This window comes from Setaria viridis, chromosome 1, assembly GCF_005286985.2.
Source record: "Setaria viridis chromosome 1, Setaria_viridis_v4.0, whole genome shotgun sequence".
Taxonomy (NCBI): Eukaryota; Viridiplantae; Streptophyta; class Magnoliopsida; order Poales; family Poaceae; genus Setaria; species Setaria viridis.
The window spans coordinates 21,852,789-21,995,764 of NC_048263.2; the positions used below are offsets into that span (position 1 = coordinate 21,852,789).

At 42.9% G+C, this 142,976-nt stretch overlaps 8 protein-coding genes, 1 long non-coding RNA gene and 1 pseudogene across 15 annotated transcripts; 6 read left to right on the forward strand and 4 right to left on the reverse strand.

The window, feature by feature from the left end:
- Positions 1-1,107: 1,107 nt before the first annotated feature.
- LOC117851053 (protein MICRORCHIDIA 7) lies at positions 1,108-11,086 on the forward strand. Of its 2 annotated transcripts, XM_034732958.2 has the most exons (20): positions 1,111-1,597; positions 1,930-2,007; positions 2,113-2,147; positions 2,244-2,322; positions 2,603-2,695; positions 2,796-2,880; positions 3,165-3,240; positions 3,717-3,842; positions 4,027-4,125; positions 4,350-4,451; positions 4,725-4,883; positions 4,979-5,074; positions 5,170-5,221; positions 5,294-5,405; positions 5,509-5,579; positions 6,691-7,103; positions 8,889-8,983; positions 9,929-10,004; positions 10,386-10,508; positions 10,653-11,086. In XM_034732958.2, exons 1-20 carry the CDS (start codon positions 1,201-1,203, stop codon positions 10,719-10,721), a joined length of 2,436 nt encoding a protein of 811 aa, XP_034588849.1. In that variant the 5' UTR covers positions 1,111-1,200; the 3' UTR covers positions 10,722-11,086. The 2 variants fall into 2 exon arrangements, 1 of the variants encoding a protein (XP_034588849.1); XR_004639436.2 differs by lacking the exons at positions 9,929-10,004; positions 10,386-10,508; positions 10,653-11,086 and adding an exon at positions 7,460-7,850 and having other exon boundaries at positions 1,108-1,597; positions 8,889-8,940.
- A 1,181-nt stretch (positions 11,087-12,267) lies between these two features.
- LOC117854895 (uncharacterized) lies at positions 12,268-14,903 on the forward strand. The gene has a single exon (XM_034737162.2). It carries the CDS (start codon positions 12,340-12,342, stop codon positions 14,773-14,775), a length of 2,436 nt encoding a protein of 811 aa, XP_034593053.2. The 5' UTR covers positions 12,268-12,339; the 3' UTR covers positions 14,776-14,903.
- A 6,576-nt stretch (positions 14,904-21,479) lies between these two features.
- LOC117851145 (cysteine proteinase 1) lies at positions 21,480-24,439 on the forward strand. Its single transcript, XM_034732967.2, has 4 exons — positions 21,480-22,005; positions 22,133-22,252; positions 23,525-23,768; positions 23,873-24,439. The coding sequence occupies exons 1-4, from the start codon at positions 21,535-21,537 to the stop codon at positions 24,160-24,162; spliced, it is 1,125 nt and encodes a 374-aa protein (XP_034588858.1). The 5' UTR covers positions 21,480-21,534; the 3' UTR covers positions 24,163-24,439.
- A 23-nt stretch (positions 24,440-24,462) lies between these two features.
- LOC117851119 (high mobility group B protein 15) lies at positions 24,463-31,836 on the forward strand. Of its 3 annotated transcripts, none has more exons than XM_072292967.1 (7): positions 24,463-24,602; positions 27,410-27,659; positions 29,078-29,156; positions 29,948-30,110; positions 30,192-30,275; positions 30,570-30,952; positions 31,054-31,836. In XM_072292967.1, exons 2-7 carry the CDS (start codon positions 27,415-27,417, stop codon positions 31,468-31,470), a joined length of 1,371 nt encoding a protein of 456 aa, XP_072149068.1. In that variant the 5' UTR covers positions 24,463-24,602; positions 27,410-27,414; the 3' UTR covers positions 31,471-31,836. The 3 variants fall into 3 exon arrangements, with proteins under 3 accessions (XP_072149068.1, XP_034588856.1, XP_034588857.1); XM_034732965.2 differs by lacking the exon at positions 24,463-24,602 and adding an exon at positions 26,929-27,181; XM_034732966.2 differs by lacking the exons at positions 24,463-24,602; positions 27,410-27,659 and adding an exon at positions 27,694-28,510.
- Positions 31,837-32,831: 995 nt separating this feature from the next.
- LOC117851082 (uncharacterized) lies at positions 32,832-36,808 on the reverse strand. Of its 3 annotated transcripts, XM_034732963.2 has the most exons (4): positions 34,270-36,808; positions 33,846-33,919; positions 33,447-33,730; positions 32,832-33,336 (listed from the first exon to the last, which is right to left on the reverse strand). In XM_034732963.2, exon 1 carries the CDS (start codon positions 36,774-36,776, stop codon positions 34,713-34,715), a length of 2,064 nt encoding a protein of 687 aa, XP_034588854.1. In that variant the 5' UTR covers positions 36,777-36,808; the 3' UTR covers positions 32,832-33,336; positions 33,447-33,730; positions 33,846-33,919; positions 34,270-34,712. The 3 variants fall into 3 exon arrangements, with proteins under 3 accessions (XP_034588854.1, XP_034588855.1, XP_034588853.1); XM_034732964.2 differs by having other exon boundaries at positions 32,832-33,730; positions 34,379-36,808; XM_034732962.2 differs by having other exon boundaries at positions 32,832-33,730.
- Positions 36,809-40,256: 3,448 nt separating this feature from the next.
- LOC117851161 (uncharacterized) lies at positions 40,257-85,184 on the reverse strand. 2 transcript variants are annotated; one of them, XM_034732969.2, is made up of 65 exons: positions 84,923-85,184; positions 83,654-83,735; positions 82,113-82,216; positions 81,643-81,738; positions 81,478-81,525; positions 80,748-80,801; positions 79,574-79,677; positions 79,371-79,488; positions 78,576-78,677; positions 78,311-78,499; positions 78,074-78,231; positions 76,078-76,236; positions 75,890-75,982; positions 74,622-74,973; positions 73,166-73,279; positions 70,652-70,747; positions 70,454-70,521; positions 69,944-70,064; positions 69,664-69,876; positions 68,692-68,919; positions 68,458-68,567; positions 67,947-68,043; positions 66,959-67,057; positions 66,730-66,870; positions 66,523-66,588; positions 65,427-65,891; positions 64,958-65,278; positions 63,679-63,810; positions 62,578-62,691; positions 62,319-62,503; positions 61,160-61,268; positions 60,936-61,079; positions 59,972-60,247; positions 58,945-59,562; positions 58,597-58,809; positions 57,424-57,527; positions 57,038-57,333; positions 55,580-55,664; positions 54,232-54,537; positions 53,709-54,098; positions 53,317-53,632; positions 52,874-53,032; positions 52,604-52,767; positions 52,321-52,501; positions 51,503-51,772; positions 51,222-51,422; positions 50,862-50,916; positions 49,491-49,621; positions 48,857-49,366; positions 47,890-48,711; positions 47,248-47,324; positions 45,949-46,408; positions 45,777-45,863; positions 44,648-44,803; positions 44,382-44,566; positions 43,769-44,302; positions 43,501-43,678; positions 43,076-43,218; positions 42,873-42,999; positions 42,493-42,714; positions 42,030-42,386; positions 41,371-41,529; positions 41,007-41,288; positions 40,589-40,768; positions 40,257-40,457 (listed from the first exon to the last, which is right to left on the reverse strand). In XM_034732969.2, the coding sequence occupies exons 1-64, from the start codon at positions 84,935-84,937 to the stop codon at positions 40,685-40,687; spliced, it is 12,645 nt and encodes a 4,214-aa protein (XP_034588860.1). In that variant the 5' UTR covers positions 84,938-85,184; the 3' UTR covers positions 40,257-40,457; positions 40,589-40,684. The 2 variants fall into 2 exon arrangements, with proteins under 2 accessions (XP_034588860.1, XP_034588861.1); XM_034732970.1 differs by lacking the exons at positions 81,478-81,525; positions 81,643-81,738; positions 82,113-82,216; positions 83,654-83,735; positions 84,923-85,184 and having other exon boundaries at positions 79,371-79,438.
- Positions 85,185-93,731: 8,547 nt separating this feature from the next.
- LOC117838552 (uncharacterized) lies at positions 93,732-96,250 on the forward strand. The gene is made up of 2 exons (XM_072290979.1): positions 93,732-94,561; positions 94,757-96,250. Exons 1-2 carry the CDS (start codon positions 93,956-93,958, stop codon positions 96,068-96,070), a joined length of 1,920 nt encoding a protein of 639 aa, XP_072147080.1. The 5' UTR covers positions 93,732-93,955; the 3' UTR covers positions 96,071-96,250.
- Positions 96,251-108,971: 12,721 nt separating this feature from the next.
- LOC117854905 (uncharacterized) lies at positions 108,972-110,701 on the reverse strand (annotated as a pseudogene).
- A 2,718-nt stretch (positions 110,702-113,419) lies between these two features.
- LOC117851214 (uncharacterized) lies at positions 113,420-117,902 on the forward strand. The gene is made up of 4 exons (XR_004639500.2): positions 113,420-115,305; positions 115,405-115,500; positions 116,647-116,711; positions 117,120-117,902. It is a non-coding gene; the product is annotated as an uncharacterized lncRNA (long non-coding RNA).
- A 1,368-nt stretch (positions 117,903-119,270) lies between these two features.
- Positions 119,271-125,008, reverse strand: LOC117851203 (probable protein phosphatase 2C 14). Its single transcript, XM_034732972.2, has 5 exons — positions 123,845-125,008; positions 122,511-122,888; positions 122,275-122,392; positions 120,155-120,378; positions 119,271-120,043 (listed from the first exon to the last, which is right to left on the reverse strand). Exons 1-5 carry the CDS (start codon positions 124,313-124,315, stop codon positions 119,660-119,662), a joined length of 1,575 nt encoding a protein of 524 aa, XP_034588863.1. The 5' UTR covers positions 124,316-125,008; the 3' UTR covers positions 119,271-119,659.
- Between the last annotated feature and the right edge of the window lie 17,968 nt (positions 125,009-142,976).

Below are 142,976 nucleotides of genomic sequence, written 5' to 3' on the forward strand. Positions count from 1 at the left end.
GAGTTCGAAGGTCGACGAGACGCAGCAGCAAAAGGTTCAGCGCAGCAAGTGGGAATGCGAGCGTGTTTTCAACCTCTATTCAATCAGGACGTCTCCTAATTTTATAGACTCAATAGTGCATCAGTTTTCCCCATCAAATAGCTTCATAAAATAGTAGAAACTGCTAATTTTGAATGACAGAAACTGCTACCATCAAATTGTAGAAACTGACGCTCCTTATTGTTGTTTAAAATGGCAGTTTCAATATCATTGAATTGCCATTAGGCTCAGTATAAAAAAAATAGTAATTGCACAAACAACAGCCTGCTGTACACGTACGCGAAGTCACAAGTCACACGATTTTTCACGTGAAAATGCGCGCGAGCTGCGCATGCGTGTAACAACAGTCTCCTTTTCTCTCATTTGCACCCATTTTGCATAGAAAGGAGACTCCCATATTTAAGCAAGATAACCTCTCCTTGAATTAGCAATATAGATTAAAGGTTGTGCGTGCTTTGAAATTTTCAGATTGGGCCACGTATGGACCAAAATCCAACATTTACCGTGAGTCCAAACGTAAAAAATCTTATGAAAAAGGATCAACATGCAAAAAGAATATACTATTATTTTTGTAGAATCCAGGATACGGCAACCTTGCTCATGACCTGGGACATTCGGTGGCGAGCACGTGGATCCACCGCTTAGGCCTTGTTTAGTTGCCAAAGTTTGGATGTGTCAAATTACTGTTACAACACTGTAGCATACTGTAGCGTTTCGTTTGTATTTGTGAATTATTGTCCAAACATTGACTAATTAGGTTTAAAAGATTCGTCTCGCAAAGTACAATAAAACTGTGCAATTAGTTTTTAATTTCGTCTACATTTAGTATTCCATGCATGAACTGCAAATTTGATGTGATAGGGAATCTTCTTTTTGCATAGTGCTAAAGTTGGGAGTGGGGGGTGAACTAAGGCCATGGAAGGTCCTGGCGCTGCTGGGCATGTCATCATCTCAGCGAAGTGGGCCCTGCCATGCATGCGCCCGCGTGGCATCCCACGGCTGTCCCGTGACAGTCCAGGCCGACCTTTCCCGTCACCTTTTAGTTTTATCTTTTACCACTCCCTGGCTCCCTGCCTGCCATAGGCAGCTGCCCACCTAAAAACAGAGAGCGAGCTGCCGGCCCCTCGCGGAGCTAGCATTTCTAGCAGCCCATTGCTCCGAATGAAGGCCATGGCGCCCACCGACCGGCGCCTCGCGGCGACGCCGGTCGTCGTGGCTGGAGGGGGAGGAGGAGGAGTTGGCGGTGATGGAGCGCTGGAGGTGGTGATCGACGTGAGCAGCAGCGACACGGAGTCCGACGACCCCGGCGGCGGGGGCGGGAAGAGGCCGTGGCTTGCGGTGGGGCGAGGCAATGGCGGGGATCGAGAGGAAAAGAAGGCGAGGATCTTGGCCGCGGGCTCCGCGGTCCCAGCCGGCTTCCTGGAGCCCCTCCCGCTGCCACCGGGGAGGTTGCTCCCGCCTCCGGCGCTGGAGAGGACCGTAACGAAGCAGTTCTGGAAGGCCGGCGACTACGACGGCAGTCCCCACCTGCTTGCCGTGGAGGCGGCGGAGCATACTGGTAAGTGGTTCCCTCCGCGTTATCTCCGTCACTGTTCTGTTCCCACCGCCGACTGGTGGTAGAAATAAACAGAGAAGGTGCTGGGCAGGGTAGCAGAGAAAAGTCAAGTGTAGTTGGATTTCTGCTACTGCATTGCATGTCGATTTTTTCAGGGAATAACTCTGAAAGAAGAACGTCTTTGTTTATTCTTTCTAGGATATTATTCTGAGCATGCACGTATTTTGTCATGACACGCTCTGATATGAAAATTGGTGGGGAAACTCTTTTATCTTTTGTAAATTATATGACCAGCATGCATGATTTTTCGGTTGTTCTGTATTTGCTATTGTCAGATTCTGGAATGGAGCATGTCCGCGTGCATCCCAAGTTTCTGCATTCCAACGCGACAAGCCACAAGTGGGCTCTAGGAGGTACTTGCCACTTCACCTATCTGCAAATGCATGTCCAAGCAGCAAGGCAATTTTTTTTCGCCCAACTTTCTTGGCTATAACTACTGCTAAATTATGATTTTGCAGCTTTCGCCGAGCTACTGGATAACTCTCTTGATGAAGTATGTATGCTTGACCAGAAATGTGGATTTCTTCTTCTTATTTAAGGTGTCAATTAGTCGATCCTTGTGTGCTTACTGTGCATGTTTCTCTGCAAGGTCGCAAACGGAGCTACATTTGTGAAAATTGACATGATAGAAAATAAGAAAGATGGGACTCGGATGCTGCTTATTGAAGGTGTGAAGCCATCTATCTTGCTTGGTTGAAATGATGTACTACATGATCTGATTTGATGAGGTTTTGGATCCGCAAACTAGCCTAGGCAGCGAAAACATCTTTTTTATTAGAAAAAACTTCATGCCATGCTTTTATGATTTTACAAAAAGTGGTTCACTAAAGATTGTGAATGTAGAGGTAAGTGGTTTACTAAAGATTATGAATGTAGAAGTAATGTTGCCAATAATTGTCTATCTTGCACCTGATATTACTTCTATTTTAAAATTTAAATTGTTGATAGATGATGGTGGTGGAATGAACCCAGATAAGATGCGGCATTGCATGTCCTTGGGTTATTCTGCAAAGAGCAAAGTTAAGAATACCATTGGACAATGTAAGTTTGGAGGGAGGAATGAAATATGATTGTTTTTTATCTGCACTTTTGGTCTGTTGATTACAGCACAGATTCAGTCTGCTTACTATGCTTCTTTCAGATGGAAATGGTTTTAAGACAAGTACGATGAGACTTGGTGCTGATGTCTTAGTATTTTCACGTAGTCGTGGTATTGAAGGAACAAGGTTTTATTCATTACCTTGAAATATGACAGAAGTGTATCTTATCACTAAGTTTGTGTTACTATCCCACATGCAACCCTGGCATATGTCGATTTGAAGTAACTGCAGTAAAACATTGTTAACCTTGATAAGATTAGTTAGATCAAACATGCTAAATTTACCATTAAATTTTTCATAACAAGTAGGACTGAATTTTGCTTCAGTTATGTCTTTATATGATTTTTTGGCTTATTTTCCTTTCAAAGCTGATAACAACATTTCCCCTCTTCCTCTCATTTGCATAAAAGGTCCACGCAAAGCATTGGGATGCTATCATACACCTTCCTTAGGAGCACCAACAAAGAAGATATCATTGTTCCTATGGCAAGCTTGACTTCACCATTGCTTTATTTTTTAAAAGCAATTCACCATTGCTTTATTACGTGCATCGTCTTTATGTTTATGATAGTTGTTGTTGCTTTAGCAGCAGATTCTTTTGGCAATGCTAGTTAGATGATTTTTTTTCTATAATGAAGAGTCTACTGGGTAATTGTGACACCAACAAGTTTGAATTAGAACAATATGGATGGATTATTATTGTGTTGCTGATTGAAGGTGTAATAGCATATGTAACTCAAAAGGTTCCAAATGAATTCAACATCTGACTCAACCCTTAAGTGAAGAGTGCAGGCATGGTTGTCGCATGTGCATGGTTTGTGAGGATGAACTGAAATGGCCTTGAAATTCATATCTTTGTGCCACATTAAACTGTGTCTTCGATTTTTTGTTTATGTTGTGAAAGTAGAGAATTGAACATGACCTTTCATTGATGCAGTGATGCTTGTACAAAACTCTTGCAGATTGATTATGAAAAAGAACAGGGATGGAAAAGGAAGGTGCGCACGAGATGGACTGATTGGCGTATGAGCTTAGAGACCATAATACAATGGTCTCCTTATGCCACTGAAGCAGAACTTATCCAGGAGGTATAGCTAGTGTTAAATTGATCATCTGGTGGCTGTAAATGTAGCTGTATTTGCAACTGTTTGAGGCTTCCCATTGTCATGATTTCTTCTTTGGAGAATAGATGTAGCAATGAAATTTATACGGTCATATTCCAACGAAAGCATAAATGCATGTTCTTGATGGCTGTATGCTGTTTTTTTGTAGTTTGGCTCCATAGGGGAACAAGGAACTCGAATTGTTATATACAATCTGTGGGAGGATGATGAAGGAGAGTTGGAGCTTGATTTTGATGCTGACGCAAATGTAAGTGCCAACTACTCCCTCCGTCCCAAATTGTAAGTCGTTTTGGCTTTTCCGATGTTTGTATGCACCTAAATATAGTGTATGTCTAGATGCATGCAAACATCTATGAACTTAGAAAAGCCAAAACGGCCTACAATTTGAAACGGAGGGAATAGTAACTAGTTGACTAGTTCATATTGACAAAAGATGGGTAACTATGATTCTTGTTGATGCTCAAATTGCAGGATATTCAGATTAGAGGTGTTAATCGAGATCAGAAAAATATCCAGAAGGCAAATCAGTTTCCAAACTCCAAACACTTCTTTACTTATAGACATTCTCTCAGGGTAAGTTTCAGATTGTACTTGTGCATTTGTGCCAGTCAGTTTCAGTTATTGCAGTTGTGTGCCATAAACTCACAATCAATATAGGGACCCTTGCAAAATGTTGCAAAATGAAAAATGATACAGCAACAACTGTTAAACTGAATATTTGGTCCACTATACAGCATTTTACTGAACTGTGCAAGCAGTAAAAAAGGCATTAGGAAAACTTTTATATGAAAGAACAAAATGAGTATTATGGTTCTGCAAACACTAATTTTTGTTTCTTCTGTGCAGAGTTATGCATCAATTTTATATCTTTGGCTCCCAGATAACTTCCGAATGATTTTACGGGGAATAGAGATTGAGCACCATAATATTGTCAATGATCTAATGCTAAAGAAGAAAATTACTTATAAGCCAGCAATGGCCAATGGATTTCCAAAGGATACACATGTAAACATTATGAGCATTGTCTCACAGTTTTTAGTACACATACACATGTAAATTGATTTAGTAACATGTCATTTTCCCTCATCTCAATTTTTCAGATGGCTGCTATTGTGACAATTGGTTTTGTTAAAGATGCCAAACATCATATTGACATTCAAGGGTTTAATGTTTACCACAAAAACCGCCTAATAAAGGTATTCTGTTACCAACCCCATGTGTATCAACGAAGAATATGAGCTTTATATCCAATTGAAAGAAGAAGCAGGCTAAGCATATTTATTTCTTTTAGCCTTTCTGGAGAGTATGGACTGCTGCTGGATCTGGTGGCCGTGGTATTATAGGTATGGAATCCTGTTGTGGGTCACCTTTTAGGGATAGGTATTTTGTGTTTCGTTGATATATCTTGTATGCAGGTGTACTAGAAGTAAACTTCGTAGAACCAGCTCATGATAAGCAGGACTTTGAACGCACAAATTGTCTAGCAAGACTAGAAGCACGACTAAACCGAATCCAGAAGAAATATTGGTTTGTTTTGTTGTCACTTGGCAATATCTGTTTTGTGACCAACTAGCACATCATATATTGTAGAGAGATTCCTCTAATCTTAATATGAATTTTGTTTTTTCAGGTCAGATAATCGTCATCGAATCGGTTATTGCGTCGATAGTGATAGCACAAGTTCTGGGACAGGAAAAAGAGGTAGGCTTATGTTCCTGTTTTGTCTGTTTGGATTGGTTGTCCAGGCGCATGTTTCATTTTTATCGTTAGATGATCCATAACCTAACATGAATGGCTTGAAAGGCATTCATATATTTCTTGAATCTGCATAGATCACCTCCAGTCACTACGTTTCATATGTCCTACAGATTATTCCAAGGTGTAACCATCTAGTCATTTTCATTCTGAATCTTCATGGAGAAACCAAGTTTATGTCATAAACATGCAAAAACGGTTTTCCCTCTTCACTTGGTTTCATACCAACGGAATGCCAAATGATCATCATGTGGTAGCAACCAGATTTTTTTTTCGACATTTCTGCTACACACCAATGATTTTATCCAATGTACAACACGAGCGTTTTTAGCATCCTTGGAGATACCACTAATAATTATAAGTTGGGAGGTACCAAGATTTAGTACCATAGGTACAAAATTCGGCACAGGATGTACCGATCTCAAGTTATAGTATTGGTACATATTGGAATGTTTCTAGGGACCCTAAAAAAGGCTCACTACCATGGGAAAAAGTGTGATATCAAAAGCTTAGTGTTATACTAATGGCCTGGGGTATCTGGACAGTGAGGATTGATCAGATCTTCAATCACATTGCTCCAACCTCAGAGACAGTAAAGGCCAAATTCACCTATGAGTTTGCCATGCTTATGCACAGGGCAAAGAACAGATACTTCCCAGACATTACCACCTGGCTAGAACCCTTTATGTAATTTAGTCTTCTGTTTTCCTTTCCTTTTCTTTTGTTGTTTTTCACTTCTTTCTACTCTTCTTTTTTAATATATTAATCAGAATAGGCTTGCCCCTTCTGTTTCGTTAAAAAAAACTTGGCATTAGGTAACTAGTAGATATGCAACACCCTTTTAATTTTGAAACAGGAATCATGGAAATTATCAAAGTGTAGTTAGTGGCATAACATGGTTTTGTTTGCACTACTGAAAAAGTAGTCCTTATTGAGGAAATATTTAGAGGTTATATATGCTAAATCATAGGGTTCATGCAATGACTGTTGTTTGATTAAGCATGTCGTTTGTCCTTAGTTGGGAGAGATAGCTCAGTTGATGATACTGTACATGCAGGGCTGTCATCACGCCGATTTGAGAAAGGTTCCCAGAAGTCAAATTATTTGCAAAGAGTCAAAAACGCTGACAGATCATGTTCTGACCCAGCAAATAAGAATATGAATGCAAGCATGCCATCCCCCCGGATGACCAAGCCTAGTTCTCCCAACAGGGAGTTCTCTTCAAGAACAATATCCCAGCAGAGAGCTGAAAAGTCTGCAAGAAAAATAAGACCTGAAAGATCAGTTTTGCATGGTTCGTCAAATACAAGTGATGGCGATACTGAGCTTGCAGGAACCCCATCCAGATCAACTTCCCCTGTCCTGAGGACACCTGAAAAATCTTTTCATAAGGTGAATACTAGTTTGCCTTCACTGTCGCTCGCTGGAGTAAAACGAAGTGAGAGGATTGCGGCCAGATACAAGTCAAAGGTATTTTCTATCTCTCACTGTTATATTTTTTTTCTGGGCACGTATTTCACTCTCTGCCACTGTTATCTTTGTTTGTTTCAACTGTCCTTGGTAGTATTAAATAAACCATGCCACACACTTGCAAGTCAATCTCTCTTTCTATGCCTAACATGTACAACGTGTGAGAGTGCCTGGTCTGATACTGAGTAGCTCTGGGACCCAGGAAAAAAAGGAAACAATACTCTCTATGCAGCTTTGCTCAGATTTAGTCAAAATAAAGACAATAAATAATAAGGGCTTATTTTCTTCTATAGTCATTTATTGTAAGACGGAAAATAATAAATTTTGGGTAATAAGAGGTCTTCTTGTGCTCTTAGGGCCTCTTTGGCACGGCTCCGTCAAGGGCTTCTTCACCAGCTTCTCAACGAGCTCTACCAAACGGGGGAAGTGAAAATGGCTTCACTGACAAAGCCATCTGGAGCCCCGGAAAACCCGCTGAGACAAGCCTACCAATGGAGCCGGAGGCCAAATAACTGGCTTCCCGTGGCTCCACCTCCATCCATCCGTCCTTGGCCCTTGTCAATGGAGGCGGCATGGGTGACCGGGCAGCAGCGACGGAGCGCGCAGCTGAGATGTGGGCGGGCAGGCGGAGATGCAGCACGATGACGGAGAAGAACGGCAGGGGTGCAGCATGGCGTGGCTAGAGCGAGGTTGCGGAGGAGCTGCGCGGCAGGGATAGAGAAGAACGGCGAGGGCGTGGGCGTAGCGGTAGGGACAAGCAGAGCCACGGGTTGCGCGGCGGAGGATAGGGATGTACGGGTCCAGGGAAAGGGAGAAACGGATAAGATAAGCTAGAATTAGAAAAATGAAGGGGCTTTTCTCATATAAAAAAAGAACAGGTTTTCTAATCATATAACAAGCAATTAATTTCATTATTAATCTATATTTTGTTCATTGATCTTACTTCAATCCATATGAAATCACATTATAAATTCAAGAAGAAAATAGCTAAAACCATATTGGACATTTTACTACTTCTGCGCATCTAGGAAAAATCAAGTCAAGCCGTTTTGCCAAATGTTTTCCAAAACTAATTTCAAATAAACACAAATTATAAACTAATATTAAACATTCAATTCATCCATTCAAACAAGCTACATAGTTAAGGGCATATAGGATATTTGATCTCTCATATACATTCTTAAAGTTACAGGAAAAGCCGTCTTGCCAAACACTTTTCAGAACGGTATACATTCTTAAAATAGGAGAAGCCGTTTTGCCAAACATTTTCCAAAACGGTTTCAGCTCCACCAGAGAAGCTCCTCTACCAGAGGAGTCACAACCGGAGCCGTTTCAGCCAGTCACAGCCCTGCCCTGCCAAACGAGCCCTTAATTTTGCCTCCTACTCCTATGTAACAAACTAAGAATATTTATCTAAATACCTTATGCGAGCAGACCAATACAGGCTAATATAGGCTGAAGATGGCAAACTTGTTAACAGAATTAGATTTTTATCCCTCTCAAAAAACACATACAAAACTATTTAAGCATGAAGCAGGTCTAGTAAAATATATTGTATATCAAAGTAAGGACTTGTAGAACCGATAGGAAAAGAGAATCTAGTCCCCATTAACTTGAATAATGCATTAATGTCGCTGACTTGGTTTGAAAGTTTTTAGTTGTTTATGGTAGTACCAGCATATACAGATACCTAAGAGATCATTGTTTGCCAGTTGCAAATTGCATTGATCTATTCGTAATTATGAACCAAATATTTATTCATATTTTCTGGTGTCTGCTTTCCAGGAAGCAAATGTAACTAATGGAGATGGGCAATCTAGTGTTCACCCTGAAGCTATTATCAAGCAGTTGAAGGAAGAAAATTCATCATTAAAGGATAGGTAGAAATTGGAAGTGCTTTATCCACTTTTATTTTCACTCAAAATCTAGTAAAACCTTCCCCTTAACTTGGCTAACATTAACTGGTTGATTATTATTTTTGTTTGTCGTTGATAACTTCTCATGTCATATAGACATAACTTTGACTAAGTTCGATGGCACGGTTCAAGGACAATAAATGAAAAAATAATGGAGGGAGATTGTGTTTTATGCCTAAACTACCAGCTGCTGCTCGATTATTTATTTATTAAAATTGTTACATGATTAGTGACCATTGAAACTATCATTACCATCCAAATTTCTCCAAAATCTCTAATATTCAACCCTAACATTGCTCAAACTAAACCAAAAGTTGCCTGGAATTTCAGTGTTCTTCAATAAGTTTTTGTGTGAACTGATCAGTGGATCATACTCAATCTTTCAAATTAATCTTTGTTATTTGCTTGGGTTTCGGTTTCCAGTGAGTGGTTTCTCCTGAACGGCTAGGATAGGGTGTGCTGTGCCAGGACGTGAACAGGGTGAGCTTGCTCGGTGGTGTTCTTGTTTGGACTGAACTTGTATGAACTCTGTGTCCTGTTGCATTGGATATGGACTGGGGTTTTGTCCCTGGGGTTCAAAAAAGCAGACCTCATTAACACAAAAATATTAGTGGATATAATTGCAGCCCACCCTGCGCCATAGACTTGAGGGGTATTGAAACTACTTTTAGTGCATCACATTTTACATAAATTAGGAGTTATTTATGATTCGTAGATGATGGAGATGAAATGAGAATGTAAATATCTAACTGTATTGCATAGCCCCAAAGGGGCAAATATATTACATGAGATAAGACTCTAGGCCATAAATAAATACCTGAACTACCCTTGACCCGTACATCATATTACACTCCTACACTTAACAAGAACATGAACATGGCATGCCATTTTAATTCTGTTATTTTGTAGGATCTTGATGGTGCAGGAATCATTGTCAAGGGAACTGCAGACCGAGCGGGATAAGAATAAGTCCCTAACCGAGAGGGTAAGCAGCTTTAAGATTCGTTAGTTGGAATTCATGGTAGTAAACCTGGTTTCTGTTTCTTGTATCTTGTGCGCATTACCACTTTTTCTTGTATTCATACTATAGTGTTACAATAACGTGTTCAATGATTAAAAAAAACAACAGATGTAAGTCTGGTACCTAACAAAAGATAAAATTGTAAATGTTTATCGGACACCACTCAATGTAACTTATGTTCCCCCTCAACCATTTCTTTACGGCTTGCCCATAGAAAGTTTCCGGCGTTGCGTCTTTTTTAAATGATTGCATATCGCTATGGAGTATGATGTTAGTATTTTGGGGAGGCTTGAAGGTCACCTAGCACTCTTTTGTACTTGAGGAAGTTTCATCTTCTGTTTTCAGCTCGAGGATATGGAGAAACAACTTGACACTGCAAACAAGGAGCAAGAAGCAATGATAGAACTCTTTGCAGAAGAAAGAAACTACCGCGACCAAGAGGAGGGGAACCTGAAGAGGAAGCTCAGTGTTAGTCTTTGGAACTGTGCATCACATTGCTTCATTCCAACAATATGCTCCAGTTCCCTCTGTTGCAAATTAAACGTCGCCGTCAAAATTAAGCTGACTCCGCATCTATCCTATGAGTTGTCTTATCTGTAAGCTCTGCTGCAGGATGCCTCTTCCACTATCCAGGACCTGATGAAGCAGCTCGATGCTGCTCGGAACTGCCGCAAGAGATGAAGGAGCAGAGGAAGCAACTTCACTGCAGTAGTGGCGCGTGTATCGGCACCATCTCTTCTGTGGTGCAGGGTAGTGCAAATAATGTCGAAATGGCTGTAGCGGGAGCAGCTGCTAGCAGTAGCAGAATGTTCGGTATATGTGTTCTACACCCTGTTGCTAGATGTGCATGTATATACGATGTATATGTATGTAGTGTGTACCACGAGAGCTCGAGTGCTACTAGCTAATAAGCACGAACGAACGGGTTCAGGTGGATGCAGTCCTGTTACTGGTGGTAGAGTTCACCCGCCGCTTGTGGTGGCTGGACTACTCACCAGTCACCACTCGGCTCATGTATTGTATAATGGATACATGTACCTTCGCTAGTGCTTTCCACTTTGTAATATGCTTTTCTGCGTGTGGTGCTACCCCTGTACCAACATTGCGACATAGCACAAGTGTGTGGTGATCAACCCTTCAACTGATCATGTCTGCATTGTCGGTAAAAGCCAAAGGTGAGGGACAGGCTCAGGACACAACCATGTTGTTCACAAGTCAAAAAGGTGCCGGATGACTGCCAACGTAACAGGATCTAGTCCTACGGACCTACCCGTATAGACTACTACCTCTATTCTTAAATACTCCTCCCGTCTAGAAATGATAATGATAGACGTATTTGAAGAAATGGAGAAAAGTTTTGTAAAGTAAATTTTGACTCTTAATTTCTCTTAAAATGTAATGTAATGTAGGTCTATTACTAAAGACCCGATATTATCTTAAAACAATTTTGAGTAGAAATATTTTGATGCAAATTTTATACACTAATTATGTTTATATTTTAACTAATTATTAATCAAAAATTATAAAGTTTGACCTTGATCAAAATACGTCTATCATTTCTTGACGGTTTGATTCATATAGCTTTTTGTTTTTTCTACTATTTATACAATATAAATCTACAAGTTAAATCTAAAATACCTTAATAATAAAAATAGCGGTTTTGAATTTACTTTATTTAATTAATTCGTTAAACAAATATTGTTCTTCAACAATTGACTAAAAAAGATCAACGGTGTTATCCAATATTTGACAACGAGGGGTACTCGGTTGCAATTGCTCTCCATCCTGAAATATAGTATCATTTGAAATTTGTGCCCAATATGATATACTACTGTCTTTTAGCACTCTTGTATTAATTAATGTGCCGAGTCTCCTTTCCCTTATCTCTCGCGCCTTATTTTAGGATTAGTCAGTTGATATTTTTATTAACAAATATACATTAACGATATGGTAATCGATCAAATAATCCGGTGATTTGCGCTATCAAAGCCTATGCTCTTTTGCGTCAATGATATGAACATGCAACTTTCACTGTCTCCTACTCCCTCTGCTCAAATAATAGGTCATTTTAGATTTTTTATATTCATAAATTTATTAGATATTTAAATATTCTATATATAATAATATTTATGCATCTATAAAAATCAAAATGACGTGGGCTTCTATCGAGCGATTAGATTGCTCGTATCTCATGACGATGAGTAACTGGCTCCTTATCCGTCCCTTGCTCGAGACTGTACAAAACTGGACACTCCAGCCCTCATCCACTCGCCCGTTGTTGTCACCGCGCGCGCGGCCGATGAAAATGACACACCCACCGCTCGCCGCCGGCACCACCTCCTCGCCGTCTCCTCCCACCGCTGCCGTCTGCGCGCACCCCTTCCCTCGGGCGAGCCACAAGCCTCAACGTGCCACCATCCGCAACTCCCCCGCGGCGGCCACCTCCAGCTCCAGGTGGGTCAACCCGCGGGCACCTGCGCCCCCGCCCCGGCGCGGCGCGGGCGGGGGCGGGACCAACCAGCGGCTGCACCACCTCGTCCGCCTCGGGGACCTCGACGCCGCGCTCCTCCTCGTGGAGTCCATGCGGGACCCCGAGCGCCCTGCCGTGGTCCCCTGCACCCTCCTCATCAAGAAGCTCTGCGCCGCGTGCCGCCTCGACGACGCCGAGCGCGTGCTCGAGGCGTCCGAGCGCGCGGGCACCGCCGACGCCGTCGCGCGCAACACCCTCGTCGCGGGGTACTGCCGCGCGGGGGGCCGCCTCGCCGACGCCGAGCGGATGCTGTCCTCCCTCGCGGTGTCGGGCGCCGCCGACGTCGTCACCTACAACACGCTCGTCGCGGGCTACTGCCGCGAGGGCCGCCTAGACGACGCGCGGCGCCTCGTCGCCGGCATGCCGCTCGCCCCCAATTCGTACACCAACAGCACCCTGCTCAAGGGCCTCTGCAGCGCCAAGGAGTGGGATGACGCCGAGGAGCTCGTCGCGGAGATGATACGGAGCGGCTGCCCACCAAATAATCTCACGTTTGGTATGATGATCCATTCCCTATGCCAGAACGGATTGGTCGACCGTGCAATGGGAGTTCTTGATCAGATGTCCAATTGCGGGTGCACACGGGGCGTGATTGTTTATAATGAAATCATCAGTTGCCTTGCGGAGCTGGGGCGCGTGGAGGAGGCTCTTGATTTGTTCAACCGCATGCCGTGCAAGCCTGACATCTTTAGTTACAACACCGCGATAAAGGGTTTATGTAGAGATGAGCGTTGGGAGGATGCTGGAAAGCTTATTGCTGAGATGGTTACAAAGGATTGCCCCCCAGATGAAGTGACATTCAACACAGTGATCAGTTACTTGTGCCACAGAGGGTTGGTTGACTGTGCAATGGAAGTTGTTGAGCAGATGCCCAAGTACGGATGTAAGCCTGATAATTTTACTTACAGTGCCCTCGTTAACGCCTTTTCTGAATATGGGTGGGTAGATGATGCTCTTGAGTTACTAAGGAGCATACCATGGAGACCTAACACTGTTTGCTATCGATCTGTACTGAAGGGACTGTGCAGAGCTGATCGATGGGAGGATGTTGGGAAGCTTGTTGCTGAGATGATTAGAAATAATCTGACCATTGATGAAGTCACATTTGGGTTGATAATTGATTATTTGTGCCAAAAAGGGCTAGTTGGCTATGGCATTGAAGTTATTGAGGAAATGTCAAACTACGGATGCTCACCTGACATTATCATGTATAATTCTCTCATCAATGGGTTTGTTGAATATGGGAGCGTGGATGATGCTCTCAAGCTATTCAAAAACATGTCATGCAAACGAAATATTGTTACATATAATTACATGTTGAAAGGTTTGTGTAGAGCTGAGCAATGGGAAGATGCTGGGAGGCTTATAGCTGAGATGGTTAAGGATGAATGTCTCCCAAATGAAGTAACATTCAGTACCCTAATCAGCTACTTGTGCCAAAAAGGCTTGGTTGAGTGTGCAATTGAAGTTTTTGAGAAAATGCCAAAGTACAATTGTATGCCTAATGTTATCATCTATAGCACCCTTATCAATGGCCTTTCTGAACAAGACCGTGTAGATGATGCCTTGAAGTTACTAAATAACATGCCATGCAAGGCTGACACCATTTGTTATAGTTCTGCATTGAAGGGCTTGTGTAGAGCTGAGCGATGGGAGGATGCTGGAGAACTTATACTTGAGATGATTCGAAAGAACTGCCCCCCAGATGAAGTCACGTTCAGTATACTGATAAATAACTTGTGTCACAAAGGGTTTGTCGAGTATGCTACTGAAATCTCTGAGCTAATGCATAAGTACAAATGCACGCCTAATATTGTTATTTACAGCTCTCTCATCAATGGTCTCTCTGAACAAGACCGTGTGGAAGACGCTCTCGACTTACTAAGAAGCATGCCATGTGAGCCAGACACTATTTGCTACAGCGCTGCACTGAAGGGTTTGTGTAGAGCAAAGCGATGGGATGATGCCAGGGAGCTTATAGCTGAGATGTTTAGAAAGCAATGCCCACCAGATGAAGCAACATTCAGTATGCTCATTGGTTCATTGTGCCAGAATGGGCTGGTTGACTTGGCAACTGAAGTTTTTGAGCAAATGTCAGAGTATGGATGTAGTCCTAATAGCACGATACGCAGTTCCCTTGTTAACAGCTATTCTGAGCAAGGACGAGTGGACGAAGCCCTCAAGCTATCAAGCAGTATGCCTTGACAGCAGCCAGTCTCTGTTGTACTGCTTGAAGAGCTCCGAGTTGTGAGAATGCTAAGGAGCTAAAACGATTAGGCCGAAGATCATACCTGATGATAAGATGAATTGAATTTGGTTCTTTTTGGATTTTATTTGGATCTCAAATATGAGTGTGTTTAAATTTTGTATCTAATTCAAAATTCAAACTAAGTATAAATAAAAACAAAAACCAAATCTAAACTAACCCACCAGGCCGGCCCGCAACCATCCGGCCTGGCCCGCTAACTTCTCTCCCTCACCCGCCTGCGGCTCAGCTACCGAACCGGCCCAGCCAACCCAACCGGGCCTGCTTGCTAGTCCGGCACTATGCCGCCATCTTCTTCCTCGCGTCACGCAAGCAGCGCGTGCATGCCCAACGGGATGCGCTCGTCGGCCACGTCCGTGCCCTTCCGGAGCCTTCCACCGCGAAGAAAAGACCGATCTACCCCCACGCCGGGCCCTAAACCCTAGCGCTGAGCTGCACGATGGCCGCAACGCCATGCCCGGGCGCGCCAGCTGAGGATCGACGGCACACAGCCGTGGCACACCGCTCGAAACCCTAGCCTCGGTCGTGGGCTATAAATAGCCCCGTCCGCCCCCCCCCCCCCCTCGCTCATCCCAAGCCTCGGGGCCTCTCCCCATCACCATCGCCAGAAAGAGGGAAGGGAAGGAAGGCGGAGAGGAGAAGGAGAGAAGGGAGAAGAGGAAGAGAAGAGAAGGGAAGGAGAAGAGAGGAGAAGGGAAGGAGAAGAGAGGAGGAGGAGGAGGCCACGCTGGAGGAGGTACCGCGCCGAGGAGAAGCCGGAGCTGCCCTTACTGCCACCGTCGCCTAGAAGCCGAACCAGAGGAGACCGCCGCCGCCACCGCACCGCAAGTCTACCCCGCGCTAGCATCCATCTTCTCCTTCGCCCCTTGGTGAGCCACACTGCTGCCTCCCCCGCGCTGCCAGACCGGCCGTCGAGTCGCCGCCACTGCCACCTGTCCGGCCTTCGTGCCGCCGTTGTTTGCAGGTGTCGCCGCTGACATGCCATCGCCGCGGCCCTGGAATTCTAGGACACCGCGCGCATAGCCGACCGTGCCGCTACCGGGGTTTACCCCGTGACCACGCACGAGCAACCGCTTGAGCCACAGCCTCGCCGCGCACTGCCGCTGCACGCTAGCCGCGTTGCAAGCGTCGTGGGTGCGGTCGCCGCCACTACGTCGCCGCACGCGCGGCCACACGCGCATGGCGCATGGGATCCGGCCAGCACACCGGATCCCATGCTAACCTGTGCGGCCATGTGGGCGCCACTGCCACGTAGGATAGGGTGGCCACGAAGCTACCACGTGGCACTGATGTGGCATGGGCCAGCCCACTCATGGGGCCCACTGATTGACAATGGGGCCCACCGGCTGACCGGTGGGGCCCAGTTGATCGCTGATCGATCAACGTTGACCGTTGACAAAGTCAACACTAACAGTTGTCCAGTCAACGCTGACGTCAGCTGGCACGTGGTGCACTCCCGTGTTGCCAAGTGGCGCAACCAGGAGCTGACACGTGTCACCTTAATATAATATTTTCTGAAATTAATTAATTAAATAAATAGATCCTTTAACCTTTAAAAATTCATAACTAATTCGTTTGAACTCTGAAAAATATATGAAACCAGTTGCATTAAATTCGTAAAATCGAGTCTGTTTTGTTTGCAGCTAGTTTGATATTATTTGAATCTTCTAAATTCGTCTTTCTTGGAGTTTTTGCCTAGATGTAATGTCGAATAATTTACTTTGCGACGTATCTCATTCTGTTCAAATCAAGCTACTGTTCAAACCAAGCTACGCCCCGGAAGACCCTTGATATAGATCCCATGCATGCTTAGTTGCTAGCGCTTTATTTATGATGCTTGGATGATGATTAAATGCATAGCTACATTTTTAGCCATGCCTTGGTAATTGTTTAACTTGTTATTCCTTGTTACCTACTTGTGGATGGGTATATGCCATGGTTTTGAGTTATGTGACTCCTTGACATGTTTTGGCAGGAGCGAGCCGCAGTTGGTACTAAGGAGTGCCTTGCCAAGAGAGAGCATTCTGAACTCTCTCTACCCCCTGTACCTGTGGTGGGTACCTTGTTTATTAGAGGAGTAGGTGGCGTACTTGTACGTTGTAGGTGCTTTGGCACATACTTGTGGAGTTGAGTGCTCGCTCTCGATCCCCTAAGGACCGAGTCAGTTTACCACCAGTCACATCATCTATTTTCGTACATAACATTCACCTTGTTATGGGCGGGATTTGGTCCGAGACTAGTGGTGGATAGTGCTCAGCCTATAGGCGGATTGGAGGATCAGTGTAAGAAATTCGAGGTGTTAGCCTGCTCTGACCAGACTGCACCCCGCCGTGGGTAGGTTTCATAGCTTCGAGGTCCTCACTGGTGACAACGTGCTCTACAGTTGAGGACGGTTCCAGACTCGAGGAAATAGGAGAGTGCTATCCACCTACTAGGGCTCCGGTTGTTAGGTGGGATTTGGATGGATCGCTACCGTTCAGGCTCCATCCGTACGGGTACAATTGTGCAACCTCTGCTGAGTGTATAAAGCTATAGCTATAGTCTGTATCCACTGGTTATGGACAGTGTTCTTGGCTACCGCTACTTCTGACTAGACTTTGTTTACTCTTCTATCTCCCTTTTTTGTGATAGGCCGGCGTTTACCATTGAGATGTGAGGGGAGGAAGCTCTCACATCGCCTAGTGTGTTGGGTGCTGGATCCTTGGGTGAAAGATCCGGTGATTTGTGCCGACTTCCTTGATGTGAGGTGTTGACCTCGAAGATGGTATTGCTTTGCTACTGCCTTGATTGCTGCTGCTGCTGCATATACCTCCGTAGCCATAAATAGGATTAACCATGCATATAGTATTTTTCCCCGTTTCCTTGGCTTGCTACTTTTGGGAGTTGACATGGCCTACCTGCTTCTCGGGTAGATGGTGGCTTTTCAGGTTTAGAGCCTGATTACGATTTCGACAACGACGAATGGGAAGACTAGGGATGGTTCTTTGCACAAGTCGCCTTTGGAGTTGGTGTTCGCCATAGCTTATGTTTCCACTGCGCAGATGTTTTACCTTTCTTGATTCAGTCACGATGGACTTGTACCGGCATGTTCCGAAGAGATGTATTCGATATTTATGATATTTATGCTCTGTTGCTACTCTATATTTATGTGTTGGTATGGATTTATGCTCTGTTGCTACTCTATATAGCCTTTCTGGGACTATCACGAAGGTGCGTAGGCTTAAATTCTCAGAAATAGGAATTTGGGTCGTTTCACCTTCACTATTTTGCCATAGCTTGTTGAATTCTTTCAATATATATAGGGATGTAAAAGTAACTTATGCTAGAACATGCAACTTGCCACCATTTTGTACCTACTTTATTTTTTCGTTTTGAATAACTTAGTTAACTTTTATATGTGATGTGTGGCGGACTTCAATTTTGTCCCGAAATTCTCAAAGCCTGCAATACAAGTTAAAAGTCCTAACTTGGTATACATGTTGAACCTTGTCTTGTTTGCTCCTTCAAGAGCTGCCACAAGTTGACCATGTTTCTGGTTAATATTTTTGTGCAATCACTGATGTTAGTTGTTTGTGTTTATTGACATAAATTGGAATGGGTGGAATGATTAAAATTGGCATATTTTGACATTGATGGTGTGTATGTTTGGAATTTGGATGTGGAGCGAGATGCAGTTGATTAGGTGGTTGGTGCAAAGCTTTTAATCTGTAATACATATATATATAATTCGATTAAATTAAAGGGATCTCCACCTCAACACTGGTTGTACTTTTTTCCTTCTTCTGATGTAACAGTTTGCTTGTTGATTAATTAGAAACTATGACTTTGATTTGTTTCCGATTGAAGGAATCAAGCATTGCTTACTTTCAGGGTTATCTATCCACAACTTAGATCGAGACTATCACATGGAGATCACTAGTTTCTTTTTAAAATCTGCGAGGACTCCATTGCAGTGGCTTCCATAGTTCCACTCCCTAGCAGCCGAGCCAAACCGCAAAGAAAAATTCGAGTTATGCTGCGGTATGAAGGAAAAAAAAAAAGAATTGAGTATCGAGCCAGATCGTCAGAACTCTCTTCACAGAAAAGGGGGGGGGGGGGGGGGGGGATCATCAGAACTCTGCTGCTAACCGAACATGCCCACGACAGTGCAGAACCGGTGAAGAAAATATCTGACGAGGCTTCAGTTGAAATACAGCGACCCGCTGACGGATGCGCTGACGTCAGGACGGGTCTGGTGGAGTGGTGGTCATCCCACAGGTTTTCCAGTGCGACGCAATCGCCCCTGACCGCGTGGAGAGCAGCCGCACCGCCCATTCTCTTCTCTGCATCAATGGCGACGCCCCTGGCTGGAGTGACGGGAATCTCGCATCCCTGGCGTAGAAATTTTGTTTCAGGTTGGGTTCATCCGTGTCCAACGTCTCAGGGCCTGTTCGCTTCAGCTTATAAGCCGGTTGAAAAGCTGAAACTGCTGATTTATTGTGAGAGAAAAATACTGTTTGGTGGCTGATAAGCCGGCTGAATAAGCTGAAGCGAACAGGCTCTCAGTCGTCGGGTGGACAAACAAAAAGCCTTGCAAGCACGGATGCGTGGTTGGCTGGAGTAAAGCATGGTGCGGAGAGCCGTGTAGCACAGGCGAGACTCGCGTGCACATCTCGTCGGTCGCGTTTCTTGCATTTCATGCAAGTACCTCCCCATAGCTCGATATCCAACTCCAATCCTCCTCTCACCCAGAGTAACAGAAGAACAGGCCGTGTGCAAAGGGGCCGAGCTTAGCTTCTCATTTCCGGTTACACGTCGGTTTCTGTTGGGATTTTTTATACTGTTCCTGCCTGGAGAAATTGAAACCTTTATTTCCTCTTCGGCTGTTCCTTTTGCTCTTTTATGAACAGGGCAGGTTGGTCGTTTCAGATCTCCGTCCAGTACTAGAATATTGCCGTCGCGGCCAGCCATCGGACGAAACGCACGGGAGCCGAGCTCGCCTCATCCGGCACGCTTCCTTCCTCGTGCCGGCCACGGATGGTTCGAGGGGACACGGGCCCACATGCCATTCGCATCGAGCGGGTGTCTAATTAATGGTGGGCGATTTGCTCAGTAGGTCGGCTCTTCCTTTTGACGCCGAAAGGGACGACCTTCGCGGAACAACACAACACTCCCGTTTTCATAGGAGGCCCTCCAAAAAGACTGCGTAATCACATACGGAGACATGTGGATGATGGCGGTTGTTTGCTTGCTTGGCTGGGTCACTTTAGGTTCCCTACTTTCTGTCACCTAGGCTATGTTTAGTTACCTCCCAACTTCCAACTTTGACACTATGTAAAAAGAAGATTCCCCATCACATCAAACTTGCGGTACATGCATGGAGTACTAAATGTAGATGAAATTAAAAACTAATTGCACAGTTTTATTGTACTTTGCGAGACGAATCTTTTGAGCCTAATTAGTCAATATTTGGACAATAATTTACAAATACAAACGAAACGCTACAGTGTGCTACAGTGCTGGCACAGTAATTTTGCATCTTCCAATTTGACCAACTAAACAAGGCCCTAGCATGATGTTAGCCATGGTATACATAAAACCGTAAGCATTGCTCATGCTGGTTTTACATAAAAGAAAAGAAAACATAAAATCACCCAATGAGTTGTTTTGTTCGATCAATTGTAGTTCTATTTAAGTTTTAAAACCTTTCAACTCTGTCAAATTTTGAGCTAATAATAAAAGTTTAGTCGTAAAAAAGGATGCCAAGTTCTTTATGAGGCTTACTATTGGCGCAACATACTCAATAAAAGATAAAAACCCACAGTATAAAAAACAATGATTTATAGCTCATTAACTCCAATTATGAACTTGGACAACATATCAAATTGATAATTTTGCAGAATATGAAAGTGTGTGAAACTGAGCATAGTATCTACCTTATAAATATGTCGATCCGAATATATATAGACCAATTCTAAATCACAAGATGACAAGAACTAGTCTTGATGAAACATTATAACGACAAATACAACAAGAAAGTGACATAAAAAAAGGAACATTATGTGTAGCATATATATGATATTAGAAGTCAACAAAAACACACCCCACATAGTAAAAGCAAGCACAAAAGAGGGGTGGGGTGCACACAACACAAAACACAAGGAAATTCTATTGTCATAAATTTAACATATTTTTGTCCAAGAAATATCAAGCAGATGATAGCAAAACTCGTTTTCCTTTATACTTTAATCAGCATGTTAAGTTTTGTTATAGATTGACAACACTAAGAGTGTACTGTGAGATTCATTATAAAGTACTTTTATAATAAAGAATTCTTTCTTTTTTCAGAAAACCAGTAGAAGTGCTTCTCATTCATTTAAGAAGGAAAGCCAGCAGAATTTTACAGTTTGTATTGCATAGTTTATATATAATTCTTTCTATCTAAAATATTTTATTGTATATAATCACTAATCGAAACCTACATATTTTATTTACATTTGAGGAAGTATACACAAAACAAGTCATAGGATTTTACCAAAAGAAATATCTTTGGATCATAGCTCATATTATCACCCTAAACGAGGGCTTAAGTGAAAAGACACGCACCACCTAGAACTCTAAGCCGAAAAAATATCTAAACAACTCCCTATATAGCTAGTGGGTAGTGTGGAGAACCAAGAAACCCGAAGCAACCAATCCAAACGAGAAAGGAATCCCCAATGGCTCATCGCGTCCTCCTCCTCGTCCTCTCCCTCGCGGCGGCGGCCGCGGTCGTCGCCGCCGCTGTCGACGCCGAGGACCCCCTGATCCGTCAGGTGGTGCCCGGCGGCGACGACAACGACCTGGAGCTGAACGCGGAGTCCCACTTCCTGAACTTCGTGCAGCGGTTTGGCAAGTCCTACAAGGACGCCGACGAGCACGCGTACCGGCTGTCCGTGTTCAAGGCCAACCTGCGCCGCGCGCGCCGCCACCAGCTGCTGGACCCGTCGGCGGAGCACGGCATCACCAAGTTCTCCGACCTCACCCCGGCCGAGTTCCGCCGGACCTACCTCGGCCTCCGCAAGTCCCGGCGCGCGCTCCTCAGGGAGCTCGGGGACTCGGCGCACGAGGCGCCCGTGCTCCCCACTGACGGCCTTCCCGAGGACTTCGACTGGAGGGACCACGGCGCCGTCGGCCCCGTCAAGAACCAGGTCGGTTTCCCCCCCGAATCCGTTGGCCATGGATCCGCCGATCGGAGCCGTATTTTTTTTTCGATCGATTTCGACTTGCCCTTCGCGTCTACGCGATTTGTTGAATTTTTGTTGGGTTGATGTCTAGGGTTCGTGCGGGTCGTGCTGGTCGTTCAGCGCGTCGGGAGCGCTGGAGGGGGCGCACTACCTCGCCACCGGCAAGCTGGAGGTGCTCTCCGAGCAGCAATTCGTCGACTGCGACCATGAGGTGAGGACGCAGGCTACCTTTTCCTTCTTCCCTTACGTAATTTCACAATTTTCCTACTATTATTGTCTCTCTTCTTTTTTTTGTGATTCGTCCATAGTTTGCTTCCGGCCTTTAGCCCATGTTTTGTCAGCTGGTGTAGTGTCCTTTTCCTGTTTTTATTCCTATCTGATTGGGCAGCGGCACACATATCTTGGAGCGGGGGAAAGGGGGGACTTGGGAGGACAACTTAGTTGATGAGAAAATATAAACGTGAAATTTGCTGATAAAAGAGTGGTGCGAGATTGAGATGTCACTCCTTTAGAGTTGAACTGAAAGTGTTTTGGGTAGTTGTCAAAGATAGTTTAGAGAGCCAAAGTTGTTGGCTTAGTTGAGTTGGTGGATAATAAGAAGATACAAAATGTTAGGTAGAGTGTATGTGTTTACTGATCGTCAGGTAGGCTTGACCTTGGAGCGGGTAGCATTTTGTCTGTGTGTTCTTGAGTCTCTATGGATCAATACAGATTGCCTAGAGTGACTGCTCAGATTAGATACCTGGATACTAAATCCTTTTGGTCATCTCGAGTGAGCTCGGAAGACTGATGAGCTTGGGAAACCATGTGTTATTTGACCTGATAATATGCTTACTGAAGAATTCACTAAATGATGATCAAGGAAAATTTTGGGCTTAAGTTTACCCAAAGCATAGCCGGAGATATCGCAAATCCTAATGTTCTGTCATTTCATGTCTCATGTGTCAGCCACTCTTCATTGTCAAGTTTATTCTTAATTTGGTAGCTTATACTGAGTATGCCCATGTGAATTTTCATTTGGCAAGATGCCTTATACCGAGTATTCCCATGTGAATTTTCATTTGGCAAGATGCCTGCGCTACACTTTGATACACAATAATGGTTTTGCTATGTTCACTAGTGATGAATTGTATAGCTAAAGTTGTGAGCTGTTTCTTGTACTCCTTCCGTCCCAAATTACTATTCGTTTTGGCTTTTCTAGATACATCACTTTTGATATGTATCTAGACATAAGTATATATGTAGGTGCATAGCAAAAGTGATGTATTTAGAAAAGCCAAAACGAATAGTAATTTGGGACGGAGGGAGTATGTTTGTAGAGTTTTCACGGTAGAATCTGTATAATGCTGTCTTAAATTTGCTGCTCTCTGTGGATTCATCAATCCTCAACCTGCTATCCCCCATTCCTGTTGTAAATCCTGCAGTGTGATTCATCAATTTTTCTACTCAGTATCCTCTCCATTCCTTTTTGTAAATTCTGCAGTGTGATCCATCAGAGCCTGATTCATGTGATTCGGGATGCAATGGTGGGCTGATGACCACAGCCTTCAGTTATCTCCAGAAAGCTGGTGGCCTTGAGAGTGAGAAGGATTATCCTTACACTGGGAGTAATGGCAAATGCAAATTCGACAAGTCGAAGATTGTTGCTTCCGTTCAAAACTTCAGTGTTGTCTCTGTGGATGAAGACCAAATTGCTGCCAACCTTATCAAACATGGTCCACTGGCAAGTAAGTACATGGATTTCTCACGTTAATAGGTCTTGTATCTAAATACATAGAATCATCAGTAGCGAACAATGAAATTACTGATGCTTATCCTCTGTTCCATGCAGTTGGTATCAATGCTGCGTACATGCAGACATACATCGGTGGTGTGTCATGCCCATACATCTGTGGCAGGCACCTTGACCACGGTGTTCTCCTTGTTGGCTATGGTGCGGCGGGTTTTGCCCCCATCCGCCTGAAGGAGAAGCCCTACTGGATCATCAAGAACTCTTGGGGTGAGAACTGGGGTGAGAATGGATACTACAAGATCTGCAGGGGCTCCAACGTCCGCAACAAGTGCGGTGTCGACTCCATGGTCTCCACGGTGTCCGCCATCCACGCCTCTAAGGAGGAGTAGGCTGATCTGTAGTCCTCCCTCACGTTTTCATAATGGTAGAACTACAATACCTGCTAATATTTATGCTCCCATCTGTGTGCTGTTATATATAAGGCAGCAAAGATGTGAAGCTGCAATGGGTTGCTTGCTGAAAGGTTTGTGTTTGGTATGAGATGCATGCTACAAGCTATTTGGATGTAGCAAAGTTATCACCAGATCTGTATACGCTTTTTAATCTGCAGAACTTTTGAATAATGTGTACATAAATATATGGTGTGCTCCCATCTAAATCGTGTTATATTTGGTGTGCATATGGGTTTGATTTGTAGCTTTGCTCAACCGCATTGGGAGATTCACGACCCAAACTGCCAAGCTGCACCTGCGTGTTATCAAGTGAGATCTTAGAAAGGAAAGGCGTAATCGAAGAATTTGATGAACCAGAACTGTACCAGCTGGTAAAGGTTAGTCGCCAGTCCATTAGAGGACCATGTGTGATTGTAGGGTGCTTATAAGAGAACCTATGTTTTATGAGAATTCATGTTCATATTCATCTAGGAAAACAAATACGAAAGTGATTTTGATCTCTGTTCGATTCATATTTGTTCCCTTCGTAGACCTAAATTAGTACTCCCTCCGTTTTTAAATATACGATGTTTAGGATAAGCAAATTAGTTTATTTTTATTTATTTTTTTACCCGCAAAAAATATTTTATTTTTGAACTAACTAGCTGTGCCGAGGAATTGGGTCGGGTCTACACACTCGAGTTGTTTCAGGACCTAGCCAAAAAAAGACTCGGCCTGTTCTCTCTCCACCACGAAGCGAACTCTTCTTTGATCCAGCCCCAAAAGGCCCACTACACACTCGAGTTGTTCAGGGCCTATATAGCCGATAAAACTCGGCATGTTATCAACGAAGCGAACTCTTCTCTGATCCAGCCTAAAAAGGCCCACAGTTCCTCGAGGCTCTCTGTTTTTTTTTTTGGGGGTTGGGGGGGGGGGGGGGGGGGGGTGATGTTGAAACTTCGAAGCATCATATCCATATATATTCACATTTATATCCATGACTAATACACATACCTGTATACACTTTTTCTGTCCCTAGCTGAGGTCACCAAGAGCCAGAAGCGTCAATTAACCTGAAATGATGGCGAGCCAAGCGATAAAGTTCCTCGTTGAATTGCAAAACGAGAGAGAATAGGGATAAACTTGGCCTTTCGTTTTCGCCTCTTCAATTTTCTTAGCACATAAGTGGCAATTTGTGGACCATACAATATCACATGCATCAAAAGAGAACTATGATAACTACTGGTCAAGGTATACATTGAATGTGCACTACTATTATACAAAAAATGTGCTTTCGGTTTTATCTTTCGGAATGGAGGGGTAGTCGGGTTCGTATGTCGAACAAATATTTTGAAATTGAGGGGAGGGTTTTGCTATATATGAGTAAAAGGGTATCACCAAAAACACTATTTTTATGCAACTCTAACCACTACTTTTTTTTTATTAGAGCGAGTTCGTAAAATATAATGAATTACAAAGTGGTGAGAGTATTTTTCTAGAATAGTTATTGCCAACCAAAGTTTCGAAAGTTTTACGAAATCTTATCCAAAAGTTAAGTATTTATGATAGGAGGTAATATTTTAAATAAGTATTTGAAAGAAGTAGAATTATGTAAGCCTCATGTGAAGGACATTAGTGGAGAGAGCTATATAAGAAGCAAATTCACATGTCGTTGACCTATAAAATGAGCAATTCGAAACATGAGCACGAACTTCAACTAAATGAGAATGGCGAAAGAAATTATATTTACATTTTACCATAGGTATACCAATTAATAAATTGGTTTGCTTTGCAAACTTGGAGCCTAGCTGGATTTTCCAAAAAGTTTATCTTTTCGGAAAGCTACTTCAGGAGGGGGAAAAAATGAGAAAAGCTCACATAGTCACCTCTCGCGGTAGGCCCTGCAGTCACCGGGAACAGTGCTCCTACACGGCTCCGTTGACAGCGATGGCAGTGAGAAAAAACCTAGGAAAGCCATGGCTCGAATTATTGTCCATACAAGATGAATACTAGATCCTAATCTTATTTTGTACTTTCTGTCGATCCACGTCCATTCTTATCACTACCACATCAATTCCAATTGACGATAAAGCAGCTAATATTAGTCTAAGGATTTAGTTCTCAATTGCTATTCCTGCAATTTGTATGATAGGCGTTCTCTTTACTATCTCTATGATTGAGGTATCACACTGGTACAATTATGCTGAGGTATTGAACTGCTATTGCGCTTTCTAATACGTTTCTTAACTTAATTAGACAATAATAGATAAAGTCATTACACAAGGCAATATCCATCTTTTTGAGTTGATGAAAAAAATTGCTTATCTACACTACCCTAAGAAAATTAGGGCCTCTATTGTTGGTCAGTAATTCTAAGCCAAAAGACATGATAGTAGTTGTATGACTAAAATAGATACTTCATTATTAGAAGGCATGCATACCACTAAAAACTATAGCTCATTTTAGTTTGAGTGGCAATCTCAATCCTGCCCTATAACACATCTTTCGAAGCATTAATTTTATAATATATATACTCACTTTAATACATCTAGACACGTACATCAAAGATTAGTCTCTCTCACCTGTTTATTTATCAATTTTTTTTTGAGAAAATCCATCAATATATTTTCGATATCATGAATGTCTATTATTACTTGCGGACTCATTTTATATGAGTTTGCATCCATCCATCCATCCATCTTTATCTCTCCTTTATTTGACGGTAACACATATGGCTCCCTGCCTCCACCCCGGAACAACCTTAGGTTATAACGTTATCTCTCTCCCTCTCATCCTTTTCTCTCTCTACCAATCCGTTCCCAAGTATAGTAGAGGAGTATATTTTTTTAAGAGATCGTTAACCTCACAGTCATCCCTCCTCCCGGCCAAAAACCTAAAGGAAGCCAAAGTGGGAGCACCAAAATATTCGCCGCGGCGGCATAGTTTGGGTTGTTTAGGAGGAGAAGACGAGGTTAAGGTAAGCAAGGCGCATCGATCATACTCCCACTACCACATGGGCATGGCATGGCGCCTTTTCTTCTTTTACAGATTCACAAAAAGATTATATCTTTGAGAGAGAACGAGAGGGAGGGAGAGGAGGAGGCGGGCGGCCACCGCCACCTTCTCTCTCTCTGTCTCTCTCTCTTCCTCCACGCGTCTCTGCCGCCGGGGCGACGATGACGACGGTTCCGTCGCGTCTGTGCAGGGGAGATGAGCGCGCCGGCACCGGCGGCGGCGGCGGCGGAGGAGGAGAAGGCCGTCGCCAACGCTGCTGCGGCGGCGAAGGGGAAGGAGAAGGCGGAGGTGCTGCCGGTCGCGGCGGTGGCGGAGCCCGGGAGGGGGCGGTTCGTGGCGTACCCGGCGCCGGTGGCGGAGCACGCGGACGTGGTGGCGGACGCCGCGCGCTTCAGGGCGGTGCTGGAGAGGCTGCACGCGCACATGGGCACCAGGCTCAAGTAAGCCTTCTTCCGACCTCCCATCCGTGCTCGGCCGCGCCGCCGGCGCCGATCCGGCCGCCGCATTTTAATCTCCGTTCCGCGTTTTCTTTGGTGCGGTTGCAGTTGTTATCCTTGTTGCTGTTACCTTTATTTCTTGAATTCAATGCGCGAAAATTGCAACTTGATAAAGATGCGTGGTGGGGAAAGAGAAGTTTGAGGAGCGGCGGCGATCCTTGTGATGTGTGATGCAAATGCCTGCGGGTTTCATCGGTTTTGACTAATCAACCCGTGCTCGTGTTCCCTTTAATATTTATGTGTGGCTCAAATCCGCCAACACGGTTTGGGATTGCAGCCATTAATCTTTTTGATAGGCAACGTTGGTTGCCTATCAATACCCTTTTCCCCTTTTTAGATTGAGGTGGTTTGTTGGCAAATCGTTTGTTGCATTTAGGAATGTTTTTGTTTCAGCCAAGGGTGAAATACGATTCTTCTACTTTGGGACTTATTCGGGAAATTATACTGATCTGTAGTGGTGTAGGGATCCACCTATTTTCACTTTGTTGACGTCTGTATTGAAACATTGGTTTTGGATCGTATATGTATTCTTTTATTTTTCCTCTTATTTTCTGGTATAGTATAATGACCTATATTTCTCAGGCTCTGAAATTCTGGTGTTTTTTACTAAGTAATGATGAAAATGCTGTCTGATATATTGAACAAACAGGTTGTCTTTTTTTTCTCTCAGCAAAGAACTGATCCCTCTTCTGATTTGTTGCTGTTTGTTGGCTTGCTTGTGAGGCTGTTGCAAGTTGCAAGGGTCTAACCATGCAAGGTGTATTTGGCTTCGAGCTTTAGTGTCCTTTTCACATGTATGGCAAACCCAATTTGATACCCAGGCAAAGAAACACAGTTCTCTTTTATCCTGTTCTTTGTATCTGGCCGCTGTTTCACACAACTATGTAAGGAAATATAACTGCTGCGTTCCTAACATCAACTGAATTATCTATGCAAGATAAATAGATAAAGTGCTATGTGCTAACTAGAAAGAGAGCTCGGAGCTTCTTGAATCCTTTTTTCTCAAAATATTTCCTTTCTATGGCTTTAGATTATTTAAACATTTTATGTTACTGTTCATTCGATGTTGACATTTAGCTTAATTTGAGTTAAAGTATAAAAGACAAACATACTTTTGTCAAAGAAAATACTTCAGCTAACTTGTATAAAAGATCTGACAGGCATGTTTAGACTAACATACTTAAATTTATCTATGTCAATATATGTCAGCTAATAACTGTATTGGTAACTTGTTCTGAGTTCATTAATTATTTCATCTAATTTATTATTTGCCATGCTTCATCTGGTTTATTTCTAACATTTATTTGCCATGCTTCATCTGGTTTATTTCTAACATTTATTTTCTCTTCTTTTTTTGTAAGGGTGCCAATTATTGGAGGGAAAGATTTGGATCTTCATCAGCTATACAAGGAAGTCACATCACGGGGTGGTATTGATAAGGCAAGAAATGGATAGAATGTTGTTGATTCAAACTTTAAATTTCCTTAACAAAGTAATTTTCCTGGTCATTATTAACTTATAATTGTGATAGTTTGCGACTTCTATGTAAGATCCTTCAGGGGCACACCTAACTCATTTTACTATTTTTACTAGATACAGTAATTGATAATGTGGTCAGTGGGTCCATATTAGCTTTTTCAAATCTGCAAACTGTTGTAATTTAATTGTGAAGGTATTCGTATCAGGAATCATGTAGTGCTATGCAAATTAATAGTTTTCATGAGGTACATTGCCATTAAGCTTGTGTTCGAATAGATGAACTCTGCCATTTTTCAGTCGTTGAATTTTTATACAGTACTTTGGTAGAAAGTACAGACAAATCCAAGCTTACATTTGCACCGATAGCTAGAGTGAATGATCCTTCCTTGAAACTCAAGAATATATCATAAATATCTAACTTATCATATATGCAAAACTCCATTTTGTTAGTCTCTTCCCTTAAAAGTATTGTGTGTGTTCATTTAAGCCCTTAGAGTATCTTTTGGTTTACCCTGGCCTTACGGCTCCACATCTCCCCTGTAGCGCATTTATAGTGATGCTTTATGGCTTTTTTTAGCAAGTTTTGTTGTTATGAAAAGGCAATTATAATCTTTGTCTAATAAAAGCTAAGTTGAAGCCATGCTTGTTCACATATTGTGGTGTTTGCATTATCTGATTGTTAGTTCACTTGATTTGCAAGCATTCAAACTCAGACTGGTGGATAGATAACTGAATCTTTGTTTCTCTCACAGGTGAAGGCAGAGAATAGATGGAGGGAAGTGACTGCATCATTTGTTTTCCCTGCCACTGCGACGAATGCTTCTTTTATGTTGAAGAAATATTATATGTCACTCTTATATCATTTTGAGCAGCTATACTTCTTTAGAGTGCAAGGGTGGTATCAAGAAGAAATAGGTCTGTGATCTGCAGAGTTTTATACTCCTGTTAATTAGCTGGTGCAATCTCACCTAACAAATACCCCTGTTGTCTCTGCAGATTCCAGAACGAATTCCATTGAAGTAAAAACTAAAGCCCAAGCTTCTCATAAAAGAAAAAGGGGCACCAATTCATCTCCTTCAGGTGAGTTTATGTTAATTATCAAGATACTGACTATCTACATACGTTCAAGGTATTCAAATCTTAACTTGTGAGTTCATGTCAAGCAAATTTTACATGTAGATTGATCTATAACCTGCTTAAACATTTGCTAAGTTTATTCCATATGCTGTCAAACAGAATGGAAAATAAATTATGGAAAACATTGTTGCAACTAGGATAATTAACAGAGTGAATACTTTCTGCTAATTTGATTTGCTCAAGGAAAACTGTTTACAATTTATATCATTCAGACCTTGTTTGCTTCAACTGTTTCAGATCCAGCTTCGTCTTCAGATAGTGTTGATGTAGATGTGATAATTGATGGCAAGTTTGAACATGGTTACATAGTAACTGTTATTATGGGATCAAAATCCACTAAAGCAATCCTCTATAATTGCACTGAAGAACCTGCTCTGCCAACCCCAGTTCCACCTGCTGCAAGCAACAGCACTGATCTGAAGGGTGGACGTCGCCGAAGGCGACGTAGGAAGAAACTAAGTACAACAGACCCAAGGCACCCCAAACCAAACAGGAGTGGCTATAATTTCTTCTTCCAGGATCAGCACAGAATCCTTAAGCCACAATATCCTGGACAAGACAGACTGATCAGTAAAATGATTGGCGAACGTTGGAACAATCTGAGTCCTGAAGATAAAGCTGTAAGAGTAGACAAAATCTTTAATGTTCACTATGCTGAACCAGCAGCTGTGTGCGGGTGATGCTATATATGTGCCTCTTGTGACTCTTACCGGTATTTCAGGTATATCAAGAAAGAGGCGTACAGGATAAGGAGCGATACCGGACTCAGTTGGCTGCTTATAAAGAAGAACAGAGGACAGGCCAGCCTGTCAGCAATGCTGTGCCTATCCAGCAGAGACTCCCTCAGACAGAAGTGACGATTGATGAAGTAGACTCCAAGGTGAGCGAAGGTGATATGCTGCTGTCGAACCAAGGGTACAGCAGTAGTGACGAAAGTGAGCATTCAGGATTAAAAACAGTAGATGAGCTCAACACCGACACATCCCCTGAGATGAGCATGGAAACAACTGAGATGAGCATGGAAACAACTGGTTCTCCCGGACACCCTGATCCCTCTGCTGATGGGGACCGGTTTGAACTGCGACGGAGAGAAATCCCCAAGGCAGATGAGAAACAGAGCATGCCACCTGATCCATGATTGTCACGATTTGAATGGTAATTTCCATGTGGTACCAAGCTGCTGGATTATTCAGTTGCCTTTTTTGCAGTATCTGGTAACCGTTTTCTGTTTCCACTATACATTCACATTGCCTTAGGAGCATAGGCTATTTGCTAATGTTGTCAATTACTGGCTTAGCGCTCTATCAGCAGTTGAAATACCCTTCATTTTGGCAGTTCTGAATTTGCATTGCCCACTTTCCTTTGAACTTCAGAGGGGTGTTATTGGTAGATTTTGAAGGTCAAATTCCTGCACTATCCAGGGATGAGTGGATGGTCATGGATACCGGATTGATTTTCATAGATATATATTCTTTCATTCAATATCATTGCTAAAGTTTCTCAATCCTAATCTTGCATCAGTATTGAGTATTTGTAACGTTAAATTCAAACATGCATCTGCTTTCTAGTTGTGCCAATGTGCTGCTTGAAATCTGCGCCTGAGAAAATCTTCTGGAAATGAATAGCGTCCGATTAATAAAATTGTTGTCTGCCTCCCCCTGGCTGAACATTTTTGAACAAGCATCTCCCCCTTGCTACGTTACATTTATATGATGAGCTGTAAAACTTTGGATTACCCTGGAGAACCCCAAAATACTACAAGTACAAATTTTTTCCTCCTTTACTACAAATGTGTGTCAATACCGCTATCTCATGCATAAAAACATACTTGTGCTGCTTTCAATTCACACAAGAAAAATCTTTTTTTCCCCTATTAGTAATGATATGGCTAGTTGATTGGCAATGAGTACAATAGCAGATTGACAGGAACCTGCTCGCCCTCCCTAGGAGGCTCTGAGCTTAAGACCTATCTTCTGCTTGGTTTAATCCCTGCCGCCTAAAGCTCTTGTATAATGAGCCGGCTAACCAAATCCTAACTGATTAGGTGTCTCTAAACTGTAACTAACTAGGAGTCTATCTCTAAACCGAGCCCAACTGATTTGCCGCGCCTGGAGAGGCCGGCCCTTTTTCTCTGCGGTGGAACTTCTTGCCAAAGAAGTTTTCCACAACAAGTCATGTGCCGTATAAAGCTCGTTGCTGGCCAAAAGACCAAAAAGTATTACACAACTCATCCTCATGTACCGTCTCTTTATTGCCCAAGAAGGCAAGAATTAAGAAATCCACTACAAAAGGCTCTGTACAAGATATATACACATACTCATGGCCAGGTCCATGACTACCAATACCATACTCTTCTTGTATACCATACCTACATACCGTATTCTGCTTCACACGGATTACCAATCGTATATTTGTGTAAAAATACCTGCTGGGATCAGCAGTTCAACATCAATGCTGTAAAAATGGCTCTACCAGACCTATAAGCTCTATACTCGATCATGCACAAGGCACAGAAGCCACTACTTACCATATAATCTGTAGTTTGGACATAATCAAAAGTCATACCCCAGTTACAGCAAATACTCAGTGGGGTGAGTGGGTGACCAGTTGAGTATCGGTTATTATTTTTACACCCTTTGTCAAATCTGCGGCAGATATCTTGCTCTAAGCATGAATTTGAACCAAATTAGGGGCGTTGCAGAAACCCCCATTAGAAGTGACTGAATTGTGAATTCCCTTCATAACTTAAATTTGAGCAACCTCTCCCAGTCTCCCTATACAAGTATGCCACTGTTTGAAATGCCCCAATGCCCTGCATTGCTGCTAATGACCGTTGAGGGTTCAAGTCAGGTAACAAACACCATGGTTTAGAGGTTTCCATTACAATTCGATGGTACATGTCATCCAATGCACTGTACTGATATCAAATATTAAACACACCAGTATGTATCCTGAGCTGCTTTTTGAGCAACTATGACCGTAGCCTTCAGGTTTGGCCCCAAATCTTGGAAACAGAAATTTTAAAGGGAAATAAACGGAGGGAATTTAGCATCATAATTGAAACAAGCATTTTACTATTCTGAGACAACATGCTGCACAAGGGAGAAAACTTACACATAAATTGCTTTTGAATCTCATCAAAAGGTATGTCATTGCCATGGTACGTCTCCAGAATAGTGTATTAGCAGGGAAAACAACAAATTGAAAAAAATATGTGAATCAAGTTTTCCAGGATCAAAGAATTTTGATGCTTGAAATGCATTTGGTGGTCATCAAATGAATTGTGACGCATCATGGTCTTAGCAGGGCTACTAAAGACAAAACATATGCAATATGTTTGCATGACTATAGTCTCCTATGCAGCATGTTCAATAGGCCATTCTACACCAGCTTCATGCCTGCATATAAAGACCTCTTTTTACATGACAAATCTTAATATTATTCCTGAGATGTGCAAGAGGTTCTCCAGAGAGAGACATGCTGCAAATTTATACAACTTAACAGAAGACTTACATCGGAGGCAGAGCAAAGATCGTTCGGGATCCTGATCCATCGACACAGAATGTGCTCCATTAATGGTGTAAAGCCTGATCATGGTATAGAATGCAAACTTAGTAAAATACTTGCATATGAATAAATGGTAAGCAAGCAATGATACTATGATAGGTCCCACTACAGTTCTGGCAAAGTTAAACATCCGATCGGAATACAATGATACTATGATAGGTCCCACTACAGGGCAGATTAATAGGCTGAAGGAATTTTCTGACATTACTAAGGGGTAACCTTACATACAATCGATTTGGATATATACCCATTCATCAATCAATTCTACAAACATTCATAGACTGACTGCACAAGAGCATTATACATGATACATTGATACTATGAAATACTAATTTATTGTTTGGCATTTGCTCTATAACTTTGATTGTACCTTGACAATCCTTTAAAAGGGCATGAGGTCACAAGCATTCTCTAATATTTTCTGTTTCATAAAACCCTTGGAATCATATATTGCAGTCAGCCAGGCACCATCTACGAACCTTGTTCTGCCATTTGCTAATGAAGCAGATTCAACTGCCTCTTGCCAGTATACCGAGTAACACTTCATTTTGAAGCACGAATTTATGTCCATCATAACTGCAAACTCCTGGGATGCTCTCGTTGCCACTGTCAGCTAGAATTCTCCTGTTGTTCATTTCTACCACAATGCAGCACAATCGTAAACTTCGCTAGGCCTGCACAATTACGCTGCTTCTTAGCTCAGAGGATCTGCAGCAGACCTCAGCCACGAAAAGCCATCAATGAAGGCAGCATACATGACAAAAGGCAGCTCACCCACACTTTGGCATATGCTCAAGGAATTTAGTTATGCATTCAATCAGCCTTATTTGACATAAACAATTGATTAGCATATTTGAATGTTACTTCATTTGGAGTGCAATTCTTCTTAAGCATCTCAGTAACAAGTTTCTCTGCATCTTTCCATCGCTCAGCCCTACACAAACCCTTCAATACAGAATTGTAGGAAATGGTGTCAGGCTCACAACACATGGTGCTCAACAGCTTGAGGGCATCCTCCAGACGGCCTTGTTCAGAAAAACCATTGATAAGGGCATTATATGTGAAAATATCAGGTGTAATTCCATACTTTGGCATTTGCTCATAAACTTCAATTGCACGATCAACTAATCCTTTTTGGCACAGGGAATTGATTAGTATATTGAATGTCACTTCATTTGGGGCACAATCTTTTCTAACCATATCAGCTATAAGCTCTCCAGCATCATCCCATCGTGCAGCTGCACACAAACCCTTCAATACACCATTGTAGCTAAAGATATCGGCCTTGCATGGCATGCTTCTAAATAAATCAAAGGCCACTTCATCAAGTCCTTGTTCAGAAAAGCCATTAATAAGGCTACTGTATGTGACAATATCAGGTGTACATCCGTACTTTGGCATTAGCTCAAACACTTCAATCGCATCGTTGACCAGCCCATTTTGGCATAGCGAATCAATGAGTATATTAAAGGTCATTTCAACTATAGGGCAATCCTCCTTAAACATCTTAGCTATAAGCTCTGCAGCATCACACCATCGCTCAGCTCTACATAAACCCTTCAATACAGCATTGAAGCTAATTGTGTCAGGCTTGCATAGCATGCTATTCAGTAACTTGAGGGCATCATCGACACGCTCTTGTTCAGAAAGACAGCTGATGATTGTGTTGTAACTGACAACATCTGGCTTATATCCATACTCGTGCATTTTCCCTAGAACTTCAGTTGCATACTCAACCAACCTGTTTTGGCACAAGGTATTGATCAGCGTGCTAAATGTCGCATCGTTTGGTGGGCAATCCTTCCTAACCATCTCAGCTACCAGCTCCCCAACTTCCTCCCATCGTCCAGCAATACACAAACCCTTCAATGCAGCGTTGTAACAAACTGTGTTAGGTTTGCATAACATGGTGTCAAGTAGCTTGAGCGCTTTGTTGACACGCCCATGCTCTGCAAACCCATTGACAAGGGTACTGTAGATAACAACATCAGGAGTGCATCCGTACCGGGGCATTTGCTCAAGAAGTTCCACAGCACGGTCAAGCAACCCATTTTGACAGAAAGCACGGATCTGCGTGGCGAATGTCACCTCATTTGGATGACAATTGTTCCGGATCATCTCCTCCATGAGCTCCTCAGCCTCCTCCCACTGCTTAGCACCGCACAAGCCCTTCAACACGGTGTTGTAGGTGTAGGTGTCCGGCGCCACGTGCATGGAGGCAATGAGGCGCAGTGCGTCGACGAGGCGGCCGGAGCGGCAGTATCCATCTATGAGTGCAGTGTAGGTGACGACGTTGGAGGCGCCGGAGGCTTTCGCCGTCTCGAGCACGCGCTCCGCGTCGGCGAGGCGGCCGTCACGGCAGTAACCCGCGACGAGGGTGTTGTGGGAGACGGAGTCGGCGGCGCCGGAGGCCCTCAGCACCGCGAGCACACGCTCCGCGTCCGCGAGGCGGCGACCGGCGCAGAGCTTCTTGATGAGGATGTTACAGGTGATGACGGCCGGCGGCTCCGCCACCGAGTCCGAGGCTGCGGGCATGGAGGTGGTGGAGGGCCCGCCGAGCAGCAGCCGCAGCGCGGCGTCGAGGTCGTCGAGCTCGACAAGGCGGCGGAGCGTGCGGTTGGCGGCTCCAGGCCGCGGTGCGGAGTTCGGGTTGACCCAGATGGAGCCCGCCCTGCCGCGCCGCTCGACTGGGGTCCGCCTCTGGCTCCGGCGGTCTGCCCTCCGCGTTGAAGCGGCGACGGCCACGGCGAGGCGATGGATGCGGGGCTTTCTGTGCTTCGGAGATAGCTGGGGAGAGGAGATTCGGTGGGCGGCAACGGAGGCGGGTGGTGGCGCCGGCGAGGAGGAAGGGGATGCCATTCTTGGTGTGTTCATCATGCTCGGGTGCTCGTGTGTGTGTGGGCATGTGGCTGTCGTTCTCTTGGAAGTTACTAGCTGCTGGTGGATGTTTAGTGGGGCCCCCTGTTTTTTTTAATCAAGATGTCACGGCATAGGGAATTAGAGAAATCTCGTCAATTAACTAAATCTCGTCGATTAACGATGGATATGCGAAAACGGTCCCGATATGACCAATAGTTTTTATTAATTTTATTTCGTTATCGAGATAAATAGGGGTAGTTTACAAGATTTGTGCAAATCTAACTAGTGAAGTGGGGAAGTGGTTAAAAAAAATTCGACTCGGTGGAAGGGACTTGGAAAAGACTTGTATCCTAATGAGTTTCTTAGCGGAGTGAGTTTCTTAGCGGAGATGTAGGATTTACTTTGGGTGAATTTGAACTTCGGTGAAATAAATCCTTGTTGCTCTTCGCTAGCCTGCTCATCACTTGCTTTCATTGTTGGACTTGTGAATTTAGTTGATCTGTGTTTGTGAGGTGCAAGAACTTTGTAATATTGCTGAAAAATATTCTCAAGTTTGGTTTGGTCTCAAGCTAATTTGTAGCACATTGTTTTGGGGGTTCACTTAGCCTGAGGCTGAAAATGGAGGTTTCGTTTTTGGAAACTGGAAGTTCCGGATTTGGCAAAGGTTATTTTAATCCGTTGCAAGTCACGTACTGCTTGTAGCTCCACACGCGTGGAGGAAAGAGGTCAAGGGGATGTTGAGGAAGATGCAGCATACCTGAGCATGCTCAAGAGGAGCAGTGTGGGATGTTGCGCATTACTATTTTTTTAATGTTGCGGTTGTTTGTGAGCGATGTTGTGACTAGGATTGAGCATGTTGCAATGGGAGTTTTGAGCGGTTGCAATCTTAAATTGATTCATGGAAGTAACGTTCGATTTTGTATGATCTGGATCCATTCCTGTGTCATTTTTCAAGTCAAATTGGTCGAAGAGTGCAAAAAATTTGCAAATATGAACTATTTTTTTATATCTTGTTTCAAGCATTTAATCCTAACGTTGCATATGTCACTTTTCGATGTTGCAAACAAACTTTTTTTTTTCTGTTCTCAACGGATGTATAAAACATGAGGTCATATCGGGGCAGGAATTTTCTATCTTAGTATCAAATTCATATAGTCATTTTTATGTTGCAAGGGGAGATTTTGTGACGAAGCGTTTTCCACCCGACGTCAGACATCCGGACGCTAGTAGGTCGGATCGTGTTTAGATTTAGCTTGGGTTGATGTGTTAGAGAGGAAGACCAAGCAAATAAATAGTGGAGTCTCCATCTGTATTGCCGCCTCCGGGAGGGGCAGCTGCGTACTGCAGGAAGTGGCTGCCGCTGCTCCCGCCGCGCATGAGCTCTGTAGACACCTGGTGTGGGCGCCGCCGCAAGGAGCAGCCTCCATCGCTGTAGAGGGCTAGGGTTGCCGACGGGAGGGAGATGCCGAGTAGCGAGAATGGAGGCGAGGAAAGATTGGCCTCTGCTAGTCAAATATCCTCCACCGTCCCTTTCGCCTGCTGAAGTGTATTGGCGCAGCTGCTCCTGACACGCAGCCCGCAAGCTATCCCGCTCGCGGCGTCTATTGCTCACAGCTCACCTAAGGCCACCCGATGACAACCCCCAACCCCAGCTAGCTCACCCGCCTATGTGGCAACATGCCTCCGTTTGGCAACAGGGACGGGATCTTTCGCGAGCAAGCTCCAGGACGGCGGCGGGGATGGACTCCAGTGCAAAGACGGTTGCTGTGGGGTGAGCTCCGACGTGCAGACGTTGTCCGTGGGCGAGCTCCAGCTTGGACACGGAAGGGAAGGGCAAAGAGGACGTGAGAAGTCGAGAATATGTCAAGATGGAGCTCGATCGGATCATGGAAGCGGGATGAGCTCGTCGGACTTTCTTGATGGACTTGGACTTGTACTAGAATCCGAGAGAATATATTCTCTTTTGTAGCGGCTCCATCCCACCACCTTATCCAAATTCTACTTAGAACAGAGCCGTTCAATCCATTTGGATATTGAATCAGTGGGAGTCACCGTGATGTGCCCTCGTTGGCCGTGTGGCCAGGAAATGAAGTGAGAGGGGATGGAGAGGAGGGGAGGCGGGCTAATACAACATCGCACAATAGTGGTTTGTAGCCCTGATCTTAACCTTCTTGCTCTGCTTTGCTCTCTCTGCTGATCCTCACCGGGCGCTGGCGGCGGTGCTTGCACAGGCCATTGGCGAGCCCTTGGCACCATGGCCAGATCACGCCGCTCCATGTCGCCTCCCCACTCCTTTCTGCTCCAGGTGAGATGGTGCTTTGCTCTTGCACAGCTACCATTAGTGTTGGCCCATCTCCGGCAGTGGCACCGTCGGTGCGGTCCAAAGCCGCGAGCTCGAGCTCTGCTTCTACTTCGTTCTCAATAGGTTGCCAGCGGCGATAGCAGGTGGGGCTCGAGTGCGCGTAGGTGTAGAGGTCCAAAGCGGCGAGCTCTGCTTCTCCTTCATTCTCAACAGGCTGCTGGCGGCGATGGCGGATAGGGCTCGAGCGCGCGTAGGTGTAGACGTGCAGGGGCTGCTCCAAGGCGGCACATTAGCTAACACTGAACGTGCAGATCGAGCCGGGGCATCAGGGCGACAGCGATTTTACTATTCCGTTCAGCCTCCTAGCAAAAAAGATAACAAAAACCACCCACCCATAACACTATAAGCAGCCCATAGACATTTAATTTTTTTTTTTTACTCTTCTCTTTAATACCACTACGACTCTTCCCACGAAACTACCTACTTTGGACTGGTTTGCTAAACACATTGGAATCGTCTCATATGCTACTCCTAATTAGACTGGTTTTGCCAAACACATTGGAATCGTCACATGGGCTACTCCTAATCGTTACAACTGCTTTGGACCCCGCTCCTATTTACTTGTTTTGCCAAACACATTGGAATCACCTCATTCGCTACTCCTAATCGTTACAACGTGCGATACGAGGGGATTTCAATTCAAGCGGTATCCACTTTGTATAGCGCCGTTATCGGATTCCACGGTGTGCGCACGAACCAAACACCAAATAACACACACAATCAGTTCCTGACCTATGTTCTTTTTTGAAAAAGGAATTTATGTCTTACATACATTTCACTTTCGTTATGGTTTATTTGGATTTATTAGCAGTTAATCGTTAACTACCTATGTTTTTTTCCCTAAATGGAAAATGTCTTGCATACTCCTATTTTGAGCTATGGTCGGTGTCTAATCTGTATTTACATTCACTTTTCACTTTCTTTATGGTTTATTTGGATTTATTAGCAGTTAACCGTTAACCGGCTAATAGTTCATGGCTAAAATTAGCTAGCTAACTAAGTGTTTGGATCCAGCAACTAATGGATTAGCTAGTAGGTGGTTGGGACTATTAAATGTCCAGAATTCTATTGGTATTATTATAGCTACATCCAAACATGGAAAGGAGTCATCAGAATAACATTTGCATCAAGAACAGTAGCCAGAAATGTTGCAGTATTTGCATCAAAGAATTCTTGATCACAGATATGGTCATCATTTACATCAGCATCAAAGAATTCTTGATCACAGATATGTAAAAACTATTTACATGAAAAAAAATTATCCTGGTCCCTACCGTATATATGTAATAAACTGCCTCATTAACATGCTAACCACTCAATGTGTGAACCTAAAATACCTGCAAAGCAAAGAACCACAATTAAGGAAACAATTCTTTTTTTCCTTTGTGAAGCCAAACAACACACCATACTGTTAGCAGTGCAGTGATACATTTTGTGTTATTGAGAAAAGGCACTCAAGTGCGCTTACCTTCAATCTAGGAGGATGTTGCTTGTATCATACTATTAACACTTATCCATAACACAATTTTCTACATTTTTAGCATAACATAAGTTTCTTAATCTTTTAACCAAATGTCAAGTCTTGGAAACTTCGACCACTATTATTGCGAGGGGCATATGGTCTTGGTACCTTCCATCTCAATAATTCCTGAAATGTCAAGGGCAATGGTCAGGTTATTCAAACCGTGGAGCAGTAAAGCAAAAGATACCAATATACAGATACGGATTATGTGAGACTCACTAAAAATAAATTTACTTGAGAGCAAGGAAAAACATTTTACTCCCAGAATAGACTAGGCAAATAACAAACTTCATACATAGTCATGCTGTTCCATTATATGGATAACTGTGTCGTTTCAGTTTAAAAGATACAAGTTACTTTATACCTTTATTGAATTTGGACCGTAAGCTTTATAAGCTCTGTCAATCGCAGAGTAAATGATAGTTGCTTGATCCGAACCACGATTACACTTGACCAAACGAACAACTTCCTTTGAGTTTGAAGGTTTAGCTTTCAAGTACAAAATAAGCTTTGAAGGCAACGATCCTGGAGGGTCTTTTTTCCCATGGGTCATCTCCACCGTTACCAGATCATCCCATAATACATCCCAGATTACTGAGCAAGGATCCTTTGCAGGATTGAACTTACGCTGGGTCATCATTGGTAGCTGAAACCAAGCATGCAAACATGTAATAAAATTTGACTGACAAGTGAAAAACATGGCATAACAAGAGCAAAAATTGTCTTACCTGAAGCAATAGTACTCTTCTATGAGTAATTAAAAGAATCTTCCCCTTAGGAAGTACAAAATGATCCTCATAAGCATCAGTAGAAGCAAACTTCCCTCGGATTTTAAAAATGTCAATTTGACCAAGGAATGTAGCACATTCAGCTAGATGCAAGATAGCCTTCACAAGACAAAAATTGCAAAAAGTCACCAGATCAGAGAGGTTATTTCATGAGTAAATTTCATCAGCGGTCCTTAAACTTGTCCTAAATTCTCATCCCGGTCCCGGTACTCTCAAAATGCACATTGCAGTACTTAAACTTGTCCTGAGCTTTCATCCTAGTCCCGGTACTCTCGAAATGCATATAACAGTCCCTAAACTTGCCCCGTTAAGGTCCATAAACTTGTTCCGAGCTATTATCTAGGTCTATAAACTTGTGCCGAGCTCTCATCCACTAAAACTTTGAGTTGGATTTGAACTTGGTTTCAAATCCTCATGAATTTTTTATCAATTTTGAATGGGATTTGACTTGGTTTCAATTCCTCATGAATTTCGGATCGAATTTGAGTGGGATTTGAATTTTTAGGATTTGAATCTCGGGACAAGTTTAAGGACTGCTGCTGAATTTACTCTTATATCATAGTAAATTAAGGCTCTGGCCTAGAAAGAAAACTAATTACCTGGCCAGTTGCTTTATTCTCGTCATAAGGATAGAGTAAACCATCACCACCAATAGCTCGAGGGAGACGCCTACGCAGCAATTGCTCCTCAGCCATTATAGCTGATGATATTTTCATTTTTACCGCATTGGCACCTTCAGTAGTTTTTGACAAAAGATCAAGAACTCCGCTAACTGGCTGTGCAGCTGCGCCAATTATGCCCTTTCCGACTCCTTGTACAAAACCCTCAACACCGGAAGATTTTGCACCCTCGATGGGCTTTGTCAATATGCCTGTGACACCTCTGAAGATGCCTTTTGCAAGAGCACCACCTCCGTCTCTTATGACGTCACCAAAGTCTTCCACACCTTTGCTATCCTGGAGAAAACAAAGCAGCAGCATGACGATTCTTCTTACATATCCTAGTTTTGGCAAATCAAATACATCCATAAGCATAGTACAAGAAAACAAAATAGAAATGTACCTGTCTCATTCGGCTCTGAATGAATTTCTTGTCCATAGACAGCGCCGCTATACCCTTGCTCATGTTACTCAAAGCACTACTAGCATTACCAAGAATGTCAACGCCGGAAAGTAGCTGAAGAGGTTGGCTAAGAAGATCCTTTTGAATGTTAGATATAGCTGCGTTCATAAGAGCACTTTGCCGCATGCACAATTCCTCTCGGTACCTTTGAGCAATACGCACCTGTGTGTGAAAAAAAATAGACACCAGTATATAAAGGATGGACTATGTCACAGGACTAGTTTTAACAATTGTGTAGGCAAATTGTATGTTTGTACATATGGAAACTATTATACTTGTATGGATGATGAAGATACAAATAAATTCAATGGCTGTCCTACCGGCATATGCTCCATGTTTCCTAATGCAGTCATCAAGGACGACCAGAACCCAAGAACTCCCCTTGGCCTTTGGCTAGGGGACATTGCCATAGATACTCTAAATCGAATCTCAGAGATGTTCAGAAGCCTGTAACAAAAGGTTCAGTGGAATCAATATGGGGACCCAAAAAATAAAAAGGAACACCATGTGATTAGTTACCCACCCAATTTTCAGTATAGGGTCAATTGAAACAGCAGAAGGTTGACTGCTATATATCCTATCAAATTTCAGGTGTTGAATCATCTCGTGGAGGCGCCAAATGATTGGTTCATGTATGTTTACGAAAAACACACAACTCTCAGGGACCTACAAAGGATAAAAGAAAAAAAATGAAATAGCCAGGTGAATGACGCCGCAAAACCGAAAAAGTTACTCCCTCCATCCCAAATTATAGGTCATTTTGGCTTTTCTAGATGCATAGATATTATTATGCACCTAGACATAGGGTATATCTAAGTGCACAACAAAGTCTATGAATCTAGAAAAGCCAAAAGGACCTATAATTTGGGACGGAGGGAGTACAGTTTTTTTGTGTTCTTCTTGTACAGTTTAATTACTAAAATGTTGTAAAAAAATGGGGACCATCACCTGCACACCAACATATGGATAGACACAGAAATCTAGAGAATTATTGGTCTGCACCGTCATAGAGAACTTGAAAATGTAGTCTGACTGATTCTCAATCCTTTGAGGACAGAAAAGGACAGGCATCGGAACAAATGGCAATTGATTGTCTACTTGAATCCAATGCATCCGCATTTTGAGCCTGTCATGAAAGGAGGATATTTGTGAATGGGAATTTATGAGAATTGAGAAAAAGCAGCCTAGCAAACATCCAAGAGCATATTCTCGTTACCGATTTACTCCGGAGCCCATTCCAGATGAGTATGCAAGTAATAGTTGCTGCACTGAGAGGTAAAGAACTTCCTCAGGCATATGGTCAATTACAGAAATGCCCAGCTCTGTTAGTTCCAATGTAACATGAAATTCACTATCCAGATCTGGAGATGACTGCCCATAGTCGACCTCGGATGGCTGAAAGATTGGTGATAATATCCTTTCAGTTATCTGTCCCCGATTTCTGTTATCGGGTAGCCAATCACTAATTTGAGCAACATGCAATTTCCCCTCCTTCAAAACAGTGACACGCAAAGCCTTCTTAAGAGCACTTGAATTCGTTAGTGGCTGATGATCCATAACAACATCAATGTCATATGTCATGGAGTTTATAGGGTCAGTTCCATCAACCAATACTTCCAATAGACGCCTTCTGCTGAGATCTTCCCAGAAGAAAGAAGCTGATGAATTTGGAGGAAGACTACGCCACGAGTAATCGTCACCACCAACCTGCCGAAACCGTATAGGCAAGAACATGGAACGATTCTCCACCCTGCTTACAAAATTTTTATTTCTCTTAATTAAGCGCAACAAGTTTTGATGTGAAGTTGACGTGAATAGCTGAGTAGTACCTGTATGGACTGGACCAGCAATCAAGCTGAAATATAACTTCATAGCGTGAGCTTTTTGCTCCGCTTCTAACATTTACCCTCACAAAAGCTTGATCATTTCCTGTAACACTGTTCATCAGCACACACATAACTCCATTAGCATTGATGCTAAAAGGTGTACTCCATTTGTATCCCTCCAGCCGCAACTGCAAGCATAACTAAGATCAAAAAAGGTGGAGTAATAACATTAACAAGTAGGCAAATAACTGCCAGTTCAAGCTAATAACCTTTAAAAGTTCACTTCCAAATTCTGACCGCCATTGAAATACTTTTGGAGGTTCATATGGCTGTAAGAGCTCCTCAGTCTCGTCATGATACTCAGATAGAAAAATACTTCTCCCAATTCTATTTATTAATAGTGCTCGTGGCAGAAAATTTACCACCTGCATTATCAGCTAACAATTTTCAGAAATGTTCAAAGCATGTAGTGAAATATTCTTTTTTTTCCCCTCGAACACGCAGGAGAGCTGCGTATCATTGCATTAAAAGGAGAAGAAAGAGTGACACACTTGTTTGAATATAGTGAACTATTCAAACAACACCCTATAACAAAACTTCTTATGTAGATATAGAATCAACAATACATATCAAACAAGGTTCCAATAACCAAAAAGAAAGCAAATCTATTTCAAAACAAGAGTATAAAAAATCCATTCATGTTTTGGAAATTAAGTCGCCTTTCATTCTATCACCTATGCCATTAATAGAACCAGAATGGACAGTCAAACTGTTTGCCTTAGTTTTACATAATAAAACAATAATAATACTTAAGAATAAAGTTGATCAGAAAATATATGTCTGAGCTTAAAGACTTTCCACTTGGCTCTGAGAAGTTGGAATCTAGTGAAAGAACCTGGACTATGAACTTTCAGAAAAATGTAGACTTATATTGCAAATTCATATCACAAATCAATCACTCATAGGCAATGCCATAGATGAATGGGAGTCGACACTGCAATCACTTTCCAAGGAATTGCCAGCATTTGTACTTATAAATTACCAAATGGGTAAAAAATTCAAAATCCTTAGCAGAATCATCTTTATGTCTAATATCTCACATATATAGCATAAATTATGCGAAATCGAAACAAAATACTAACACATTTACATCTGACGAGTTCATCAAAATGATATGCACTTGGTGCACAGAACATTTGGTTGTGACTAAATTGTATAGCCAATTAACATGAATTACTCCCTCCGTACCAAATTATAGGCTGGCACACAGCTTTTGAATGTACCTAAATATACGCTATGTCTAGATACATAGTAAAAGCCAAAATGACCTATAATTTGGAACGGAGGGAGTAACAAACTACAAACATCCAAAAAATTTGGGAATATAAAGACTCATACCTTAGTTCTATCCGAAGTCATCTTCAATTGAGCTGAGAACCAGTAATATGATCCATCGGAAGCAAATGCTTTGAGATCAACATGCTCCTGAAGATGAATGATGCCATATATATGAATTAATGCTTCACGAAGATAAGCAATAGATCAAACGCATACATTACACAAAATATACCTTGTTCTCAAGCTCAAAAAGAGACACTCCTATACTGTACTGAGTGCAACTACCAACAGCCACAGATATTGCAACTCTAGCTGGGCTGAAATTGTTATCTCTTGACTCAGAGCGCATACCAGAAGACCGGTTCAAGTAATCTTGAGGCGATAGCATCACATAGTTTGTGCTACAATCTTCAATAACTTCAAGTACTTGCATATTTCTGGACATTGTGCCTCGTCTGACAAGGGACTTTGAGGAATATTTGAGGGAAAATTTTGAAGACTTAGCCACTCTACTTAGCGAGTCTGGTCTAAGTGAGTCTGCATCTGAGCTTTCTGTGGTTTCCCCTTCCACAATGCGATATGATAGTGGAATTGAAGAATGGTTTTTTATCCAGTAAGGAACAAATAATCTCAGTGTCTTTGGTGCAGCATCACTTGCTCCTAGGTCATGCTCAACACTAACACGTAGTCTCCTAATGTTCACAAAAATAAGTGAAATTAAAAGAATATAACAAAAGAATCAAAAGCATAATTCATCCAACATTATCAAATAAAGCTCAGCGCCAGATGCACATGAAAAATGTGGTATTCAGTAGTAGCACGTAGCAACCATGAGCTTGCATTTTCTGCACAGCCTAGGTAGCCATTGTAGAATTTTTAGCTTACAAATCCAACGAAAACAATACAGATTAACTTTGTGTAGCCAATTACAGATTGAAATAAAAAGGATACAGCAACTTTTATGCTCCAGTATCGAGCAGTGGCTGTGAGTAAACAAGATGAAGGGAATTATTTAATGACAGCAGTGCAAATGAGTTTCCTTGAGAGCTTCACATTGTCGGCATCTGCCAGCATGCATCATGCATATGTCAAGGCAAGCCCCTATACAGATCTCAAACTATTTTGTTGAACCATAATAACTGGATAAGTGTATACATATTAGGTGATGTCTATGTGATGATCTGGTAGCTCCATAGTTGCTACACATTTCCTTCACTGATATATTATTGTTACCAGTTACCTTACTCTTGGTTTGTAAATTTTTGTTGCTGAACATGAGTAGTGAAGATTGGCTCAGGTATCAGGTTAGTGGCACACATTGATATGCCATGAGCACACAGTCCAAAATGCTAACACCTACATGCAATTTACTCAACCTAAATATTGCAGTTTTGTTGTGAAAATAGTGAAATAAATGAAACACAATACTGTCAGTCTAAAAAACTGAAAGTGATACTACTATTCATGCAAAACACAAGATTATGAATTCAAGGAAAAAAAGGACACAGGATTGTCACAAAAGCTTCCAAACCTTTGGCTTTGTTTCTGAACCATCCAGAAAGAAGAAACGTGTTCCAAGGACAACAAATCCATTATCAATACAGCATCCTGAAAGAAAAAAGAACCAAAATATTATTTTTTTGAGCGAAATACAGTAGGGAAATCCCTACTGTGGTATTTATTATATAGATAAAAAAGACAGGTTAAAAAAAGGAAAAAAAAAGAAAAACTAGAAAGAGAAACTTCACAGAAGGCTGTTTAGCCAAAATGTTAGTGCTTGAGTTGTGGCTGTTATTGAAATTTAGTCACGGACGCGTTCTCTAGACTAAAATTGATCGTGTAAGGGTGTTTGTGGATGTACTTGGGGTCTCTACCCCTTCTCTTCTTTATAATAAAGGTATGCAGATCTCCTGCATGTTGAGAAAAAAAAGGCCACATATATACCCTTCGTTTCGAGACGTTTGAGACCCTTGCCTTTTTTTCCTCAAACATGCAGGAGAGCTGCATATCATTGTATTATCAAAACGTGAGGGAGTATACCCTTAGTCACATTTGCAAGATTGGGAAATCACTTGTTCTGTAGATCCTAGAATGCATGAACTCTAGGTAAACTATAATACCTTGAACCATTAAGTTGACATCTAACATGTTCCGCAAAAAATAGATACAATACCTTTTCTAAAATCCAACCATTTTGGAGAAATAATGTGAGGTAAATAGGTTTCCGTATATCTGCTGAATAGATAAATACACTTCCACCTGATGCGACCATACCATGCTGCCTTTCAACCATATTACCTTTAGTGGAAACCTCCCAAATAGCATATTCAGCTTGATACGGAAGCTTATTTTCAAGTCTAAGAATTGAATTGAAAGAAATTCTCCAATCATAGACAGGCACGTTCAAATCTGTATGAACAACAGAAGCATCGATTCCCACACTAAACCAGAAATATCTTTCATTGCCAACAGGAGGATGGCAATACGAAAGCACATCTTTTTTCTCAAGTTCAGCAAGCTTAAGAAAGGAATCCCGTGATGGTACTGCTGATTGTTTTAAGGTGCTTGTCCTAGAAAGTGAAGACTGCTGCTGCTGCAGCTTAGGTAGGCTCTCAGAACCTAGTGAACAAACCTGGCTCCAGCTGTACGATTCCTCTAATTTTTCAGAATACGGACGGACTTGCAAGCACAGATCCATATCCTTAATCATCGCTGTCCAAGGCAATGCAGTAGATGAATGAGGACTGACAGTAGCAAGTATTTTTCTAGGAATTTCCGCAACCTGTTCTTGCAGCTTCTGTCTCGAACGTACCCAACGCCTTCTCCTCACAAAGTCATGAGGTGATTTAGAAGATCGCCAGGAAGATGACGGCCAATTCAAGTTTTGAAAATCAGCACTATATGCCCATCCATCATTATCTACAAAATTTGACTTTTCAATTTTCCATGGTGAGGTCCATCTCCAACCCGATGGAAGATCAGTCTCAAAAAATACCTTCACAACAGGTTTCATAAATTCTGTTAGGAGCTAATAGATTATTATATATTAAGTCACATGATATAAGCCAAAAGAACCATTGTACTTATTTTCTTAATTCTAGGAAAAAGTGATTCTATTTGTCAACATATCTAAAAAGTACCTTTGATGAGTACGAGCAGTCCCTTGTGCTCCATTGCTTTAAGTCGTTTCGATGATCATTAGAAGGGTTAGGTCCCCACCCCATAATTGGTCGGTACCACTGATTTTCAAATACTTCATCAATAGCATTGGTGGAACTCACTGATCTAGTATTCAACACAGAGCTATTAAGCATGTTTACAGGACATATAGATACTTCAAGTTTTATGTCAGCATCATTTACAATAACCGCAAGACCTCTCAATGTTGCATGTTTCCTTCCATTCCTCATGCTGACCTCAAATGCAAAATGATTATTGTTAAGCGATTTTGGAAGGATTGTCACAGGCAAAGCTGCAGTAAAACTTTCCCATGGACCATCTGGGCTGAGTCCTATCCAGAAGTCACTCTCTGCATTGCTCATGCTGTCTTTCAAGGTCTGGAAGTTTGAATGAGTAGATCGTTCTACATAACAGCTTGAGAGTACTAAAACACCACAGTTTTTCCTGTCTTCAAAACTAGGCACCTGACCCTACAAGTGGAAAATATGCTTTTCGTCTCAGTATGGGATGAACAGCAGAGTCAATAAAAATGCAACATGAATTTCATATGCTATCTTAACAGATGAGCAAGACCTAGAAAACACAAAGTGTTACCTTCTTTGTAAGAGGACATGTTAGTACTCGTTTAACATCAGAAGATTGCTGAAGGATCCTCATAGAAGGAGCTCGTTTCAACGTTGTTGCTCCTCGTCCAATTGGAATTGACAAGGACCCAATTACTTCGCCTTCCAAAACAAATAAAGAAGTTTACAAATCATAGAGTCAAAAAGGTTACGGAACATTCTACTTTATTTATCAAGTGGAAACCTAAAACTATGAAATGCCCTGCATATAAGCTCTTGTCCTTTCCAAGAAAAACTTTTTTTTTTCTGAAACACACAGTTAAGCTGCGTATCATTTGTTTAATAGATTAAGGAGCAAACCAAGTACAAGATCTTGCCTGCAAGGGGAAGACCACCCAGCAATTCCCCGCAAAAACTGGCAATCAAAGGCCTTATAATATGATTTTTCAACTATATGAATAAGTTAGCAGAAACATTCAAATATAAAGTATTCTTGTGCAGCACCGTAGCTGTCCATGCGGGATCCACCAGCGTGGTATAAGTTGTAAACTAGAGAGGATTACTAGTTAAGGCTAGTTCCCTTGTAGAAATATTCCATGCAACAGATAAGTTTCCACGTTCGAATATTGTTGACTAGGGCCTACGGCTGGCTGTCAACAGTGATTCCTTCTTCATGTAGGTAAATAATTACTTCATGTAGACTCTGTACTTCTGGTCGCCTTTTCTTGCTTCTAGTGCAGCCTTAGTTTTGTTCCTGCTAGGGTGTGTGAGTTTGTGGGTGTGTGTTTTTGTACCTGGGTAGGGGCTACCCAAACCCTTTTATTTTCTCCTACATTAATGAAATGACACGCAGCTCTCCTGCGTAGTTCGAGAGAAAAAAATTACTCCATCCTTTTCCTATTATTCTATCATTTCAACCTAGGTTTTAACTTCCCTTCCAATACCTTCCAAGTACCCTGGCAGAAATGATTACAAAAAGCTCTCATGAACGCTTATTCTTCCAGCATACAGGAAATAAAACATAAGGTACTTAAAAGATATCCATAACCCTGAACCGGTATTATCTCGGATCTCAAGCCTCAGTTTGTCTATGAGGAGCTCACATAATATAAGCATCAAACAGTCCTTGATATAAGGTTTGGTGACTTTGGTCTAGAATGGCTAGTTATTAAGGAAAAATGGCAACAACAAACATTGCAAATCTTATACATATATAAAGGCACTAAAGTGGAATAAACGTTCCATTTTAACATAGTAACAAACAGCAAAACATAAACGTGCCACTTGAATCTGCACTGGGATTTGACAGGACATGTGATGGATGATAAATTCCACTGATCCAAATAAAAAACTCAAGACAACTAGTGAAATACTGATTTAAAGCTATAGCATTGGAAGTTACCTTTCCCAGTTTTTGATGCAAGATTTGTCACCTCAATCTCTAAATTAGCTGATGCCTGCAAAGTATCTTGTTAGGCTTATTGCAATCCCATTATATGTTCAAGAAAAAATAGAGAGGGGAATACATCACAAATAAGGTACACTACATTGCAAAAGAAAATGGAAAGAAACTAGGCACACAAAACCTCAGCTGTACCAATGAGAACCATTTGGTTTATTTGAAGTTCAGCGAAAAAATTAAAAATGGTATCAGTTACTTCTTTTAAGATAGAGCTTATAATTGTATTACAAAATATGCTGCGAAAGCAACAAAAAATGCCAGCTGCACGAGGAAATGAAAAGAACATAGATTGACAGTTACCTGTTCTGGAACTTCAAATATAAAATGCTCATTCCATTTAGCATAATGAGTCTGTAAGTCGGTAGTTTTCGCAGGTTTTACACATCTTGTCCTAGCACTCTGTGGGAATACTTTGTGCTGATCTGAAGCAGAACTTCCTATAAGTAAGCGTAAAGCACAGAAATAGCTGTGACCATTGCCATCATCTATGATAGGCAAGCCCTGACAATGAAGGAAAACAAGACTGTAAGCTTCTTACAAAAAAAGTCTGGATTCCAGATCGCACCAAGTTCAAGTACTACCTTGGACTCAAAAATCTGTATAACAACATAATATCTTGATTCTGTAGAATTGGATAACACATTTAGTTTATCAGAAAACCTGGGAGGTGGCATCAACAATGAAACTTTACTCTCATGCTGTAAGAGCTCAATAATGTTTTCAGTGTCTTCCAATTTCTTAAGATAAACATCACATCCTAATTTGTTCTCGAAAATCACTCTCTGGAAATCATCTTCATTCAATGCAGAGCAGGAAGAGTCATCAGCTTTTTTCATATTCCCAACAGTGTCCTGTAACATGGATATGCACATAATGAATCAATAAAATATGTTGGCCCAAATACTACCAAAGATACACGCAAACACACTTGTTTCACGCAAAAACATATACTAGTTGCCGCAGCAACCTATCTGGAACTGATCCACTTGATCAGCTCCTTCAAAAGTGCCTATAGTTGCCTCCGGTTAGCCTACAAGCCTCCGGCTACAACAACTCCTACACTCCAACCTGGGCAGTCCTCAAAGGCTACCTGCCAGCCAGCCAAACACTCTCTTCTTGAGTGTGGAGAGAACCACCAGACCACTCGCTTTGGTGCTGCTAGAACTCACAAGGGAGTCTATCCCTTCTCCTCTCTATTTATAGCACTACTACACAGCCATAATGGCTTACATGCCAAGGCTAAGGCTTGACTTGACTAGACTTGGTCCCTAAGGCAAAGACTAGACTTGGACCCTTAGTAATTTACATTTAGCTACTCAGCACTACTAGTCAAGATTACTGCTAACAAAATATACAAGAAATCATAAAGGACCTAATAGTAGAAAGGATAAGATCATACCGCATTTTTCATTGATGAGTTTTTTTCTAGATCAATCTGTCTTCTCCATGAAACTAAAGTTTCTATAAGAAGCTCAAGATTTGCAGAGCTCAGGTTGGCATTTAGAGGACTTGTTGCAGCAACACGAATCCTCTTACCAACTTTTGAAGGAGGGTGCTCGCTGGTATCATATGTTTCAAACCTTCAATGATGGCAGAATAGTGTTAAGGTTGCTACTCTAAAATTCTAGAAGAGAAAACTCCATGTTGACAAAATAGATGCAAAATGATTAAGCAGGGCTCACTTGAATATCCCATCAAATGGCTCAATTAAGGGTTCCCATGCCTCCAAGTGTCTATTGAATGTGGATGCGGCAATTGAACAGATCAATACGGCATTCATTGTTTCAAATCTTCCATGAGTTGCAAGATTTATATTTGCAATTGTAGTGTCAAAAAGTGGTGTGACCTAAAAAACTGGAACATTAGTTGATCTGAAAATACTAAATGAAACATTTTAGCAATATTAAACTTTTGAGTTCCGAATAGACACAAAGTTTAGCAGGGCTACACACCATCCCACAAGAGCTGTCAAGGATGCTGACTGACAAACATCCAAGCTTCAGCTCAGCAGTAATATTTTCACGTGCCTTGGGCTTTGCATGTTCGGCAATACGGTATGCCAGTCGAGCGGATGGTTTCTTCACATCAGGCCTTGCCAGGAAAGTACATCCCTATAACCCAAAAGAACACTGAGTGTAAAGCATGAGCTGAAATAATGGGAAAAAGGGTGTACCCGTGCTGAAAGCTCCCACACAAGGTGTGGCCTAGGAAAATGAATTCCTACTTTCCTAGACAGCCTTACTCTTGCAAAATTCCTTTCAAATTCTGCAAAGAGGCTGGTTTGAACCCAGGACCTCCAGGCCACAAGTGGAGAGTCTCTACCACTGCACCAGGTCCGCCCTTCCATGAACTGAAATAGTATCTACAAGAAATGGGGGTAAGCATGAAGGATTACCTGATTTTCAATTCTCCAAATGCTCCAGCAGTTAGGACCCTTTGAGCTAGAAGACCTGGTGATAGGATCCTCTGCAATATTCGCTTGGCTCACTAAACTCAATTTAGGGCAGCAAATGGAGTCCTTGCTTGGCATTTCATCTGTTTTTGTCACAATACATCCTAGGGAAGCATAACCAGGAGGTGGCACTGGATACCAGAAGAATATTTCATCAAGGCCTTTTCTATCAATTTGTGCCACTCTAGTAAACTGTACAGGCCTCTCAGAAACAACCGTGTCACATTTAAAAAGAATGCCAAGAGTAGGTGGTTCAAACCTGAAAGATACAGGGGCATGTCAATAATGTATCACAAAGAAAAGTATTTAGCAAATGTACATAAAGAAACCATTACCCTTCAGTTATACAGTCACCAACTGAAGCAAAGCCAAAACGAGGTAATGGCCTCCATATAGAAAATGGCTTCTTTGTATCACTGCCTTTATCCCACCATATCCTTTCAAAGTGTGGAGTAGACATACAATAGCTACTTGGTCTCGACAAAGTGCGAAGTACATCCCATCCTGACGTACTTTTGCGGTGGTGAGTTAATTGATCAGAAGACTGGTCATTTTCAACAGATGAATCTGCACCTAGATCTTTAACAATATAGCAATTTGGATTCCGAAGAAGAACATGGTGCAAATCAAGAGCTTCTGTTCTAGTGGGTTGTTCTGTAGAAGTATGTGCACAAAACGAAGCAATCAAATTGTCCACACGCCAGATACTAAATCCAGACATTATTCTGCTCAAGAAATTAAAACAAGCGTATCATTCACACTTTGTTGGTACTTCTTCATACACTATTTACAGAAGAAAGAAAGAGAAATGACCATACTGCACAAATGGCAAGTAAAAAAAAGATAATGATGCCATACCCGGTAGCATGTGAGGGTGTATGTATACAATCTGAGAATGTTGCAGAAGTCACAAGATCGGAACGAAGGCAGTACACTACATGGTTTGAAGGTGGTAGCCTTCCAATATTTACCACACATCCTAGAGCTAAATATCCAGGTGGTGGCACAGGAATCCAGATGGAACACTCGTTTGCTTCAGTTGACTGAGAGGAATCAATGACATCTTGACCAGGCAATACGTGAACAAGCCTAAATCCACGAGGTTTCCGTACACGACCATAAGTGTTACTTACAGCAACCACGACCTGAGAAGGTGGCACAGACCTGTGGAGATGCAGGATATCATTTTCAGCAGAAGCAATATACTGATTTTCTTTTGATGGTCTGCAGCCTAGTCTGAATGGGCTTCTCTTTTCCATTAGAGATGAACTGCATTTGTGGGAATTGACTGGGGCTCGAGGAATTACTCATCTCCTCGCCCTGCAGCCTAATGGTTAGTCTGATAGGTCTCCTTGGTCATGGGTTGAATTTTTTTAAAAAAAGGGTAATATAGTTCAAGAAAAAAAATATATTGATTTTCTAAAGATTCAGACAACTGGTGGAAATAAAGGTAAGAGGAACAGAAGCGTGTGTCATTTCTTTTGTAGATGAAGTCCATTGTAGTTTGCATCTTTTCTTGCATAATTTACAAGTAAATTTCGCTAAACTAAGTATCGATTGCAAACCTACCGAATTTACAGCAGATTTAACAAGTCAAATATTGCAACATACAAATTTAATGTGTTGCATAATGGAACTGCTGAAACTGTTAATATTACAGGTATATTTGTTTCTATGTATCAGAGAAAACTACAGGATTAACCAGCAAAATCTGTAGTTTTGGAAAATTGACACATCAAATCTACATTTTTGGGATATATTGACACATTTTCCCTAAATATGTAGTTGTGTGTAATCTGTAAACATTGGCACATTAAATCTGTAGTTTTGCGATAGTTTGCCAATCACTCTATGGTTTTGTGAAATTTACTCATACTTGTTTAAAAAAAAAAGGTAATGTTACAAAAAACCTCATTGTAGTAAATTGTGCAGATCGGTTATTTGCAGAGTGAAGCCATAGCGCTCAATGTAGAAGGAAAAATATATGCCATCAGTGACACATTATAACAAACATTATTGCTTAATCCTAATGTTATTTATCAGTAAAGTGTAAAGTTACAGTCACATGCCAGCTCTAGTACTTAGCTTGTATCTTGAACATAAAACCAAGACTTAGACAGAACTGTTACTGTAACCAAAACTCAAAGAACACTTGAAGAAAGTAAATAACTTCACCATCATGATGGATGTGAGGGGGCAATTTTACCTCGAGGACACACAATCACCCAAAATCACATAATTTGAGGGAGCTTGTGGCCTCCAGAAGGTGAGGTTGTAGCCAGGTAGGTCGCCTGCAGTACCGAATCAGTTAGCAAAGGATGATAATCTACTTGAAGCAGAATAAGCACAAAAGTAATACTAACGAAAAAAAATAGCTAACATACAATATTGTGACCACTATTCCCATTTATTACTCCCTCTGTTCCAAATTATATGTTGTTTTGGCTTATTTAGATTCATATAGATTTTGTCATGCACTTAGATATACCCTATGTCTAGATCATAATAATATCTATGAATCTAGAAAAGCCAAAACAATTTATAATTTGGGACGGAGGGAGTATCCTTTAGCGATGGGTATCCCTAACTGGGCAATCAAGGCCACTGAGGCACTGAAAAGGTCAGAAGGGCTGTTTTGCAGAAAGGAGAAGCCGATGTCAAAGGAGGACATTGTGTTGTCGCCTGGGCTAAGGTTTGTAGGTTTGTCGAGACACTAAGCTGGCTGGTGTGCAAATATAAGATCTTGAACCAATCGTGTGTGTTCATTTGTGGTAGTTGTGGTTACGCAAAACTCAACCAGGTTGACCCTGGACATCCTTCACTCTAAATCTTAATTATACAGTCAGAGCTTCCTTTGGACATACGATAGCTTAATGGGAAATCACTCATGGAGTTTACTCCGAATCTAGTGGCAGCAGTTGCAAAGAGTGTCCTCAACTGTCGCATGTTGGCTGAGGGGATAACAGATCATAGTTGGATCAAAGACATCAAAGATTTGCACTATAAAAAAACTTGACCAAACTGAGAGGAACTAGGTGGCATTGTAAGTAAGAAGAAATAGGCACCCAAACTTGAGTCAAAGAGGACTCAAACCTGGGTGGCAGGGGTGTACACCCACACCTCCCACCAACTGAGCTAGGTTCAGTTCCTTGTTGTCTATCCAAGCAGTACTTGAATATTACAGGTGTGGAACAATCCAGTGGGCCATGTTTTATCAGGCATCCCCGCAGCCTGCAGATAGCCAAATTGGAAATTGGTGGAGCTATGCTGCAGAAAGGATCCTCAACGAACAAAGGAAAACACTTCAACCCCTTGATCATCTTGACCACCTGGACAATTTGGAAGCACGACATATTTGAGGGAGCATCTCGGGATATGTCCCAACTTTTGGACACCACTGGGGACTGGGGAGGCTTTCCTCTTGGGTCTCCGCCAGGGCAAATGGGCTTTTGGAGTTAACAATCCAGTGGACCATGTTTCGGTCATCCCTTGATGCTTTTTCTAGGATCATTATTGGTCTGTTTCAGCACCCCCCACCCCAAAAAAAACAACCAATATCACTTTGCCTTATCTATAGCACACATGTACTTTTGAATTTACTCAATATTATGACGGGCAGCTCTCCTGCTAGTTTGAGGCAAAAGTGTAGGCAGCACGCAAGTACCTTTTGGTGAGCTCCAAACTCGGTTAAAGTTTGTGCAAGAAACCAATGGGCTAATATTACCAAACTGCAAAGCTGCAAGAGTTTGATTTTGTAGTTTAAGCATAAGAGAGGCAACACTCAGCGAAAGATGGACGCACACATCTGTTGATGCTAATACTATGTTGGACTTTTCATTGACTGACGTATATTTCCATGAAACATCTACAGGCTCAAGAACAAGAAGACCAGAGCCAGCTTCAACTGTAAGGTCCTTAATGACTGATCGAGCCCAGATATCCTTTTCTTTCGAAGCATACCTGTTTTAATGTAGAACATATATCTCATTAACAAAAGAAATCAGAAGAGAAATTCAACATATCAAAAAAGTTAGTGAGAGGAGGACAAACATGAAACTGAAATCCATCTTGGCCCGAAGAAGCTTCTCAATGTGCAAGGAATCATCCATCGATAACTTTGAACTATCATAAAAGGTAAATTCTGGAGATACAACCTGAATATTTTCAAAAAAAAGGTTGTGCACATCAGCAAACACATGGATATAGGACTAAACGTGCTCAAAATAATGTAACAAAAAAGTTACATTTTAATTAAAAAAGTGTACATGTATGATTGCATGCAGCTGAACTTCATTGCCCGCAAAATGATTCAAATTGCTCAAAAGATTTCCTTGGCCAGCCAGTCTTATGGAGCAGATTTGAAGTGGGTTGCAATTAATGATTTACTAAAGTTATGTCTTCAGCGTGAGACATTTGAATCCATTACTATTTTGAGTTTATTAGACTAACGCTTGAGTAAAACCTTTTGTTGTTGAGGAAAGAGGACATTATACATGTAACAGATTATAGTACTAAAAATCATTTGCATATTCTGTAGATTGACATCAGGAGGTTGCCATTTAACAGACTATTACCTTCGTTGTATGCTTCCAACAGATCTAGACTTCATCACTGTTCTGAAAGGATTGTCACATGCACAACCTCACCTAGCAGGCTTTTTTTTTCTTGAACACACAGGAGAGACCTCACCTAGCAGGCTAGCACCAATGCGTTTCCTCCTAGAGTATTTTAAGGTTTTATTTATGTATAGAAGTGGAAAATTTGATGGAAGAAAATGAACTATGCTTATCGAAGTCTCAATGTATGATAATGTCAAATTCTTTGGTTTAATATGCCAAACTACCTCTATTCAACATGATGTTACTCAAGCCTGCAAAAGGTACCACCACTAGGGAATGCCTAGCACCTATCGCTTTCTGCATTATTTGTGTGTAACTTGCGGAGTACTTGCATCACCATGTATTTACCAGAGAACAATTTCAGCACTGACTATGATGCGCCATGACCCAAGTTGATATGGCATGAGCCTATTGTTGGATATGGTTGTCCATGTTTGGAATAAATGCATGCAATAGGGATCAGAACTGGAGGTCCTAATTATCGGTTCGAAAAAAGATGGTATCAACCCCACAAGGGTCACAAATAGGGGATTAAAAAAGCATAAATAGCTCGCATAAATTGCAAAAGAAACAGTAAGTTACACAATTGAGATCTAGTAGATACCTGGGCTTCAAATGTAAAATTTAACATTTGGTTTGCCGGAGCATTGCTGGCATTCTGGAGAGTTCTCTTGTTATGTTCTTCAAGTTTTAGAAGGTCCTCGTCATCATTACCGAAAGAACTTTCTAACACTGAAACCTCCACACCATCTTCAGCAGCGATTGAGTAGCTACTTCCAGTGCTCAAGTATACACATCTTCTAAGAAGGGCACCATTCTTGTACCCACCATACAAACAATGATAAAGGTGTGAGTCAGGCATCACAATAATGGTGCACTATCAATGGAAACATTGCCAACTAAGCAAATAGTTCATAGAAATCATAGCACAAAGCAATTAAAAGTTCAATACCTCAATTTTAACATTTTTGAATCGAAGTCTTTTACCATGCCCAATAATGATTATAGCCCCAGAGCATAGCTGGCCCTTCTTATCAAATTCTTCGCATAATGATATAGTGCCTCCACAGCCATCATAAATGAACTCATCAATGTCACAACCATCAACTATTAGCTGCCTTCGAGGAGAGAGTTGAATGACATTCTCTCTTTGCAAGAAAACATGTTCAGAAAGTATAATATCATCAGACCTCATAAGAGGATCATTCTTTGGGTCTAGACTTTCATCTCTGCCAGTTATTGTGCCTAAAGAAGGCACAAAATACTCAACAACAGGAAGCAGAAAATCCAGCACAACAAGTATACGAGGCTGCTGAATTCTTATAACAAATGATTGGAAGGAAGAACGCCAACGATAATCCAGTATTAGCATTGTGAGGTTTGAAACCCCCGCATCAATTGAAGAGTCCTCAGTGCACAGGTTAGCAGTCTCTGAATAAGATCCTAGCATCAGACGCATCTCAGACTTTGTATCTGGACGGATATCATGTATCGAGAATTTAAGTATAGACAAATATAAATCCATTTCAAGCATTGAAGTTGTCCTGTAAGATACCCATAGACCTTCTACCTGCAGAAAAAGAAAAGACCAAGTGTAAACATGATAAAAGAATAAGACAAAGTATTAAAGTCTATACTTAAAATTCTCATATGCATCCTTGGCGAATATTACATCGACATCTCTTCTCTGCATTCCCATTGGCACAAGCAACCACTTCTCACCACCTCCATTTACTCTCACACTAGCTACTATATAACACAGGGTAGCACTCATGAGTGGAAGACAAGGGGGGTGGTTGGGGTTTAAAGGGAATAAAGGCGGGTGCCGTGCGTGTGGAGGCAGGGCGCACCTATGGGCCCAGTATCGCAGAGGCTTCGTGTACGTACACTTGCGCATGTAGAATATATTTCCAATAACAATGAAGTACTGCACTCTCCTATAAAGTATAATTGTGCAACTAATTTTTAGAAATACTCACAGCAAGCTCTGCCAAAGGAGACTCCGCGTCTGGGCCATTGCGAAGTTCAAGTAACGCATACTGAACATCCACAGTCATGACAACTACAGTACGTGAAAGCAATGGATGGTTACTAAGGTTGACTTTATCTGCAAGTAGACGAATTGACTCCTTTGTCCGGTTCACATTTTCACGAAAACTTGGAGGAAGGTTAGGTGTCTCTGATAGATTTGTTGAAATACAGTTTGTGATCACATTGTATTCCTTATCTGACATGACAGCATGAAGCAATCCTATCTGCAGAGAGAAAAGTAAAACATATATATATATATTATATATAACTAAACAGGAGAAAAGAAACTACATAACTTACTTAACTCAACATAGGCTAAAACATTAAGCTAGGTAATTAAAAAATGGATTACTTTTAATCGCTCAGTAATTTTCTTAAATTTAGTCAGAGGACGTAGTCAGCAATAGCTATTTTCTTAAATGCTATAATTTAGTCAGTAAATGAAATAATTTGTAAGGCCCATTTTTACTTTCAATTCAGAATATGATATCCTTATTTCTTCAATCCTCGGAGCATTTACATTTTTTTTTGTTTCTTTCTTCTTTTTAACAAAAGGATATATATGTTGATTAGGCACTTGAACCTAATTGGTGGTGTGCACTTAATATGCCAGTTACTTAATATAATCAATTAAACTGGAAACATAAATTATTCAAGTAGTGGAAAATCTAGATCCAACATATCCTTGAGTTGTAGTACAGGTTTAATAGTACAACTCTTAAGGAGAGTAAACAAGTTGATAAATAAAACATGCTGCAAAACAAAACGATATTAAAACTGCATGCCACAAGCAACGAAGTTGGCCTTCGAGTAGAAAATAATGGTGATCAAATAGGAAGTGACAATCAGATGACAACAAAATGGGACCATATTAAGTTGTTAGGCACAGAATAAGGAAAATAAATTTATTACCTGAACTTTCATAGAAAGTATCGGGACCTTTCGGAAGATATCCCGCAGGCTACGTCGCACCTCTATATTAATGCCATGACCATCCCGAATCATACACTTTCCTAAAGTTCCATTTACTCCAACCGCCATGTTGATTCCATTTATCTACGTCCACGAATCAAAATGTCAAATAAGAGAATACACTCAATATAATCGGAAAATTAATTTTCCATCCCAGTGCACACCTCTGCATGGAGAACATCAAGCCTTACAGCAGAAGGATCAGTCTCTTCACCTCCATGCCAACTGAACTCATTTCTTACTTTTAATTGTCCAAGATCAAGTTGTATATAACTGCAAGAAGGTATCAGGGTCAGTTTAATGTTTTTATACCAGAACATCATCATTCTATGACTTCATTTTAAGAAACTGGCAAACAGAAGAACTAGAAGATATACAAACCCATTAGTTTATCTAACAAGCAGATATTTAAAATACCCTATCTGAAGCTCATATGATTAGGAACCGAACACTGGCAACATATGGTGTCACATGTAAAGAACATTTATAACAACTAGGCAGATTGGCACGCTACGCATGCCAGCCCAAAGGATGAGAAAAATCTGCCGAGAAAAAAGAACACATTTTTTGTTCTAGTATAGCTAATCCAAAGAACAATGAAATGTAAACGACTGTTAATTTATAATTTGAAGTAGCAGAAACACTTCAGTTGTCTGGTGGTTTTCCCAATAAAAGGCATAAAATAAAGTTATAATTCAACTTTTTTCAAATCCAGTGCCTTCTCAGGCAAACTGTACTCCTACATCTGTATCTACACAGGTCAAAGATAATAGTTTTGTGTGCTGAAAACATTAGCCACTTTTGCTATAAATCTTAACAATGCCACTACATAGTATTTTAAGTTCTTTATTTTTGGCCACCCTCCACGCCATCCTGCTATGTTGATCGTGCTCCGTGCTCCTCTGTTATAAATCTTGTTTGCTTTTTTTAAAGGGAAAAATGAGGCAAGGCAAACGTTAGCTGGCTTCTCGGTAGGAGCAACGCTATCAAGGCCCGAGGCCCAGAATGATCCTTGATTGTTCCAGACAGCTTGTTCACAGGATGACTGATGCGCATGCTGGAGAAACGAAAGACATGTGAGCTAAGAACGGTCCCACTGTCAGTGATAAGCTACAGTACTACCAGGCCTAGAATCGCGCCGATCCCAGCAACTTTAGTATATGTACTTGACTAGATCGTGAGGAACTAATTATCAATGGATGCTTAGAGTAGCTATTATAAGATCCTAAGGAGGATTTATAACTAGATCATAAGGAACTAATTATCAATGGGTGCTTAGAGTAGCAATTATCAGTTAGCTAATCACTGGAAATGTGAACATACTCTTCACTCTGAGAATTCTTTGGAACAATGATTATAGGTGTATCAAGAGAAAGATCCAGCTTTATAGCAGAAGCGCCATCTATTTCATACTTCTGAATTAACCACTCAAAACCTCCAACTTTATCAATAAACTTAATTGCTTCTTCAGTATGAGGGGTGGCAAGCTCCATAAAGTAAGAAGTGAACTGCACAATAGAAGGCACATTAAAAATTTTACCATTAGAAATCTGATAAAACAAGTTGCAATAATAACACACACCTCTTGAACAAAACAGTAGAGGAAGACAATACGGACAGCAGAAAGCTGCCCCGTCAAGCTGTAATTATGCCCTTCAAAGTCTTCATCCTCAACACTGTATGATTGAAATGTGAACTGCAGGAGAAAGGACAACCAACATCATTATAGTGCTTCAACTGAACATTCAGAAACTGGAGAAGAAAAATTATCTTCATAAACAATATTGCATATCTGACATAGTTTTGCTCCTTCAACCTTCAAAGAAGTTATGAAACATAAGTAGCCCAAACTCAAGCATCAAGATACACTTACATTCAGATATTCTAGTACCCAAAGCAAGTTACCAATGAATTGAGGTACAGACGCTAACAAGCAATGAGATGCCCTTGCTCCCACATATTTTAGTACCCGAAGCACGTTACCAATTAATTGAGGTACAAGATCTAAACAACTGGCTGAGAAAGAAAACACCATGGCAAATGTCAGGTGGCAGTAAGACTAGGGAAAGGCCAGGTAAATTAAGACAAATAACCTCTCAGGCTCTCAGCGTCTGAATATAATGGCTGCAACAAAATAGTCAAAAATGACTACAGGGTGTCCAAAAAAGATCTCTAAGACCTTTGCATTAGAAAAGGAGGAATGCCGCATGTTCATAAGGCTGGGGCAGGGGCAGTGCAGACTGAAGGCAATCACAGTGAAGAAACACCTAGACATCTTCGACGCTGACCAGCAAACAATAGGTTTATTGCATGGATCACATGGAGCTCTACTAAAGTGTACAGGGTTGATCCACCTCCACCCCTGGAGCTTTGCATGCGGGACATTACGCTAGCAATTTTATTATTTAGTCTCTTAAGACTTTGAACCAAGATCTGAACTGTCCAAACAGGCCCTTAGATGCATTGATAGTATCATACAATCTAGCTACTACTGCTAGTGTAGATTCACATATCTTTTGTGGCTACATCATAGCCAAAATAAAAAATAATTTTTATCTCGTCGGCCAACCTAAAATCCGCAGATAGCATAAATTACATACTTGCATGAGCAAGAATATGATACATGACATAAACAAATCATTGCCATTAGCCAGTATATGTGAAAGGAAACAGTCAAGAATACCTTTATAAGTGACTCAACACCAGGTTTCCTTATATCGCAGAGCCAACCCCAGCGATGATCTGGTCCAAGGGACATGTCACAAAATCTCATATTGCCCAGCATACCATCAATTGAAAAGGAACTTGGATGAACCTGATAAATATTTTTAAAAATTAAGAGAGACAAAAAAATGTAAAATATAGTAGATCAACATGCACATACACACAGAGATACACATTGACGAAAAATATTTTGTGGTGCAAAGGTATCAAAATTAAGCGAGACAAAAAAAAAAAGGATGTAAGATACAGTTGATGAAGATACACATACACCAGAGATACCAATTAGCAAGAAATATTTTGCAGTGAGGTATCAAGCACGTCCCTTATCCTGTGTGATGATTCTATCAAGGAAATTTAATAGCATCTGTATTAATGCACAGACAATTCCCAGGTAAGCCTCTAAAAAAAACTAACTGGTATAATGTTACTGGTATTTGAAAAGCAAGTAGTTACATTAAAAGAAAAGACATGTTACAGTGTTCAGCACTTGATCACTAACAAACTTCAAACAATTTAATGAATGACCAACACTCTCATTCTCCCGAGACATTTAATCTACAATGCAAGCACTCGAGCATGGCACATTCACTACACTAGTGTCCAAATATCACATATATTGATGCATGCACGTCAGGCCTGTTACTGCATCACATATTCAGTATTACTGCATCTCTGAAGAAGCTGTTCCAAAGAACAAGCCCAACTGAAGCCAAGAAGCTTAAATGACCAAGTCAGGATGATCAGTATTACCCTTGAGTAGTGGCTACTGTTGGGTTTCAACTCGAGCCTACCCCAAGTTGCTTGCGACAGAAAGGCTTTGTTGTTGTTTCTTATAGTATATTCATAATTTCATATTTTAAAATGCTACCCTAGTAAATGACTTCATAACTATTTAAATTGTATACTTTGTGAGAAATCAATGTTCAAAGTCTAACTTTGAACAGTAAGCTAAAATAAATATGTGTCATGTATTCTTGAATGGATCGAGTATCATTGTATTCAGATATGACATTTTGAACTTTATGCAATGAGATAACTAGATTTAAAATGTGTCATGTATTCTTGAATGGATGTAGTATCATGTTATTCAGATATCACATTTTTGAACTTTATGCAATGAGATAACTAGATTTTCCCCTCAATACACTACAACAGAACTCATCAGGCAGCGCAATCCAGATTCATCCCCATACAATATAGCATATTTTCCCTATTCATTCCTAACACATTAAACTCACCTTCAGATCAAACAGAAATTTCTCTTGCACAAACATTGCAAGCTGAGAACCATCTTCCTTGTTAAGAAACATTGATACACGATCCACATCCATTTTCATGTTGAAAATTGTTCGACGTTTCCCATAACCTAACAATCCTTTTACAATGGTGGGAGCACCGTCTTCCTTCCCTGAGGGTTTCACAATCTGTGTTCCAGGTGCCTTATCAGAATTATTTTTTGGCACAGAATTAACCGTACTAAGATCAAATCCAAACTCGATGAGAGCAACAAGTGTGGGTCTGTTACAGTAGAATTCCAGTGCGGACATTCGAATACTCATCTGAAACGAGCAGATAAACAATGTAAGTGCAGAGAGAGGTATTTGCAGCACATAAGCTATTAAAGGAATATATATCTATGGTACTTTATTTCAATTGTACTGTTAATGATGAACAGAAATAAGAAGGTTAATAACCAGTTTCAATTACCTGTGAATCTATACCATCATAAAGACAAGAATCAGGACTCCTGCTCAAAAATGTAAGAACAACAAAATCTGTCACGTTATTGTCTTGTGCCTCATAAAATATTTCAGAAGGTTTCACTTTCTGCTGATCCCCATCAAACCATATACCATCTTTTGAACTTGTTTCAGTATAATCATTTGCATCAGAAACCAAGTTGGGAATTTCATTGTCTTGCAGATTACAGTTTTGGTCTGAAGTAAAATCCGTCAATGCATCCATGAAAGAATCTTCATCGACAGAAAAGGTGCTTATGTCACCCTCTTTATCGGGTGTACCAGAACAGGTAGCTTCCACACTTTCATCAATAACAGAGCATGCTAAATATTTTGAAGACATTGAAAGACGACCTTGTAGCTCGTCCTTTATTTTCAATGAATGCAATTTTGTTTTCACACTAAGACCACGAGAAGATTGAACAACATTAACCTACAATAGCACATAGCAATAACCAGTGGAGTCAGAAGAAAATGAAGATAGAACCAGTAAACCACAATGTACAAGTGCTGCACTTAAAAGGCATGAAGTATACACCGGTCAGTATAGCTACAATTGAGCGAGAATAACAGATAGAAATACAGTAAGACACCTAGGTAATCACTGCAAGGGCCACTATGCCATCACACTAACCTAGTTGACAAGAAGCTGAAAGAATGGAAGGGAAAGGAAAACAGTGAGAACAAAATCATTATGATGCAATGACTTCAATTTTAATACGCATAATAGAAAATTTTGATATATATAAGCAATGTAATAGAGCTACGAAAAAAATGCAAGGATCCTACATTATTAGGTGTCACATGTGGGACCTTTTGAAATTAGAATACACCTACTAAATCTCATTGTTGCCAAATGTAATCTGCCATGGCTCATGGTAGTAACAGTTTCCTTACAGGGAAAGAGACATACATGCATTTGTCATGTTTGTTAAAACATTTTGACAGATCATCATATGAGAATTATACATGCAAAATAAGAATCCCATAGTTATTTACAATCCTTGCTTTGTATTTGATTACTCATGCTATGTTGCTAACTCAAGTAAGATTGAAACAATTACCTTGCCTCCATTCCCAAGGAGCTCTAACATTAGAAGCTCTTGCGAATCTTTGCTCTTTCTGTCCAACTGCAATAGTGGGATAAATATGGGAAGAAAACAAAATAATCAACATGATATTAACTCGTTTCTCAAAAATGCAAACCCATACTATATGTCATCAGGGTCACATTTCAGAACAAATCACCAAAAGTTGACACAATACTTTACCTTTCCATAAATTGAAAGTTTAGTTTCAATAACAGAGCCATTCACAATAAGATCCACAGATCCCAAGGTACTAAGCCTTGGTGTACTTGGTTCTGGAGGAGGGCTGACAGGGTCTCCTAATATGTTGGCATCAGGAGGGGCCTGCAACAAGCAAGGAAAGGAAAAACATAAGAACCATTACAGGCTGCAGGTAGTATCTCAGACTATGATAAAATTAATAAAGCCATACAGAAGCTCGATATGTTGCTTGGACAAGTGCTTTCATCCAATTAGCCTTCTCAATTTCATTAAGGAATTCAATTACAAGTGTGTTGGTCGATTCCAGTGCCTGCATATGGAATAAGGCTTAGATCAAAAGAGAACCAAATGAAAAAAAAATCATGTAAACTGGCTAATCTCCAACAAACAATGAAGCTCCAAAAAGGCAGCTCATATTTAATAATCAAAAGACCACTTTGTGAGGAATACAACAGAACGCTAACAGCAAAGTCTTCAGTACCAAGCAAGTTGGGAAAAGCTAGATGTGTATCACAACAACAGCCACAAATATAGTACATAAAAACTAAAAAATAAAGGTAATAAAAGTGGGGAGTAGAACAAAGAAGCCTTAATAACATTTCTCAAATGTTTAAGAAGGTATTCACAAAAACACTTGCTTGTGATGAACAAACTGGCCTAGCCCCTTCTATTTTTTCTTGATTTCACACGGACACAGCACAAGGCATAGATTTTGGTTTTCATGACCTTTCAGATTCCATTTTCATCCCAGAAATTGTTCATTCTCTCTCTTCATTTATCATGTCCAAGGACGATTTGACCATAAATTAACTGTATCAATGTTAGATATTGCTAAGGTAATACGCTGCGTATAAACAGGGCCAGGCTCTTAGATTAAAAGGTATGATAACTTAATTGAATAGGCAGTGGAAAGCACAGCATTGTTTCGGTACCTATGTGTTCAGGTAAATTAAATATATGTATCAAGTTTTCATGCCCAATGGCTCTACAAGTGGGCTCTAGATTGAAAGCATGGCTCTGTACAGTGGCACCACAAATAATTAGTGATTTAGTGAATCAGCAGCTGGACTTTGGACATTGACTTTTTTGGCAAGTACAAGCTATTTCAGAACTTCCAGCAGCAATCAGCAAAAAATATATTAATTAAGACAAACCTTAAAGATCAATGTAAAAAATGCCAAGACGACCCAATTGTTTACCTTTTGTGTGTCTGCACCTCTAGAACACACACCAATACTGAAAAGAGATCCACCAACACAAGTTGGTGGCACTTCAAATACTTGCCGACTAGCCATGCTGCAACACCAATAACCAAAATGTATAAATAATAAAATGCACTATCGTATTACAAACAAATAAAAAGAGTAAAATAATTTGAGCATTAATGCCAAAAAAGATCATCCTATAATCTTCTACCTGTTTCAGAAATATTTTGAATGTTTTTTTTAACCCACGTAAAGACATCACGCTTGCCATCTGTTCTCTAACAAAAAGATTATCTAAATCTTTCATTCTGCTTTTTAAGTACATTAAGACTAGTGTATTCGATAAAACAAATTTTACTCAAATGTAAGAAAATGCAGGTTAGAAGTTGTACTATCTATGTGAACAGACATACAGTTTGCTACACAGTAACGAATGCTAAAACAGAAAGTGTGTCCATGTACTTTCCTTCACTATGAATTCAGATTAGGAAACTGAAGTACATACCTACAACACCGTTGGTAATTCTGGGACAGTTCTGACTCCAAAATATAAAGATACATCCCAGATAATACAATATAGCAGGTATGCCATTCAGCTTGCGAATAGCCAAGGCCCTTGGACGAAAAAAAAACATACAAGAATGGTATTAGCATAGTCAACAAATGAGCCTCTTTAGATTTTTTAGGTAAAATGTGGTTGAATAGAACTTTCAACCAGAAATAAACTGTAACTCCATACCCTCCAAACCAAAGTTCTAGCATCAGCAGCTAGATCAGCAGGATACCAAGGCGGCAGTCTACCACTTTTGTCGCCATTGGAATCTTCATTATTGCTTCCCTTCAGATGGTTAAGTACACCAAGCAGTTCAACTATCTTGCAGTACCTTTTTGGTGAGAAATGAATATCCAGATTGGGTACTTTAAAAGAAACACGAGTTGATGGATAATTCGGATGTGGAACTTTGATCTTCATGCCATCACAAAAATAATTAGTCAATACTTTTTTATGCACTTCAATAGAAAAAAATAGCATAACTTAAATTGTATTTGTTATATTAAACAGATTTTCCTCCCTATATAACCAACCAGTATGAAGTGCAAGAACAATATGCACTAGGGTTCTCTCCTACAAGCTGTCTTAAAAATAAATTGACCAAAGATGTTCAAAAAAATTTTACAGGAAAAGATGTTCAAAATTCAAAGCTCAAGAACACTTCAATAACAGATGCAGAAATTGCTCATACATATCTCCTATGAGCTCAATCATAGTGGTCATTTCTACATGTAAATTTTGCTCCAATAGCATAAAAACCTCATACAATATCTCACATATCTCCTATGAGCTCATACGTATCTCACAATATCAGCTAACTTGCACATAAAAACCTATAGCATAAAAGGGGGCATTTTGCCCTTTTTTTAGAGACCCAAAGAAGAGTGTTGGCGGATTTGCTGCATAAGATGCACAGTATTAGCTGGAAGTGGTGAGCTTCATAATTTTCAGTAACCTCATACAATTTACCACAAGATGCATTTATTGGATGGGGCCCATAGTTGCACCCTCGAATTTCAATCAGATAGACATCAGCAAATGACATGAGTTGCCATATTCATTAAGCCAATATAATATTTGGGTTATTTTAAGAAGAATAACTAACTTGTGTATATTCAATAGTTAAAACACGTAATACAAACGGATCACCTTTTATACCTGGTCAATAATCACTGACATTCCACTGCGATCAAGAAGAGAACTAAACTGATTATCGTCAGAGGAATGACCTGGGAGGTTATCTTGACCTAAATTTTCAGGTATTGAGTATATGTCTTGAGCTAAATCACAAATAAAGAAAGCAGCCATATCCCTCCCCTCAATATAAAAGCGTGAATAGAGACTCTGTCTTTCTTCATCATGTGTACCATCCTGTAATCAAACAAATAGTTAGTAAAAGCTAGCAACAATATGACATACTCCTGGTTCAAGAACTTACTCTGGTATGCAATGTAAAATGGCCAAAATCCAGAACAAAGTATTCATTGCCGACCGTAGGTTGATTAGCAGTCAAGGGAATCCTAACTTTTGGGGCATCCAGATCAATATCAAGTCCAAATCTAGAAAATGATCATCAAACTGTGAGCAAAAAACAAGGACGGAATGGATTGAAGCATACAATATAAAAGGTTAACAAAAAATGGAGCAGAATGCAAGAAAATGATCTTAGATAAAATAATGAGCCTAGGTAAGGAAAAAAAAATCAGACGGGAGGTGGGGTGGGGTGGGAGGGAGTGGGGGGTGGGGAGGGACACTTATGTAATCTTAAGAATCATCTATGGAACATTGACACTACTCATAAGAAGAAAGTAATGTAAATGCTGCTTCTGCATATTTCCTGCTTTAACATTGACACTTCTGTCTCTCATTCTCTATTCTTCAATCTACCAAGGTATGTAGTAATGCATGATTCTTAAAGCATATGTAATCGATTCAGAAGCACATATACCTGCTCTGTTCCTCTAACACCATTTGAAGCTGCTCCTGAGCTCTTCGTGTGACCTGCTCCAACTTCAGCTGTAGTTCAAAATATTAGAGCAAATATTAAAACACCTGCCTCTCAGTTTGTCCAACTAGAAATGAGAATACATTCAAACCAGGTGTCCATATGAGTTATAAGATCCAAGAAAAAAAAGGGCATACGTACCTGCAAAGCAGTTGCTGTTTCCATAGCCACTGTTGGACTAACGGCATTGCTTCGCTTAATGAACTCTAGGAAACGCTCATAACTCCCCTTGAGAACCTACCAATTGATACACAATCAATGAGCCTTAATGACAAGAAGAAAAGAATTTAAACAACTAGCAACAAAGTAGAATGTCAATAATTCATGTAACTATCGATGTTTAGCTTATAAATTAGCACAAAGATGAGTATTGAAACAAAGAGTAGGCTCATAAGAAATTGAGATAAATATTGAGCAAGTACGATGTGTTCTTTAGAATAATAGTTTAGCAATGTCACAAAACTCCTGTAGTCTTTTCCACAAATGTCCATATCTGATGAATTTGCAACATGCAAGGGAAGTTTCCTTGCAATTCTTAATATGGGTAGGAGCTCCTCTAGAGCATGGGTGGCCAACCAGGTGATCTACCTTATCCACATCAAGAACCTCATGGACTTGGCTTGATGTGCATGATGTGATTATCATCCTTAGCTCCAAAACGCATAAATATCTTCCATGTCATGTAAGACTTGGCTCAGCTACGCATTTTTGTCCTACTAGTCATAAATCATCAGGTTCATGCAATACACTATGTGTCCTACCCCACCATTTTTAGAAAACAAATAACCCACAAGACCATCACCATTGTTACCGCTATTGAGCAAAAGCCAATTAGTCAAGGGTGTTGTAGGCAGTGCAACACAGAGCGACATCATGAAAAGAACCAAGAAAAGCCATAAAAAGTGCAGAAGGGCGAGATTATGTTTAGGAAACTATTAGTAACTCTCAATCATTTCAGCACAGGAGCAACAAAGGTGTTCACATACGCAAAGAGCTGGTGGCAAGAGTTGGTAATATTGACTAACAGTCTTATACGCCAATTGAGTGGGTGATAGGAGGGTGGGTAGGGATGCTTGGGGAGGAAGATGTGCTGGAGCATGAGGGATGTAAATGGATTTGGGGTGACTAGGTATTTTTCACAGAAGCTGAGTTACCAGTTGCATCCCAAAGTAAATCATACATCACATCAGTCACCAATTTGTGGACCATGTCAGCATTTATCCTCCCATAATAGGAATAAAAGTATGTGGGCTGAATTTGTTAATTATTTGAAGTATAAGAAAGCATTGAATCCCCATGTTGAAGTAGATAAGCAAATCCCATGAACCTAAGAAAGACAATCGTTACATGAATTATGTCAACTTGTTTAGTAAATTTTAGAACTGAGTTTTGATTTGTGTTCACAGTTTCAGACATCAATTCACCAAACTTTTAATTTGTTTGCAAAGTACTCAATCTTTCTTTGGGGTGCATGCAGTAAAAGACATTTAAATTTTGACCATCAATATCTCTTTGGTTCCATTTCTTCGGGGGGTGCATTGCTCTCCGATTCCAATTTTTGTGTTTGGTTGCCAAAGAAATTGTGATGTGAAAATCGAAATCTTAACCAAATGCAGTTCATGTTTGTTTGCCTTCTAACTAGAACTGTGTCAAGTCATAGTGCTTTGCAGCAGCACATTAAGTCATCATACGTGAAGAATGGCCGGATCTAGAGCAGTAGGGATAGAAGAGGAAGAAGAGGAAGGGATCAAATCTGATGGCAGGCCAGGTCAAATCTGGTGGCGAGAATGAGTTTGGCAGGAATTGGGGATGAATTTCAAGGAAGCTGGCAGGATCAGGCTTGACGCCAGATTTGAGGAAGAAGGCTGGCGATGAAGAAGAAAAGGCCATGGCAACAGCCGCAGAGCGTGCTCTCCGCCACCGACGAAGAAGTGCTTTTATTTGGAGAAGTAGCGGGGTAAGAGGAAGAAGGCCACAAGGGGGAGGGATCAGTTTCCGACGAGGTTGGGGTCACCAGCATGGGGATAATGTGGCATCGAGGGGTCGCGGACTCAAGGTCGTCGCCTCGTCGAGGGGCATGGGGAGGAAGGCAAGTACCGGATTCTGCCCAAATCAGAAGGCTTTGGTATTGGAGATGGGATCTTTAGATGTCCTAAAGTACAGCTGGGCTTAGAAGCCAATTCTAATTATTGCTGCATCCAAATAGCTGTATTTATGTAAGCACAATTCCAATTCACCAATTTCTAGCCCAATACGAGGAACCAAATGGGGCCTTTGAAAATTTTAGTTGAGCTTTGAAAATAGTATGGCTAGATTCATCACCAAAAGTAGTTACAAAATATATTGCTACATTTTACAAGTGTTTCACACTATCGATTAATGGTCACAGGAGTGTCTTGGTGACTGTTTCACTGTCCAAACCGACACTTATAGTGTCTTTTGAGTATCATTTCCTAATGCTTTGAGTTACGCAGTTTTCTCACATCCATGAAACTTAACAAAAACCCTCTACTTTTTTCCCCATAGATATTTCCCTGCCCAAAAAAATTACCCTTTGTGTCTCCAAACCATTTTTAAAAAAAAAAAACTTCCCCTGAATGACCAGTACTAGAGATGAAGTTCCCTCCACATAAAGTACTTGGGTTAGATAAGTACCGTAACATGGCATGGTGATATCTTTGCCATGAGCTGCCAATCCAGGTCCATGCCAATTGGCGCACGCACAAAACTGACATCAAGAGCATTGCTCTTTCCTTCACTAACAACACTCTGCAATGAATGACAAGAAGATGTTATATTGCTAAAAAAGTGAATGCCATAAAATAAAAGTACCAGGGGATGACATGCAAAGTAGAAAAATACATATTACTTGAAAAGCAAAGTTAATGAACCAGGAAAACTCGTCAGTAAGAAGTTGACACTAAGATTTAACAGCAAATGAGTGGACATTGTGTACAAGCGCAGGTTTGAAGTCACTATTTAGCACCTTGGATGTGATCTACCGATGTGGCCATAAATATGAAGGCACTCAGGAGCGAAGGGACCGGATCGTAGAGAGAGGGGAGGGATGGAGTGCAGATGGGCAAAAAAGGTTGCATTAGGCAACACACAACGACCAGCTGTGGTAACTAATTAGCTATCTCGCTCTAAAACTGCCTCTCTACAGGCTTGGAGTTGAAGCCTGCATATGTATACAAGCGTTTATATTTGATAATAAACAATGACTCTTAGCTTCATGCAACCCTTCTGATCATTAATCTGGTTGCCTTCCAATTCGCCTGTTCACTGTCACTATTGTCAGTTTACTACTCACAACACTAGTCCAATAACTAACTAATAAATAGAACAAACATTTAGGTACTGTAGGCTTTGATGCTTATTCTCTTCATTTCCTTTATAAATTGGTGGGTTGGGTACTGTAATTGTAGTTTGCCATGCTTTCCAAGTATCCATGTGCATATGGTCGGTTCCTTTCATAACCTCAGCATTCTTAGGGACGCCATGAATCCAATTGGCCATCACACCTAACACAACAGCCACCATAGGTGGAATGGCTAGCATGGATCAGTTTGGGCCCTGAAACCTTAAGATGAGGGCATTGAAACTCACTTCCATATAAAAAAAATTGGAATATTGGTTTTTACGACTGAACAAACTCCTTTGGCCTGACCATTCCTGGCTTTTAGATGGATTACTAGAAACTACCCTGATTCAACTACAGTCCCCCAACTGAGAAGCCAGACTAGTCCCATGAGGTATGGTTTTCCCCGTCAAACAGAATTATCAGTGAGGTTTTTTAAATTACTAGTAACTGGGCACATGCAATGCATGTTTTTTATCAGATGATGATTGGGGAACAGTGGTGGTATTAGTGTTATTAATTGTTTGAGGAATGAGGAAGGCAGAAACGAGAACCAACATGATACATTAGGTGCAGATGATCACATGGACAGATTAATGTATACTAAATTGGGTGGACGAAGAAAAGAAAGCAACTTGTGCCTTTTATAATGTAATAGAAAAGGATGGCTCAGATGGACCGGAATTTTTTCGGATCAAAACCAGGTTATACAGCTGTAAATCCATAAATCAGTAATTCATATGCACTGACCTGAGCAAGAGAACCTTCTGGAGAAGATAGACCACAATATTTCAAAGTCGCATCACATCGTGTGCTCTTCGGATACAACTTAGTAACAACCTGAAGCTGCTCAAATCTACCACACAAGACCTCAGTTTTATCAATATTGACAATCCTTGCTGCAGCCTGGCCAATAGATACATCCATCATGAATCGAATCGCATTTGGGGGAACCTTCTCGAGAGGGAAAGACAGATCTTCATCAGTTTGGTAACTCAATAGCTTATTAATTGCCTGCCACTCTTCTTTCGTCAGCTGCTCCTCTTCATCTGACTGTGGCTCTTGATGTGTAGCATCTTCAGAAGGTAAACCAGCCGAGTTCCTTCAGCCAAATAAAAAAGATACTTAGAATAAAAAAGAAACATGAATTGAACTTCAAAAAGTTGATTAATTCAATGACATAAATTCAAGTTAAAGCATGTCAGTATCCTATAAAAAAAAAAGCTAGCGTGTGAGAGTAATATCCAACCAGATAACAAATGCAATAAATTCTCTAGTTTCACAGATATTAAAATTCTACAAATATCTGATGTCATTCCTATCAAAGCCATCCCATGTGTCAGGTGGCATAGTTTTACAGGTCCACTTAATGATCCTATTATTCTCGATAACATGGAGAATTGTCAATGCACTACATACACTAATCATATGTGCCAATATATGCTTATGAACTGCACAAGTACAAACATAAGAATGAGTAAGCACTAGAGCAACACGATTACTTTAAGAATATGTATATTTCAGAGAGAGAGAGAGAGAGCTTTTGAAAAGTTGTATTGACCAAAGGAATCGCCTACAGACACAAGGGAATACCAATCAAGAACCACATAGTGCGCTGGCTCTAGGAAGCACCAAAAAGAATTGCAAATAAGAGGTAACTTTGTTGAAACTTGAGCTCACTATGTTTATGCTCCTTAAAACATAGTGAAAATTTATGTATTAATGTTCCCACGTGCAAGTAATGAAAAAGCATGACAGCCGTATACATGCAAACTAATACTTCAGGGTAAGAAACTCAACAAACAGCATTCTAACCAGACATGGTTCAAAAACTCAGTGCAACCTTGTGAGAAAAGATATAGAAGAGCAACTAGTACAGAAAGAATTCCAAACCCATTTGATAAATGAAATACATACAGAGATGAAATGGGAATTTTAGTTTTTAATATATACACAATCTAGAATTAAAAGCACTGAATAATAAATTAGCATCGTCCACAATCAATATGTTTACAAACCATCCAAAAGGCCACCATCTTTTCTTCGAGGCGCCTTTTCTGTGTAATGATTCCTTTGATTTCACTGTCTCAACCTTGGCATGTCCCAACAACCTGGAAGTATGGAATAATAGAAGGATAAAAGTAACTCAGACAAAGGACCAAAGAAAACAGTAGAACCCTAAGGCATATTGCAGTAAGTAACGCACCTCCAAAGTATTATGACCTTCATGTCTAGAATTTTCTCTATCTCTCGAATTTCAAAAATATCAACATTAGGAGCTTGTTGCAACAGGGTAGCATACAATTGAACATAACGGCGACGAAGCTGGCAGAGGTGCCTAGTTCTCTCCCATGAGAACCAGTAGCTGAAAAGTGAAGTGCAAATAAACATCAGTAACAAACATTTCAAGCCATAGATAAGGCTAATAAATATCAAAGCATGCATTTGACTAAGTAGTTGCACAAGATTCAAGACTTCTATCAAATTATGCACAATAAGTAATAAAATGGAATGATGTATGGCATCTAATTACAAATAAAACCATTGAATGCATAGCCCACCACTTAAAAAATAAGCGACTAATATGCATAGAATTATTTTTATTTGCAGCACGAAAATAGTAGTTTGTAGATTCATCATCAGCACATATTTTTTTTATTTTTTCTCGAACATGCAGGGGAGCTGCATATCATTATATTAAGAAGAGAAAAGGGGAAAGAGCCCTTACAAACAAACAAACGTCCCCGACCTAAACAACACTCTAAAGATGTAAGAAAAACCTCTATAGCCCCAGCCACCCTCCAAAACAGCAGCAACTCACCAGCGAGCAATAGAGCTCTAGCTAGGCTAGGATACATACCATCAAACACACACCTATTCAGCACAACCATATTAGTATATTTTTAATATCGTTTTCTACGATATGATTCAATAACAATCTTTAAATGTGTACTTTGGAGATTGTGCTGACATTCTAAATGATAACGGAACTCGGGTGACAGCATGTTATTTTCCCATTTCCAATAAAGGCAGCAGTATTGAAATGTTAAAGATTTACCGCATAGAAGCCATAGCGACTGCAAGTTAATTGTCAATACAAAAAAGGCAAACATGTCACTGAGGACAGTATAAATGCTATGTAAATTTTTGGACATTTTTTGCTTTTGGCCACTTATAAGGGTCTAGTCAGTACATCAATCCTCCACTTGCCTTTTTTCTGTATTAAACTGCTAGAAAAAAGACAGGGGAAGATCACACAAAAACATGCTTCACCAAATCCTCGCAACAAACCATATCTTTAAATGCATTATCATGTTATCCCCACTACCTCCCTTCATCTAAGTAGTCGAGGATTTTCAAGAATATCACAAAGATGTGTCAATACTATAAAATTCAAGATTTGGTTGAAGATATCCAATGCGAGTTCAACCAGCTAGCAAGTCAAGAAGCAGAAATGATAAGACATTGGGATGATTGATTCCATAGCCAACAGAGGCTAGGTGCGCAAGCATTGCCTAACTTCACCAAAGGCAAGAAGAGACGAGCTGTTTGGTTCTCCCCATCCTCAGACGTCCTTCTTGTATAAGATGGCCAAGGACATCCACCATGGATCCATCGCCATCATTGAATCAAGGATGATTTGGCGTGACAAGCTCATTGGCAGTGATGACCAGAGCTCATAGGTGACCCGAGTAGTAGATATAAATGGGCTCATCCACTCAAGGAAATCCTTGCCAAACTAAGCTAGTTTGACAAGCAAAGCTAGCATTTTCGGTTCCTACGCCTATCCTCACTCAGCAAGGCAAGATAAGGTGACATGCCCCTAGTTCGACAATCTGCTAAAGCATTTTCTACAAGGCAAAATAAGCCACAGAAGCACACACCTTACACCACGATTCCTTGAGTATTCTTGCCACTTACTAGATCTACCTCCAAATGTGGCATCAAGGGGAAGGTGACAGAGGATATGCATATTGAATAAGTGAGGGAAGACGGACAGCAGTAGATGTGCATACTAGAGAGTAAAGGAGAAATTCAAACAATCTACCCGGACAAAAGAGAGATTTTGTCCAACAATCTAACAGAAAGCAAAAGCAAAGGCCTTCAGAAAGTCACGATTAACTATTTTACTCATAACGGGGAAAGGAAAATAATAGAAATGAAGAAGTAAGGACAAATGGAGCTTAACAGATGAGTACTACCATAGTTTCTTTTGTCGCAGACCAGCAAGCATAGCATAACGCCACCAAGCACGACGATCTTCCTTTACTGGTACAATAGGCCGTAAGTGAGACACATCAACACGTGTTCTAAACCTCGAAAATGTTTCCAAGAGTTTAATGCCATCATAATACTGTGCCTGGTATATAGAATTGCAGAGAGCAGTAAGTTTTAAACACAATAACTGAACACACTAAAGAAGTAGAGTAATAGGGTACCTCAGTCACAGTTAAAGAAACATCACTGAGGACAAGTGAGGCTTTCTCAACAGGAGTATCTGGATCCCCTCTTTCATTCTTTCCAAGTCGTTTATATTTAAGGGTTCCATTTATAGGTGAAACTAAATAGTTCCGATTTGCTGCCCAAATGGAATTTCCAGAGTGATCATCGATGCCATCTTGGAATATCTGTGACAGACCATTAAAGCGTGAGAAGTATCAAACAGGTACAAAACAAAGGTGTTCTAACTGACAGAAGAACAACCTCGCTCCACTCAGTAGGATTTAGATCTTCCCATTTCTTATTAAGCTTCCAAGGATTGCTGTCGGAGTCATGGTATATGGCCAGCCTGTGCAGTTCGACAGACTAAACAATGACGAGAAAAAGGATGAAACATGATTATCTTGATTATGATGACAACAATTGTATAAAACAAAAGCCGATAATCAAAGAGGAAGATCATAGCTTATAATAATCACATTAATAATGCTTTGAAGAATATGTCAACCTACGGAAAAAAATAGTACCACTTGCCAACCTCACAAATATCAAGTAAGATTTAGGCATGGAATTTACATATTTCGTGTAAGATTCTTGTTTCTGTTCCTTGAACCTAGTGTTGTTCAAGCATCATCTGAAGGGTAAAGAAGTACATGCAGAAGGCAGTAGTTACATGAATGGTGAAACCAACACCTCTCAAGTCTCAACTTTCTACAACTACAACTATTCCAACTGTTGACAAGCAAAGGAGATGCCAAATAAAGTGCAAGTAACTTTCTTTTATGAATCTACTAACACTATTAATCATGGCCTAATTACAGTGTTTCACATATGCTGGTGGCCATAGTTTTCCACTACATATTCTGAAACCATACCAACATCAGGGATTGAGTGGGTACTAATTACTAGTTCCATAACTGCTACTAGGCTATGCAGCTAGGTTGGCATAGATTTCAATGTCAAAGCTCAATCAATACAAAAGAAAAATGATGCTTCTGACATGACAGGTTACTAGTAACAACAGAAAAGAAATTCCATGCTAAATGGATGTGTTCTAACCTTTCGCAGCTTATCTAGGGCTACACCTGCATCAAATGTCTCATTACCATCCTCATCCACAGTAACGGCTGCAAGTTTTGATAATGTGAAACCAGAGGCAAAGGGGTGCCCAGAATTGCTGGAGGGGAAATCAAAGGAAACATTCTTCAAAAGAAGAATACAACAAAATAAGGAGAAATTGAAAACTGATATATTCAACCAACCTGACAGAATCTTCATATCTGATGTGTACGTTACTGATGGTTACTTTAAGATTACCAATAATTGTAGATATTAAATTGTATAACCACGAATTTCCACCTCGTACCTAAAACATGCAAAGAATAAACAGGAACAGATTATCTAGGATAACCACTTGATATGGAAGAGAGATTATGACAATCTAATACACCCAAATAGTTAGAAATGAACCTATATTATGTGTGGATGTTTACCACCCTCACTTTCAGAATCATAGCGATTACTAAGATCCTGTTTGGCAGAGCTCGCACAGCAGTTTTCTAGGCTGAATGCAGGAGGAGCTCTGCCAAACATGTTTTTGCAGCAAGGCTGATTCCGTTAAGTGATTCTCTGAAATGAACTAAGGGGCTAGGAGCTGAAAAAAGTAGCTTCTCCTGATTCACTCCTGCTGTGTATCACTTCATAGTTAAATTTAACCTAGAGAAATCACTTCTCTCAGAGAATCACTTAATCACTTGTCACAGTGAATCAGAATCATGAATCAGAATCAGGAGGACCTCTACCAAACAGGCCCTAAGCCCTACCCACTTTACAAACGATTGCACACCTCACTATCGAGGATTGATATGCTTCAAGAGAGTCCAAGCACTCAAATCCAAATATAAAATTAAAATTCCTATTGTGTGTGTTTTATCTATTCGTGCTGCTGTTTGTTTCCTGCAGAGAAGCTCCAGGCTCTAGCTTAATCACTCATAAGCAAATCTGAAAAATAACTCTGAGACCATATCCTGACCGTGCATTCATGTGCAACGTGCCAGCTTAGAGAAACAAAAAGAAAAGGAGTACAATCCAAATAGGTACATTTACTTTTGTCCTTATATCTTCAAGGCACTCACTAATATATCCAGCTCCATGAATTCTTGGAGCTGGGTATTCCTAGCTCCATGGTTTCATGGAGTTGGAGCTGGGACTGAGAATGTTTGGATGAGTCATTTTGTTTTTAGTATGTACTAAAACAGATATTTATATCACTTTATTTAGTCTACAAACTCCTCACAAGTGACGTGGAGTTGGGAACTGGAGTTCTACCACCCAGGGCATAGTCACTATGAATGTGGTTTAGTAGTATATTCTGGATAAATAACAAAGAAGCACAAAACGTTAAACATTCAGAGACAAATAGGATAAGGATCATACAGGCCCTCCTTTCGAGTTTCTACTTGTTGCTTCAAGAGTTGCTGCCTCTGCAGCCTGCAGAACAAGGGGAGAAGAATTAAAAGCTGTTTGTGCAAACAATTTGTAGGGGAAAAACAGAGAATGACATAACAGGTCAAACAGAACTGAGATAGCAAGAAAATAACAGCAGAGACAAGGGTGCAACAGCTAAATCGTAAGTCAACAGGAGATTGCAAGACTGCCGAGAAAGAAAAAACAGTTAAATTGTAACAAACCGAAGGCTGGCTGATTAACTTTCAACCATACAAGAAAGGGAGCTTACTGACAAGGTCATTAAGGTAGAGCTGAAGTTAGTTTGGTGGCAAACTGGCAATCAATTTGCGCAGCTGGAACAGAAAAGACTTGGAGCAAATGGAGTATATCACAAAATACATGATATTAGATCGCATGGTACTAAGAGTTAGTATTCTTTTAAGTGTATCACATAAAAGAATCAATAATGCTAACTCATAGCAAAGGATCTTAATAGAATGCACACTCCTAGGATAAATATACCACAAGCAAATGGAAGGCAAGTACTGATGCCTATGCCTAAGTTAGGCACAAAAAAACTCAAAGTAATCCAAGCCCAAGTGTTAATTCATTTTGAATTGGCTTTTTTCACCTTACGTAAATATAACTTACTGGATCAATATCTTAACTGTTGACTGTCAGAAGACAATAAGCAACAAAGACATAGCATGAAACAAACCTCAATCTGCTGAAGCTTGGCTTCAAAAAGTTTCTCTCTATCTTCTTCCTAAAGTTGAAAAAGAAAGATGAGATGCAAAAATGTAGTCAGAAACAAGAACTGTGAGGAAGTATCAGTCGTAGAAATATTGTTTCCAGTTCAACCTAAAATACCAACATTAAATACCTTGAGAGTCTGCCCATCAGGAGCAGGATGAGCAAGAATAAATAGACGATCGATAAGAACAATGACAGGTTCTTTACCCAGGCTCTTCCAAGGGACCTATCAGAAATCACATTTTGGCATTTACAATTCACACAAACAAAAAATTATGACACAGGACAATAAAAGTTCTGATAACAGAAGAAGATAAACAGCTACTCGTTGTGGGGTTAGGTGCTTTGTATATTAAGCAGATTCTAATCCAGATGGACCTTTTGCATACATGTAATGCAGAATATGATAGATGTGTTCCGTATGAATAATAAATCAGCAGGACAAAGACGTAAACGATCCAGTTTCAAAATGTCACTCATGCTACATTGTAACATCTCCACTAGGAAACTACTTGAACAATTTCAAATATAATAATGTAAGATAACAACCACAAAACTAAACCAGAATCAATCGTGTATGGTATAGTAAAAAAAATGTACCTTTAACGTTATGGTGCCAATAAACCCAGCTTTCACTGTCACTGGAAGCCGGAGAGAATTCAGTGCTTCAGCTTTAAGTTTTAAGTCTTTTAGAACAACATCACCTTTACAGACAGAAATGAAAGCAGGGTCACAAAATCACAAATACAATATCTACATAAACAGCACAGTAAGTGCTGAAATTTGAACAAAATGTAAATGTTGAAAAAAACACATTAAATGATCCTAGAGTATTACAGTTAAAAAAAGGGGCATGGTGGAGATAGAACATCATTGGGTGTTTCATTTTAGAAAAGGGAAGTGACAGCTTTCCTGGTCCAACCGTCGATTCAAACGGTCAGACAGCAGTTCAGAAAAATATGTTTATTATAAGTTTAATTCAACTAAAATTTTTAATTCAGAATAATTGTGTATGCTCTACTGAACCACTATTATAGGTCCAATCCCTTTGTTGGCAACAAAAACACAAGCCAGGTTGTTTTGGGCCTTGGTGCGCGGTGGTGATGGAATGGAAGGTCCTCTTTTCGAAACAGGTTTTTTACCTTAATGTTATTTTATGGAAAACATCAAGGTCAGGCTCTGCTTCACTGCTGGCTCAATCCAGTTCTAAATCCTGAAAATGTCTCGCAGCACCCTTGCCTGCAAGCTGCAGCTGGCACCAGGTGCTGCGCTGTGACAACCTGCCAGTGAAGGATCTCACTGGTTGAGGATGCATCAGGCCACATCATGCAGAAGCAGACTTAAAAAAAAAGAAAACTAACAGCTACCCTGTACCAAGCTATTGTATGTAGACGCATGAATGCAAAGTGATGCATTCAATAAATATCAGTTTGCAGTAGTTCAGAAGGGAAAAAAAAGTCAGGCATATGGTCGAAGGATTTGAAATATCAGGTTTAGTCTTTGTTTGTCACAGCTTAAGCAGCTTCCTTGAAGTACCATAGTATACTACTTCCAGATACATTGACTGAATGACAATGTTCTTTTTACAACTAATAGGAATATTTACTAGAAGTCAATTTTCCTATACATTAATAATTGACAAATGCCAATAGAAAACAATGCCAAACAAAGTTTAAGCTTATATGCTTCCAGACAACACTACTCTATTTCCATAAAGAGATTAGTTTGTATCACCACATATGAGTACCATATAAAAATAAGAAAGGATCTTCATCATTTTTTCGTTTTAGGCCATATAATATTAAAATATTGCATGAAACATCCTAGTAAACAGTTAGGTTACTTGAGTTTATAGTAGTGAAAATTGGCAAGCTTTCTAACACTGGTCAACACTTCATCATAAGGTCAAGTTTTTTAAATTAACCCACTTCATTCTACTTCAGCAAGCACCAAATAAACAATACTGTAAAACTAAGGTTCAATCATTTGGTCTAAATAAAGAAATAACGAGTTGTATCAGACCACAGAAAAATAGAAGCATAGATAAGAACACGAAATAATTGGTATCAGATTTGCAATTTACAATACAACCAGGAGATAATGGTTAAGCAAAAAGGAAAAAGACAATAAGAAAGACTTACCTTTCCAGACACTTATTCTGAGAGCTTCAACAGAAAGCCCTTCAACATATTCACCCAAATATTTGCGTAGCAGATACAGCACCTATGTTAAAAAGATACAACTATGTCATGGGCTCATGGCTCAGAACATAACACTAAGATGAATGTGATAACATGCAAAAAAATGCTCAAATTTTATAACAACATGAAATTGGTAAGTTGTGAAGATAGATTGCAAAACATCTTGGTGATTCATGGTTTAAGCGGTACTTGTCAGTTACAAGGAATGAGTATCAAGGTTAGAAGTAACTGTAACAACTCATAAATTACTCACTACCCCACTGTTTACCCGCAGAGCTGTTTCATACACAAGGACGTAAAAGAAAATACACAATGAAATCTGGAGCAGTGTATAGGATATCACAGACCATATTTCCCACCACAACAGGGATGCTTAGAATTACATTCATTACTGATAACAATAAATGATCAGGATTGTTGAATGGCCAATGGAGATCAACTCCATTTAATGCACTCATAGTTGTTAGAGCAATCAAACACACACGACATACTCACATACAGTTGCCGAGGTAATGACTATCAACACTCACCAACTTGTAGCAAGAAACACTATGCCATACTAAATAGCATCAATGCAAATACAAGCTAACTGCAATGGAAGAACATCCAAACTTTAAGAGCAGCAAAGTGCATATCTTCTGGAGGTAACAGGGACTAGGAAATTTGTAAAATAAACAAAAGGTACATGGCAGCTATGAAATTCCGCATTGCAATTGCAATAACACAGATGCAACTATGACAGGCAATGTTGTAGTATCATATACAGTACTAAATGTAATAACATATTTTGCTCGAGCTAAGTGAACAGAATCCTGTGCAGTTGGAATTCTGTCAAAGATATGAAACTGAACAATATATGCATGTGCACCGCAACTATCAACACTTCTGTTTGCCCCTTCAGAGGTTCTTCCATAATGCAACATGAAATTCTTCCTCGAGGAATGATCGAAGTGCAAACAACCAAGAGCCACACATTAACAGACCAAATTCCAACCCCCTCCAAACTGCCCCCAAATCCGAAACATGGTGACCACAGAGATTCAGTAACCCCGACCGACCCCCACCGGCCACCACAAGCAACACAACCCCACTGGTCTGCCTCTCGATCACGCGGGCCGTCGTCGATCACACGCGACAGAAACAAAAATGACCCAGGCCGAAGGCGCTGCAGAAATGGGGAATACGGAAGGCGGGAGGGAGAGATCATACGTGGCCCTCAAACATGGCGGATGTCGCGGGGACGACCCGCGGGCGGGCCGAGCGCGGGGACGGCGGGGGCCGGGCGCGCGCTAGCACCGCGGCGACGGCGGCGCGGTCGCGAATCCGCTCCCTCCTCCTCGCGCGCGGCGGGGCGCCGTCATGGGCCGCCGGGGCCGAGAGGGGAGTTAGGGTTTCCGCGGGGGTGGCAGCGGAGAATCCGGGGGAGGGGGAGCGCGGAGGTGGCGAGGAAGACGACGAAGGAGGCGGACGAGGCGGGGAGGCGGGGGACGGGACGGGACGGGATGGGGCCGGCACGGGGGAGTTCGCGGTGGTGGTGGTGGGGTTCCTTTTTGGCTCGGTTCGGGCGGGGTCCAAAGTCCCGAGCGGCTCGGCTGCGACGTACTCGCGCCACGCTTCGGACGCACGCCTGGTCAACAGGTGGAGGGACTCACGTATATGCGAGTGCCCGGTGCGTGTCGCTTTCTGTAAAGCGCACGGTGGGATCGTCTTTCTTTATTGGAAAAAAATTGTATTTTTAATCCTTTAAGTATTGTAAAAGGGTATCTAAACAGGTGCATTTATCTTCTTAACATTAGTTTAACAATGGTCCAGTGACATATAATACGGTTTATACCACATAATTATCTGACTAATCCATGCTTAGCGATGTAATACGTAGAGTCGAAGATGTAAAGCTTATAAAAAATTCTGTAAATCCTCTAGATTGGCTACCCATAAAACTTTTATGGGAAAATTTAACGGAACCATTTCACATCGTGTAGTGATCGACGTAGCTAAGCAGTGATTAGTAATAAGATAATTACATAGCCTAAATGGATGTTATATGACACTAATCCATTGTTAAATTAAGGTTGGGATGATAAGTGCACCGCTTTAATTAGTTAAGGGGTTGATTTGTACCAAATAAAATATGATGGATGAATGTCACACTTTTGCAATACTTGAGGGATAAAAAAATACACTTCTTCCTTCTTTTTCTTTGGATCCTTTCGCGTTGTTGGTTGCATTTTACATAACATCTCTTTGTGTTTTTGTCGCAAAAGTATAACAAGAGGAGCTAAGGTCTGGAAGAACACTAATGCTAAAATTGCTACTCTTGCTCTATTCCAAATTTTAAGTTGTTGGATTTCAAATTACAAAGAATATGTGCAAGTATCCCTAGAGCATAGTATCACTAATGCTTAAGTCGCTACTCTGTTTCACCCCGCTCCCTCCCTTATCTTCCTCCTTTAAAAAATCGAATATCGTCATCTTCTTCTGTAAACCATGCGGATGCCATTTTCTCCACCCTCAACGCGATATCCCCACCCTACCAGCTTCCACCTTTGACACCGCCACCAACGCTGGAGAGGACCGTCCTCTCGTACCCTTCCCCTTCCCCTCCCCTTCTTCCTACTCCCATGTTCTACCCTTGTTTGGATGAGCTCCCCCACCTCCACCCCGCCTCTTTTGGTTCTAGCAACGGCACCATGGCCTTAGCGTTCGCTCTCACCCTAATCCGCCACCAGATCTATCATCACAAGGTTTGTTCCCCGCTACCGACTGCCCAACCACCATCCTCCACCACTACGACGAGTGGCGCCACTACCACCTCACAGACAGGCAGGCCTACAACCCAGCACCACCGCTGATCTAGCAGCCTCCCCCAACCGTCAGGAACCTTTATAAATAGAGGGGTGGGGACGCCCTAGGGTTTACACCTTTTGGTCGAAGCATAGCCGCCGCGCCTCCCACGCCCTCATCTTGTTGCAACTCACGGACCTAGCAATCCGACTTGCGATGCTTCCTCCCTGCACGTGTGGATACCTTGGAGGTGTTGCACCTGCAGCACTTGGACGAGCCGCCGATGAGCCATGACGAGCCGACAACGAGCCACGACACGAGGAGGACCTCGTTGTACGTGGACGAGCTGCTGAGGAGCTGCTCGACATCGACGTGTTCGACTACACTGATCAACTTTGCTGCCCGACGCGATTCTACAATTTTCGCATCCGTGCATCGAGTGGTAATCCCGTGATCCATATACGGCAGTTTTCCTGATTTACGTGTTAGAAAATTTTTATTTTGCACTAGCGTAGCCTACCTCGTATCCCAACATCTTTACTTGTCTATTTTCTCTAGTATCTCAATAGGAAGCTTTAAAGAACAAAGATAAGTAACAAGAGTTTACTAGAATGAGTCTCCCTGCATAGGACCAATGCCTTGAAATTCCCATTAGATGTTTCTCCATTCTATATTTGTCCCAATTGGCAGCCTGAGGTCTCTCATCCACATTAATTGGCACAAGGAAGGATGTAGAAAAAATTACTTTCAATCCAGTGGAGGTAGCAAAGGACCGTAGGATGGCCTTGAGATTGCTAAGCTGAACTTTATTTGCTAGAAGGCACAATAGGGAAGTCACCACCAAAATCAAAGCCTAGAATATGAGGGAGGTTCCTAATAAGAGCTTTAGCATTGATGACAGATTGCAAGAGGTCAGCTGCTAAAACAAATAGCAGTGGGGAAAGCGGATGCCCTTGTCATATTTTTGGGTAGTGATTGTCATATTTTTACTGATCACAAGAGTTTGAAGTACATATTTACCCAGTCAGATCTGAATATGAGGCAGAGGAGATGGCTAGAACTGATCAAGGACTATAAGCTGGAGATTCACTATCATCCGGGTAAAGCTAATGTAGTAGCTGATGCCCTGAGCAGAAAAGCTCAATGTCACTGCATTACTATTCAACCAAATGTTAAGACATTGTGTGAAGAATTAGAAGATCTGAATTTGGGAATGGTAATGCAAGGTGCCCTGCATAATCTTATCTTGTATGATACCTTAAAGGAAGAGATAGAACAAGCCCAGAAGAAGGATAAAGGAATGAGAATACTTCGGGAACAGGTAAGTCAAGGTGATGTTACTTGTTTTACCCAGGATGAAAAAGGGGTGCTCTATTTCAAAAACCGAATAGTAGTACCCAAGAAGATGGGCTTGAGAAAGAAGATCCTAGATGAAGCTCATTTGTCAAGATTCTCTATCCACCCTGGAAGTACTAAGATGTATCAAGACCTGAAGCAACGATTTTGGTGGACAAGAATGAAGAGGGAAATAGCCAAGTATGTATCTGAATGTGATACATGGCAAAGGGTGAAAGCCACACATAAGAAATCAGCTGGCTTATTGCAACCCTTAACCATTCCTAAATGGAAGTGGGAAGACATTTCCATAGATTTTATAGTAGGATTGCCTACTACCTCAAAGGGGTATGATTCCATATGGGTTATCGTGGATCGACTCACTAAGTAGGCTCATTTCATTCCTGTCAAGACCACTTATCGTATACCAGCTTATGTGGAACTCTATATGTCTCGGGTAGTATGTTTACATGGAGTACCCAAGACAATTGTCTCTGATCGAGGTTCCCAATTTGTCTCTAGATTTTGGGAACAGTTGCATGAAACAATGGGAACTACCCTTATCAGGAGCTCCGCTTACCATCCACAGACTGATGGTCAGACAGAAAGGGTAAACCAAATCTTAGAAGATATGCTTCGAGCATGTGCTCTTACCTTCTCGAAGAAATGGGATGAATGTTTGCCTCTGGCAGAATTCTCCTACAACAATAGTTACCAAGCTAGTATACAAATGGCACCCTATGAAGCATTATATGGCCACAGGTGTAGAACACCTTTAAATTGGTCGGAACCAGGAGAAAGAGCACATTTGGGACCAGATCTGGTCATCGAAGCTGAGGAAAATGTTCAGAAAATTCATAAGAATCTTGAAATAGCTCATTCCCGACAGAAAGAGTTATTCGGATAAAAGAAGATCTTTGGAGTTTTGTGTTGGAGACTTTGTATATCTCAAAGTATCTCCGATGAGAGGAGTGCACCGATTTGGAGTTAAAGGGAAATTAGCTCCAAGATACATTGGTCGTTATGAAATTCTGGAACGAAAAGGTCCAGTTGCATATAAAATTTTCATTACCAGACCAACTTGCCTCAATACATGACGTATTTCATGTATCTCAACTCAAGAAATGCTTGTGGGTCCTAGAAGAAGAAGTATTGGAAAATCTGGAAGTGGAACTAGAACCAGATCTGACTTATGAAGAAAGGCCCATGAAAATTCTGGATCAGAAGACTAGAGATACTCGTACTAAGAGTATCAAGTTTTATAAGGTGCAATGGAAAAATCACACCCAAGACGAGGCCACGTGGGAACAAGCAGAAATTTTGGAATCTAAGTATCCCGAGTTGTTTAGGAATGCTTGAAATTGGGTAAACAGTCGGCAACCAACAATCACCCCAACTCTCTTTATGAAGAATGATGAAAGGTGCCTATATGACGCAGTTTCCTTTCTACTCTCCAGCTGAGGCTTTAGCACCTGGAATCTCGGAACGAGATTCTTTTAAGAGGGGGAGGCTGTAACACCCAGTGTTAATGACAACTTAAGTATGACATTAAGAAGCTAATGGCAAAGTTTGGATTAAAGGAAGGTAATTTGAGCCAAAGTCGAATTTGAGCCGAATTCGACCAAATTTGCAATTTGGAGTTTCAAATTTGGAAAAATTTGGCAAAAATATGAAATCGAGTCTTGAGAGTATTCAGAACTCAAAGGAATGAATCTTGAAGTCTAAATCAAGTCATAGAGCTCTCAGAAATACAATCGAAAATGGAATTAATGAAGTTACTGTGCATCGTCCGAAAACGCGCAAATCTGAAAAATAATATTGAGTACACAACTTTGAAGCCAATTTAAGTTGGGTGGTTCTGCCACAACTATTATGCAGATTCCATAACTAAAGATTAGTCCCACCTATTTGGACCAGTTGGTCCAAATACATTGTGGTTGCCCTAAGCTAAATTTTAGGACTACGAGTTAACTCCACAACCATATATTGTACTAGTTGTTGATGCCATACAACTCATAATATTTCTTTTTCATATTCACGAATCGAGGAATTATATAGCTAACTTATAAGACAACATATTGTACGGTGCATGAAACCATCTATTACACAACAGATGACACCAATATGCTTGCCCCTACGGCGGTTGTCACCTGAAATGCAAGTATGCAAACTTAATTTTTGCGCTGGAACAAGCGACGTCGATCAAGTCAAGGGCGTCCCTTCATCAAGATATCTAAAAATAGCACACTTCGTATGTGAAACACAAAAATGATCTAGTGAGGGAACTGGAGGATTATGTATTGGATGATTCCACTGCCACAAAACGGAGATTTCACCAGAGGGACCCTATTTTCGTGAGAGGAATGAACAACCCCCATGAAAATGTATATTCTCGTGAAGGTGATAAAGGAACTCTGACCAAATGTATTTTCGTGAAGGTATAATACAAATTGTCATGAAAACATTTATTTTCATGTAAGTGGTCCCATCAGTCTCACAAAAATTACGTATATTTCGTGTTCCATAAACTCTTTCATGAGAGGGATCAACATAAAATTGTTGGATACATCATACACGCTAGCTTTGCAGTTTGCGGACTTAATTTTTTCCGCTGCTCCCACCTCCCACCTTCCTACACCTTCTCCACATGTTTCTTCATAAAAAAACCTATTATGATTTTTATATAGGTGCTCTAGAGGTATGCTCTTGCAAAAATTTATTTCTGGTGCCAACATCCGAAAAATTGTGACTTTTGTGATTGAGTTGAAACTCCATATAGCTGTAGAGAATAAGAAAGGAATTTAGTATAGGTGCTGCTGCTCTTGGTTTATTGTGATAATATGAATTGCAAGATTAGTAACTGTAGGTCTGAGGTGAAGTTTATTAACTGTAGGTCTGAGGTGAAGTTTAGTAACTGTAGCTCTGCGGTGAAGTCCTATGCTGTGATAAAATCAAATATTTGAGAACCGAATGATTTAGCCTACTACTATAGTTCTGTGTAAAGTACAAGCTGCTACCTATCCTTGAATTCTGAAAAAAACAAGTTGCTAGCTTAATTTCTAGTGGTGTGCATGCGTTTTTCATGTAATGAGCACTTTATGCACATATAAGTTCGTGTTTATATCTTGATTGCTTGTGCCTGAGCTTTCCAACATGTATGTGTTTTGCAGGTTACTGGTTCATCACATGTAGGCTCCTACCAAGACATGCACAACAATGGCGATGCCATGGAGACTGACCGCAACGACGATGACTACAATGGCATGGATGAAAAGAGTTTGGATGACGACTTTTGGTTGAAGCATAGTTGATGAACCTTTTAGTTCTGGGTACATTGTCTCATTCCGTGACTTTACTTGTATGCGCATGCTGTGATTGTAGGATTTGTAGCATCTATGGACTTGTGTGATAGACTAGTTCAGGCATGGATGCCTGCTATATTAATTAATATTTGGATCTTATTATGTGTGCATGGATGTGTGCTAGAGTAATATGTGGGTTATATATGTGCATGGATGTGTGCTGGAATGGGATCTAGATGTTCAGTGTATTTCCCTGGTGGCTTGAACTCTCATAAAAATGAAAATGGCACTATTTTCGTGTGTTGGCATCAACTCTTCTGAAAATAACCATTTTCATGATGGTATGGACACAAGAAAATGAAATCATTTGGTCCGGCTGTTTTTTTGGCCTGCATGTATTTTATGAGAGTTAGAGGCTCACCAGAAAAATATTTGTGGCGGACTTGATGATTGGCTCTCATGAAAATAATCTTGGAGATCTGGTTGCACAAACTATTTTGTGGTGGTGGTCGACATGAAATACTATTGCGAAAAAGGATCATGGCGGTTCACCACCACGAAAATGGTATTTTCGTGGCGTCATATTTGCAAGAGGATTTTCCTAAGAGTTTCACATCACATACTATTTTCGTGCCGATTTTAGTTATTTTCATAAGGATTTTTGACTTTCTTGAAATTCGCATCCCTTGCTAGTGTTCTAATATAGACATATAGTATAGCATTAGCATGCAAGAGGATCACACTTATGGTTGGGGTGCACCACATCTTGTTCTGCGGTTCTGCCTCTAGCCCTCTACCGTTGCACGAAAGAGCTTGATCCATGCTGGCATCGTGAGCTCTGTAGAATATGCAATGGACAGACAAAAGACTTTCCTAGCATCCTTCGGTTTACAAAGGCAAGAGACAACACTGGGCCAATGAGTCTTTGCTTAGTTTCACCTCCTATGAAGTTAAAAAAAAGCTTGAAAGAGGAAGAGAAAATAGGATGAAACTTTTGTACTCTCTGCGTCCTAAATTATAGGTCGTTTTAGCTTTTTAGATTCATAAATTTTATTATGCACTTAAATATACCCTATATTTAGATGCATAATAATATATATGAACCTAGAAAAGCTAAAACGACCTATAATTTGGGAAAGAGGGAGTAATTTCATAGGAGGTTACTGCTCATCTTGCCTGCCATATACAAGGTCTTGTGATGGATCAATCACAACGCTGAACTCCGGAAGTCACTGAAACTTTTGTCCGAGTCTGTATTCAAAGTACGAAACTTTCATAAAACAAAGCCCAAGGGTTCTTTGTGATTGATCTATCTTTTTAATAAAAAATTAGTAGTTGGAGTTCACTACAAGAAAACATTTAATCCATGACATATTCATTTTGTCGTAGATCATAGAAAAATTATCACAAAGTAGAATCTGTGACGAAATGGCACGGAGAGAGGCAATGACGGGCGGTGCCGGTGCAGATGCAGGATGCCGCTCCGGTAGATTGGGGGCGATAACGGAGGGGTGCTGGAGATTTGTTTACAGGTCCCTGAATCTCGAGTTTCTATTGCCAAATAAAATAAAACACGAACACATACACAATAGCATCAGTGGCGCAGTGATAGTAGGCATAGAAGGAAGGTGTGGGCCCGATTGTAGACTGACATGTGGGATCACCCACCCTGATTTGGTTAGGGAGATTGTGACGATTTCTATTTCCATTCTATGACGTTCCGTAGAGTTCATCGTAGAAATTGGGCTTGAATTGGGCTGGAAATGGACCATTTGTTGATCCATGACGACATGGTTTGTTGTAGTGGTTGAAGACGCATATTGTTTCATTATGATATTTTCCGATATGAAAATTGGAATTCATAAGAATCGTTCTTGAAGCAGATTCTGATTGCCAGGGGTTTACAAATTTGCAGGAATGACGGGTAGGAGTTTATTTACTCCAAGGTACTACTCCCCATCCTAGAATATAGCCACGTTTACATTTTTCTAAAATCAATCACTTTTAACTTTGACCAACAATATCTCTAAAAGTAATTTATATTTCAAATAGAAAATACTACTCCATCCGTCCTAAAATATAGCCACGCTTATATTTTTCTAAAATCAATTACTTTTAACTTTGACCAACAATATCTCTAAAAGTAATTTATATTTCAAATAGAAAAGTTATATACTACTCTCTGTGTCCCAAATTACTATTCATTTTGATTTTTCTAGGTATATAGGTTTTGTTATGCACCCAGATATATATTATATCTAGATACATAGCAAAAGTTACGTATATAGAAAAAGCCAAAAACGAATAGTAATTAGGAACGGAGGGAGTATAACATTTGGTTTTATGATAAATTTACTAACATCATTTGTTTTAGTTATTAGTCTCCATAATTATTTTGCTATTTACAGTTAAAATTGAAAAAATAATTTGAAAAAAATCTAAAGCGTAGCTATATTTCAAACCGAGTATATTGTTAGTTGTTAGTAAGTAAATGAATTCTGGTTCCCTGCTTGGTAGATTATGCGGAATTCTGAACGCAAATTCAACATCCATCTGAGGCGTCGTCAACCTGCTACGTCGGTTCAACCAAGGGCGCGATTGCATTCCACGGCCCACCGACTCTGACTCGAGCCGCACGCCGCCCGCCGCCGCGGGGAACGGACGCAGCGGTTGCGCCCCCGCCGTCCTATATAGCGAGGATGGCTGTGCAATCCATCGCCATCGCTCCTCTCCCCCCACCCAAAGCTCCTCAAAACCCTAGAGACTCGTAAACCGATCCCCCGATCCAATCCACCCCATCGATTCGTTGCACGCGCCATCCATGGCCGCGCCCCTCCTCCTTGGCCCTCCCGTCATCCGCGGCGCGCGTCCATCGCCCGCCGCCGCTACCGCCGAGGCGCCCGCCTCCCATCCCTTCCTCGACCTCCTCGACACCGGCTTCAACGCTCCTCCTCCCGACGCCGCCGCCGATGCCAAGCCGCGGATGGCGCGCACGGAGAACAACTCCGCCACCTACGCCTGCTCCGGCAACCCCTGCCTCGACTTCTTCTTCCAGGTGGTGCCCGACACGACGGCGCAGCGCGTGCAGGAGCTCCTCGCCGCCGCCTGGGCCAGAGACCCGCTCACCGCACTCAAGCTCGTCTGCAACCTCCGCGGCGTGCGCGGCACGGGCAAGTCCGACCGGGAGGGCTTCTACGCCGCCGCGCTCTGGGTGCACGCCCACCACCCCAGGACGCTCGCCTGCAACGTCCCGGCCCTCGCCGAGTTCGGCTACCTCAAGGACTTCCCCGAGCTCCTCTACCGCCTCGTCCACGGCGCCGACGCCCGCAAGCACGCCAAGGCCAAGGCGGACACCGAGAAGATGAGGCGCAGGGTCAAGTCGATCCGCCTGCAGGCTCTGGCCGGCCGCAAGCGCGCCCGCGCCGGCGTCCACGGTGCTGCGCCTCCTCCTGCGCCTGTCGCCGTCCCGACCAAGCCCTTGCTCGCCGACTTCGTCAACGCCGCCGTGCTCTCCACCAAGTCCGAGAGAAGCAGCAAACCGGGAGCCATGGCGACCACGGAGTCTCATGATCAGGCGACGATGGAGGTTGCCGTGGAGCCAAAACACGAGGGCGAGACCGAGGCTACGGAGCTGGATCAGAGTTCGGGGAAGTCTATGGAGAAGAAGAAGAAGGGCGTCCCCAGCAGCAAGAAGGTTCGGAAGGTGGCCAAGCTCGCCGTGCAATCGCTGGAGACTTACTACGGCGATCGCGCCTACCGCTTCCTCTTCGACTGCGTCGCCAACTTCTTCGCCGACCTCCTCGCCTCCGACGTCGAGCAGCTCGCCCCCGGCGGCAAGCGCAGGAAGATCGGGCTCGCCGCCAAGTGGTGCCCCACGCCCGGCTCGTCGTTCGACCGGACGACGCTGCTCTGCGAGGCCGTCGCCCGCCAGCTCTTCCCGCGCGACTCCAACCCCGACTACGCCGACCTGTCGGAGGAGCACTACGCCTACCGCGTCCTCCACCGTCTCCGTCGCGAGGTTCTCGTGCCGCTCCGTAAGGTTCTAGAGCTCCCCGAGGTTTACATGAGCGCCCAGCGATGGTCCGAGCTGCCCTACACCCGCGTGGCGTCGGTGGCCATGAGGCGCTACAAGGCCCTGTTCAAAAAGCACGACGAGGCGCGCTTCGGCAAGTACCTCGAAGACGTGGAGGCGGGCAAGGCCAAAATCGCGGCCGGCGCGCTCCTGCCGCACGAGATCGCCGCCGCAGCCTACCGCGGCGAGGACGACAACGTGTCTGAGCTGCAGTGGAGCCGCATGGTGGAGGACCTCCGCAAGAAGGGCTCGCTGAGCAACTGCATCGCCGTCTGCGACGTGTCCGGGAGCATGGGCGGCCTGCCGATGGAGGTGTGCATTGCACTCGGCCTGCTCATCTCGGAGCTCAGCGAGCAGCCGTGGGCGGGCAGGGCGATCACGTTCAGCTCACGGCCCCAAATTCACACGATCGTAGGCAAAACCCTCCAACAGAAGCTGAGCTTCGTTCGGTACATGGATTGGGGTGGGAACACCAACTTCCAGGCGGTGTTCGACCGCATACTGCAAACGGCGGTGGACGCTCGCCTGGCGCCGGAGAAGATGATCAGGACCCTCTTCGTGTTCAGCGACATGGAGTTCGACATGGCCTCGGCCAACCCCTGGGAGACAGACTACCGGGCCATCTGCCGCAAGTTCAGGAATGCCGGGTACGGGGACGTGGTGCCGCAGATCGTGTTCTGGAACCTGAGGGACTCGCGCTCCACGCCAGTGACGTCGACACAGCCAGGGGTCGCTATGGTCAGCGGCTTCTCCAAGAACCTGGTAAAGCTGTTCCTGGAGAACGACGGCGTGGTGAGCCCGGAGGCTGTCATGGCGGCAGCGATCGCTGGCGAGGAGTATCAAAAGCTTTCCGTGTTTGATTGAATGATTGATCGATCGATGCTTGTGATAGTCACTGGTCTAAGTTCCTCGGCACTTAACTGGGACGTCCTTTTTATTGTTGCTCTGTGGTCTGAACTCTGAGATGCATGCACGAATGCTTGATCGATACATCATACCTGGAATGTGCTTTGGTTCTGCTAGCTTTACCTCTCTCCTGTTGAATTAAATTGCTTTTGCTTGCTTGATTGTTTGTCTCATAAAGTAATCTAGTTTAGTACAGTGTTCTTCATTAAGTCTCCATTCATGTCCTTCTAATTTTTCAATGAGCTTATTTTCTTCCGAGGAAAAGCCAAATATCGTCACATTCCCAGTACGCAAGCATTTTAGATCAAAAATTGCAATTTCGGATCAATTATTTGTTATTTGAAAATGGTATCATCTGTTTCACATAAAAATTATTTTGTAGCCAACATTTGGTATGGGTATGGCTAACTGCACCTAAGCGCAACCCATAATGTTTGTATTTGTGACTAATCGCACATGTATGCATACTATCAACGGTCCAACGACAGATGTATGAACTAATACTTAAGGCCTCTTATAACATTTTACTAGCATACTAGCGTCATTTAAGGCTGTTTGGTAGAGCTCCAGCTTAAAAAAACAACTCCAGATCCATAGATCCAGCTAGCTCTATGGCTCCAGCTCTGAAAAAATAACTCCTGACCATAGATCCAGCTAGCTCCACCATAGAGCTGCTCCATCGTGGATCTGATATCTCAAAAAGCGTTTGGTACAGCTCCATTATTGTCTTTATCTCACTGGTAATTTGGGCCCATGCATCAAAATAAAAAAAACATCATCTTCCCGGCACTGTTGCACGCATGGTTGAGGCGTGGGCGGGCGCGGCCTCGGCGGCGGCTAGGCGGCCGGGGGCGGGGTGGTGCTCTGGCGGGCGGGGCGGGGCACGCTGGCGGGGCGGGGCACGCTGGCGGGCGTGGCCTCGCCGGCGGCCAGGCCGCCGGGTGCGGGGCGGGGCTCTGGCGGGCGGGGCGAGATGGAGCTCCGGCGGGCGGGGCGTGGCGGGGCTCCGGCAAGCGGGGCGCGGCCATGGCGGCGTGAGCAGAGAAGGAAGCTATGAAGAAATAGAACGAACCGGTCATTTTCCACTAATGAGTGGCAATGGTGGGTAATTTGCTCCAACTCCACCAAATTTTCCACTAATGAGTGGCAGGGGGTGCTCCACGAAATCCATGGATCTGGGGGTAGATCTACTGTTTTCGTGGATCAGATCTGTGGTGGATTGCTGGATCTAAAATTGTTTGGCTGAAAAAATCTAGAGCGAAGCTGTTTTTGAGGATCTGGAGCTACGTCGAGCTCTATGCCCTTGTTTCAGTGTTCGAACCTCTCGTTGCATCTGTATCACCAACTTTATAACGATTTTCCTCACTGAGAAATGGTGCTATGGCTGTCACTATTCATTCGCCTTATAAAGTGTGGCTGAATCAGCCAGGATTAGAAAATTCCAAACAGCGCATGCAGCAAATAATCCGTTCAGACAAAGTATTTGTTTTCCTATAAGTTACAATTAGAAGAGAAGATTCTTGGTGATTTAATTGGTCTAGCTAATTTTGTGTAACATTATTCATACATAGATATAGAAATTCAAGAGAATTTTCGTCTCTTTGCCAATCAAATTTAGTGTAACCTTCTTGTTTAACAGAGAGAAATAAAAAATTGCTGTTAGGTTGCGCTCTTGAGACCATCTCACTGCCTGAAGTAGTGAAGGCACAAACCTCTCTTGCAGAAACACTTATGCTCCCTTGGGCAGGTTATTCAATTTGCACAGAGCCACAGGCTCGTATAGTATTGATTCAGTCAGCCGCTAATTAGCAGACTTAAGCTTAGCTGGGCAAATGAAGATCCACTTTCTCTTGCTCATTCAAAGATATATCTCCAACATTCCGAGCCATGGGTTTGCTGTCCTGTGTTCAGACGGATCATTCGTTGGTCTTATTCACGACTCATCAGACCTGTCTTTTGTTTAGCAGGATTATCCAGTGAGTTCATTTATAATCGGATATTTTTTATAAAGGAAAAAACGTTCTAGCCTGACATGTCAAGACTCAACCTGGCTCAGCGAATTGGTGCACACTTCAACCTCTTTTGTTTGCATATGAATGCACGAAGCGTCGCTTACACTTATCTTTTCATGTGCTGATCTGAGAACTTTTTGAAACGATGCTGATGTGAGAACTAGCCATATTACATGATGAGTTTTTACATTACATGGTTATTTTGTTTGCAAACACTGGAAAAAGATTAATTGGTAACTAAAGGTGTTTACAGAGCTACTCCGAAGTAACAGTAAATTTGCACTGAAAGATTTAGGAATGTAAGAAATCCGGAAGGACTTTTTGCTCAAGTTTCACCCTAGTTACTTTTTTTTTTTGCAAATAGCAACCTTTGTTTCTAGAGAGAATTCCCTCAATGCCATTAGAATTGGAATTTATAGAACGGTGTTGCTAGTGCCCGGACGTCCGATGGGAACTTTCCCATCGGACGTTCTGTCGCAACATTCAAAAATAACATCTGCAACATCAAAAGTATGAGGTTGCAACATTGAAAAAATATGTGAAAAATCGTTCAATGTTAACATCGTTTCTGGAAAAAAACTCCCACTGCAACATCAAATGCATGTTTCATGCAACATTCCCAAAAGAAAATTCAGCCCATGATATATAACAACCAAAATATTATACCGCAACATCCAAAATGTGACACTGCAACATTCATAAATCAAAACTGCAACATCTTCAAAACAACAAGTACATCATCAAAAGGAAAAATAAAAAATTAACCCCTCGGCTGAATCACCCGTTGCAACATCAAAATTTGTCCTTTGCAACATCTCAAACATTCTTTTGTAGCATCTTAATTCCTGTATGGTTACATTAAGAAAACAGAGTAACATGACAAATCAATATCTGAAACATCAAAAATCATATGTTGCAACATTGAAAAATCCAGCTTCCAGAACCAGACACCCAGACACGGATCACAGCCAAGCGCGTACCGGTGCCACGGCCGCCATTGTGCCCCTCGCTGCGAGGGTCTAGGAGCCGACACGAGGCTGGGGAGCACGACGCCGACGGAGAGCCCCCGTCCAACACGTCGTCGGAGGCGATGGAGCCAGAGACGGAAGCGGATGGCTCGGGCCCGCGCACGGCGGTGAGGATCCGGCCGGCGCTGGAGATGAGGTTGGCGAGCCACCCCCTCGGCGGTAGGGGAGGCGAAGTGTAACACCTGCTATTTATTCATCAAAGTAATTATGAAGAAATAGAAGCAAATCATGAAGAAAAGGAGAAGAAATTGGCTAAGAATCGAATTCAGGTCAAATTTGACCGAAATTTGAATTTTGAATTCGAAATTCAGAAAAATTTGGCAAAAATATGGAATGGAAGTATAAGAGTGTTTAGAACTTGAAGATCAAGACTAGGGACAAAATCTGGACCTAAATGTTTCAAGAAAACCCAAAAAGAAGAAATCAAATAGAAGAACACTATTCACCGTCCGAATTTCAGAAAACAGCACAAGAGTCCATTTTGGAAATTAATTTCTGCCAAATTTTCCAAATAAGTGGACCAAGGAAACTGTACAGTGATGAAGTGTGGACATTGGACCAGCATATTCGGGTGTTGTTGATCAGGAACAGTAAAGGGAACAAATTCAAAATTGAACTCAAAATCAGCACTTTGCCACGGGGACTGAACTGCTGAAACTGCCATTTTCTTTCTAAGTCTGAAAACAGTGATAAGTGCCAATGTTTGGAGCTGAATTCAGGAGAATGTGGTCCAAGAGGTATAGGTGATTATGGGCAAAATGGAATCCCTGATGGTTGTAGAGTGTAATTGGTTTGTAGTTGGACTAAAAGAAAGGGATTTGGACCACTGAAATTATTTACAAAGCCGGGTAAATGACTCTGCTCAAAGGACTGACGAACTGAATGAAGTGTCAAAGGAGATTCAGTTAATCTGAAGGGAGAAATTCAAAATTCCCAACAATTGGATGTTTATCCCAAATAAGAGTTTAAATATGAAATGTAGAGCTCGAGTTTATCTACAACTTTGCTTAAGTCACTTGTGGGCCGTCGGATGCACTTTTGACCGTGACTGAGCTCTGAAGTTTCGGGCGTCAGAAAACAAAGAAAGGGGGAGGGGGCGACAGAGCAAGCAGGACGTGTCGTCACCGGCGCTCCGCCCCGCTGTCCAGCTCGACCTCTAGGCCACCTCTGTGCCACGCAAGTCCCTAGCTAGGTCACGGTGTCGACCATGCGCACGGTAAAACTTCATATATCTACCGCTCCCGCCGCCGCTTTCACCGTCGGTCCTTTTTACCGCCGTCGTCCTCTCTGTCAGACCACCGCCGCTGAGCAAAATACTCCCACCACACCGCAACTCTCGTCGATTCCCTCCGTCCACACCTCCACTCACACCCCACCAGCAACCCTAGCAACTCATTGCCCAGCATCCTTGCCGGAGTACCCGTACTCGCTGTCGTTTCCATCCGCCACCGCCGCACCTCCTGCTCACGATGAGCACCCTCTTGCCGCTGCTCTCTGTCCTTATGGGTAGTCGTAGGTGAGTCCTCGGGGCACTAGGAAGCTGTAGAAGTAGTTGTCGGGGTAGGCCGAGCCGTCGTCGTGCTTAGCCACGACCGGCCGTAGGCGCCGCCGCCCGCCGCCGTGGAGGGAATGGCTCCGGCCATCTCCCGGGGAGCTACCGTCGCGCACAGGTGCGCTAGGGCATGGGGATGCTTCCCCGGCCTAGCCCCATCGCCGGTAGGGTGCCGGCCGGTGAGCCGCACGGCCCCCTGTCGCGCCCGGGTTTTGGCGGAAGGAGGAAGAAGAGTCTGGCGTTGGCGAGCCCGCGCGTCAGAGGAAGCGGGGGAGAGAAGGAGGCTGGCCGAGCGGGAGAAAGATTGGGCCGGAGTCCAGTTGGCCAAGAAGCCAGTGCGAGCGGCTGTTGGAAGAAGAAGGCCGGAGGCCCAGGTGGTCCAGTAGGCCGGCTTCGCGGGAGAGAAGGAAAAGGAAGGGTGGGCCGTTGGGTCGGTGCCGGTTGGAGAAAAGAAAAAGAAAAAGAAAACGGCCCAATAGGCCCAGTAGAGGTTTAAGAGGCCGGCGAGTAAGATGAATAGGAGAAGCGGGTGGGTCCGAGCCGCGGGCCCAGCGTAAGAGAGAGGGGTAGAGTAAGGACGCGTGAGAAAAGTAGGCCGGGGGTTTTTCGGGAAAAATTTAGATTTCCTTTGTAAAATAAATAGATTAAATCCGAATCTGACCATTTAAATCACAAAAATTTCTAGGGGTGTCCAAAATTAGTGAAACCAATTTTGTTAGGATTGTTTTATTTTTCTTTATGCATTAAAATTTTTATACCCTAGGAAAAATAATAAAAATTTAGGTATTTGTTTAATGCCTTTTCTTTAAGGTATTTAAATAAATACTTAATCTTTATTAATTGCATAAAATATGGAGTAACATTTCATAATCACAAATTCTTGTTAACTCATAGGAACTTAGGTTTCAATATTAGAAAATAATTATAATGTCTTTTAAAAATAAAAGAAAAAGCCCTAGGTAAGGTTAGTAAAGGAAATAAAATTGTTGGGCTAATCCTTTCGGGTTTTTGTGTGTTGGCTTGCAACTTTATCATGATAAATTGTATAGTCCTTGTTGGCTTGCAACTTTATCATGAAGAGAAATTGTATAGTCTTATATTCGAAAAGTTGCATTCCTAACCCCTGCATATGTTGTGTTTTAGACACCGAAGCACCGGAAGGGGATATCTTGGAATTTTTAGAAGGATCTCCGGAGTTCAAAGAGATCTTTGAGTTGGTTCCATACGAGGCCAATCCTTCAGACAGTGCTAACTTTTTTATAGAACAAGGCAAGCCTCGGTGCATTATACCTATTATTTTGGAGTCGATATTTCATGTGTCCAATTATCAGTTATTGCTATGTGAATGCACTAGGTCTAGGAGTTGCTTGAAACCCATTCTTGTGCATCATCATACCTTGTTTTAAGGACATGTTTGCCACTTGTTCAAACATTTAGTAAATAACCCAGTCTAGAAATGCTTAGTTGCCTAAGTAATTAGTTTACCGAACCTTAAGGTAAATGTTGAGTCATGCATGTTATTTATGGAAAGATAACTTGAAAGTTAAGAAGCGAACAGAAGCTAAGGATGTCGTTCTGTCTGCTAGATTAATTTGGTTAAGGCCTGATTCGTTGTCTGAACCTTTGATCAAGTGAAAAACATCTGATCACTTACTAGGTATGGGACCAGTAAAGCCCAGTAGGTTAGTAAACCCTCTGATCGGGAATACTTCGTACCCGCGCTTGACGTGCTGGAGATTGGCAGGGGCATAGCCTGAAACTCACATGGTGATCAGGCCAGACGTGGGGTCCCATGTGGGGGTGCGTCCCTGGGTTCGGGTAATCTTATTCCCAATCATTGGGTTTGCTAATCGAAAAGTCGTCATGTACGACCTGGACAGTCGTATATAACTGGTGATCAGGGTACTCTCCTGCAGGATGTAATTTGATCCGGATCGCCGCAATTCTCGGTTATGAATGCACTTGATCACTGTTGAGCATCGTAGCATAAATTCATGAATACTATATCTTTCCATTAATGTTTTGGTGTATGACTTAATACCTTGTTGTTTGCAATTAAACTTTTATCATCATTTAGAATGGTTAGGTAATAACTTAACCAAAATAAAAGATAAAGCTAAGGTCTCACTCCTAGTAAGCTCTTTTGCCAAAAATATGTCAGCCAAGTACACTGAAAAAGCTATCATATCGTTCCACGAAAAGCTATTATATTGGTTAGTCGGGTAAGCCTTGTTGAGTACCTCGTACTCAGGGTTATCCCTTGTGGCTATTTCAGAGGCACCGCAGGAATCCACCGAGGAGGAAGCCTCGAAAAACTAGGGTATTGTTATGAGTCTCACAATACCCTTAGAAGCAAATCTTAAAGGCTCACCTCCCACCTGAACCGTTTATGTTTAAAATCCTAGAACCTCTGTCTAACCTGCACTGTTAAGTTTATTTCAAACTATGTCTTGTAATAACTCGTATCTCGTGTATGTACGTAAAAATGTAATATTTGTTGATGCTTTCCCATCACGGAAACAATCCTGGTGTATGGCTATGAGACACGATGTGGATCTTTCGAGGAGTCCTAGGGACACTCGACGGACGACCGGACTTATACTATTTTAAGTGCATTTCGGATAATTGCTGCATCGGCAGCGATTAGGCGCATTTAAACCAGTTTAAGTTAGACGGTTCCGCCACACGAAGGTAGAGGCGAGGCCCCGCCATGTGCTTCCCCTCGGAGACAGAAGCGAAGGGCTCGCCACCCGAGCATGGCGGCAAGGATCTGGCTGGCGCCAGAGACGAGGCCGGCTCCCGAGATTCACACGGAGAGGAGGCATTCCCTACCTCAGAGCTCTCGCTGCCAGCCCACGCTGGACAGCCGGAGGAGGAAGAAATCAACGGTGTGATGGGGAACAACCAGAGGATGAGGGAGAAGAAGATATGAAGTTGAGGAAGAAGATAAGAATGAATGGACGTGAACTTGCAATTAATTGTATTGAAAAGGAGTTTCGAGTCCATCGTCCGTCCGATATTTTTTACCGTCCGGACGCATGTGTTACATCGTTTTCGTTTATAGAACTTCCCTCATTGCTATTAAAATTTCCGAGTTCCCTTCATTGCCACTGTTTATAATCTCCGTTCCATTGGTTGCCATTTCCGTTAGTTGACTGTTAAGTTGCTCTTATGTTGATATGAAAAGATGATTATGCGCTCCTAATGTAAGGAGTAAATTCCGTTCAAAAATATATGAGGAGTAAATTTGGGCAATGAAGTTGAAAAGGACAACGAAATGCTCGTCCTGGAATCCACGATGACGAAATGCTCATCCTCTGCAATCCTCTCATGCAGCTGGGGAGTGGCCTTGTTCCCCTGCTCCGAGTAGGCGCCATCCTATGACTTGCTCGAGCTGGCGTGGAAAACAGCCACCCTGTCCCCGTGAGTAACGAGTGACACCGCGCGCGTGCAGATGAAGGGGTTCAGAAGCCGCAGCAGCAGGAGGAGGAGTACAAGGAAGGGTCGCAGGTGGTAGAGGGTATGGACACGGCAACGGTCCGGTAGGAGGAGGCAGGGTGCTCGGGGAAGGCACCGAGGGGAGGGCCGGAGGCGAAGGCACATGAGGGGACGGTCATGCTCACCTAGGGTGTGGCTAGCCGTGCGTGCCGATTGGCCGCGCCCGAGCGCCACTCGGCCAGCCGCGCCCTCAGCGATGCTCAGCCCACGCGCGCAGGCCGTTTTGACCGCACGTTCTGGTGGTTCTCGGCCACCTACGTCAAGCCACCTTACCAGCGTGCCCGAAAACGCTCGGCCCCTACTGTCGGTGTTTTAGACCGGCAACCCGCCTAGGGGGTACCCTAGGTGGTATTTTATGCGGTAAGGGTCATCGAGAATCAAGGAATCAATAGTGACGCAAGGAACACGATTTAGACAGGTTTGGGCTGCTAGATCGCGTAATACCCTACGTCCTGTGTGTTGGTTTGTATTGATGTATGTTCTGGTCCTGGGCTTGGGTGTTGAGGTATGACCTTGAGGTCTGACCTGCCGAGCTAAGTACCCCTGCCCTCCTTTATATAGTCCAGGGGGAGAGTACTAGTCGGATTACAAGGAGGAGTCCTGGTAGGAGTACTCGGGACTAGTCCTAGTCGGATTATAGGGAAATCCTAGTAGGAGTCCGACTTCTTCCTTCCTTGCGGGTACTGGGGATGTATCCCCGTCGAGCCCCCGAGCGCTTCATAGTCGAATGCAGCAGTCTTCGAGTAGTCTTGAGATATTCGCCGAGTAGTCTTGGTGCTCTTCGAGTACTTTGTCAGGCTGAATCTTTCAATGCTTCTCAAAGCTGCCATGAGGCTATGGTGTGCTCAAAGTCTTGATCAACATGATATTGTAGTCTTCGTGTATGGAGGGCGGCGAAAGTCGCACTCCATATGGAGTAGCCCCTAAGCCTTAGGTTGAATCGTAGAATTAGGCTGAGGGTCAAAATCTTGAATCTTCCTCTTTCGACTTGAAAAAATCGATTGTTGGGTGTAGCTTATCAGCCCTCGAGCCTTGGATTGATTGAATAATCAACCCGAGGGTCTTGAATCTTCACTCAGGTCATCATTCGAGTAGTCTTGCAGCGTCCAGCCCCCGAGCTTATACGCCAGGTAAGTCGTTGGAGCCACGTTGAGTGGTTTTGTGGCGTCCAGCCCCCGAGCCTGGGAGCTAGCTGAGCCACTGGAGATATTCCGAGTACTGATTGGTGCTTAGCCCCCGAGTTCGGGAACTAGCCTGTGCCGTTGGAGGCATTCTTAGTGGGCGTTGCGACGAGCGTCGTCGCCAAAGCTTGACCTGAAAGAAAAAAAAATGCGTACGTTATGTAGCATATTTGTAGGATTTTGAAACTGCTGAAATTTATCCAGTGATCAGTATGAAAGTTGTGTCATGCTCTTATTCCGGTCATACTCTTCCCGAGTAGTTAGCCTGTTACGCTTAGGCTCTCAGTCTCTGGGTAGCCGTTGCCGCTGCGTGTGTGAGATCGGCCTCGTTTACGCGTATGGGCTTAGGCGTGACAGATGCGCCTGAGGCTTTCATGAGTTAAGACGTGTACTACTCGAGAAGAGTAGTGACCTCAAGAGAAAAGGAAAAATCGCTATTGCGATAAAAAGGGAGCGCGGTAGCGCGAAAGAGTTTGCTGCCCTCCGGCGAATAGAGCGCGCGTTACGCGCAAGAGTTTCCGGCGAGCAGAGCGCGTGTTGCACACAAACGGAGAAGAAGCCAGAAAATAATTTAGAAAAGTGACTTAGCTTGATTCGTGGATGATTGTTGATGAAGCCATGACAGGTTGTTGACGAAGTCGACTAGTCGGAGGCGATTCTGACTAGTTGTCGGTGATGCAAAGTTTGCCCCGAATAATTTTTAGTCGAGACGAGTTGAAGTCGTCGACGAGCTGCCCGTAGTTGACGGAGTGGTCGGCAAGCTGATCGTGGTTGTCTTGACATGGGCGAGGAGTAGTTCATTCCGTCTCACCCGACCCTTGGTCCCGGGGTCGGATGCGCCTGACCCCTTGAGGGTGGAACTCCGCCTCACCCGACCCCGAGGCCTGGGGTCGGGAGTGCCTGACCCTTTGGAGGAGTAGGTCCGCCTCGCCCGACCCCGAGTCCTGGGGTCGGGAGTGCCTGACCCTTTGCAGGAGTAGGTCTGCCTCGCCCGACCCCGAGTCCTGGGGTCGAGAGAGCCTGACCCTGTGGGAGGGTAGCTCCGCCTCGCCTGACCCCGAGGCTTGGGGTCGGCGGAACCCGACCCTTTGGAAGGGTAGCTCCGCCTCGCCCGACCCCGAGTCCTGGGGTCGGCTACGCTCGACCCCTGAGCGGGGAATCGGAGTAGTCCGAGGGGAAGTCGGATCCGACGCATAGTCGAACTCGAACTCGTTGACTTTGAAATCTAGATTTTTTCTAGTCAAATCTTCTGGTTTCTTCTCGTGAATGTCGACGATCTGGCGCCGGAACGATCCCGAGCCTTCGACGACGCAAAGCCAGGATCCAAAAACAAAGGTGGCGCCGGCTTCGATGAAGAAGACGGGCCTGATGATGACTTTCGCCATTGAGGTCACGCTGAGAAACTCAACGAGCTCCCCTACCTGGCGCGCCAGCTGTCGGTGTTTTAGACCGGCAACCCGCCTAGGGGGTACCCTAGGTGGTCTTTTATGCGGTAAGGGTCGTCGAGAATCAAGGAATCAATGGTGACGCAAGGAACACGATTTAGACAGGTTCGGGCCGCTAGATCGCGTAATACCCTACGTCCTGTGTGTTGGTTTGTATTGATGTATGTTCTGGTCCTGGGCTTGGGTGTTGAGGTATGACCTGGAGGTCTAACCTTGAGGTCTGACCTGCCGAGCTAAGTACCCCTGCCCTCCTTTATATAGTCCAGGGGGGAGAGTACTAGTCGGATTACAAGGAGGAGTCCTGGTAGGAGTACTCGGGACTAGTCCTAGTCGGATTATAGGGAAATCCTAGTAGGAGTCCGACTTCTTCCTTCCTTGCGGGTACTGGGGATGTATCCCTGTCACCTACGCCCAGGCCACCTTGCCCGCGCATCCTGGCGGGGCTTGCCCCAATTCTCCATGCCGAACTCCCTCTCCCCTACCCGCTTGCCATCCGTGCCCGCGTCCTTTTCCCTCGCCGATTCTCCCGCTACTGCCTTTGATGACTCGATTTGGGATGTGGATAGGAGCACAGTGTGTCAAGCAGAATCCATGGCCTGTGAATCGGTAGGACTAGTCTGGACGGTTCTGGGGCCACTTTATCATTAAGAGAGGGGTATGGCTTTTTAAAATTTTTCTTTCATTTAAACATACTTTCCTTTCTCCGAACATTCAAAATCTTTTAGGGCTAGTTTGGAAGCATGGGGCTGATTAGCCCAAGGAAGAAACGATCCCACAGGATTTTTCCTCGAATTTTTAATCCCCCTCTCCCGCAGGGGAGATCCCCTTTTCCCTCCCGCTGTTTGGGATGTAATTCCGCTCTGGAGCAAAAAATGCTTCAAAAAATTCAGAAAAAATAAAGAAAAAATAGAAATATTTAGAAAGATTAGAAATGCATTGAAACATCTTGAAAAAAAATAAAAATCTGCACCAGCTTTACATGACCATCCATAAATTCAAATTATGGCATATAAATTTGAGCTAGTGAATGGATGTTGCACATAAATAATGACATGTGTGTCTAGCAGAAAAATAATTTGATCACATGATTCACAATAACACCTCCATGGCTCAACGGCAGATGACACCACATCGCCACCAGCAGTCACCATCACCATATATCAAATATTTAGATACTATAAAACTCTAGCTAAAACGGTACTGAAACAGAGCACATATGGTTTAGCCAGTTCCAGCCACATCCTCGTTCCCATCGATAATAAAACATAGCACATATGGTTCATTCCATCCTAATGACACCAACTTTGTTCTGATCGCGTAGTAGTTATCTCACTGGTCCATGAGAGATCTACAGTCAGATTAACAATTAAAGACTTAGATTCAACATATAATTCAAAGCAGACAAATATAGACAAACAGACATGCTTGATAGACATCATTACATCAACAGGATGGCCTTGTCATAGAAGCTACAGAAGGACTAAACTTATGAATTTAGAAAAAACAAAATCTTTAGCACCATGCTCTTGACATCCTAAATAATTCAGAAGTTAATTAATAGTCAAGTTAATGATGAGTTAATTTTAATTAATAGCAAATAGTAGTTCCAAAAATAGTTGTCCAGCTGTTCTTTCAGGAAATGACATGAAAAAAGAAGCAGGATTGTACAATATACACTGAGCATATTCAAAGAGACATAGCTAATTTTTCACTTTAGCCACATTAATCGAACATTAGGATTCTTTGTTGTAATGAATATCTTCCTGTGTGTCTCAGACTCAAAGACATCCAAAGCATATGACTTCTCGTTATCGGTTAATTCAGCCATAGCATCCACTTGATCAACACACTTCTCAACTGAAAATTCTTCCTCACGCCTTTTCCTTTCTTCAAGAGCTTGCAAAGTTTTGCTGGTTTGGCTCTTTTTGTACTCCACACATCCCTCAAGAGCAGATCCAATGTGACTTTGCTTATGCTTTCTCCCACTCCCACCTTCTTCCTGTCTTGAATCTTGAGCTTGTAAAGAAGTAGATGGGAAACACCACACACCCTAATAGGGGGGTTACCTCTATATATATGGCTAATATGGCTTAGAGTACAAAGAATACATCAAGTGTACAATAAAGAGGGGAAATGGCTTTTTGCGAAACTTTGCTACTCTTGGGTGATTCTATTGAATGTAACAAAAAAGGATAATTAGTTAATAACAATAACTTAGCTACTTCTTATCATATTTTATATAGAGTCCAAATGGCTTACTGCAATTAGCTTCTCCCATACTTTTGGTTCTGTTAGTATCATACACAAAGATTCATTCCAACCATTACCACTGTCTCTTTTAGCATCTCTTGGTGCCTTGTAATTAGCTTTGAGCTCCTTCTCCTTCTCCTGCACCCGCTTCTTTGTGAAATGAGCTACGGAAAACTTCTCATTGAACTTGCTGGTGATAATCCTCCAACCCTCCGATCCCCAACCATTATGACCTTTATATTTGGGGTTATCTTCATAGTCATGTAATATTTCAACAAGACCTTTCTCATAAGTAGATTTTCAAGCAGCCCTATCATCTTCTCCTTCCATGGCTGCATTTCCCAAAACATGTTAAGATGAAGTACAAAGAAACATAAGCAAGATCAAGGTGTCTCAAAAAAAGAAATTTAAGTACAAAGATAACGATTGCATTAAAAAAGGCATTGATTACAATAATGTTTGCAGTAGAAAGTTCCAAAAATTACATAATCAAATCATACACAAACTAGAGGAATCATACTCCTCTAAAAGATATTATTCTAAACTAATTATTATTATTATAAGCAGCCCACATTTGGTGTGCAATCTGATCTCTTAGAGTACTGCCATCATTTGACTCCACCTCACTTGGATAGTTGTTGTCCCCCTCCGCCACGTCAACATATTGATCTGTTGGGATATACTCTGATTGGTCATCCAACCACCCCTCTTGACCATTTTACCCTCTAATTATATTGTGAAATGCAACTACTGCAGCTGCAATCTTGAATTGATTTTCTATGAGATGAAAAGTGCTTACTTTCAGAATTGGGAACCTCTTCTTTAGAACACCAATGACCCTCTCTATATGGTTGCGAAGCAACGTATGGCGATGGTTGAACAGTTCTTTGTAGTTTGCTTAACCACTTTGACACGAATGACACCTTCTAAACTCACTGAGATGGTACTGAACTCCTCGATATAGGGCAGTAAAGGATGATGCATTTGCGTACCCACCATCTACAAAATAGAACTTCCCCTCTGGCATAATAAATCCTTTGCTAACAGCAGATCTAAGGACTCCTGCATCTGATGCTGACCCTTCCCATCCACATGAAATGAATGTGAAGTTAAGGTCGAAGTTGCAGGCTAACATAGCATTACGTGATAGGATTTCTTTCCTATTTTTGTAGGGAGGGGCCTTGTCTTCTGCGATGGTGATTGTTATACGAGTGCCATCAATTGCACCAATGCAATTCTGCACATAAGGAAAAAAATAAGGACTTGGCACGCAAGGAAAGAAAAGATTGGGGAAAGGATTATGCACACCTGAAAGAAGGGCATAAAGCGAGGATCTGTCGCGATTCTGATATGAGTTTGGAATGAACTTGGATGTCTCACAAATCGATGAGTCAAGGCAGGAATTATTTTAAAAACTTCTATTATTTTCTGATAGATCATCTTGCTGTTGTGTTGAAAAGTTTTCTGTATCCTTTGGTTGTTAGCATTGTGTGAGAGCATAAACATGAACATCCCAAGCTGCTCCTCAACAACAACACCTCATGTGTCCTGGAGTAAATTCTCTCTTCTAAAAAATTCCGTTGTGGCTTTAAATATTTCAGGCTCCATTTGGAACTCAAGTTTATATCAACTCGGGTGCCCTTCAAGGATTTCCTAAACCTTTTTGGCACTAGGAAGTGAAGATGTGTGTGCATTCATTTTCTCTTCTTGTAGGTACGGAATTATGGCAGGAACAAGTACAAAAAATAGCTCAATATCCTCATCCTCCTCCTCCTCCAACAAGAACTGTCTAACTTGTTCCTCCTAAGATTCCATTATCTAGTGTATGTATATATAAATTATATTCTTAATTAGCACAATGAATGCACGCAATAGGTATTAGGTTCAAGTAAGAGAAAATGATAGAGCCCATATATATCTAAAGTAAGATTTAAAAAGTAACAATTTCCTGAATTTAGAAGCGAGCTCAGTTTGATCTAATATTTGTTCCTGGCAAAAGATAGATAAAACCTACCCTTTGAATATGATCTAATGCTTATTTGATGTCCTTATGTAGACCAATGTTCCAATGCAGCTAACAATAGATAGCTAAAAGGCTTTAAATATAATGTCCTGTAAGCTGTAGTTCTAGACAAAATAAATACACAGTTACAAATCATAAAGGTAGAAGGAACTACATTTCTCAAAATTTTAGGAAAGGTGTGTTTTCATCATTAGGCAATATGAAAGCTCAGCATAAGGACTAACATATCCTCTTTCTGCTCTAAGCTCCAATAATATGACCACTGCACTCGATCAATATAAATACAATGGATCTTTCTATCCCCAAATTCTCAACAACATGCACATAATAACATGACATTGGTGATTAATGTAACCAAATGGTAGTTTAGATAAGTCCATTTTCTTCCCAGCAAAGTAATAAGATGAGGTCCTAAGGAACATCTATCCTGACATGTAAAACTAAGTGAAAACTTTTGTTATAATATGTTTCGTTAACACTCTATTGTGGGGAACAATGCCCATAATAACATTTCAATACGAGTGACCCAAGTACAAAAATGAAATATGCTTGCTTAAATTATTCGCAAGTGTTTTTTGAGTGGGAGAAAGAGGGAGGGGGGCAAGTTAGACATGACAAGATCTTTAAAGTTAAAGAAAAACTTGACCAACAAGCCAATCAACCGCTACTGAATAAAACTAAGAAGTAACTCCCCAAAACAAGAAAAATCACATAGGTCAGCAAGCACCAGATTCACAAATACATACATGAAATGAATCCATGAGTACAATGTTAGCACCACAATTTCTATTAGTGATTAAATCAAATTAAATGCTTCAATTCTGAGTGGTCAAAGTAATAGAATATCACACAATGAACAACAAGAAAAAAAGATTTATTGGACTATTGGCAACTACACCTGACTACAAATAACTTGGGAAACAAACTGCATTGGCTTCCAATATGCAACTACAACAGGGCAAATATGTGTTTCCAATGATGATTTGGCTTGAAAATTTCATGGTTGCAACATCTACTAAGGTATGTAATTGGAAAAGGAACAGTTACTACGGGGTGAATCCCACTACTCATGTTACAACGAGCCAAAGTGTTCCAATTTGCAAGGGCTTTGAAGATAGTTGTGACTTCGAAGATATGTTGAAAAGTAAACAAGCAATAACCAAGTGAATCACCTGATGGCTGTTGGGGAGGTGGAGGTGGCAGGGGAGTCCGCCGCCGTAGGAATCGAGCCGTTGCCGGAGTAGAACCCTAACAAGAAAGTAAATGAATGTGAGATGAGAAATGAGACGATTCAAAGATGGGGATTAGGGAGAAGGGATGGAGGAGGCACACCTGGACCTGAAATCTTGGAGAGAGCACGGGGGAGCCAGGAGCAACGGCGGCGGTCGACAGTGGCGGTGGATCGCTGTGAGAGCGGGCAGCGCTTCTCGCTCGCGCGAGTCGCGAGTGGAGTAGACGAGGGTGGTGGCGGAGGAGATCAGGCGGCAACAGTGGAGGAGATGAGGTGGCGGTGGTGGAGGTCTCTCGCGGGAGGAGGAGAAGTCGCGAGAGACCGACCTGTGGACGGGGACGGGGCGCCTTCTTGACCTGTGGATGTTGGGAGCCTTTCTGCGTGAAAGCTAGGCTCATTCGGCTGAAAGCTGCGGCCGAGCAGGCTGCCAAATGTGCAAGTTGGACTCCGTGTGGAAGAATCCCGTGTGGGCTAACGATGCGCGGAAATGGCCAGGTTCCCTGCGGGGAAGTGGGCTACCAAAGGAGCCCTTACAAATAAACCTTGCATAAAATGACCACATATGTGTTGCATTTGATTGTCTTTAGAAAACTTTCCCTCCTTCTTAAGGAGATCCTAGAAATAAATCCCTCCAAAATATTTTCTTCTCCGAGAATCCTAAAATTAATATTCAAAATTACTTTGAATATTAATTACCTCCAAATCTTCCTAAGATTCATCCCAAATTTTAGTTATCAAACATCCCAAAAGTTCCATTTCAACTCCCAAATTTCCCTCCCTAAAATACTCCATTTTTATGACCAACCTAAGCCTCACCTCAAACTCCATTCAAATTCGAATTATATTTCAAATTTGAACTCCAAAACTCTCTTAAAGAGAAACCATTTCCTTATCAAACTAGGCCGCAACTTCCATTTCTAGCCCACTCAACTCTTAGCCCAACCCAGCTCCCCCTCTACTCTCCTCCATTCCACCGTGCAGCCTAGCTCTCATGTTGCAGCCCAACACATGCTTTTGGCCTAGCTCAGCCCACGCGGCCTGCTTCTCCTCCACCACGCCAACGCCGCCGCAAGCTACACCACCACACTGGTGCTGTGCCACCTCGCTCCTCCGCGCGCCGTCCTCTCTCTCTCCCCTCGCTTGATGCTATCCTCACCCTGCTGACGCCAACATCGGTGCCGCTGCGGCGCCCGCCACCACGCCACGCTGCTGCGGTAACATCCAGGCTGCCACGATGCCATGCTTAGCAGATGCGCCTCCCCTTCCCACCTTCGCCTGCAAGCAGGCCACCTCATTCTAGCCATCCCCCTTTCCCCCTACCACCGGCGCCACCTCACCCTATCCTCCTCCACCGCCATCATGACACTGTCGTCATCCTCATCCCCATCGGTAGTGCAGCTCCCCCTCCCTTTCCCTCGACACGAAGCCACCGGCTGCCTCTATCCTCTCCTCTGACACCGCATGCGCGCTCCATCCCTGCTGCCACTATTCCCACCACTACTGTTCCGGCCGCCACTATTCCCCGCCGCCATGCAATCCTTCACCCCCCGGCCAGGCTCATCCCTTCAGCCCTGCCAGCACTGCGTTCCTTGGCTGCTAAGCAAGGTCTGGCGATGTGGCGCTCTCCCAGGCAGTCCCCTCCTCCTCAGCTCTTCACCCCGACTGGTCGTGCCCAAATTCCTTCCCTCTGCGGCCATGCCCTCTCCCCTCTCTCTCCCAGCCCCTAGCCATGCCATGTTGTTCGCCTTTCTCTCCTCTTCCTCCCAGCCTAGTCCGCAAGGCCGCCGGCAACCAGGAGCGCCTTCCCGGTGTGCTCCCGGCAAGCCCCGCAGTGGTGCCCAAGGCCCCCACGGTGGCGCCGCCCAGCCCCGGTGTCGACCGGCCCCCACCGTCCCACCTCCATTCCACCTTGTTACCCCCCTCTCTCACGTGCGGGCCCAGCACCTTGACGCCGTTGCCTGTCGTCTACCCTCCTCTACTCTCGCCCTCTCAACCTGCGCTCTGGTCCACAGCCTCGGACCATGTGTCCACCAAACAGTACTACACCCACACCCTATCTGCGTCAGCCAAACCCAAAACGCTATGTGCACCTACGAAAGTGTACCCCCAAGTCAAGTTCAAACCCTTCCACTATTTTAAAAATCCTTGAAAAATCACCAAAAATTCCAAATAACATTCTAAACCCATTCCAAGACTCACTTCCACATTTACACCTCATTTGAGTCCCTTATTAAGATCTTAGAGCCCAACCTTATTAGGAAATATGCCGCACCGCCTCCACCCGCTGGCGTGCCCTAACCCCTAGGTGCTAGACGGGTCAAAGTCGAGTGCACTGTGTGGACTCTAGCCACCTTACCCGCATTGTTAAGAGCACCCAGCCGGCTGTTCCTCGCGGCCTTATCGTCGCCGCTAACCCCTATCGTCGTCGCGCATCTGCTTGATCTTGCCCGACTGCGTCTGTTGCCATGCATACTATCCCCTAGTGCCAACACAGACCAACTGTCGCACAAGCTCTCAAGTATCATTGCACAAATCCCTAGTGACCCTTTAAGGATCTGTCCAAGCCTCTGGTCCATTCCACTACATAGCCGTTATGCTGCCCAAACCAAACCTCGAATATCGTTTGGGCATAGCCGTTATGCTGCTCGCCCAAAACCTCAAGTCTCAACCAGACCCAGCCGATATACTGCCCGACTAAAACCCTAAGTATCAACTGAGCCTAATCGTATGCTACCCAACTTAAATCTCAAATATCGTCCAAACCTAGCTGTAGTGCTGCCCATCCAAAATCTCAAATTACCGTCCAAACCTAGCCGTTATGCTGCCTATCCAAAACCCTAGGAAATCCGTTCATAATTTCTTAGAATTCCTTAGAAAATCCAACCATTCAATCCATTAATTATTTAGAAACTTATTTCTAAATAATTAACAAACCGTTCATCTTTTATCTGGGAATTCACCCTTAAACAGTAGGTAATTCCCAAAATGTCCATCATCCTTCTTTCTTCCTATTTCTGAGATATTTGATTGATGTATTGTTAGAATTGATTGTTATTTTATATGCCTTTATAGCTGGTAGACGACCAGGCTCCACCCCGAAGCCGAGGATCTAGAAGGATGAGAAGTGAAGACCCTGGTCGACCTAAGGAACGTTAAGTGTAAATGAAGGCAAGTCCTAACACCAACATCCTTGATCAAGTTTTATCCTATGTTTCTAGAAATAATAAAAATCTACTGAGATAATAACTTGACTTGCATATTTTGAAACGTTATAGGAGCAACCCACCTCTATTCACTATCTTGCCTTGACTTGAAGCCGCTTCTAGTCCGAAATCCTATCAATGACCTCGGTCACGACTAGATCGATGACCGAGCGTCATTTAGAAATAAAATTGTTTAGAAATATCACTATCATTATGATTTTATGGAAAACTCTAGAAAGTGAGAGTTTAGTAATAAAATCAACCAACTAAAGAATTAGAAACCGTTAAGGACAGGATAGGGGAGTAAGGAGGTAGCCTCGGTAGAGGATCCTATCCCGAAAGCCTACTCCGGTCACATAAGGACCGGCTCACAAGAAATACTCACACCCCACTAGCGGAACCTAGTAAACCATCCCAAGGAGCCACGGTGGGCAACAGGTAGGCTGGAGCAGGACCTTCGCAGAGTCCCAGGTCTGGTCGACACGGGTCATAGGTTGAGGTCCAGAGGACCTGGTGGCATTGTATGCCACGTTATGATGTATCTTTTTCTGGGATAGTGTCCATGTATGGATGTAGTATGGCCCCTTTTTAGACCCCAGTCATACATGTAGATGGAACTAGGGAATGTTGTCTAGGAATAGCCACCGGTGGGTACGGGTTTCGTAGGTCAGTACCGCCTTTCGCGGAGGTATGGGCTGATCGAATGTATGGGTGAAGTGTACACCTCTGCGCAGAGTCATAAATCTATCTAGATAGCCGAGGCTCACGGTTACGAGCCCACATAGTCAAAGCTCTTGTCGATTAAAATCACAACTTGAGTGTGGTAAGATGGGACCGGGACCCTAAGAGAGTAATTTTTGGAATAAGGCATAATCCGGTCCAGAAGGACCCTGATGGTCTCTAGTGCTCATTAAAACTTAGGAACTGGTAGAGGAGGTAAGATTCCACCTGCAGGGCCAACGAGTTAAAATATGCTTCCTTCCTTCCCCTCTTCCAAAACTCACATCACCTTGCATACCTTGATCACCATGCATTTAATATAATTTCAACGCTAGAATTTGCTGAGTACCATTCATAAGTGTACTCAGCCTTACTTTTATTATATTTATAGATCTCCAGGTGTTTCAAACATCTTGTTAGTGGATGGGCACCTGCGCTTCTCTTTGCTGCGTTAAGGTAAAATTAATTTCCTATTATTTTATGCATCTTTTATTGCTTAAATTACTGAACTGCAATGATAACTGTATTAGCCGAACTGATAGATGAGTAACTTGAGAGTAAGGCCCGCACAGGGCGGAGCCAGCCGATGGAGCCACCGGTGTCAGCTCCGTTGAACACCAGTGTCAGCTCCATAGACCAGTGATTTTTCACTGAATTTGCAGCAAGCCGTCGGTGTGAGCTGACACCGATGAAGAGCCCTGGCTCCGCCCCTGATTGGCTGTGCAGTAGATCTGTCTGGTCAGTGAGAAGCCACTTAACAGATTTTGACGGAAGTGGCAATAAAAGGAGGGGAAATTTAAAAAAGAGTGAAGGATACTCGAAAATTTTGATGAAATTCTCTTGTTTCGGATGCTATGATTGTAGCCAACGTGGAAGGATTTTTGCTAGCGTCGCCCACGGAATGGGCTTGGGGCAAGGAGCAGCGAGAGAGGACGGGGACAACGCAGCACTGCAGCAGTCCGCCAAATTTCTCAAAGCTTTGTGGGCTCAAAACACTCCAATCAGGCCCAATCGCTTATGAGGCAGCAGCCCATTCAAAGTATCAGCAGCCTGCCGACCCCGATTCCACAGGTGAGGTCGATCACAACGCCGCCGGGTGCCGTCGCATCTCTTCCGCTGCCGTCGCCTGCCGCTCGAATCCTCCACCGCCCGCTCCACTGGCGAGTTGCTCTTGCTCAGGCTTCAGGGCTCCTCCTCCCGCCGTCTAGTGGAGTGAAGGTCCGTCTGGACGTGGAGGCTGATTTCTTCTTTGGTAAGTTAGTCCTAGCTCTCCTGGATCACTGGATGGATTCAAGGTCGTGCTGTCCCGGGGACGGAAATCGAAGATTTCTTTCTCTTCGCTCGGTTGTGAATTCGCTTCAGTCCGTGATCCGTGGGTCCATAGCACCTGCTGGTGCCCGAGCCCCGAGGTGCACTTATATTTTCCAGAAATTGTTGGGGTTTAGGGTTTAGGTGGCCTCAGTGTGCAGAAGTGTTGTACATTTGAGCAATTGAGCTGCAATAGAAGAGCAATAACTTGTTTAAGTGTCAGCTGTTTATGTCTTTGCAACTCTCACCATCTGGATAGTGAATTTCCTCACTGAGAAATGGTGCTCTGTGTATTCACTGCATTGATAAAGTTTTCGTGTGGCTCTCTGCCTCTCTGTATGTACTTCTTCTGAATTCTGATGAATTAGCCAGGATTTCAGAAGTTCCACACAGTACATGCAGCCAATAACCGGCCTCCAAAATATAAGGTGTTTTGGCTAAGTTCTAAGACCAAGTTTACAGAAAAAATGCAGGAACATCCACAACACCAAACCAAATATATTTTGATAATATTTTTGTTTAGTGTTGGAAATGTTTCTACATTTTTCTATAGATTTGGTGAAAGTTGGAGAAGTTTGACTTAGGACAAACCTAAAACACCTTACATGTTGGAACGGTGGAAAACTTTATTACTGATCTGGCTGATTTAGTGTAACAAGTATTATATATAGAGATATAGAAATTAAAGAGAAAAATTATCTCTGCCCAACCATCTCTCGGATCTAATTAATATTTTTCTGCAATCTGCATTGAGTTTATCATGTTATGTTACAACTGCCTGTTCAGTAATGGGATTACAAGAACCATGTAATGAAATTCTGAGTTCAAGGATTTTTAGTTCAGTTGCTTATACTTTTGGGCCTTTTTCCTTTTATCTGGTATGATTCTGGAATTTTAAGGTGTATGCAGTTGGTGCACACGTGAACGTTCTGCTCTATATTTTGGCATTCTAGAGATAATCGAGAGATGGTAACAGTTGTGTCATATTAACTATCTGAACTGTCCCAGCCAATCCAGTCTGACTGACAGAACTCTGGAGCTGCACTGCTCTTTGCATAAATATCTATGCTGATTCTCCTGGGTCTTTGTTCCTTATGTTTTACAATTTCTGCTAGGTGTAAAAAAATGAAAGAAAGTGCTGAGGTGGGTTTTCTTTATAGCATGTAGGGCCCAGTAAAGCAGCAATTTTATGGGCACAACATGGTTTATGTGTATCTAAGTCCAGGTCTCGTTTGATACTTTGATCTATACTACAATCATACTTTGATACTTTGAACTTTCGAAAACATTGTGTGAACAGATCACACCAATGTGAAATCACCATGGAGCTATACCTATATATTGCTATATGTACTCCACTTTGAGATACAAAGGAAAAATATATGAAAAAAATCTGCTAATTGGTGTGTTCCTGGCCTGATGTGTACGTTCACCGTGTAGATCCTAAATTCTCAACAAACAATTCGTACCTGCGTTTTGATGCGATGTCGACCACCCCAGGCAACGGCAAGGGAGTCCAGTGGTGTATGCGTATCCCTCCAATATCGGTGCTGATGAAGACTGAGTACATGGTCTGGGCTACGAAGACGAGGGTTTACATCGTACCAAGGAGTTTCGGAAGCTATTAAGCCCGTCGAGATCAAGTGCACGTGCAATAACCTCGTCCTTGGTTTATGCCCTTACCAAGAAGACCCAAAAAAGATGAGATGGATCACAGACACCATAGTCCATAGAGATAGAATGATGAATATTTACATGAAGCATCAAAACTCAATAGACTCCTACCTACATGATACTAGGATCTTGACGCTCGATGATGAACACGAACAAAATTATTACAAAGAACTGGAACAAATCGCGGGAAACTGACACGGTATTTTACAAAAGGCAAAACTGCAAATCCTTGTCACACTTGCGTGCACAAAAAATAGCAAGCAGCAACTCCCCGACGTGCTTTACCTTCGGTCCGACTGATGCCAAAATCACAGGCACATCATGTACATATTGCCTCCACTCCGTGCCTGAGCCATTGATTGTGCCGCAGATCCCAATCACAGGCAGCATGCAAGCTCACTTGATCAGCCTCGCTTTGTGCCTCAACCATCCTTCAGCAGATCCGCAGGGGCGACCGGCCTTGCAATGGTTTCGACAACAGAAACCTTGTTTCCATCTCTTACCAGTGCTGTAACAAGATCTGCAGACACTCCAGTACTAAGTTGTTTTTGGACAGTTGTGGAGTGTTGATCACTGCTAACTTCTACAGCAGTTGCCAAATTGTTGGACATGGAACTGGATGATTCACTTGCTTCATCTGTGTTCAGGAATAGGCAGACGACAGCACAGTCATCTATCTTCGATGTGGGAAACCGAGTTCGCCATGCACGGTGAGCTGATTCAACTAGGAAACGTGCTGCAGAGGCCCGGGATGTGGCTCGGCTGACAATACTAACAACTTCATCATTTGACAGCACGTCCCACACCTGAAGTGAGTTAGATAACGACAGTAGGAAGTTATATCATATAGCACAGAAAAGGGTCCACTCTTATTAACATTGAGAAAATGGTGTGTAAATAAATTAACATCTGCTCACCCCATCGGTAGCCAGCACAACAAATTCATCCTTTTCTGTGATGTGGTGATAGGAAACATCAGGCATGGAAATTACACCATGATCCTTCAGACAAAAGTCTCCAAATGCCCTAGCCATGGCCAATCCAGGTGAGTTGTACTTTGGAAGCCAAACACGAGCTACCTCTGGTTCCTCAGGAAGTGCAAATATTCTGCCCCTCCTTTGCTTGATTCGCTGTGCTTCACCTGAGAATTACCATGTCATTCCTCAATCAACTAAACGAGAAAAGAAAATGCATACAGTGAATGTTTTACTGTTCAGCAGTACTTGCTGCTACGAGAGGATCAAAATATTTGCATCATGTACTCATGCCTGTATAACTGAATGATATGTCACCAACACAATGCAAGACAACATCTTCAAAAGCAGTAATAGTTACCTTCCCACACTAATCTAAATACTACCACACAATTCCCCAAACAAATTTTAGTATATACTCCCTTTGCTCATTCCGCTTCACCCAAGTTGGGATATATGGAAACTGCATCACTGGATTTGTCACTAAAAAAAATATAATTTGACAAAGTATAATGTTCTGAAAATAACTTTTCATAATCCCTCCGTTCCTTTTCATTTGTCTTCATAGGATCCATGACGTCAAACTTTCAAAGTTCTACATTAATATGTTTAAACCTATCAAGATTGACTATATGAAAATATTATTACTAGATTTTTCTTTGGAAAAGCTTTCATAAAGTATATTATCTCCGTAAAATATTAATATAAATTCATAAAATGTAGATTGCAGTACTTGAATGTCCCGAAAACTGTGAATGCAAACAAATAAAAAAAATGAAAGGAGAGCAATGAATCATTGCCATCTAATAAGTCTGGATGTTTAGAAAGATGATGACATTCAAAAATCAACTTCCCACAAGTTCTTGTGATTGCAGGGAGCAAATGCGTAGTTATGAAAATATACAAAACAGCAGTTGGTAACAAGATAAATTAAGCCATACGATCTTTATAAAAAAAAGCCATACCATGAAAACATAGAAAATAACAGCTGGGAACAGGAAAAACTTAAGTGATCCTCATCCTTGACTCAAGGTTTTTCTTGGCTACTGTATTGCCTAGTTTCACTAATCTTACTCCAAATGAATTTGCCCCACTTTTACGAGCACGACTCCATGAAAATGCTTGAACAATTTGATTGACAAAAAAAAACATGAACATTCTATAGAGCTACAAAATGCTAATCTGCTTCCTCAGAATTAAAATACTAAAGTAAGAATTGGTAAACTGACAGTCGAGTGCCACCTCCGATCCTAAATAGTCCATTTAGGTTTGTGCTAAGACAAACCTTTTATTTTTATCCATTGATGATAACTAAAAATATTTAGATTGGCAACATAAGGTTGATGTTTATAGATTCATCATGAAGAATAATTTCATAATATATTTTTTTATAACTGGAACCATATATTTACATAGATATTGGTAGTCAAGGTGCCGCACTGAAGATCAAGTTGATATGATAATAGACTTTTGGGATAAAAACGCGTAAATCATAGTTTAGGGATAGTTCAAATATGGTTAGGTAAATGATGTTTTGCTGATATCCCTAATTTATTGGTCAAGTAACTTTCTAGTGAATGACCAAACTATTAGAATTCAGAAATTGTAATAAATATGTCAGGCTGGGATACTAAAATATCAAAAGTTAATTTCAGACACACCAACAGAATATTTCATGAAGACCACTTTTATTCAACTATGTGTAAACTTGACTAAACTGTAACAATAACAGCAAGCGAGAAAACCTTGTCCCCAACTAAAACAAAAAGAATCTATGATATTCTAAACTCATACTGTTATTAATCAAATTCCTTTGACCATAACATAATAAAGATATAAACAGAGTGCTACTTACACCACGTGTTAAGGCCACATAATGTCACAAGCTAACGGAAATACTGTAAAGCCATGCAAATATAATGATGTTCACAAAACAAGTACAGAGCTAAAAAAAACTGCACATCTATATTGCATAAAGCAGGACTAGTGAAAGGCTATACAGTTGCAAAATGATTAGGGACACAATGAAGCAACAACCACAAAAGAAAGAAATACAGGCTTACTTGGAATGTTCGGTTTGAGGTCAACTGTCAATTGGATGGCAACAAGCTGATTATTTTCATCTCTGGTACCCAAGACAGCTCTTGAGTCCCCTAAGTTGCCAATTATAAGATTGCGTCCCTGCAGAATACAATTGATTTACAAGCATGCAGGTCCAGTCAGCTGGTGTGATCATAATGAAACAGAAAGAAGATATTTCACTTTTAAAAAGATTAATAGTGCCATTTGGCTCAGTTACCTGCTTGATCACTGCCACTGCTGTAGTCCCACTGAAAAAGCAATCAATATTTTTATGTAACTTGAGATCCCTATCCATTACATGGAAGGCCTTCAAGAATGATGCTCTCAATGCTGGGAAAATTTCTGGATACTCCCCATTCTGCTCAGCTTCAGAGGACATGACAGTAACTCTTCTGTTTACATGTTCTGGTGAACCTACTTCATTTGCGTTGCTCTTAATGTTGCTAGTGGATGTTTCTCTACCATCTTCCATCGCCAAATCTGCTCCTAACTTCACAGGCAGGAGATCTCTTACTCTCTTAGCAACCAAATGGCCATAAGGTCCATGACCATCAAACACACCACAGAAGATTGTATCCTCTCTCGAACAGTAGTTCTGTCCAAAAGTAAAAAAAATAGCTTGTCATAATCAAACATATATTCCACAGAAGTAACAGCAGCAGCAAATTTTACACATTCACAACAAACTGGACAGATAGATGGAAGATGGGCACTTGTTGCAAAAGCAGCATTTGTAGTTAACCATTTTGGTATCTTTTTAATGGGACCCGTGTGCAACTTGTAAGAGAGTACTAAGGTAGTCAAATCACGAAAGTTTAAGTTTATGGAAGTGTTGAGAAAACTCATGGAAGGCAAATTCGAGTCCCACTGCAATGAGATAGGATCGGTATATGTGTCACGCAATGGACATGCAGCCAAATTGGTAATCAAACATTTGGAAAGGGAAGGATGGTGCTTCAAGCAGATAAGATCATCCAGCAAGGAGATGGAGAAGGGAGAAAAAAAAACTAGGATTGGATAAGGATGAGAATCATGTGGAGCCCCTCCAACCTCCAAGAAGTATTCCAACTCAACACCAATCATTACGCTTGAATAAGACTACCAACTAGAACTCTTCACCAGCAACATCCAATGGCAATCCGTGCTAAATATATATAGAACTTCAGTCAAAGTTCAATTCTTGCAAGTTTTAGGATGCTGCGCACTCATGCTGCGGGTAACTCATAATACACGATGTGCCCAGATAAGAAAAGGGTGTGCCTGAAGAAAAAACAATTTCCTGAGTTTGAAGGGAAAATAAAAATAAAATCTGAACGAGAACTTCCGTTGCATAAAAATCTGGATCAAAGGATATGCTAGTTAATTTAATCAACTAAGTATTTTTGAAAAAAAAACAAATCCACTAGTAGAATATAGTTGCTTAGATCTTGGGGAGATCTGATCAAGGAACAGTCAGAAAGCGTACATCAAGAATATATGTGAGAAAAAAGTACAGACAAGAAAGCAGGGAAAAGATGGTTCTTTTTCTCTTTTCATTTTTTCTCGTTTTACCTCCCAGAAGATCATGGCATCCTGGTTGACGCCCTTCTTGCCCTGCAGCGTGTACAGCGACGCGACGGCGCAGGCGCCATTGCCGGCGATCCGGCCGGGGGTGGCCCTGAGCTCGGCCGCGAAGCGCCGCGCGTCCGCGGGCGCGGGTGCCGCCGGGCCCACCACGCGAGGCAGCGGCGGGCGCGGCTGCCTCCGGGGCCGCGCGGGCGCCCCCCACGTGACGCCGAGCGCGCCGAGCACGCCGAACAGGCAGTCGAAGAAGTCGTCCATGCACCGGCCGCCGCCTCCTTCTGCTTCCCCCGCTGCTGCTTCTCCTCCTCCTCCCGCCGCCGCTGGCCCCGCGGAGCGGCTGGTGACCATGACGACGCGCGCGGCGACGGCGACCGCGACCAGGCGCTGGTGCTCCCCTCCGCTGCCGCTAGGCCGCCGACGGCTGGTGCCCGACCGGCGCCTCGCGGCGGCCTCGACCATGCACACGCGGCCGATCCGCGCCCGGCGCCGCGCGCCGCCCCCCGCCCGCCGACTAGCTCCCGCCCCCGACGCCGGCGACAAGGCGGGGCAGACGAGCCGAGGGAGTGAGACGGACAGCAAGGCGAAGCGAAGGAGGCTCAGACACCACCGAGCGAAGCGAAGGGAGGAGCTGCGGCCGCTGAATTGCTAAAATTAAGCGGGCAGCCAGGGATGCAGTGTAAAAAGAGGAATTTTATATCTGCCGTATTGCGAAAAGGGCAGCAAGAACACGGACACGGGTCACAACCAAACCCAATCTCTCTCTCCCCGTCTGCCTCTGGATGAGTGCGTAGAGTAGTGGTGGTTAGGAAACAAGAGGCCTGCGTAATCCCGTACTTAAAAAGGCTCTTAGCAACGGGCCAATTTAGTGATTAAGCCGCTAATCTAATCAGGGAGGAGCAGCAGAGCAGGGAGCTGAGCTGTAGTAAAAACGAGAGGACGGCGAGGCCGCGGCGGTGGGTGCTTTTCTTGCTGTTGGAATTGGAATCCGCCTCTCCCTCTCGGAGGGGGGAAGGGGGAAAGCGGTGGTGGGCGAATCTGAGGCGACGAGATGCAGGAGGGGACAGCGAGAAGGCCGAAATGGGAGGCACGGGAGAGGGACGCAGAGGGGGCCGAGAGGCTGTCGGAGTCGGCGAAAGCTCTTGTGGCCTCGGAGGACCCCGGAGCTGCGTGCTACTGTTCTCCATTTCTACCGAGCCGCGGTCGGGCGGGGTAGTTGAGGTGGACGGCGGCCCGGCTGCGGACGAGCAGCTAGCAGCCCCCCGCGCCTCACCCGGCCGGCCGGTCCAGTCTCCCTCCGGTCACCGTCGCGTCATGGGTGGAAGGGCCGAACAGGGACGGTTCTTGCCTCATGATTCGTGGATCAAACAGGCTGCTCGTTAATGGACTTGTTGTCACCGAAAATTAAAGGATGTGTACTTGTCTAAATAATGATACATTTAGATCAGCGCATTTTGGCGGCTTTATACTCCTATTATTTTTTATTGGACCTATTTTCAAACTGAAATTTTTTCGAACGACAGTCATATTTGAGTTGACATCTCAATCCCACGTGGATGACTACTTAGTTCCCGTGCAAAGTAACTGCTTCGAAAAAATAACTGATGCATAATATGATGATGATGATGTCGAGATCAAGACGTCCTCACCGAAAATCATTTTTACAACGAGGAGTACTTAATGTCGTGATAAATTGGATAATAAGCAGAGTTCTTCTCCTTGGTTATTGTGCCAAGATGAGATAGATTTATCAAGCGAACAGAGCGTAACTCCGCTAGTAAGGTTTCTTGTGGTGGAATCTGCCCATCAAGGTTTGAGTCCTTGACTCGGCATTGGTGCTCGCATTTTTCTGGATTTATTTCAGGATTTAACCGGCAGTGGTAGGCGATGTTCCCGTTGACAGTGAGGCGCCAATGATGACTTCATCAATCTCGAGGATTTGCCGGCTCAATCTTTCGAATGTGCTCATAGGGGTAAGATTGTGTACGTGTGTTCGTAGAGGCGAGTGTCCATGCCTGTATGTGAGCGTTTGCGTCTGTACTATGTGCTTAAAAAACATAGATTTATCAAAATGTAATTAAGGGAGTAATTAAGAGTAGCTTGCGAAATTGCAATCGATACTAAACTATGCGTACTCGATTCGCCACGTAGCGTGAGTTTTAAACTCCAGCGTATTTAGGGGATCTCGTAATATTTAGTATGCAAATTTGACCAATACCTCTTTTATTAAAGTTATAAAAGGTAATAGAAATATAAATCGATATATATTCCATGTGAAAGTTTTAATGATACTACGTTGATACGACGGGTTGAAATATTTGTTCTTAAACCAATGAACAAACATACAGACCTCAAGTTGAAGCTAACTCTCTTCAAAGGAGAAACAGATATGACAGTGTAACAACACTCCACCCATTTAGTAAAGGTGGCTATTACATCCCGAATGTGTTAAGCGTGCAAGTGTTCTTGTCATGATTTAACTTTACAAACATGGACAAATTTTGGTGGACTCTAAAAAGGTGCACCTAGCACCTCAGTAGGCAGTGTGACACACTTCGCGATTATGTTCTACCCCACCCTATCCTGCTATTCTAAACCATTCTTTCCTTGTCCTGCAACCGTCGATCACGTGTTCACCCGACATTCCCGCCTTCCTTTCCTTTTTCGAGAAAAAAATTATCCATAGCACCAAAGCTACGTGAAATTTCCTGAAACACCGCTCCACGGAGTAGCAATTTAGAGCATGCGTTCGTTACCCCCTCCGTCACAAAATAAGTGCTATTTTAGCCTTTAAATTTTATCCAAAAAAAGTGTTCTTTTATCTCCTCCTAGTAAATTGTATCTAATTAAAGCAATACTCACATCAATAAAAATGAACGTACGGAGAAGTGTGTGAAGCCAATCAAATGATGAATTGATGCTATTTATCTGGTTCCAATGCACATGCATTTATTTAGAATCTAGAAAACTACGTAGACAAAACAACTTTCAATAACAATTAGTATGAATAGTTGGGTAACATGGTCATTTCTCGTAACTACTAATATATTCAAAATTCTCTAAATGAACATTTATTTTAGGACGGAGGGAATATATGATAAGTTCTTTTTTTCCTGCAAGGGTTAGCGGAGTATTTATGTAATAGATTGTATTTAGAATAAAACACACAGTCGGTCCTGAACTTATTATGGGCTGTCATCTAGGTCCGTAAATTCTCACAATGCATTTTTAGTCCATGAATATGTCTCAGTATACCATTCAGGTCTCGAAACTCTCAAAACACATTTTCAGGTCCCCAACCTGTCTCAAGGTGTCATCCGAGTCCTTAAACTTTCAAAGTGCATTTTAACATCCCCAATCAAACGCCAAGGAACACTAGCGGAATCACTAGCATAAAGGTGGTTGTGAAGGCAACGAGCGAGGAGGAGGAATTGCCATCAGCGAATGTGACAATTTTTAAGATTTGAAAATGTATTTTGAGAGTTTAGGGACCCGGACAAAACCTGAGGACAAGTTTGGGGGTGGGGTGTGTGGGGGGAGGCTAATTATGCATTTTTAGAGTTCATAGACCTAGATGGCACCTTGAGACAAGTTTGGGGACTGAAAATGCATTTTGAAACTTGAATGACACTACAAGATAAGTTTAGGACCCCGTGTATTTTACTCTTGTTTTTTATTAACAACTGGAGAGCATCCCATTTGTAACAGTGCAAAGTGCATCAGTGCGCTGGCTCGAAAGACGGGAAGGGGTGGAAGACACAAACACCACTCCTTTCACGCTTGGTGAAAGATGATACCTTGAAAAGCACAATCTTGTAATCTCTGCTGCCATCTTCAGAAGACATCAATAAGCTCTATATATGGGCACGTGTAGTGTCAAGAGACTTAGTGGGCTCAGTCGGTGATCTTCTGCTGTGTCAACAGACTTATTATCCATGACATATCGATCAGGGAACTAGTTCGTCGCATGCAACTGTACTAAACCTTGACATTTTTAGTTCTTGGTGAAGCAGTGTGATATACATAACAAGTATGTTTGGTTATATAGTTCGATTGTAGCCATAATTACTTCGGGTATGCAGATGACAAACACCAGCACATATAAGTGAATATATGTGCTGGCTTCTGATTCTATCTCGACACGTATATGTCGTAGAAGGTTGCCCGGCCCACTTCCTCACCTCACGCTCGACCTCCATCCTAACTCTAACCCCCGCACACCGCTCCTCTTCAGACTCTGTTGCTCGAGTCCACTGAGGCTGATCGCATCCATCGCTTTTCCTCCGCTCCTCCTCCTTCACATCCATGTCCAGATGGAGACTGCCACGGATTAAGAGGCTATAGTTGAGGTACGGAACACGCGATTGCGACAATAGCGACTATGGAAGCCGTCCTCCACTTCTTGGCGGGGGGCCGCGACTCACTCTGCCGAGATATCAAACCCCGCAGGCGCGCATCGGCACTCAAGGCAATGGAAACAACTGCCGTTGCCACGACCAGGGGTGGGTTTAGGTTCGACCAACCCCCGCATAGATCGGCCGACCCTACCTTGGTTCCCACAGGTCCGAACCACCTTTATAGTTGACAATCGCCATATAGGAGATGATCTGAGGCGTTGGAGGGTCAAGGTGGTGGATCGGAGGGTTAGCCAATCCCCTCCCCCCGTGTTCGACTGACTTGGGCCCATTGCGATAGATGTTACCCCTTGTCTAAAAGTACCCTCCTCCCTCCATTCATGCTAGAACACACGCACGCACACATGCGTGCGCTTACACACACATACACACACCAAGGATGAGCTCTCTAGTTCATATTGTTAGGCTAATTTAGTTTGGGAGTTAGAGGGGAGCTTAGTCTCAGGATTCTAGAGTAATCTTTCATCAGATGTTTTGGTATGTTTTCCATTTCATCTTGTATACAACTTTGAGTTATTAATAAAAATTATCTTCTATCTACCTTGAGTCATTTACATTCCAACAATATTACTTTACTCTAGTGTTGGGTTTCTAGTTTTAGACTATAGTGGTAAGACTATAAGCTTGAGTGTTTTTACCTTATTCATTTGTTTACTGCGCGCTTTACCGATCTTCAGTTGAGTGCTTGTTCTCTGGAGCCAGGAGTAAGTGTAGAGAAGTAGATGGGAAACACCACACATCCTAATAAGGGGGGGAGGGGTGATCTCTCTATATATATGGCCAATATGGCTTGGAGTACAAGGAATACATCAAGTGTACAAGAAAAGGATAAATACATCCTAATATACACATATACTTCCTAATACCCACCCGCAGTCGAAGCGGGAGGATCACGAACGCACAGACTGGACCTAAACATAGTAAACAAAGGAGTTGGCAGGCCCTTCGTCATGATGTCTACGAACTAGTGAGAGGACGGCACATGGAGGAACCGGACCTCACCCAAGGCCACCATCTCACAGACGAAGTGAATATCAATCTCGATGTGCTTCGTGCACCGATGATGCACCGGGTTGGCTGTCATGTAGACAACACTCACGTTGTCACAGTAGACAACGATGGCCGAAGCAAGCAGGACATGAAGCTCCTGAAGAAGTTGACGCAGCCAGCAACACTCTGCCACACCATGAGCCACAACCCGTTACTTCGTCTTAGCACTGGAACGAGACACCGTGGTCTGGTGCTTGGAGGATCAAGACACCAGATTGTCACCAAGGTAGACGCAGAAGTCGGATGTGGCACGTCTAGAGTTCGGGCAGCTAGCCCAGTCGGCGTCGGAGTAGGCAGTTAGAGACTAAATAGGGTCGGTGCCGATGTGAAGCCCGGAGGAGAGCGTGCCCTTCACATAGTGCAGGATGTGCTTGATCAGGGCCATGTGGGGCTCGCGCGGGTCATGCATGAAGAGGCACACCTACTGAACTGCATATGCCAGGTCAGGTCGAGTTAGAGTGAGGTACTGAAGGGCCCCAACAAGACTCCGATACTCAGAGCCGTCTTGGAGCTTGGCGCCAGTGTGCCAAAAGCTTAGCATGAGTGTCAATGGGAGTCGCTGTAGAGTGACACTCAGCCATGCCAGCACGCTGAAAAAGATCCAGGGCGTACTGTCGCTGAGATAGGAACAAGCCCTGGGAGGAACGCATGATGGAGATGCTGAGGAAGTGGTGTAGGTCGCCAAGATCCGTCATGGCGAACTCGAAGTGAAGACGACCCATGATGTACTGAAGAAGAGTCGAGGATGAGGCAGTGAGGACAATGTCATCGACATAGAGAAGTCGGTAGGTGATGATTGGCCCCTCTTTGTACAAAGAGGGAGGTGTCGAAGGTGGAGGCGACGAAGCCGAGCTATCGAAGGAAGGAGGCGAATCGCTGGTACCACGCCCTCGGGGCCTACTTCAGTCCATACAAGGACTTCTACAGGAGATAGACGTGATCGGGGGTGGCAGGGTCGACGAAGCCGGGAGGCTGCTGGCAGTAGACAGTCTCCGTGAGGTGTCCGTGAAGAAATGCATTATTCATGTCCAGCTGGTGGATTGGCCAGGCACGAGAAGTGGTGATGCTGAGGATGGTCCGTATCGTCACCGGTTTGACAACCGGACTGAAGGTCTCATCGTAGTCAATGCCATGATGCTAGGAGAAGCCACGAACCACCCAGCGCGCCTTGTGCCGTGCGAGGGATCCATCAGCATGGAACGTATGCTGGAAGATCCACTTGTCCGACACGACATTGGCACTAGGCGGCCGCGGGATGAGGCGCCAGGTGTCGTTGTCGATGAGGGCCTGAAACTCGTTGACCATGGTAGCACGCTAGTTGGCATCAGCTAGAGCAGTGCGATAGTTTGCTAGAATCGGAGAGGGCGGAGAAGAAGCCGAGACTTTCATGCCCTAGTAGTAGACTTGCTGGATTGCCCCAGTCACAGACCGAGTGACAGGGCGCGGAGGGTCGAGTGGCGATGACGCCCGACCGGTCGAAGTGCTCGTCGGTGTGCTCGCCGGTGCGGTCGGGAGGCTGGCCCGATTGGTCGGAGCGCACGCCTGCGCGGTCGGGGCGCTCGCCGGTGCGATCAGGGCGCTCGCCCAACCGGTAGAAGCGTTCACCGGTGAAGGAGAGAGTGGCATCTCGCCCGCAGATGGAGCGGGGTACATGGTCGGTCCACGTACCAAGATGGCGGGGGTCATCGTCAGTGAGTTCCTGCAAAACAACGGTGAGGGCTATGGCTGCTCCACATGCGAGGACGGGGTGACCGAGGGGGGAGTAGGAGCATCGGAGGGGCTGAACAAGAGGAAGTCGAGCTGCGACGGGTGAGTGGGGTGGGAGGAGAAGGGGAAAATGGACTCATCGAAGACAACATGGCGAAAGATGATGACTCGACGAGTGGACAAGTTAAGGCAGCGGTACCCCTTGTGAGAGGAGGGATAACCGAGGAAGACACAGGTTGCGGAACGAGGTTAGGGTAACAAAGACAACCGAATACACGTAAGTGAGAGTACTCGGGAGGCTGGAAATAGAGGAGGCGGTAAGGAATGTCATTCTGAATGGCGTAGGACATGCTCAGCTTTCCCATTTTGGGGAGGAGTGTAGCTAGGGACACGAGAGGTGCAAGTGGATACCCGGAGAAGTCAAAAAGGATGTAAGAATCTTATTGACAAACTCGATCCCGTTGTCAGCTTGGACGCTTCGAACAGGAAGACTAAACTGCGTGTGAGCATAGGCGCAGAAGTCAGTGATGTGTGAGGCGACTTCAGACTTGTGAACTAGAGGAAACATCCAACAAAAATGCAAGATGTTGTTCAAAATGACTAGGTAGTAGCGATAACCAGAGACGCTAGCAACGGGAGAAGTCCAAACATCACAGTGAACTAACTCAAAAGGAGTAGAGCTGCGAGAGCTAGAATGTGAGAAAGGGAACCACACATGTTTCCCTAATTGACATTAATGACATAGAGTGTGACTGTCTTTATTACAAGAAATAGATGAAGTCTTTCTAAGTGTAGCAATGGCGGTAGGAGCAGGATGACCAAGACGGAGATGCCACAAACTGGAGGAGATGGCGAGGCCGGCATGGGGCGCTGCAAAGCTGGATGCTGGAGGCATAGTGTAAAGATCGCTGGTGCTATTGCAGCAAAGAATCACGCGTCTGGTCAGAAAATCCTTGACAAAAAAACCAAAGGCGTCAAACTAATGAGAGGAGGCCCACAATCTAATCTCGTGATACCATGTAGAGAAGTAGATGGGAAACACCACACACCCTAATGAGGCGGGGAGGCTATATATATATGATCAATATGGCTTGGAGTATAAGGAATACATCAAGTGTACACCGCCACGCCGAGTACGACCGCGACTACGGCGCTCCTGGACTCAACCACGACGCTAAATGCCAGGACCGCCGTCGCCAAGAAGATGAGATGCGCCACCGTGCTGACTATGATCATATGTACGAAGCATCTGAAGATGCTTATGACCCACCTAGGCGCGACAACGGCAGACGCCATAGGGCTCCACCCGTCGAGTACTACCTTGACGACGATGATGAGATGATGATTGATGGCTTCGCCGACTTCACTCCACGCCTCAGGGATGTCGATTAGCTAGCCACATTCAAGCTGGCCATCAATGAAAAGTATGATGGTCGCTTCGACCCACCATCTGGCTCAAGATGTATAGTATTGCGGTGAAATCCGCCAACGGCACCTACAACCAGATGGTCACCTACTTCCCGGAAGTGATGGGTCCTGCTCCACTCCTGTGGCTGAAGAATCTTCCTCCGAACAACATCGATAGCTGGGATCAGCTCGCTAGAGCTTTTACCTAGAATTACCAAGGTACCTATAATAGACCTGGCAACATGGAGAAACTCAGCCAAGTCTGCCAGAGGATAGGCGAAACCACCCGGGAGTACGCCAACCGCTTCTTTGAGAACTGCAACAGGCTGGCCGGTGTTGAGGACTGCAACATCATTATGTAGTTCTGCTCCGGCATGATGAACCTTACCATGTTCTGCAAGATGTGCGAGGCTGCACCCAAGACGGTCGGGCAGATGATGGAAATTGTCAACAAACAAGCATACATAGAGGAGGCGGCGAAAGTTCAGTTCTAGAATGTCAAGCACCGCCCGACCGATGACTACGATCATCCAATCCATGATGAACCCCAAGCACGTCCGGAGTTCCAACTTCGAGAAAGGACCTCCGAGGTCCTCGCTGTTGAAGGCAACCCTGATAAGCCGACCACCTTCCTTCGGGAAAATTTTGATGAAACCCTCAACGCTCTGTGCCCGTTCCACAAGGATGCACGTCATAATCTTCAGGACTGCATAGTTCTCCAGAAAGAGCTCAGTGCTGCGGTGGAGTACAAATGACCCCATTGCACCGACTATCATCGGGATGACAATAGGCATGACTACCACCACTATGATGACTACAACGACCGTGATGATTGCCGCCGTGACGACTACTTTAACGACGACCACGACCGCCGCCACGACGATCGCGATGACCGCGACAACAGCAGGCGTGACAACTGCGACAACAACAGGCGCGATGACTGCGACGATTAGAACCGAGAGGAGTGCCGCGAGCAGCCACACCAAGATGCCCACCGGCCCGGTGCCGACCAGAATGGGGAGTTCCAACGACTGGAGCGGCAGGTCAACATCATTGTGGGTGGCCCTAACGCCTTCTGCAGCAACCGCAAGTAGAAGCTATATGAGCAAGAGGTGCACTTTGTCTCCATACAACTAGTCCAGTATCTGCACTGGTCGGAGCAATCCATAACCTTCTTCATGCAAGATCATTGGGTCTACATCCCAGATCCCGAGTCCTACCTGCTGGTGGTCTGCCCGACCATAGACTGGGCCCTTCTCCCCAAGGTGCTGATTGACGATGGCAGCGGCCTCAACATCATCTTCACCAAGACCTTGAAGCGCATGGACTTCAACTATAGACGAGTTCCACCATTACGATTTCAACGGCTATTTCTAGTCAGCGTGCCTCCATGGCTCTCCTAGTCCTCATCCTAAGGGGTTGGGCGCCTATTTCTAGTTGGCATGCCTCCGCGGCTCCACCAATCCTCGTCCTCGAGGGCTTGACGTCCTATTTTCAAGTCGGTGTGCCTCCATGGCCCTATCAGTTCCCTCAATCAGACGTAGGGGCGTATATCTGCTTAGATACAACCATATTCCCTGGAATGATTACTAGCAATACATGTTACAAATGCCTATGGCAACTATAAGATAGCTGATATCCTAGGATACCGATTAAGAAGCTACAATACACAAAAGATACAAGGAACACCTCCCAATGGTGTGCTCAAGAAGGTGGTGGGGTTCATGATATAGCCTCATCACCAGGATTCTACTAGCATCGTTACCTCCTGACTTCATCGAAGAGACTGCGAAGGGAAGGAGCATCCTGGTTTTCCTTATGTGAATTCTTTTAGCATCGGGCTTCTGGGCCGGTGCTACTATTATCAAAGACTACAAGCTTCTAGCCTACGAGTTCTATTATTTGGGCCATGGTTCTTGTGATGAATGGTGGTCTATTTATAGTAGGATGGCTAATATACCGCCAAAGTGCTATAGTGGATCCGTGATGGCTCACGACAAGATTCTCCCTATGCGATAAGGTTGCACAGTCTTCACGTGATGCTTGGCCTGACCTTCCTAAGGGCTGATAGGAATCTTGCAGTTGCTCAGGCGGCGCAGTATTTGTGGACAAGCATCTTTGTCATATCTCTATCGTTGCCCTAGTCCTTATCTTCCGAGATTTGGGCGTGTAATCTTGGTCAACGGGCCTCCGTGGCTGCGCCTATCCTTGTGCTCAGGCACTAGGATTTGCTTCAGGAATCAACTTTTTTTCTTCTTTGACCATTGGACCGATTATCCCAATCACTTCAATGCTCGGGGGCTACTCCTATGGAGTGCATCTTGCGAAGCCCTCTATATCCTTCGCTTTGACTTGCTGGATGCCTGACATCCATCAACTCGGCACTCAACTTCGCTCTGCGCGTTGGCTCTGCGTTTGCTCGGATTTTCTTCTTCTTTTGAGCACTGCGTAGCCTCTCCGTCACCATGACGCCATCGCAGCTTTAGCCAACTTCATTTTAAGCTTCGCTGTGATGACCTCAAGTTGCTGTTCGCCTACACATCACTCGGGGGCTTGAGGGATATGGGTACCCCATAGATCCCTACCGACCAGGATACTGGTCGGACCTAACAAGTGGGCCCACCCGACCAGGGCGTGCGGGCTGAGGACATGAAGTTACTTGGAGTGCACATCAAGGCAACAAGACAGTTCAAATATGCTCGGATATCATGGAATGTGTATTGTAGTTCGACTCAGATTAACTTCCATGTAACTACTGAGTAGATTAGATTCAAACCGACTTGTAGCCCTAAGTCGTCAGCCTATATAAGGCAGCCAAGGGAGTCCTCCGAGGGCACATCCCAACATATCTGAACATTGAGCAATACAATCCACCAGCATACAGGACATAGGGTATTACTCTTTGGAGGTCTGAACCTGTCTAAAACCCCATGTGTCCCTTATGTTCTCGCGATCACCTTCAAGTTCTTGGTTTCACAATCGCTGTCGCCTACAAATTAACCACTTGGATAACTCCCTAGTGGACTGTCGGGCTTATAAATCCAAAAGTATGTTCCGCAAAGTAAAAAAAGGTGGATCAGGATAGAAGACCTCATGGTTTATTGCTGTAGAGGTGATTGAAGAACATAGAAGTCTATAAAAAACTTTTTTTGGACTCATTGTCCTTCCAGCTAGCTATACTGTGTTCATCATTTATCATGGGGTACTCGAGTGTGTGTGTCGTGCCTATCACTCGTATCCTATGTTATTGTTACCCCCACCTAGATGCATGCCATTTGATTGCGATATATTCAGAAGATTTATTTATCGATAGTCTATGCCACTAGTGGTTCCCCGTTGAAATAAAAATACGATACTTAGGAATACTACAGCAGCTATTCTATGCATTTGCATACTTAGTCTAAAATTAATCTTTGAAGCATAAGAAGTACCAACAGCGGCCAAGGCCTAAGGTCACACTGTCTTGGTGTGGGAGCTCCTTGCTCGTTGTCGTTGCCTCCCCTCGAGCATGGCCTTTGTCACCGGAGCGGCAATGGATTAAGCGCAGCTGAGGCCATTGCGGTGACGTCAAGTCTCTCACATTCTTCGGTGATGTAAGTGGTGGCACAGTTATGAACAAATTTCTATTTTCCCAGATTAGCTTATCATTGTGCTAAATAAGTACTTAGCTTAATCTTAGGCTCTTATGCGGTTTTTATTTATATTATTTTACATGGATTTGATTATGTGTTTTTGAATCCTTGTTTAATGTTAGGTTTTGTGTACTTATTTATGTGTTGTTGAATCCTTGTGTAGTCTTAGTTTACATGGACTTGATTAATCTTAAGTTATAGAGACTAGGTTATGTGTTTTGAATACTTGTTTAATTTTAGGTTTTTACGCGGACTTGAATTTATTATGCTTATTTTAATGGAGTTTATGTTGGTGATGCTTACTTTTTTTAGCAATTTTATTAGCATCAAACCTTGAATAGCAAAATAGTCCCATTTTGAATACATTTCAGATACAAATACATTAATCATATGTTTTTAGATCTGTTACATATATTATTATTGCATATTTTGGTTTTAGTTTTATACTATTTCATATAAATCGTAGGTGCATGGTGGTCACATGAGTTTACCAAGGCAAAATAAAGTCAATATTGAGAAGTTCCAAATACAAACCAAATTTGGGCAACAAAATGCATTCAAATAAAAAAAATTCAACTACTAAAGTGTAGATCTCATCGGTAGCTTAAATTTTTATATAAAACAAAATGACTTCAAATAAAAAAATTCAACTACTAAGGTGTAGATCTCATTGGTAGCTTAAATTTTTATATAAAATTATCTTCATCTGCCTTCATATAAATAAGTTATGAATTTTCTAAGTAGAGGCGCGAATTTGGATCGTCTTTTTGTAATAGGGTTTTCAAACTAGAAACGATTATAGTGGCCCGCTGCTCGAGAAGCATTTGCAGGATCAGACCATGGGTGAGCCTCCTCTGCAAATAACACCCCCTGGAAATAGGGTCATTTCTAGGGGCGGACGATGAAAATGATCATTTTCAGGGGCGGGTCACCCCATCGTCCGCCCCTGGAAATGTGAACCATTTTTAGGAGCATGTGATGTCATCAATCGCTCTAAAAAATAATTTCTAGGGGTGGGTGATGGCATGCCCACCCCTATAGATGGTCCTACACAAATAAATTTATAGTTTTTTCATGTGATATCGGATGAAGGTAAACTTTATATAAAAATTGTAGAGCTCGACGAGGCTTTGTACTTGATAAAGTTTTCATTTAAAATCATTTAATAGTCCAAAAAATAATTATATATTCTCGTATTAGATTATGACTATGGATATGGCGTTTTGTTGTGCCCTACACGACTATGACTATGAATATGAATAGAGCATTTATATATACACTAGACTACATAGTTAGATTGAAGTATTATACTCATGATTATAGATAGATTAGTATATACACTACATACCTTATTAGACGTGCATGTCTAAAGTACTCTATGGTATGTGTGTTGAACTCTATAGTATGAATGCAGTATATGTGAATGTGAATGCAATTTGAACATATGTATTGAGATTTTGATATTTTGACCATTTGAAAAAACACTTGAGATATGTGAAGATATCTTGTGCGAGTATATATAGATATATGTCTATATTTTAAAAGAAAAAAAATAAAAAATAAAAATGGAGAAATAATTGTAGGAGCGGATGATGACGTCACCCGCTTCTAGAAATCAGTGATTTCTAGGTGCGGGACATGGCTTCACCCGCTGCTAGAAATCCTTTTCAAAGTTTAGTACAAAAGAATGACATACCTCGTAGAGTCACAATTGACTATGTTGTGTGGTGGAGAGAACAGCTACGCGAGGCTTGGGGTGAGAGCTGTTCAAATCCTGGTAAACGCAAGTCTGCATATTTTGTCCAAAAATTGTACCATCGTAGTATAACAGGAGGGTTGCCGTGGTGGCTGGTTGGAGGGGATATTTTTCTTTCCCCTGAAAATAGCTTGCCCCTATAAATATGCCATTTCAACCGTTCCTACAAACTTTTTTTGAGTAGTGGGCTCTAGCCGGTGTATGTACGTGTGGTTGCTCTGCGAGATGCTCGCCAACTGGCCCTGTGGCCGGAGCAACTGAATTTGTGCGTGTGGGGTGGTGATCAACTTGACCGGTGTACACCAGCAACTCTTTCGAGTGCTCTCGTGCATCACGTTCCTGAGCTGATCGATGTGGCCTGGCCAGGCTAAACGAGAACCCATGTCTCCGACCAAAGACCACTGCATGTGGCCAGGTGCTCTCGGCACGTTCACTTACAGGACCCACGGTCTGGTTCTGCATTCTACGGTGTAAACTTTTTATGTGACTGAAAGTTGCAATTAAACATGTCACTTCATATGGTTCATATTATGGGAGCTTACATGCATTACACTTTGTTGGTAATTAGGCATATAACCATAATTTTGCTCCGTCCATCCCACAAAGAAGCTATATTTAGCGATGTGATGAACAAAAGCTTGCTATAACTTTAGCAACAAGGAAATTAATCTTAGTCTTTCTGAATTTTGTAAGGAAGATTTAGGATATATCGGCAAAACATTGTAACAGTTAGCATCAAACAGAGCACACCTTGAATTCCTCTATCATTGTGATTCATTATAGATCATTATGTCTGCTTATAACCTCGATCGTGAATATTGAAGTAAATAAAAAAAATTAGAACTACACATACGCAAACACATCATAGTCCTCTTTAATTTCCCTAGAGAAATTTGGTGAATTTCTCACTTCCATTTTGTTCTAAGAACTATGCGTTGCATAACGTAGATCTTTGGTGATCAACAATTTGATGGTATACTTTTTACAAAAATATCTTCTTAGGTACACCAATCCATCACCTCATGAAAACTGCGCCATTACTTCCAAGAACACAGCATCACAGTCATCTCTGACTTCCCGCTCGGCAAAATTCTCCACAACAGAGACGCCACGGGTATAATTTCCAAATGGGCAGTTGAACTCGAAGCTCTAACCAAGGACAGCCATCAAATCCCAGGCTTTGGTCGACTTCGTGGCCGAATGGATTGAAAACCATGTACCAACACCAGTTGAGCGGCCAGAGCACTGGGTAATGTATTTTGACAGATCCCTCAAACTCGAAGGAGCCGGCGCAGGCGTACTTCTCATCTCCCCAAAGGGAGACCAACTCAAGTACGTACTGCAAATCTTCTGGGAAACCTCGAACAATGAAGCTGAGTACGAAGCACTGCTACATGGCCTTCGCCTTGCAATTTCCCTCGGCATCAAACGACTACTGGTATACGACGACTCTCTAGTCGTCATAAACCAAGTTAATGACGAGTGGGACCGAAACAATGACAACATGGACGCTTATTGCAAAGAAGTTCGCAAATTGGAAAACAAGTTCTTAGGCTTGGAATTTCATCATATCGTCCGCGACAACAATGTAGCCGCCAACGTACTATCAAAAATGGGCTCAACTCGTGTAGAAGTTCCAACAGGAATTTTTGTCCACGAACTCCACAAGCCGTCCATACCAGAACAAGTGACAACACTGGCAGTCCAGACTACAGACATCACTCGAGAAATCATGATGATAGAAGTCGACTGGAGGACACCCTTCATCGACTACGTCAAGGACCACAAGTTACCTTCTGACAAAAATCAAGCCGAGCAAATTTCCCGACAAGGAAAAAACTATGTTCTAGTTGAAGACAAGCTCTACAGAAAAAGTGCATCATTAGGGGTACTCATGAAGTGTGTTACCCGTGAAGATGGCCAAGAAATCCTAGAAGAAATTCACAAGGGGATCTGTGGCAACCATGTATCCTCATGAACAATAGTCGGCAAGGCTTTCAGAGCAGGTTTCTACTGGCCAATGGCTTTGGCCAACGGTAAACAGTTAGTTCGGAAGTGCAAAGGCTGTCAATTCTTCACTAAACAGCAACATGTCCCTACCTACAAGCTAGTCACAATACCTCTAACATGGCCATTTGCCTGCTGGGGGCTTGACATGATAGGTCCATTGCCAACTACGCTAGGAGGATTCAACCGAGTACTCGTGGCCATCGACAAATTCACTAAGTGGATCGAGGTCAAACTAGTCACTTGCCCCAAGGCAGACCGAGTCCTCGACTTCTTGGATGAAATCGTACAACGTTACAGCTTTCCAAACAGAATCATCACAGACCTAGGGTCCAACTTCAACAATCATGACTTCTGGGAGTACTGCGAGAATAGCGGAATTGACGTCCGCTATGTCTCGGTTGCTCACCCACGAGCCAATGGACAAGTCGAGCGTGCCAATGGCATGATACTCGAAGCTCTCAAGAAACAACTACATGACATCGGCAATACAAAGGGAGGCAAATGGCTCAAGGAATTACCCAATGCTCTGTGGGGACTACGAACCCAACCATGCAAGACTACTGGGCTCTCTCCCTATTTTCTAGTATATGGCTCAGAAGCTATATTACCTGCAGATGTCATGTGGCAATCTCCCTCAGTCGAGCAATACGATGAAGAAATGGTAGAAAAAACAAGGCGCACTGATCTAGATAGTCTAGAAGAAGCAAGATGTGTAGCGCTAGTCCAATCAGCAAGATACCTTGACGGGTTAAGGCGATATCACGACCGCAATGTCAAAGAACGATCTTTCAACTTAGGCGACATGGTCCTCAAACGAATCCAAGACACGTCAAGGTTGCATAAACTCAATTCACCATGGGAAGGTCCTTACATTGTATCCAAGGTTACAGGACCCGGATCCTACAGACTACAAGAACTTTCAGGAGAACAAGTACCAAACTCTTGGAATATAGAACATCTCTGTCGCTACTACCCGTAGCAGACAAAAAGAACTCGAGTTATCGCTTCAAGCAAAAACTCATTTCAACTACTCGAGCCAACACCTCGACTACCGACTACAAGATATGCTACTCTTGATGCAAGATTGCTAACTCAACAGGCATTCCAGATCTGTTACAAAAGAATAATTCTTTACCCAAGTCCGAAGAACGTATCAAAAAGTTACATACGAGTAAAGGTACTCGAAATATAGTACAAAAGGACTACAAGCAATTGCCTACTGGCAGGCTGCATTTAAGCCTCAGACTTTTACAATATCACAAGGCCACTCAGGTCTGCCGACTACAATGGGAGGGGCCTACACGCAAGGAAGCTGCGCAAAACGCAGCCATATCCAGGTCCTCTACCCAAGGCAACACCAGGTACTCCTGCTCTGCCACTGCCTTGACAGCGGCAACGATGAATCCCGCGCGCCGCGCAAAGAAGGAAACAAGGCTGCTCTTTTGCTAGCCTTGTCGAGCCGACCCACACTACGGCCACACCTCCACCTCTAAGAGAGCGGGATAAAGACCGCGACACTCATCACCCATCACTCGCGAGTTCCAGCGCGTACTCGGCTGGATCACGAGCTGCAAGATGAGGCGCGCGATGCACCCTCCTCCGGCAGTGGCAGGGAAGGAAGAAGGAGGAAGGAAGGAGGAGGCAGCGCGGCCGTCGCCCGAGTTGCCCGAGTGGGGGCAACACGGGCGCTACGAAACTGAAAACCTACTGTATGGAATTACGTTCATCGCTTTCATCGCATCAATTTCTTGGGTCACCTCGGTACTGAAAATGTGTACCTCGCTTGGTTACTCTCTCCACTGGATTGACAAGTGATTCTTTTTTTACGAGCATCGTCGACAATTATGGTTGGATTGGTGCTATGCTACCATGTACCAGACACCACCTGAGGCACGAAACGGTGGGGAGCCCACCACGTACGGGTTCCTGTTCTGTAACTGGGGAGCCCTTCACCGCGGCCCGCGCGTACAGTTCCACATGCGCGCCAAACCTCGCGGCAGGACCAAGCGCGCGTGGGCACGGGCATGTATAGACGACGCGGCTAAGGATGGCAGCGGATTGGGTTCGGGTTGGATATCTGTGGGTTTCGGGTCCGCGGGTTTCGATTTTGGTTCCTAGTTTGCGCCCACGGATTTGCAGGTTGGGATACCTGAAATACTGCGGGTTTGAGGCGGATTCTTAAATTCACCCGTGGAGCTCCATCGGGGCCCGAAACATTCTGCCCACTAGAAGCCCACCTAGCAACCCTAGGTATATAAGCCTGAAATCCTTCACCCAGTCGTGCCATCCCGCACGCAGGCACCCCGCCACCCCTCGACTCCTGCACCCAGCCGCGCTCACCTCCTGCTCCTCCACCCCGCAGCCCACTCCTCCGCCTCCTGCTCCTCTGCCGCCCGCTCCTCCGCCGTCCCGCCTGCTCCACCCTACCCGCTCCTTCGCCGCCCGCTGGCTCCTCTGCCACCCCACCCGCTTCGCCCCAGTGCTCGCTCCTCCGCCGCCCGCCGCCTGCCGGCTCCTCCGCCTCGCTCGCTCCTCCGCCACTCCGCCCGGCACCTCCAATCTGCCACTCCGCCCGGCACCCGCACGGCACCCACCTGACGCCCGGCGTCTCCAGGATGCAGCCTGTGGAGACTGAGGAGACCGGGGACTGGGGAGGCCACAATAATTGATGAATGATGAACTCATCAAAGATGAATTCCCCAAGTTGCCTACCTATTTGATAAAAAAACTCTTATTTGTAGTAATGTTCATGTTTTGTTATTTGTTCACAGTCTGGACTGCAATATGTGATAATGTAAACTGTACTGAACTCGGGTTGCTTCTCCGGTTGTACCTTTGTGGCGTTGCTTGTTTTTTTAATAATCTCTTAAATCTAGACACTTTCTTTGCTGTATTGTAGTGTGTTGTCCTTATTAATTTATTGCAATATTCTCAGGTTTCGGTTAATCCATCGGATTTCAGGGATCCGCAGATTTCGGTTTCGGGGATGGATTTTTACCCAAATTAGTGTTCGGGATGAATTTGGGTTTTAGATTCAGGTTTCGATTTTGGATGCCCAGACACTCTATCCTGTTCGAACCCGTCCCGTTGCCATCCTTGGACGCGGCATCCGATGGGGAGGCGGCCAATGGATGGCTGGGCGTGCG

Bases quoted from the DNA above. Each gene is read 5' to 3' on its own strand.
- LOC117851161 (XM_034732969.2), bottom strand. The intron at 81,526-81,642 runs GTATTTAATGTT...TTTCAACTTTAG, and splicing joins CTGATGGGCAGACTCTCAAG to GAAGAAGATAGAGAGAAACT. The intron at 65,892-66,522 runs GTAATTGTTTCA...GTGCTATTGTAG, and splicing joins TCCTTGGGAATGGAGGCAAG to GTTAATGTTGTTCAATCTTC.
- LOC117854895 (XM_034737162.2), top strand. From the start codon at position 12,340: ATGAAAATGACACACCCACCGCTCGCCGCCGGCACCACCTCCTCGCCG.
- LOC117851119 (XM_072292967.1), top strand. From the start codon at position 27,415: ATGAGCGCGCCGGCACCGGCGGCGGCGGCGGCGGAGGAGGAGAAGGCC. The intron at 30,111-30,191 runs GTCTGTGATCTG...TTGTCTCTGCAG, and splicing joins GTGGTATCAAGAAGAAATAG to ATTCCAGAACGAATTCCATT. The intron at 30,276-30,569 runs GTGAGTTTATGT...CAACTGTTTCAG, and splicing joins CACCAATTCATCTCCTTCAG to ATCCAGCTTCGTCTTCAGAT.
- LOC117851145 (XM_034732967.2), top strand. From the start codon at position 21,535: ATGGCTCATCGCGTCCTCCTCCTCGTCCTCTCCCTCGCGGCGGCGGCC. The intron at 22,006-22,132 runs GTCGGTTTCCCC...GTTGATGTCTAG, and splicing joins TCGGCCCCGTCAAGAACCAG to GGTTCGTGCGGGTCGTGCTG. The intron at 23,769-23,872 runs GTAAGTACATGG...TGTTCCATGCAG, and splicing joins CAAACATGGTCCACTGGCAA to TTGGTATCAATGCTGCGTAC.
- LOC117851053 (XM_034732958.2), top strand. From the start codon at position 1,201: ATGAAGGCCATGGCGCCCACCGACCGGCGCCTCGCGGCGACGCCGGTC. The intron at 5,222-5,293 runs GTATGGAATCCT...TCTTGTATGCAG, and splicing joins TGGTGGCCGTGGTATTATAG to GTGTACTAGAAGTAAACTTC. The intron at 7,104-8,888 runs GTATTTTCTATC...TCTGCTTTCCAG, and splicing joins CGGCCAGATACAAGTCAAAG to GAAGCAAATGTAACTAATGG.
- LOC117851082 (XM_034732964.2), bottom strand. From the start codon at position 36,776: ATGATGAACACACCAAGAATGGCATCCCCTTCCTCCTCGCCGGCGCCA.
- LOC117838552 (XM_072290979.1), top strand. From the start codon at position 93,956: ATGGCCGCGCCCCTCCTCCTTGGCCCTCCCGTCATCCGCGGCGCGCGT. The intron at 94,562-94,756 runs GTCCACGGTGCT...GGCGAGACCGAG, and splicing joins GCAAGCGCGCCCGCGCCGGC to GCTACGGAGCTGGATCAGAG.
- LOC117851203 (XM_034732972.2), bottom strand. From the start codon at position 124,315: ATGGTCGAGGCCGCCGCGAGGCGCCGGTCGGGCACCAGCCGTCGGCGG. The intron at 122,393-122,510 runs GTAACTGAGCCA...TGTATTCTGCAG, and splicing joins CAGTGGCAGTGATCAAGCAG to GGACGCAATCTTATAATTGG. The intron at 120,379-122,274 runs GTAAGCCTGTAT...GGTAATTCTCAG, and splicing joins CCTCAAACCGAACATTCCAA to GTGAAGCACAGCGAATCAAG.